The 144,179-nt window shown below is 38.7% G+C and overlaps 1 protein-coding gene across 1 annotated transcript; it reads left to right on the forward strand.

Moving 5' to 3' along the window:
- The first annotated feature begins 7,115 nt into the window (after positions 1-7,115).
- On the forward strand, positions 7,116-71,374 carry HAO1 (hydroxyacid oxidase 1). Its single transcript, XM_027559392.1, has 8 exons — positions 7,116-7,306; positions 14,779-14,930; positions 38,670-38,925; positions 49,143-49,318; positions 58,907-58,998; positions 67,047-67,205; positions 67,318-67,387; positions 69,327-71,374. The coding sequence occupies exons 1-8, from the start codon at positions 7,170-7,172 to the stop codon at positions 69,395-69,397; spliced, it is 1,113 nt and encodes a 370-aa protein (XP_027415193.1). The 5' UTR covers positions 7,116-7,169; the 3' UTR covers positions 69,398-71,374.
- The last annotated feature ends 72,805 nt before the right edge of the window (positions 71,375-144,179 follow it).

The following is a 144,179-nucleotide window of genomic DNA, read 5'->3' on the forward strand; positions in this document are numbered from 1 at the left end:
TACTATTCAACATAGTTTTGGAAGTTTTGGCCACAGCAATCAGGGCAGAAAAAGAAATAAAAGGAATCCAAATTGGAAAAGAAGAAGTAAAACTCGCACTGTTTGCAGATGACATGATCCTCTACATAGAAAACCCTAAAGAGTCCACCAGAAAATTACTAGAACTAATCAATGACTTATAGTAAAGTTGCAGGATATAAAATCAACACACAGAAATCCCTTGATTTCCTATACACTAATAATAAGAAAACTGAAAGAGAAATTAAGGAAACAATTCCATTCACCATTGCAAAGGAAAGAATAAAATACTTAGGAATATATCTACCTAAAGAAACTAAAGACCTATATATAGGAAACTATAAAACACTGGTGAAAGAAATCAAAGAGGACACGAATAGATGGAGAAATATACCATGTTCATGGATTGGAAGAATCAATATAGTGAAAATGAGTATACTACCCAAAGCAATTTATAGATTCAATGCAATCCCTATCAAGCTACCAACGGTATTCTTCACAGAGCTAGAACAAATAATTTCACAATTTGTATGGAAATACAAAAAACCTCGAATAGCCAAAGCTATCTTGAGAAAGAAGAATGGAACTGGAGGAATCAACCTGCCTGACTTCAGGCTCTATTACAAAGCCACAGTTATCAAGACAGTATGGTACTGGCACAAAGACAGAAATATAGATCAATGGAACAAAATAGAAAGCCCAGAGATAAATCCACGCACATATAGACACCTTTTCTTTGACAAAGGAGGCAAGAATATACAATGGATTAAAGACAATCTCTTTAACAAGTGGTGCTGGGAAAACTGGTCAACCACTTGTAAAAGAATGAAACTAGAACACTTTCTGACACCATACACAAAAATAAACTCAAAATGGATTAAAGATCTCAATGTAAGACCAGAAACTATAAACCTCCTAGAGGAGAACATAGGCAAAACACTCTCCGACATACATCACAGCAGGATCCTCTATGACCCATCTCCCAGAATATTGGAAATAAAAGCAAAAATAAACAAATGGGACCTAATTAAAATTAAAAGCTTCTGCATAACAAAGGAAACTATTAGCAAGGTGAAAAGGCAGCCTTCAGAATGGGAGAAAATAATAGCAAATGAAGCAACGGACAAACAACTAATCTCAAAAATATACAAGCAACTCCTACAGCTCAACTCCAGAAAAATAAATGACCCAATCAAAAAATGGGCCAAAGAACTAAATAGACATTTCTCCAAAGAAGACATACAGATGGCTAACAAACACATGAAAAGATGCTCAACATCACTCATTATCAGAGAAATGCAAATCAAAACCACTATGAGGTACCATTTCACGCCAGTCAGAATGGCTGCGATCCATGTCTACAAGCAATAAATGCTGGAGAGGGTGTGGAGAAAAGGGAACTCTCTTACACTGTTGGTGGGAATGCAAACTAGTACAGCCACTATGGAGAAGAGTGTGGAGATTCCTTAAAAAACTGGAACTAGAACTGCTTTATGATCCAGCAATCCCACTGCTGGGCATACACACTGAGGAAACCAGAAGGGAAAGAGACACGTGTACCCCAATGTTCATCGCAGCACTGTTTGTAATAGCCAGGACATGGAAGCAACCTAGATGCCCATCAGCAGATGAATGGATAAGAAAGTAGTGGTACATATACACAATGGAGTATTACTCAGCCATTATAAAGAATACATTTGAATCAGTTCTAATGAGATGGATGAAAATGGAACCTATTATACAGAGTGAAGTAAGCCAGAAAGAAAAACACCAATACAGTATACTAACGCATATATATGGAATTTAGAAAAATGGTAACAATAACCCGGTGTACGAGACAGCAAAAGAGACACTGATGTATAGATCAGTCTTATGGACTCTGTGGGAGAGGGAGAGGGTGGGGAGATTTGGGAGAATAGCACTGAAACATGTATAATATCATGTATGAAACGAGTCACCAGTCCAGGTTCGATGCATGATACTGGATGCTTGGGGCTGGTGCACTGGGACGACCCAGAGGGAGGGTACGGGGAGGGAGGAGGGAGGAGGGTTCAGGATGGGGAACACAGGTATACCTGTGGTGGATTCATTTTGATATTTGGCAAAACTAATACAATATTGTAAAGTTTAAAAATAAAATAAAATAAAAAAAAAGAATATATGCATACAATTACTCAGCCATAAAAATAGTGAAATGTTGCCATTTGCAGCAACATGGATAGATCTGAAAAGAACTATGCTTTAACTTGGGACATGTGAAAACTGAAATGTAAAAAAAGGAACAAACATAAAACAAAAAAGGGTCATATATGTCAAGAACAAATATCGGTTGCCAGGAGGGAGAGGGGTGAAACAGATGAGGGAAACAGGTGAAAGAAATCAAGAGGTACAAACTTCCATTTACAAGATAAAGGAGTCACAGGGATAAAATGTGGAGAATATAGTCAGTAACAATATTTGGGTGATAAACAAACTAAGGGGCTTCATTTATTAATTCCATCTCTCCTCATTACACTTGGAAACAATATTTTAAAGAAGTGACCACCACAAAAAAATCATCTTTTATAAATAATATTGTTTTCCAATTTTTCCTTAGCAGAAAATATTTATAATTTTTGATCAGCAGTCTTACATAATAATATATATCAAGATAATATATTATGCATAAGAATATATGATTACATATCAATATGATTTGTTAAGCAGATGTATTTACAGTGAAAATCAGAGACTATATTATTGCAGCTTGCAAAGCCTAAAGTTGGATAAATGCATGATTTCCATTAAAATTTCTAAAAACCAAGAATCAATAATCTCACAACTAGAACAGGTGTTGGCCTTAAAACTCACTTTGAATTATTCACTACAACTGGTCCCTAAACAGATGAAAGAAATGCCATTCCTGCCAAACTATTCCCTCATTTGTAATAAGATAGAAGTTAAACATTTTTTTCCCTTCCTATGCTATTCTTTGTGAATGGCAACTACTTTTACTTGTCACAACGAATATTTCCAGCAATATTGAGTAGAGTGTCATTATTGAGTTGAAGTAATAAAATATAAAAAAGCATTTTACAGTTCTTAAAAAAAATGAGCCACTATTCTTTTTTAAAAATCTATCACTGTTACCACTATCCACAAAAATAGAGAGGAGAGATGGAGATTCATTCAATCTACTCCTTTCTCAAGTTCATTTGCTTTAAATAAATTTGCATGGTGTCCACACATATTTCTCACAAAACGTTCTCTTATTTTAGCAATTTCCAAAAGCCATCAGCACCAACAACTTTCTAGTTTTCAATATGCTCACAGGAGGTTTTCATTTGACATGTACATAGATATGTGACTTTCAGCCTTTAGTTGTTGGGACTCATTTATAAGAAACGTGCTATTAATATTCATCTATAACATTCATAAGATAAATAGTTGAACACATGTAGGAGGACTATGTACATCTCTGTCTCACCTGCTAAGACAAGGATGTGCATCCAAGTGCAGCAATTTTCTTTTAGCATCATATTTTAGACTGAGCCATCATTCTTGTTTGGTTCAAATTATCTGCTTGAAGAAACTGTGTTGTTTTAAACATTCACAGCTTTTCCTCCTAGTATAAGATTATAATTTAAATAAAAGTACACTGTTTAAGGGGCTTCCCTAGTGGCTCAGTTGGTAAAGAATCTGCCTGTTAAATTCAGGAGACCTGGGTTTGATGCCTGGGTTGGGAAGATCCCCTGGAGAAGTCTACTCCAGTACTTTTGCCTGGAGAATTCAGCGGGACAGGCTGCAGTTCATGGTATCGCAGAGTCAGACACGACTGTGCTACTAACCTTCACTTTCATGCTGTTTAAGGGCATTTCAGTTCTGATTATTAATCTCTAAAATCAGAGAGCTGACATCTCATTATTAGCCAGTCTCCTCTGGCTCACTGTTTTCAAGTACAACTGTGTTTTAAGAATAGCGCATTCTGGAGCTTGCTGGTTTATCCTACAGCACACTGCTTACAGAGAGCATAGTTTCCAGCCCTTATTATTCATCTTCTTTCATCATTAGCCTTGGGGTATCTTCATGTGTAGCAGAAGCAATATTGTGGAATAAAGCTAGTTTTTTGATAATCAAAAGGACAATTGACTATGCCAAAGTCTTTGACTGTGTGGATCACAATAAACTGTGGAAAATTCTGAAAGAGATGGGAATACCAGACCACCTGATCTGCCTCTTGAGAAACCTATATGCAGGTCAGGAAGCAACAGTTAGAACTGGACATGGAACAACACACTGGTTCCAAATAGGAAAAGGAGTACGTCAAGGCTGTATATGGTCACCCTGCTTATTTAACTTATATGCGGAGTACATCATGAGAAACGCTGGGCTGGAAGAAGCACAAGCTGGAATCAAGGTTGCCAGGAGAAATATCAATAACGTCAGATAGGCAGATGACACCACCCTTATGGCAGAAAGTGAAGAGGAACTGAAAAGCCTCTTGATGAAAGTGAAAGAGGAGAGTGAAAAGTTGACTTGAAGTTCAACATTCAGAAAACTAAGATCATGGCATCTGGTCCCATCACTTCATGGCAAATAGATGGGGAAACAGTGAAACAGCGTCAGACTTTATTTTTGGGGGCTCCAAAATCACTGCAGATGTTGATTGCAGCCATGAAATTAAAAGACACTTACTCCTTGGAAGAAAAGTTATGTTCAACCTAAACAGCATATTGAAAAGCAGAGACATTACTTTGCCAACAAAGGTCCATCTAGTTAAGGCTATGGTTTTTCCAGTGGTCATGTATAGATGTGAGAGTTGGACTGTGAAGAAAGCTGAGCACTGAAGAATTGATGCTTTTAAACTGTGGTGCTGGAGAAGACTCTTGAGAGTTCCTTGGACTGCAAGGAGATCCAACCAGTCCATCCTAACGGAGATCAGTCCTGGGTTTATTGGACAGACTGATGCTGAAGCTGAAACTCCAATACTTTGGCCACCTCATGTGAAGAGTTCATTCACTGGAAAAGACTCTGATGCTGGGAGGGATTGGGGGCAGGAGGAGAAGGAGACGACAGAGGATGAGATGGCTGGATGGCATCACCGACTCAATGGACATGAGTTTGGTTAAACTCTGGGAGTTGGTGATGGACAGGGAGGCCTGGCATGCTGCGATTCATGGGGTCGCAACGAGTCGGACACGACTGAGCGACTGAACTGAACTGATATGTTATATATATAATAAATACCGAACTGAAGCCAAAAGTAAGCATTTGTGAACTTTGGGGATAAATCTATGTATAATTCAATGCTAATTCTAACAGCATAAGGCTCTTTGATTAAATTAAGGGGTTGGGGAAATTGGAAGGGAAGGCAGGTAACACAGGATGGGTTAGCAACCAACTAAGACCTGCGGGTAACTGAAGCATGCACGTCAGAGAACTATGATCGTGTGACTCATAGAACACACATCTATGAGTTAAATGCCAGAGGATTGAGGGATTCGGTATTCATGTATGAACTCCTTTGCTACAGTCCATGAGTTCACAATTTAAGCCCTCCAGAGGGCACTGATTCCAAAGTGCATGACATGTGGATGGAGCAGCAGATTCCAAGTTCAATATCTCCTATAGGTATTGGCAGTTGAAATTCAGCTGCTGGGCACAGGTGAGCAACTTTAAGTGGGGCCTCCCAAATTGAAAAACAGATCTGACTCATGTCAAAGCCATTGCTTTCTGAGTCACGTCTTATTAATGCAAATCTTCCCCAGGTGTTTTTTCCATGAGTGAATAAAATTTTAGATTGAAATCGCAAGGTCTTTTGGACTGGCACTTCCCTGCATCTTCTCCAGAGGAAGATAAGACTCTAAGAATCAGCTGTAAATTTGGCCTTAATGTTTCTTGTTAAAGCCAAAAGTTTATAATCAGCCAGGTTTCTTGTGCAGACACCCTACATTTACTGGATGTGCTAGGGAACTGTTGACCGCCTTGACCAAGCACAATAATAATGATTTGCATGAGTTGTCTCAGCAGGAGGTCCTGATAAGGAGAATGGTGCTGTTGCAGAAAACTAACGGGGAGAATCTACAAGGGGCCAAAAGGAAGGAAGAGATGCCCACCCATAATATGTCCTGCCAAACCCACAGAAACCTTGTGCTGGCATCCAGATTTGCAAGTACACAAGGAAGTACCCTTGTTGTTGTTTAGTCATGTCTGACTCTTTGTGACTGCGAACAGTAGTCTGTAGCCTGTACAGGTGTAGCCTGCCAGCTTCTTCTGTCCAAAGAGTTCTCCAGGCAAAAATTTTGGAATGGGTTGCCATTTCCTTCTCCAGGGCATCTACCCAATCCAGGGATCAAACCGATGTCTCCTTCAAGTCTCATGCATTGCAGGCAGATACTTTACCACTGAGCCACCTGGGAAAGTCCAGAAGGATCCTGAGTCAGACCAAATATGGGTACAAGCAAAAGCCAGAGACTATCTGGAAAGCTAACTCCATTACCATTAAACCTGAGACTGTAAACCACGCAGCAGAGCAGTTCTCCTGTTCCCTTACCCTGCGGCTCTCTGCCCAGGCACCCCTTACCAATAAAGTCTTTTGCTTTGTGAGTACACGTGTCTCTTTAGATAATTCATTTCTTAGTGTTACACAACAGCCCACCCTCGGGCCCTGGAAGGAGTCTCCATTCTGGTAACATATGCCCCATTTATGTCATAAGCTCTTTTTTGTGTATGTGCATGATCCAAATATGGAAAGAAAAGTGAGTGTGCAGCAAATTCTGGGTACCAGTTAAATAGCAAAGACACACGCAGTAGGGAAGAAACAGCCTTTGGCAGAATTGTGCCAAGGGCGGCTTTAGGCAAGTACTGCTCTAGGTTTTTAATTTTTCCTCATTCTCCTGCCTTTTTAGTGTAACAGACACCTAATCCCCTCTTGCTGTCCCCTCAACCCAATTTCTTGAGGCTTAGATGTACTACCTGCTCTTTGGCAGGCAGCTGCAAATAAAATTTCAAAGTCTAAGCATGTGTTTGCTCACTTAATTAATGTAAGCAACAGAGAACTAAATTTGAACTTTGGAAAAAGTCTGTTAATAAATGACTAATAACAGAATTGTCAGAGTGTAGAAAGCAACACAGGGGGAAAAACATCCCAGGGTTTGCAATAGCCCAGGAAAATGTCCTCTCGGCTTGTTTGCATCAGTGATTATGAACAACATGCTAAATCTGTACTTCAGAAGTCTATATATGACTATTATAAATCTGGGGCAAATGATCAGGAAACCTTGGCTGATAATATTGCAGCATTTTCCAGGTAAGAATATTTTTAAAACCATGTTTTAAAATTATACAAAGATATTCTATCAAAGCACTATATTTCAGTTTTAATAATGATGGTATGGACTTACTTGTTTAGATATTATGTTTAGTAGAGAGGGAAAATTCATGGGGCTGTGAGAAATATTGGGCTTTAAATTTGCTTGGAAAAAGCTAACCCTAAATTTCCTCACTTGGAATTATGTGGATAATTCACCTAACTGTGTATAAAAATGGTGATAAATTCTGATGATTCCATTCTCTTTTTCTCCGACAGTCTAATTTATGGTATAGAAAACTGTTAGTATTAAACAGGAGATAACTGTCTTATCTGGGCAAACCAGATCAGATGGTTGCCTCAAATGTTGCCATCATGCTGCTTTTCCATTATCATTCATTTTGATTACTGTTTTCTAAATTTTTACTTTAGATTCAAGTTTGTCTATATGGCATTAATCTTTCACTTTGTGGTTTCTTTTCTCCTCCAAAGGGCTTCATCTCTCTTCCCAAATTAGTTTTCCACTGACTTTCATATTTCAAAGCCCAAGATGGTGGATGTCACAGCTTATGCAGTTAGGAAATGGTTTATTTGCTGGAGTAGGGGAGGGGAGCCCTCAATATACTACAGTCTATGAGGCTCATGCACCTGTAGTGAAGCCAGCAAATGTGGGCACTCATGGATGGTGATAAACAAAAAGGGAAAAAAGTACCCAGGTGAAAGAATCTGCCTTTCTTCCTGATTTCTGCTTTAGCCTAGAGCAAAATCACTCAGGCTCATTTTCCTATGTGTGTATTAGGAGAAATGAAATCATTCTAACCATGGTGTTTCCCAGCAAACAGCACCAAATCACCTACAAATCAGTGTATGAGCCTGAGCGTGGGGTGAAAGGCAGGGGAAGCTTCCCCAAACTCCTTCAAGCCTTGACTTTGTCTCAGATCTTTCCTGGGACACAAATGAGATTTAATAAATGCTAGGGAGCCATGGCAAGGGAAAAGCTGGCAAAGAGTGGAGCTGCTTAAACTTCTGATGATTTTATCCAACTGCTATGGGGTATTTCAGGTCCTTCAATGTTTTCTGCTCTCAGAAGTTGCCCCTACTTGGGCTCATCTCAACTCTGTTCACAAGTGATGTGGTTTGCCTATTAGTAGTTTCCTGAAAGCAACACTTAAACCCAAATAGGTAATTTTAACCAAGGAAATCTCAGGGCCTTGGGAGGATAATGGAGTTGGTGTCCATCAGCATTCCTCAAGGCACAGTGCTCAAGGGACCACCTAGTCCATTTTTGCACAGCCTTCCTCGCCCTTTAACACCCCTCACCACATGCTGGTTGGTTAATTGCCTCACACATTAGGTATCTCAGTGGGTTCGATTCAATACATGTTGAGGATAGAGTGAGCCAGGTGAAGAAAGTTCTTGTCCAGTGGAGCTTACATTTCAAGGGATGCACATTGACCTTTGGCCTCAAAAATACTGGTGGCTGAACTGGTGAAAAATGGACCCAAAACAATTGGCCCAATGGACATCTTCAAGATGGAGCGAAGGGGTGTAGCAAACCAGACACCTCTTCAACCCTTGAAATTCTAGAAACCTTGTGAGACACAGAAGACTGTGGTGACTTCTGTGTGGCCTGGAAAAGCGCCTCACAGCTTCTGTGAATTACACAGCTATCCCCAGCAGTGGGTATTCCCAGCCTACTCAGCCTAAGTATTGAGTGAGTAACTTAGGGACAGGACACAGACAATGAGAAGGAGTTTTAAATGCCACCTTTTCTATGAACCTTGAGCATTCTCTTTTGTTCAGCTTTAAAGGAGGGAAAAATGTACTATCAGACTCTTTTTTTTCTTCTGGAGGATAGAGGATTATTATCAACCATGTGAGGAGCTTTTATTACAACACACATTGCCTGTCTAGCATCTCCAATCCTTTTTTTGTCATGTAACTTGCTGGATGAACTTTCAGTTCTTACTCTGTATCATAAAGCTGATCAGATCAGATAAGATCAGTTGCTCAGTCGTGTCTGAAGAAGAGAAGTGAAAAGCAAAGGAGAAAAGGAAAGATATAAACATCTGAATGCAGAGTTCCAAAGAATAGCAAGAAGAGATAAGAAAGCCTTCTTGAGCGATCAATGCAAAGAAATAGAGGAAAACAACAGAATGGGAAAGACTAGGGATCTCTTCAAGAAAATCAGAGATACCAGGGGAACATTTCATGCAAAGATGGGCTCAATAAAGGACAGAAATGGTATGGACCTAACAGAAGCAGAAGATATTAAGAAGAGGTGGCAAGAATACACAGAACTGTACAAAAAAGATCTTCACAACCCAGATAATCACGATGGTGTGATCACTGACCTAGAGCCAGACATCCTGTAATGTGAAGTCAAGTGGGCCTTAGAAAGCATCACTACGAACAAAGCTAGTGGAGGTGATGGAATTCCAGTTGAGCTACTCCAAATCCTGAAAGACGATGCTGTGAAAGTGCTGCACTCAATATGCCAGCAAATGTGGAAAACTCAGCAGTGCCCACAGGACTGGAAAAGGTCAGTTTTCATTCCAACACCAAAGAAAGGCAATGCCGAAGAATGCTCAAACTACCGCACAATTGCACTCATCTCACACGCTAGTAAAGTAATGCTCAAAATTCTCCCAGCCAGGCTTCAGCGATATGTGAACCGTGAACTTCCTGATGTTCAAGCTGGTTTTAGAAAAGGCAGAGGAACCAGAGATCAAATTGCCAACATCTGCTGGATCATAGAAAAAGCAAGAGAGTTCCAGAAAAACATAAAGCTGATCACGTGGAGGTAAAATAGATGTTCTTCGAGGTGATGGCTTTGGCTTGATGGGATGAAGGCAATCAGTCTGAAAGCTCTCATTCTAATTCAAATGAAGATGACAAATCAAGCAAACCTCAGATAACCCACTGTGACACACGACAGAGTATTTTAAAGACAGTTGTGAAATTTATAACCTCCCTATCCCAGGGGTATAGCAAATGATGTGAATGCACAATGACACCTTTTATCTCTGCACCCAGCTCTGACAACCACCTTTTGGGGTTCTGGGGACACAGACCAGTTAGGTGACAAAGCAGTTGCTTGGAGATATTTTTGGGTAAGACTTGAGGCTGTAATAACATTGTGTCTGCTTCCCACACACACACACACACACACACACACAAAAGACAAATAAAGTCAAATAGAACTACCCAAAGAATGGAGTTTCCTATTGCCAATTATGACAGGAACAATGAAAAATGTCAGCTTGTTAGATTTCGTGTGGGCTGAAAGTTTGGAGTTAATTTTCAAAAGGATAGTTCTTAGATTCTCTTATACATTAACCAGGGTTATAATGTGAGAAACACATTATCTTTCTCATACATGGTCTGCACACATTTTGTGGCTTTTTTTGAAATTATCTGGTGGAATATGATTCTCCAATTTGGGTGTTTATAAGTCATGGGATATTAGTAAAGGAAGCTCATCGTCCCTAATGCACTTAGTGACACTGAAAATTGCATGGATTTTCTCAAATAAGAGGTGGTAAAAGTGACATCATTCCGTCTCTTAAACATTTGAGAAGCAATATATATTCACCAGGGGCATTGTTAGTGTTCTCATAGGTGTAAATGTCACAGAATCATTCAGCTACTTGGCACCACAGGTAAGCAAGCTGATTTTTCTCTTGCATTATGAAAAGCGGTTAATTGTCTCATTTTTTGAAAAGTCACATGGCAAGAGATCTCACATCAGTTCCGTCATCTTCTCATCCTTCTCCCTCCTCATCATTCTTCTCCCTTTTCTTTTCTTCTCTTCATCTCCCTCCCTCTCCCCTGGAAATCTCTCACTCTCCCCACTTTGGACCTCAAAGCTGTGGTTTTTTATCCAGACATGTATTACAAACTACACACACAAACACATGTGCGCACGCGTGCGTGCGCGCGCACACACACACACACACACACACATGCATATTTCAGGAGATTCATGGGCCTTCTGAAACTTATCTACGCACAGAGGCACTCCGAAAATGGCTTGACTGTTTAAATATAGTATTTACCTGGCTGTGTTTTCTTCCGACTTAAATTCCTTCTTCTTTACCAAGTGTCTCAGAAGTATCAATATTCCAGTTAAATGTTTTAAAGTTCTCTCAATATTGAGAAATAAATAGTAACAAATAAGATTTTAAAACTTGTAGCATATTTTATATATACATATACACAATTTATGTATGTATATATATGTTATGCATTTTTAATGCTTAGAATAAGTAATTCATGTGGAGAAATTAATATGATCATCATTTTTATTGCTTACTTGCTAAGTCGTGTTGGACTCTTTTGTGACACCATGGACTTTAGCCCACTAGGCGCCTCTGTCCATGAAATTTTCCAAGGAAGAATATTGGAGTGGGTTGCCATTTCCTCATCCAGAGGATCTTTCTGACCCAGGGATTGAATCCGAGTCTCCTGCATTGGCAGGCAAATTCTTTTCCACTGAGCCATTTGGGAAGACATGATCATCTTACAGTACTTATAAATTATTAATTCACTGTGTTGAGTTGGTGGGATTCAATAACAGCACAGAACTTCAAAACTGGATGATGAGAGGGTTTCTTCCTTCATCAGTGTACTTCCTCTTGGGGACCTGATTTATGATAACATAAAATTGAGGCCCTTGTTGGATGTTAAAATGATTTCCACTTTTGCACCACTTCATTTAAGAAACCTTTGAAAAATGTTTATTATTCAGCTGGTTCAATTGTTTTGTCAATCTTCATATTTTTTTCCAAAGTGGAAGTCCCATAAAACCAGGGTCCAAGGTTGTAGTAAGCTAGTTTTATGTAAGATTGTGAAAAAATAACTTAAATTCGGGATGAGATTGGGTGGGGCTTGCAGAACTATTGGGATTACCTGACAAGGTTAAGTTGTAATTGCTCTTTGGAACACTTCAAAATGTGAAGGACTTTTTAGAAAGCATACATTTTCCACACCACTGATCTCATCTAATTTGGTCTAGGAATTGCATTTTGTGCTGTTGGTTGATGCCTCTGTAACGTCATCATCAGGGCAGGAAATTATATGTGTGGGAAGCGAGAGCATAGTTATTAAAGTGACTTCGCCACCTCGTGGACAAGCATGAAATTGCTGCCTGTAGAAGAAAGGGTTGAGCCTTGCGTGATTCAAGGGGAACTGGATATCTGAAAATGTTCCTTCTGACACACAAACACACACATGGCTAATGCCCTGCAGCTCTGTGTGTGCTCTTCATAAAAGCTTCCATTGTTTTCTCAGCTCTAAGTAAATATTAATGCCTTCCAAGGCCAGCATGCCAACGGCTGCTATTAAATCTTTTTCTCTCATTCTAATAATACACTTAGAGATGACTGGTAGTAAAATTTCTCTTCAAGGTTTCTGCATCTCCCCATTCAGAATGGAGATCAAAGAATCATGCTGTGAGGGTCAGTTGAGAAGAAAAGACTTCCAGCAGCAGAGCATGTGGTGTGACAGAAAATCAAGACAATTATGTTGTTCAAAGGAATTGCAGAGAAATCACCGTTAAACTTCTTTATTATGTTTTGCAGGGGTTGGATGTTTTTACTTTATTATGTGAGGAAGGATTATATTACAGACCCTTAGCTATTCCTCAAAGCAACATTAAGGCAGAATTTCTTCTTCCGCTGGAGGAAGTAGGCTTCAATTAAGTCTTGGGAGGTTCCATTTATTTTGGTGACTCTGTTACTAAATCACACTTCACTGTATTAATGAAAAATCTTGATCTATCTGGAAGCAGAATTAAATCTAAGTCCTGAAGGTGAGTGCTAGTTAGGTATATATGCATGTGTACTCACAGGTTTATTGCCTTAATGCTCATGAGAAACTGGGGCTGTATGTTCTTCAGTTTTAATCAATTACTAATGAGGAGAAAATAATCCTGAACAAATAGGAGATATAAATTTTGCAGAGAGAAAAGAGAACTAGTTTTCCTGTAAATTTTACTAGTTTGTTTCTTGGTTTGTTAGTAACTAACATTGCCACACAAAAGAACTGCAGAAAAAATAATTTTAGATAATGGTCAGGGGTCAAAAATTCTTTGGGTCAAAAATTCCAGTCTCTGCCAAATAACATTTTTGGGGAAAATGCTCAATTTACTAAAAAAAAACCCATCTTACCTTATCGTCATACTTCAATGGATACAGAATTCAGATCAAGGATTTTGAAGAAACCACATCATAATTTTACAAGTAATTGCCTGAAGCTACTGTCTGTAAGAAAAAAGAACAGATGACGTAGACATAGGATATCTTCTTAAACTCTAATCTAATGCCCATGCCGTTCTATACTGTCTTCAAAATGGCTTGGAAGAAGTGAAATGAAAGCTATGTTCACACAGAAACCTTCCGGTGAATGCTTATGGTGGCATTATTTATTATCACCCCAAGTTGAAAGATTCCAAATATTCTTATCTTGAGAATGGATAAACTGTGCTACATTTTTACGATGGAATACTCACCATCAACTGAAAACGACAATTATTGATGCTTGCAGCAATATGGATGAATCTCAAAAGCATTAGGCTGAGCTAAAAAAAAGTGAAAGTGAAAGTCACTCAGTCATGTCTGACTCTTTGCCACCCCACAGACTATACGGTTCATGGAATTCTCCAGGCCAGAATACTGGAATGGGTATCTGTTCCCTTCTCCAGGGGATCTTCCCAACCTAGGAACTGAACCCAGGTCTCCCATATTGCAGACGGATTCTTAACCAGCTGAGCCACATCCCAAGCCTGATTCAAAATGCCATATACTAGAGTTGACCTTTGAATATGGATTTGAACTTAGCAAGTACGCATATACATGGGTTTTTTTCTTTTCTTTTTTTTTTTTTACACCGAAAAGGTAGTACATGATCTGCAGTTGCTTGAATCTGTGGATGTGAAACCAGAGATCTGGAGGATCCAACTGTAAAGTTATACACAGATTTTCCACTGTGCAAAGGACTGACCCACCCCACTACCCCTGCCCTGTTCAAGGATCAATTATATATAATTTCAGGACGAACTATATATGATTCCATTTTTATGATATTCTTGCAAAGTAAAACTATAGGAACAACAACAACAAAATGATCAGAGGATGTTAGGGGATTGAAAGGAAATGGGGCAATTTTTCAGGATGGTGGAACTCTTCTAGATCTTGATTGGATATGCAAATGTGTTTCTCAAAGAGCAAAAGGCTGTAGACTCAAATGGGTGATGTCTACGGTTTAATTGTTCTTGACTAAGAACAATAACTTGAGAGGTTTATTATTAATCTTATTGATAACTTTCTATCTTAACAAGCATTAAAATTTCCTAATTTCCTTGAGCTTTGTGAAGTAATTTGCTTGCTGGGAAATACACAAGAATATCTTCTTTTTCTAACTCAAACACTTGAAATTCTCAAACCTTTTCTCCACCCTCCCCCAAATTCTAGGTGGAAGCTATATCCAAGGATGCTCCGGAACGTTGCTGAAATAGACCTGTCGACTTCTGTTTTAGGGCAAAAAGTCAGCATGCCGATCTGCGTTGGGGCCACTGCCATGCAGTGCATGGCTCACGTGGATGGGGAGCTTGCAACGGTGCGAGGTAGGAAGAAGGTTCTCACTCAAAGGACAGAAACAAACTAATACTTAGTGACTGTCTTCTCTGTATGCATCAAGCAAACACTTCCCTGGATGTTTTTATACTCACAATAGTTAAGCTCACTGACTGGCATAGAAATGCCTGTTCTTGCACGTCCTGCTCTTCTACCTTCTAGATGTATTACTTTAGCAAGATACTCTGTGTGCTTCAGCTTTATTAGCTGTAAAATGGGGATAAAAATAACACCTACCTCCCTGGATTACTGTAAGGATTAACTGAATTTTCACATACAAAGTACCAGTACCTGGCATGGAGTAGTGGCTCACTGACTTTTATTCATACTGTGAGTATTAATATCAACATCTCAAAAAATTGAGGTCTGAGAAAGGGACTCACCCATGGGGACACAACTAGGCATACAGAGATGGACTCAACTTCACATCCACCTCATTTTCAAAGCTCTTTTTGCTTCCCCTAAACCCACATGATTCTCACTGTCAAACAGCAAATACTGTGACTTGGTTGGTTATGTTTTCTGCTATAGTTTGCTTATGGATGGGTTATATTCCCCAAAATAGAGTGTTTTCAACTGCCTTAGGAGGGAATAATGAGAAATTCAAATATGAAATGCAGAAATTCCTAATTAAGGGTAATTTGTCAACTTCCCAGTCTGCTAGCAACTATGGATATTTGAAAAGGTATGTGCAGTGATAAATCTCCCCACATTCTGCTTCAGAAGCATGTATAAAAGTTGGTAACACATTTTATCTGATTTTTTTTTTTTTTTTTATGCTAAGGACGGCAGGTAGGAGAAGGAAATGGCAACCCACTTCAATATTATTTCCTGGAGAATCCCATGGGCAGAGGAGCCTGGCAGGCTACAGTCCATGGGGTCGCAAGCGTCGGACAAGACTTAGTGACTAAACCAAGGAAGGCAGGAAATTCAGGACCAAAGAGCAGGAACTAAATACTATTTTTAAAGAATTTTAATTCTAAGAATCAAGGAGCTTGTGAATTCACTTTCCTCCTTGAAATGTCTTCCACAAACTACTGCTTTGAATATCAGCCTGACTCAGTGAGATTGTGCTGGGAAGATTTAGGTCTTTAATTTTGGGACCACAGAGACAAGTGACCCTTGGAGCCCCAACCATTTATCTACAGTAATCCTGAAATATGGAGAGAGAGAAGGGGAAAAAGGAGAAATGGTATTGGTCTACTTAAAATTTGGATAAGAGAGAACTTCTCAAACATGTTATAGATCACAAACAGTAAAACAAAAGCAAACAAGTCAGCACACACACAAAAATGGAAATTTCCACACTCTCAAATTTCTATAAAAGATTAAAACAAATGGTAAACCAAAATGAATTGAAAAAATATGAGACTGCAAAAGGTTAATGTCCTTTTTGTGTAAAGAGCTTTATGTTTGAATAATAAAATAACATATAACCCCTAAATGGAGGAAAAGATGTAAATGAAAAAATTCAAATAGGACATTCACAAATGTAGACATAAAAATGGCCAATAAACATATTAAATATATAAAATATTTTATCATATCCATGATTATCAAATAAATATAAATTATAATATTGTGTTTTCTGACTATCAAATTATATTATTTTAAGATTAAATCGTGGGATGAGGTTATATGCATGTTGAAAATGTGCATTTTTAAGAGAAACCTATATGCAGGTCAGGAAGCAACAGTTAGAACTGGACATGGAACAACAGACTGGTTCCAAATAGGAAAAGGAGCACGTCAAGGCCGTATATTGTCACCCTGCTTATTTAACTTATATGCAGAGTACATCATGAGAAACGCTGGACTGGAAGAAGCACAAGCTGGAATCAAGATTGCCAGGAGAAATATCAATCACCTCAGATATGCAGATGACACCACCCTTATGGCAGAAAGTGAAGAGGAACTAAAAAGCCTCCTGATGAAAGTGAAAGAGGAAAGTGAAAAAGTTGACTTAAAGCTCAACATTCAGAAAATGAATCATGGCATCTGGTCCCATCACTTCATGGGAAATAGATGGGGAAACAGTGGAAACAGTGTCAGACTTTATTTTTGGTGGCTCCAAAATCACTGCAGATAGTGATTGCAACCTTGAAATTAAAAGACACTTACTCCTTGGAAGGAAAGCTTACTCCTTGGAAGGAAAGTTATGACCAACCTAGACAGTATATTAAAAAGCAGAGACATTACTTTGCCAACAAAGATACATCTAGTCAAGGCTATGGTTTTTCCAGTGGTCATGTATGGATGTGAGAGTTGGACTGTGAAGAAAGCTGAGCACCGAAGAATTGATGCTTTTGAACTGTGGTGTTGGCAAAGACTCTTGAGAGTCCCTTGGACTGTAAGGAGATCCAACCAGTCCATCCTAAAGGAGATCAGTACTGGGTGTTCACTGGAAGGACTGATGCTGAAGCTGAAACTCCAATACTTGGGCTACCTCATGTGAAGAGTTGACTCATTGGAAAAGGCACTGATGCTGGGAGGGATTGGGGGCAGGGGAAGAAGGGGATGACAGAGGATGAGATGGCTGGATTGCATCACCGACTCGATGGACATGAGTTTGGGTAAACTCCGGGAGTTGGTGATGGACAGGGAGGCTGGGCATGCTGCGATTCATGGGGTCGCCAAGAGTCAGACACAACTGAGAGACTGAACTAAACTTAGGAGGAGTATAAAGTGGAATAATCTTTCTAGAAAATAGTTTGGAACTGTTTGTCAAAGCTTTAAAAATACCAATTCCATGTGATGCTATAAATTTCCTCTAGGAATTCCAAGGAAATAATTATGATTTTGAGGAATGACATTTCTTCAGGAATTTTTATGCCTGTTATTATTATTTTTTAAGTATTTGCCTATTTGGCTGTGTCAGGTCTTAGCTGAGGCAATGATCTTAGCTGATCTTTTGATGCAATGCAGATTTGCAATGAAGTTTCAATGTGGGGTCTAATTCCCTTGCCAAGGATGAAAACCAGGCCCCCTGCATTGGAAGTGTGGAATCTTGGCCACTGGACCACAAAGGAAGTCCCGTCCCTGTTATTTTTAATAAGAAAAAGTTAGGAAAATAACTCAAATGTCCCAGAATTAGAGATTGGTTGCAAAAAAATAGGATGCATAAAAAATGGGGTAAACATTTAAAAATTATATGAAATGAAGAGTTGACTGGCATAGAAATATGTTACAATATAAGAATTTTTAAAAAGCCGTTATAAACTGTATTAAGGTCCTAGAATATATTTACTTTTGAGGACCAAGAATGTAGACCACATTTTACAAAATTTTATTTGTGGGTTATGGATATTCTGACTATAGGATCAGATGTGACTCTATAACCTTCTTATTTTTGGTCTATATGTATAGAATTTTCTTTGATTTAGAAGAGTGCAATAAAAGTTAAATTTAAAATAAGAGAGAAAACTGGAGAAGGAACCATGGAGGAATGGATGAGAATGGAAGGAAGTGAAGAAGGCAATAAGCAAAGCTTATTGAATTGATAAAACACCCTGAAGCTGCGAATTATTTTTACATAAATCACTATATTTGCTATTTGACAGGTGTCACTGTCCCCAGCAGGTGAAGAGCTGGTTCCATACAGAGCAAGTTTTCATAGTTAGTGATTAATAGGACTTATTCTCCAACTCACTTCTGATGATTCCAAGGTCACTACTCCTTTTTGCTGGGAGTAAGGTGGGAAGAAAAATGAGAAGAAAGCTTACTTAGAAACTACTTTGACAGCCTAGGCATGACTGTTTTATCTAACACTATTTCCTGCCAGCGCTAACTCTGAGGCATTATTAAAGGCCTACTGGAGTCTTACCCCTTTAGATTTATTTATTAAGCACTTAATACCATGCTCCAGGCACTTTTATAAACACATTACAAGTATTAAAGCATCACATCCTCCAAACAACCCAAAGAGGTAGGTACTATTATTAGGCCCATTTTATATATGAGAAGTAATGCTGTGCCCCAACCAGTAACGCTGAAGAAGCTGAAGTTGAACGGTTCTATGAAGATCTACAAGACCTTTTAGAACTAACACCCAAAAAAGATGTCTTTTTCATTATAGGGGACTGGAATGCAAAAGTAGGAAGTCAAGAAACACCTGGAGTAACAGGCAAATTTGGCTTTGGAATACGGAATGAAGCAGGGCAAAGGCTAATAGAATTTTGCCAAGAGAATGCACTGGTCGTAGCAAACACCCTCTTCCAACAACACATGAGAAGACTCTACACATGGACATCACCAGATGGTCAATACTGAAATCAGATTGATTATATTCTTTGCAGCCAAAGATGGAGAAGCTCTATACAGTCAGCAAAAACAAGACTGGGAGCTGACTGTGGCTCAGATCATGAACTCCTTATTGCCAAATTCAGACTGAAATTGAAGAAAGAAGGGAAAAACCACGAGACCATTCAGGTATAACCGTAATCAAATCCCTTATGATTATACAGTGGAAGTGAGAAATAGATTTAAGGGACTAGATCTGATAGAGTGCCTGATGAACTATGGACTGAGGTTCATGACATTGTACAGGAGACAGGGATCAAGACCATTCCCATTCAAAAAAATGCAAAAAAGCAAAATGGCTGTCTGGGGAGGCCTTACAAATAGCTGTGAAAAGAAGAGAAGCGAAAAGCAAAGGAGAAAAGGACAGATATAAGCATCTGAATGCAGAGGTCCAAAGAATAGCAAAAAAAGATAAGAAAGCCTTCCTCAGCGATCAATGCAAAGCAATAGAGGAAAACAACAGAATGGGAAAGACTAGAGATCTGTTCAAGAGAATTAGAGATACCAAGGGAATATTTCATGCAAAGATGGGCTCGATAAAGGATAGAAATGGTATGGACCTAACAGAAGCAGAAGATATTAAGAAGGGGTGGCAAGAATACACAGAGGAACTGTACAAAAAAGATCTTCACGACCAAGATAATCACGATGGTGTGATCACTGACCTAGAGCCAGACATCTTGGAATGTAAAGTCAAGTGGGCCTTAGAAAGCATCACTATGGACAAAGCTAGTGGAGGTGATAGAATTCCAGTTGAGCTATTTCAAATCCTGAAAGATGATGCTGTGAAAGTGCTGCACTCAATATGCCAGCACATTTGGAAAACTCAGCAGTGGCCACAGAACTGGAAAAGGTCAGTTTTCATTCCAATCCCAAAGAAAAGCAATGCCAAAGAACGCTCAAACTACCGCACAATTGCACTCATCTCACATGCTAGTAAAGTAATGCTCAAAATTCTCCAAGCCAGGCTTCAGCAATACATAAACCATGAACTTCCAGATGTTCAAGCTGGTTTTAGAAAAGGCAGAGGAACCAGAGATCAAATTGCCAACATCCGCTGGATCATGGAAAAAGCAAGAGAGTTCCAGAAAAACATCTATTTCTGCTTTATTAACTATGCCAAAGCCTTTGACTGTGTGGATCACAATAAACTGTGGAAAATTCTGAAAGAGATGGGAATACCAGACCACCTGACATGCCTCTTGAGAAACTTGTATGCAGGTCAGGAAACAACAGTTAGAACTGGACATGGAACAACAGACTGGTTCCAAATAGGAAAAGGAGCACGTCAAGGCTGTGTATTGTCACCCTGCTTATTTAACTTCTATGCAGAGTACCTCATGAGAAATGCTGGGCTGGAAGAAGCACTAGCTGGAATCAAGATTGCCGGGAGAAATATCAATAACCTCAGATATGCAGATGACACCACCCTTATTGCAGAAAGTGAAGAGGAACTAAAAAGTCTCTTGATGAAAGTGAAAGAGGAGAGTGAAAAAGTTGGCTTAAAATTCAACATTCAGAAAACGAAGATCATGGCGTCAGGTCCCATCACTTCACGGGAAATAGATGGGGAAACAGTGGAGACAGTGTCAGGCTTTATCTTTTTGGGGCTCCAAAATCACTGCAGATGGTGACTGCAGCCATGAAATTAAAAGATGCTTACTCCTAGGAAGAAAAGTTATGACCAACCTAGATAGCATATTGAAAAGCAGAGACATTACTTTGCCAACAAAAGTTCGTCTAGTCAAGGCTATGGTTTTTCCAGTGATCATGTGTGGATGTGAGAGTTGGACTGTGAAGAAAGCTGAGCACTGAAGAACTGATGCTTTTGAACTGTGGTGTTGGAGAAGACTCTTGAGAGTCCCTTGGACTGCAAGGAGATCCAACCAGTCCATTCTGAAGGAGATCAGCCCTGGGTGTTCTTTGGAAGGACTGATGCTAAAGCTGAAACTCCAGTACTTTGGCCACCTCATGCGAAGGGTTGACTCATTGGAAAAGACTCTGATGCTGGGAGGGATTGGGGGCAGGAGGAAAAGGGGATGACAGAGGATTAGATGGCTGGATGGCATCACCAACTCAATGGATGTGAGTTTGAGTGAACTCCAGGAGATGGTGATGGACAGGGAGGCCATGCGTGCTGCGATTCATGGGGTCGCAAAGAGTTCGACAGAACTGAGTGACTGAACTGAACTGATACATGAAAAACTGAAGCACACAGTAGACACCGAGGGTCACAAAATTGTGTGAATTTATAAATGATACAGATAGGATTCAGACCTCGGCAGTCTGGCTCCACAGTTTGAGCTCTTAGCCACCTTGTGTTGTTTTTAATTTCCAGAAAATCCCACAAGTGTTATGAGGGGAAGCCCATTTATCTGTAAATCACAATTCCCTGAAAGTGAAGTGAAAGTGAAAGTTGCCCAGTCATGTCCAATTCTTTGTGACCCTATAGACTATATAGTCCATGGAATTCTCCAGACCAGAATACTGGAGTGGGTAGCTGTTCCCTTCTCCAGGGGATCTTCCCAATCCAGGGATTGAAACCCAGGTCTCCTACATTGCAGGTGGATTCTTTACCTGATGAGCCACCAGGGAAGCCCTAAAGGTAAAAGGGAAAAAATTTGCTATTTAAGGTGCAGGCGAAGCAGCCTATGCCTACCCCAGGAGAATGCAGGAGAGTGAAACACTTGATAGACGTTAGGATAAGGCAGAACAGGCAGAGCAAATGATGTAGTGACACCGAGAACACAGAGGAATTCGCAAGGAAAGGTTATACACACTGGCTTCAAGAAGCTAAGATCCTGAACAGGTTCTTGTCAGGCTACTGACACGACAGTTTATATTCCATATTTGTAGTAGAATCATCCCTCAAGGATTTCAACATTCTTAAGATTTCTTCTATGTTCCTATCAATGTCTATGGATTGATGGTCTATGTAGTATGGCTATTAATCCTCCAAAGTGGTGGTGATCAGCTCTTAACAAAAAGGGCTCCTTGGTTGGTATGTGTTGGTTGTGGGATGGATAGATTATTCAGAAGGAAAAAATGTGTGTCTGGAACAGATGCTATTGGTGCCCATCATATATTCCTTTGTTACTTCCCATTTCTATCAGAACATGCAACTTTTTGCCTAATATTTTCTCTGGCAACAGGAGCTGATGGGGGTGGTGTTGGAAGTTGGTGAGTGGAAGAGCATCCTTCAGGCTGTTAGAAAAATACTCCAGCTCTCTTTGATCAGGGTCACGGAAGTATTTTCTCATCCTACCACCCAGGGTTTCCCCAGTAAGCCTGGGCCCCAGTTGCCTTCAGAAGTCACCTGCCCAATATCACACCCTTCCTTGGCTGCCTCCCTTTCCTCTTTCACTTTCCCATTCCTTCAGCTTAGCTTATGATCATTCCCAAATAAAAGTCTCAGGCTCACAGTACTGTCTCATTGTCAGCTTCTGGAAGAATACAAACCAAGACAGTGGCTAACTGAATATTAATACAACCATAGGCACTTTAAAAGTGGAGGGATGCTTGTATTTGATAGAGATTGTTTCTTTCTCTCAAAACTGACGAAATCAACATGGAATTATACAGCTAATATTTGATTTACTCTATTGTTTCCAAATATGGACATACTCTCAAGCTAGCTTGATCCTTGTGGAGATTATGAAATCTATGGATGTTGTTGTGAAGGACTTTTTTTCTCACTCTCCTAATTATCTGGCCCTTAATGTAGCTTTCTTGTTTCCAGAGTCTTGGTCCCTAGTTAGCAGGAGAAATTGAAGCCAAGTTTGGAGAATAGGTGGAGAAGGAAACGGCAATCCACTCCAGTATCCTTGCCCCAAAAATCTCATGGACAGAGGAGCTTGGTGGGCTGCAGTCCATGGGGTCGCAAAGAGTTGGGCACAACTGAGCGACTAACAATACTTGGAGAATAAGTGATAGTTAGCAGCCCTTTCTGAAGAAAGGGCTCCCCCTAGCTTGGTCAGTAAGAGTTAAGTGAAGGATATTCAAATCCCCAGGGAATGGTCTGGCCTGAATAATTGGAATGAGCAGCTAGAAAGTTCTGAAAGTTGTCATGGTGCCAGGGTCTCACTGTTCTGCAAACTTCTTCATGGAGCCCTGCTTCAGGGGTCCTTTGGTCTTTCTCCTTACCACTGTGGGACATGTCCCCAGTACCAACTAAACCCCAAAACAGAGCTCTCTGTTTTTACATGACTGTGATTGTAGAGTGACCAGTGGAACTACACTTTCTTTCTTTTCAAAATGGCAACGAAAGAGCAAGCTGTGGTTGCATTTCAGATAAAAATTCATTTGTAACAGGGTATCCTATGTCTATTTGCTATAGCTGGCAACCCTACTTTAATAAGAGATCTTACCTCTAGAAGTTCTTGTGAGAATCACATGAGATAAATGTTGGGAAAAGCTTCCTGAAGTGGGGCTCAACTTTTATTTGCCCCTGAGATTCCAAGTCCCTAAAATATTTCTCTTCCATACATTCCACACATCAGAAAAGTACACTCCATTTATATCTTAGTGGAAGTAAAGAATGCTCTTTTTACTTTGCTTAATTTTTTTTTTAAGTTTTATGCAGAAACCTCAAAAAATGGCTTTTAGGGCCAGGTTGGTAATGTAAATGTGCAAGGAGAGATGAAGTTGAGAAAACAACAATGCAAGCTCAGTGGTAGAGAGGGTACCATGCCTAGACTGCATATTCCATGGAAGGAGGGTAGCCCCATCTTACCTCCAGCTAACTGATGCCCTATGGGAATGAGAATGTGGGTTTGCCAAATCTTCAAAAAAAATTTTTTTAAGAGAAGCCAGAAACCTTGATTTTTATGTGCAATCTCCTGGTTTTTAAACGTTGGCAAATAAATCAAAATTCTTTAAAAAACTGTTTGGGGCAACAATGTGTGGGCCAAAGTAAATACTTTTGTGGGCTACAGCTGACCACTGAGCTGCCAGGCTGGGGCATCTGATTTATGTGGAAATTCACCACTAACTAGTTTCGCTCCTTGAGGCGGGCCATTTCCACTCTCTATGATTACGCTCCTGCACTGATAAAGTGAGCTGCTTATGCAAGAGCAGTGGTTTATTTCCGGTGTCCCAAGGAGCTGGAGTTGTTTCCAAGTATCTCAGGGAAGTTAAGTGTGTCACTGAGCACACAGCTACTTTTGTTACTTATTGGGATTCAAAAGAGTGACCCTTCAAACAAAGGGTTCTGTTGCTAAGACAGAAACAAAGAAAAAGTATTCAAAAGTAGAAAACTCCCAACAGGAATAGATGGTCTTTACAATTTTTTCAGCATATAAAAAATTATTTTGTTCCATTTTTAAAATGTCATCAAATACAAAAAGAGAGACCAAAGTAGAGACCTGCCCTTCCTTACATTTCTGGAACTTCCTCCCAGCCCACTTACTTTCAACTCTATGCCAGCTCTGGAGGATAGAGAGTGTGGAGTGAGTATCTACCTACACTGGATTTTTATTTCTTAAAGCTGCCTTCTTGGTTTGGAGGAGACTGATCAGATAAGTATTTATCTCTGGATCTTGCTGAAAACAAATAGGTGTTTAAAAAACACATATAAATTTAAAAAGTGATACTTCAAAGTCTTGTGGAAAATTATGATAGCCAACATTTATTTAGCAATTAATATGTGCCAGGAAATTTGAATTTTTAACTCATCTATCCCCTGCTGCTGCTGCTGCTAAGTCGCTTCAGTCATGTCTGACTCTGTGTGACCCCATAGACGGCAGCCCACCAGGCTCCTCCGTCCCTGGGATTCTCCAGGCAAGAACACTGGAGTGGGTTGCCATTTCCTTCTCCAATGCCTGAAAGTGAAAAGTGAGGGTGAAGTTGCTCAATTGTGTCTGACTCTTAGCGACCCCATGGACTGCAGCCTACCAGGGTCCTCCACCCATGGGATTTTCCAGGCAAGAGCACTGGAGTGGGGTCCCATTGCCCTCTCCGATCTATCCCCTAGTTGTGTCTTAAAATGTGTGAGCCCAAAGCCCTTTATCCAACTCCTGTGGATGTGGAAACTGAGGCTTGGAGAGATTAAATGCCTGGTTCAAGATTATTAATCACAATACACAATGTTGTCTATAATACTCTGGCCAGTTACTGATATTACCAAATGTCATATCAGTCTAATTGCAGCAAGATCCCTACAGCAAGCTATATGTTATATAGTCTTGGAATATTAACTGCAAATGTTCTATGTTTTTACAGTTTTATCCCTTTAGTTTTGAGAGTATGGAATAAGCCACAGGATATGAAACTTATTAGGAAATAGGAACCTTGTGCAAAATTCAGGAGCATGAATAAAGGTGCTTAAACTTTAAACAAACAAAAATTAAAATTCTTTTAAGATGGAAGGGGGGCTTCCCAGGTGGTGCTAGTGGTAAAGAACCAGCCTGCCAAGGCAGGAGACATAAGAGACAAGGGGTCGATCCCTGGGTTGGGAAGATCCCCTGGAGGAGGACTCCAATATTGTTGCCTAGAGAATCCCATGGACAGAGGAGCCTGGAAGGCTATAGTCCCTGGCTGGCTACAGTCCATAAGGTTGCAGAGTCAGATACAACTGAAGCAACTTAGCATGCACACATGCAAGATGGAAGGAGTAACCAGGAAACATTCAGTGGAAAGCAGTTTGCCATGCACAGTGCTATGAATAAGAGGTTATTGCAATGGATGTCAACATTTTAATAATTGGTAATTATTATAACATTTAAGGAGCTTCCCCAGTGGCTCAGCAGGTAAAGAATCTGCCTGCAAAGCAGGAGAAACAGGAGATGCGGGTTTGATCCTTGGGTGGAGAAGATCCCCTGGAGGAGCAAATAGGAGCCCACTCCAGTATTCTTGCCTGAAAAAGCCTGATGGCCTACAGCCTAAAGGGTTGCAAAAAGTCAGACATGACTGAACAACTAAGCAAGCAATAATATTTAAGTAGTCATACAAATGCCCCTTACTTATAATGGCATATCTGTTTGAAACTGTATTAGATTGGGTTTTAATTTTTAAGTTTTATTCGTCATATAACCTTCAGGGATGAATACAAAATCAGTTCTCCAAAATATTAATATATTGAAACAAATAGAAATAATAAATACAAATGCTAGTAGCACATAAAGAGAGTGGTCTCATTAGGTTAAATTTCCATCTTGCAGAATAAGTAGAGTATATCTGATTTCTCGAAGAACTAATTAATAAAATGTTTACTATAGCATTGTGAAAATCTCTCTGGTTTTATGTACGGTGGATGTAGTAAAATTTTATTTCATTTCCCATGGGGGTACATTAGCTCTTTTGCTCTGTTTAATCATGGGAAATAATAATGAAAGAAAAAAAAAAGAGATTAAATATTTACTTATGCTTTTGCATCTGACTTGTTATGTGAACAAATACCACATGAGGGAGTGCTGGGACCTCAAATAGAGAAAAATTAAAACCTACCCAATGCGTTCCAGGAATGCTCAGCATATTAGTAAATTCTTATTAAACTGTCAAAAAAAAAAAAAAAAAAGATTTAAAAAAGAAATTCCTACCCCTGGATGCAATTAGAGGCTACCACACAGGATTTGATGGGCCATAAAACCATTAAATCTAAACACTTTCTTTTTGAGCCTAAAAGGGCAGAACATTCCAAAGTGAAGTTTTGGGACTCAGTTGTGACTTGACCACCTATTAAGGTGCAGGTGGAACAGATTGCAGAGTGACACAAAGGCCCCAAAGAGCTGAATTAGGGTGTAGGTGAGAGATTTAGCTGTTGAATTTTCTGGATTTTCCAAGATTAAGTGATCAACCTTAGCACTGAGTGAAAGACCATTCAGCAAGAAAAATTGTCATTTCCTTTGCTCCAGGCCCATACGATGTATTTTTGAAAGCTTTATTGATTTATATATTTATGTGTTGTACTAGGTGACCAAGTATATATATATGAGGAAAATATCACGATAAGTTTTAATTTTAACTAAATCCAGGAAAAGCACCAGATTTACTTTAAATGAAACTTTCACTATTTCTGAAGTGAGTGCCTTTTATATACCAGGTACTTGAACTTCACATCCCTATCATTAACCCTCACAATAGACCTGTGTGATCATGATCTTTTATCAGTCTCCTCATTTGACAATAGTGAAGGACACCCTTGACCAGTATTGGTCGGTGGTTAAGATGGGGATTGAACCTAGATCTGTTTCACTCTAGAGTCTGATCCACTGATTTGTCTTCAGCCATTATTGTATCCACTTTTACTAAGAAGAAACAAAAGTAAAGAGGAATAAAGGAGAACTTTAGAGAACTATCTGTTCACTGAAACTTCGTCCAAATTACATCAGTTAAAAATTTGGAAGGGAATACCTCTTTGCATCGTTGTAGTATAAAACATCAATTTGTACCTTTTCTTTCCCTTATTTTCAACCTATTTAATGACTACTGTATATTTTGGATATTCTGATTATTTAAAATGATCAAAAGTCAGTAAACGTGCTCTTTCTGTACATATACACATTACATATACATACACACATACATATTGTATTGCTAACTCATTTCTGTCATGTCCAATTCTGTACGACCCCACGGACTGTAGCCTGCTAGTCTCTTTTGTCCATGGGATTCTCCAGGCAAAGATACTGGAGTGGGGTGCCATTTCTTACTCCAGGGGACCGTCCCAACTCAGGGATTGAACATGTGTCTCTTATAGTCTCCTGCATTGGCAGGCGGGTTCTTTACCACTAGCGTCACCTGGGAAGCTTTATATACATATATAATAATGATTGTGGGCATCTTATATATCTGCACATATATAAATATATAATTCATATATAAAATTATTCAAAAAGTGATAGATTCAGCGTTGAAATTACTTTGCAGTGAGAGAAACTTCATTCATCTAAAACAGCTATTAAAAGATTAGACTTCAGCTGTTTTAAAGACCAACATCAAATGAAATAATTTTTAGTATTTTGCACCAGAACTGAGCAGCTTTCTTGAGAATGTGAGATTGCTTCTTCTCAAACTGTTAGTGCTCTGGAAGATGTCAAAGTGTGACAGCTAGAAGTCAAAGGCTTACCTATGGATTCCAACATTCAGGGTGTTAGATTGAGGGAGGTTGATTGAAGTCACCATGTGTAAATCTGATACTCCTTGAAACCATCATTAAAAGGCATCTCACTGTGGTGTGGTCTTCATGCCAGCTGCCAGCTATGACAAGGCCTGGAGACTCAATAAAAATGAAAGAATTATAACCTGGGAATCATTACAGTAAAGCTAATGTTTTTGTCTATTGCAGAGCGTGGCCTCAGAGATGAAGTACGAACAAAGAAGGGTGGACTAAGGAAGCCCATTAGGAAGAATTGTCCCGAAAATATTTCCACACAATGAAAAAGAGTTCTTGGTGTATAGTGACATTATGACCACTCAGTGTTACATTGTTTCAAAATCAGACCATGGAATGTCATGAAAACACTGGCTTCTTGGCCTTTTGAGGCAGGCTTGGTTAAATTTTCTAAATTGTAAATGAATATTTTTGACCACTTCTGAGTATTTCACACATAATTATAGTAGAAGTTGTTTCTTAATTTAGATAACTGACTTTAGAACATTCTTTTTCTGAGTAATCTAAATGATAGGTTTCAACGTTGAGACAATAATTTTAATTGTGTCTTTAACAATTCTGTGTAATAATAGCTTCCTAGGCAAAGAAACTCTGACCCCTCAATGGCTAGTATGGTGCATGTTTATGCAAACACTTCAGTGTGTCAGACCCTGAGTTTAGAACCACACAACTGCTTGGTACATGATCATCGCATATTTTCCCTATTGCATAATGACTTCCTGTGCAGAGGACAAAATGGGTTTTCTCAACAAAATTTTCAGCACAGATGTTTTGGTGACTAAGTTTTACAGAAGCATTTTAATCAAATGCACCTAAAAAAGCCCCTTTTTGCCCTTTCATAATATTACCCCTTTTCCTTAAACATATAATTTTGGAAGCTTAACTCACCTTTCCCATAAAGGAGAGTTATTTTCAAAGAAATAATTTGTACCCAAAGTAGCACATTGCTTAATTGTTCTGCTCTGGCTTATTCCACATGAGTTAATGTCCCAAATAACAGACATCAATTCCCATTGATAACTTATAGTTCACATTGCTGTTTTTGTGGTAGTGAATAAACATCATTCTCAAATGTATTATAAATCTCTTCCTTGTCAAGCCTAGAATGATAAACTTTTTCATTTGACAGTTTGGCATCTTATTTATATGTGTAATTCACCAACTCAGTGGATATGAGTTTGAGCAAACTCTGGGAGATCGTGAAGGACAGGGAAGTTTAGCGTGTTGTAGTTCATGGGGTCTCAGTTGGACAAGACTTAGTGACTGAACAATTGTTTGCCCTGATATTAAACATTGAGAACTATTTTATAATTGGTAAATTGTGCTTTCTTATCTTTGAGAAACCTCTCTTCCTCCTCATCTTCTGTCACTTTATTTTTATTTTGTTGCTTGCTTTTTCTTTGAGTCTGAAATCTAGGAAGCTTGCAAATTCTGGATAAGCAAGATTATAAAATACATCTGATAATGGTTAAGTGTGCTGAGGGGTTGTTGTTGTTTGGTCACTAAGTCATGTCCAACTTTTTTGTGACCCCATGGTCTGTAGTCTGCCAGGCTCCTCTGTCCATGGGATTTCCTAGGCAAGAATACAGGAGCGAGTTGCCATTTCTTCCTCCAGGGGATCTTCCCGACCCAGGGATTGAACCCATGTCTCCTGCATTGGCAGGTAGATTCTTTACCACTGAGCCACCAGGGAAGCCCAAGGGGTTGTTGCTGTAGTGGACTTTAGTTCCCTGACTTTAAATCTTACTAAGAGATGAATTAATAAGAAAATGTTGCAAAGTTACCTGTGTCCCTCTACAGAGGAATAACAATGGAGAAGAAAAACACATTCAGCAGGACGTGGCTGGCAATTGACAAGACACAAGCCAGCCCTGTCCTGGCTTAAAGTATAGTCCACAAAACAAATGCCAGCATTACTAGGAAGCTTGTTGGAAACACAGAATCTTAGGTCATATCCCAGACCACTTGGGTCAAAATCTGAACTTTATCAACATCCGCATGTAATTCCTGTGCATGTTGAAGCTTGAGAAGCACTGGACGGAGACTGGAATGAAAGCTCCTGGTGGTTTCCAGCCAAAGGCATAGCTTAAATCCCCAAAGATGAAGTAGTGTTGGGTGTAGCTCAAATATTGTTTCCATCTGAAGGCCCTCCAAGACCTTCTGAGAGCCTCTGATTCCGTGATGATTGCCTGCAATGAGCAGGAACTGAGAAGCAGACTCTAGATGCATGGGAGATGTGTACAAAGTAGTCTTTATTTAAAGAACTGAAACAGGCAGATTTAGCATCTCCTGAGATTTAAGGTCACAATAGCCCTCCTATCTGCTTGCCTCCACATTCAGATTACTTGGATTAGAAATAAATGTTTTATTTAAGGCTTGATGTAAAGTGAAACCCTGGCCAAACCTAGAAATACAATTGCATTTCTCAGCCATAGGGAGGATTTTGCCAACTTGTGCTGTTTTGCAAAGCTATTTACCTGTTTTATCCCAGCTAAATCACTGAACGTTGGGTTTAGCCTTTGTTTCAACCAGAGGTGGCTGCATTCATATATAATATGAACTGATATAAACCTCAGTAGTTGTTTACAGATTTCATAGTGTAGGACACTGAATTAATTACATTGAATTTGGGGAGGCAGAATTAACTTGGTCTTATGCCAGATTATTGTAACCCATGTAGCATTTCTCCACCCTAGGGCATGTGATTTAATTCTAATAAAGAACTATTTGGATAGGTCTAAAGATAATTTTTGTTCTATTAAACAGAATGCACCAACATTTTCCACTAGCCCATAGCCCACTTTGATGTTGGGGGAAGGGTTAGAGCTGATAGTATTGATCTCATGATTTCCATATTATGCTTACAGTTGTAAAAGAGGGGAGAAACTAAAGAGTGTAGGGAAAATCTGAAACGTTTGCTTTCAGAAATTACTGCTTGATGGGCTTAGTGAATACTATAGGCACTAATATCTTCTCCATGGTTCTCTTCATGGAAATCTGTAGACAGATGAAGGACAGCCATGGGGAGTGGAGAATGGCATATTTTTGTTGTAACTCCTAGATTATTTGCTTTTGTCTTGCCATTGACTTTACAAAAAGATCACACCCCGGGAATGTAGGAATTTCCTCCTTTGATATCCCTCTATCAGCCATAGCCTGGAGTTTCTTGGCCTGGAGAAGGTTCCTCTCTTCCATAAGTGCTCTCTTGCTTCAGGAAGTGAGAATCTGACACTATATTTGTAAGGAAGAATGAATGTCTTGAGCATCAGTACCCTTGTAGAGAGGGCCTTCTCTGGTGGTCCAGTGGTTAAGACTTTGCACTCCCAGTATAGAGGGCCCTGTTTTGATCCCTTGTGGGGAACTAAGATCCTACATGCTGGAAGGTGTTGCCAAAAAAACAAAATGAAAAAATTAAAAAAAAAAAAAACCCAAAACATTGCAGAGGAAAGCTGTATGTTGAGAGGATTATGAATAATGAGAACTCCAGGTGCTTGAAAAAATTCTAAAAATTTAAAAAGTTATCTAGAACTTCTTTTCCCAAATACTGTTAGGCATTCTCTCACTTAACCCTTTACAATTGCTTAGCTTTACAGTTTACCAGAAAACATTCATAAATATCATCTCAATGGACCATCTGGCAATACTATGATGTGATGGAGTGGGTGGGGCAGCAGCTTTGGTTGAAGAATCTTTACAGTTGAAATGTGCCTCATAGATGGTAAGCCTGAGAGTGCAGCCCAGACCTCTGACTCGTGTGTGTGTGTGTGTGTGTGCACACGTGCGCTCAGTCGTGTCCGAATCTTTGAGACACCTTGGACTGTAGCCTGCCAGACTCCTCTATCCATGGAATTTTCCAGGCAAGAATACTGAAATGGGTTGCCATTTCCTACTCTAGGGGATCTTCCTGAGCCAGGGATCAAACCCACATCACTTGCATCTCCTGCACTGGCAGGCAGATTCTTTACCACTGCTTGAGAGATAGGAGAGATTGACATTATTACTTAGGTCATTTGTAAGGTTTTATCTTTGATGTTTCAATATCTAAAACCTTACTAGTGTCTCTTTAGTAGTGTGTGTGTTGGGGGGGGGTATGTATTTTTCAATAGCAGTGACTTGATGACTCTTTCTTCTAAATAAAGAAGAGAAAGATATATCAAATATAAACAAAGTCTGAATATACCTAGAATATTAAGAGTTTATATGTCTATCCTTGAAGATTTATCTCAGGGATGATAAAACAGTATACCTGTGGCGGATTCATTTTGATATTTGGCAAAACTAATACAATTATGTAAAGCTTAAAAAAAAAAAAAGAGTGGATGGAAATAGGAAATAGAGTCATATGGGATCAATGTTTACTTAATGTTGTAGCTTCCAAGGTATGCTTTCTCTAGGACATGTTGACTATCATGAAAGGCAAGATGTTCAGATTTGGATCAGTGCTGGGGACCTTCTCATGGGCAAGAGACAGGCCTTGCCTTTTAGTAACATCACCATTTTGCCAGGAATTGGGAAAAGGCAACATGCTTTGGAGTCTTCATTCTGCACTACATGTTAGGAATGGGGGCCCATGAACATTGACCCCTGCCCTTTGTAAAATGAAATTTGACACTTGCTCCTTGTGAGAGCAGGTGAGAGTTTCATTGAGGAAAATAAATAGGGAAAATGGACTTCAAAAACTTTTGAGTTCTTGGCACTAGACTAGGACAACTCAAATTAGAATTTTTCAACAAAATCTATGTTCAGTCATTTATAAAATTAAAAACCTTGTACTTTTTGTCCCCCTCAGAACAGTGTAAGCTGGAAGGGTGAATCTTTACTCTCAGACTAAGGTGATATTTGAAATAGTTAGCAACCAGTAGAACAAAGATTGTGACCAGTTACAAGAGATGCACATGCAGTAAATGGCAGGCATTAACCACGGGTTTCCAAATTTCCAAGCCTTCCCAAGTATACAGAAAACCTGTTCCCTTGGTTGTCATGGTCCTAAGGATTGCGGGAGTACATTTGTTCATACTAGTAACAGGGAGTCTGGTGGGCATCTGGGAATTCTAGAAAAATCATTGCCTTGAGGGAGTGGTCAGACATGCTGGGTTCTCTGTGTGACCTTACTTAGGCCACATCCTTTTCAGAACACATTTCTTTATGGGAAATTGATGGTTAGGGGATTCTGATCCAAACAATCATTGTCCTCTGGTGTTTGTTCCAAACAATAGTGGATGACCTGGATCTATTTTTCATATTTACAACTCTTAATGAAGATAAGATATTTATACATATTATTACTCATAATTTCTTACTTAAAATGTGGTTTGTTGGGCAATATTTTTCTAATATGAGTCCTTAAGAGAGAAATTCTCGAAGGAACACTTAGAGGAAACAGATGAATGATCCATAGATAATATAACCTTCAGGTTAAGTCTTCTTTATCTGACCTGTGACCTGAAGAACAGGGATGAAAAGCATCTTTGAAGGCATTGGAAAAGTAACAATCATCAAAAACAAAATCCGCTTTACTACCAGGTTACCTTAGAGTAAAGAGGATGTGGCCTAAGTAAGGTCACACAGAGAACCCAGCATGTCTGACCACTCCCTCAAGGCAATGATTTTTCTAGAATTCCCAGATGCCCAGAAGACTCCCTTGTTACCAGTATGAACAAATGTACTCCCCTAATCCTTAGGACCATGACAACCAAGGGAACATGTTTTCTATGTACTTGAGAAGGCATGGAAATTTGGAAACCCGTGGTTAATGCCTGCCATTTACTGCATGTGCATCTCTTGTAACTGGTCACAATCTTTGTTCTACTGGTTGCTATTTCAAATGTCACCTTAGTCTGAGGGTAAAGATGCACCCATCCAGCTTACATGATGATGCTGTTTGAATGTCAAAGAGTGGTCCAGGGACTGGCAGCATTGGCACCACCTGGGAGCTGGTTAGAAAGGCAAGTTCTTGGGCCCCGTCTCTGCCAGACTGCATCAGAAACTCTGTGGTGCTTTTCACAATTTGTGTTTTCATAAACACTCCAGGGGATTTATCTGCTTGCTACAGTTTGAAAAGCATGAAAGCATTTTAACCTCTCAGAGCAGCTTTGTAAACAGCATGTCACTTGATTCTTATCATCTCCCTGTGTCACTTGGATGACTTTCACTCATATTTGATGGATGGCAGATCGAAGGTAAGTCAAATGAACCAGGGTCAAGTAGTCAATTTTATATATTTATTATTTATCTTTTGGCATTTGGCATACAGACATTGTATGAGTTTGTCCTCCACTAAAGCTGACCCCAATTTACTACCTATTTTTGGAAAAAAGCCTGTCATTCATGTTCTTTCAAGTTCTCTAAGACAATAGGATTGGTTCAGTTCAGTTCAGTCGCTCAGTCGTGTCCGACTCTTTGCAACCCCATGAACTGCAGCATGCCAGGCATCCCTGTCCATCACCAACTCCTGGAGTTTACTCAAACTCATGTCCATTGAGTCGGTGATGCCATCCAGCCATCTCATCCTCTGTCGTCCCCTTCTCCTCCTGTCCCCAATCCTTCCCAGCATCAGGGTCTTTTCCAATGAGTCAGCTCTTCACATCAGGTGGCCAAAGTACTGGAGTTTCAGCTTTAGCATCAGTCCTTCCAAAGAACACCCAGGACTGATCTCATTTAGGATGGACTGGTTGGATCTGCTTGCAGTCCAAGGGACTCTCAAGAGTCTTCTCCAACACCACAGTTCAAAAGCATCAATTCTTCACCACTCAGCTTTCTTCACAGTCCAACTCTCACATCCATACATGACCACTGGAAAAATATAGCCTTGACCAGATGGACCTTTGTTGGCAAAGTAATATCTCTGCTTTTCAATATGCTATCTAGGTTGGTCATAACTTTCCTTCCAAGGAGTAAGCATCTTTCAATTTCATGGCTGCAATCACCATCTGCAGTGATTTTGGAGCCCCAAAAGATAAAGTCTGACACTGTTTCCACTGTTTCCCCATCTATTTCCCATGAAGTGATGGGACCAGATGCCATGATCTTTGTTTTCTGAATGTTGAGCTTTAAGCCAACTTTTTCACTCTCCTCTTTCACTTTCATCAGGAGGCTTTTTAGTTCCTCTTCACTTTCTGCCATAAGGGTGGTGTCATCTGCATATCTGAGGTGACTGATATTTCTCCTAGCAATCTTGATTCCAGCTTGTGCTTCTTCCAGCCCAGCGTTTCTCATGATGTACTCTGCATATAAGTTAAATAAGCAGGGTGACAATATACTGACTTGACATACTCCTTTTCCTATTTGGAACCAGTCTGTTGTTCCATGTCCAGTTCTAACTGTTGCTTCCTGCCCTGCATATGGGTTCCTCAAGAGGCAGGTCAGGTGGTCTGGTATTCCCATCTCTTGAAGAACTTTCCACACTTTATTGTGATCCACACAGTCAAAGGCTTTGGCATAGTCAGTAAAGCAGAAATAGATGTTTTTCTGGAACTCTCTTGCTTTTTACATGATCCAGCTGATGTTGGCAATTTGATCTCTGGTTCCTCTGCCTTTTCTAAAACCAACTTGAACATCTGGAAGTTCACAGTTCATGTATTGCTGAAGCCTGGCTTGGAGAATTTTGAGCATTACTTTACTAGCATGTGAGATGAGTGCAATTGTGTGGTAGTTTGAGCATTCTTTGACATTGCCTTTCTTTGGGATTAGAATGAAAACTGACCTTTTCCAGTCCTGTGGCCACTGCTGAGTTTTCCAGATTTGCTGGCATATTGAGTGCAGCACTTTCACAGCATCATCTTTCAGGATGTGGAATAGCTCAACTGGAATTCCATCACCTCCACTAGCTTTGTTCGTAGTGATGCTTTCTAAGCCCACTTGACTTCACATTCCAGGATGTCTGGCTCTAGGTGAGTGATCACACCATCATGATTATCTGGGTCCTAAAACTCTTTTTTGTACAGTTCCTCTGTATTCTTGCCACCTCTTCTTAATATCTTCTGCTTTTGTTAGGTCCATACCATTTCTGTCCTTTATAGAGCCCATCTTTACATGAAATGTTCCCTTTGGATCTCTAATTTTCTTAAAGAGATCTCTAGTCTTTCCTATTCTGTTGTTTTCCTCTATTGCTTTGCACTGATCACTGAGGAAGGCTTTCTTATCTCTTCTTGCTATTCTTTGGAGCTCTGCATTCAAATAAGTATATCTTTCCTTTTCTCCTTTGCTTTTTGCTTCTCTTCTTTTCACAGCTATTTGTAAGGCCTCCTCAGACAGCCATTTTGCTTTTTTGCATTTCTTTTTTGGGGGATGGTCTTGATTCCTGTCTCCTGTACAATGGGAACAGGAACCTCCATCCAAGTTTATCAGGCACTCTATCTATCATATCTAGTCCCTTAAATCTATTTCTCACTTCCACTGTATAATCATAAGGAGTTTGATTTAAGTCATACCTGAATGGTCTAGTGGTTTTCCCTACTATCTTCAATTTAAGTCTGAATTTGGTAATAAGGAGTTCATGATCCAAGCCACAGTCTGCTCCTCGTCTTGTTTTTGTTGACTGTATAGAGCTTCTCCATCTTTGGCTGCAAAAAATATAATCAGTCTGGTTTTGGTGTCGACCATCTGGTGACATTCATGTGTAGAGTCGTCTTTTGTATTGTTGGAAGAGGGTGTTTGCTATGAACAGTGTGTTCTCTTTGCAGAACTCTAATAGCCTTTGCCCTGCTTCATTCTGTACTCCAAGGCCAAACTTGCCTGTTACTCCAGGTGTTTCTTGACTTCCTACTTTGGCATTCTAGTCCCTTATATTGAAAAGGACATCTTTTTTGGGTGTTAGTTCTAGAAGGTCTTGTAGGTCTTCATAGAACCTTTCAACTTCAGCTTCTTCAGTGTTACTGGTTGAGGCATTACTTGATATCTTGTTTAAAAGGTTGTGAGGTGACTGATGTCTGTTTGAGGTGTCTAACATATGAATTGTATAAAATTTTAAATGACAATGTAAATGGCAAATGCATTTTTAACAGATTTTAAAAGATAAAATTTAAAAAGTTATAAAGGAAGAAAAAATAAACTTTCCCACCCTCACCTATCATTAACAATTAGTTTGTTTAGGTTCATACACCAATAATCACATTCGTACAAATCATGGTAAACCAGTTATTTTGGAGATTTTTTTTCTTTCTTCTCCTATTTTTTTGGGTGGGGAAGAGGACGGTGGGGGGCGGGGGGTCATGCTGCATGGAACTTAGGTCACTGATCAGGAACTGAAACCAGGCTTCTGTGGTGAGAGGGTAGAATCTTGAACCACCAGGGAATTCTCTGGTTTCTTAATATATCTTGATAAACTTTCTGAGTCTGCAAATGTCATTCCTTGTAACTGAAAGAGAAGGAAGGAGGAGTGAGAGAGGGACTGTGAGAGAGAGACAAGGGAGAAACAGAGAAATAGAGAAATGGAGAGAGAGAGAGATTCAAGGAATCGGCTCATACAAATGTATAAATTGGTTAAGTCCAAAATCTAGAGCTGGCACACTGGAGACCCCAGAAAAGCTGAGTTGGTATTTGAATGTGAAGGCAATCTGCTGACAGAATTCCCTCTTCCTCCAGAAAGGTCAGTCTTTTTTTTCAAGGCCTTCAGCTGAATGGATGAGGCCTATTCACATTATGGAGAGTAATCTGCTTTATGTAAAGTCTACTGATTTAAATGTTAATCTCTTCCCTGGTGGTTCAGAGGTTAAAGCCTCTGCCTGGAATGCGGGAGACCCAGGTTCAATCCCTGGGTCAGGAAGATCCCCTGGAGAAGTAAATGGCAACCCACTCTACTACTCTTGCCTGTAGGGAGGAGCCTGGTAGGCTACAGTCCACTGGGTCCCAAAGAGTCGGACACGACTGAGCGACTTCACTTTCACTTTCACTGATTTAAATGCTAAACTCTTAACAAAAAAAATCTTACAGCAACATCTAGACACATTTGAGCAAATATCTGGGAACCATTGCCTAGCCAAGCTGACACATAAAATTAACTATTACAAAAATTACTTTTCATGGCTGTGTATATCTCATTTTATTTATGAACTACCATTTATCTATTTCCTTAAGGTTGGAGATTCAAGTTGCTTCTAAGTTTTTAATCTTTACATATAGCACATCTTTGGCCATTTGGGTCAATTTTGTCTTCATATCTATTCACAGAGTGTGGAAAGGAAAGAGTGTTTCTAACTTTTTAAAGATGCAACTTTTTATTTCTAAATTGTCTTTGTAGCTGTCTTTATCCCATGAACCACAACTTGGAGACTAGAGTAGGGAAAATGCCAAGCTGGTCTTGATCTTCTCTTTCCTTCTTCAGCCTGCAGGTCACTGGGAACTGGCATGATGCTGAGTTCCTGGGCCACCTCCTCAATTGAAGAAGTGGCAGAAGCTGGTCCCGAGGCGATTCGCTGGCTGCAGCTGTACATCTACAAGGACCGTGAGGTCACCAAGCAGCTTGTGCGGAGGGCTGAGCGAATGGGCTACAAGGCCATATTTGTGACGGTGGATACCCCTTACCTGGGCAACCGCTTTGATGACGTGCGTAACAGGTTCAAGATGCCACCCCAACTCAGGTAACCATGGCTGTTTGATCACTGGGCCCCTTAACTTATTTTCTATTTCTATTTGCTCTTGTCATGATCCAGTTCCAAAGACTTTCTCCAGTTTCCACTTGGGTGCTCTGGGGAATTAGATCTTCACAAAATGTTGGTCCCAAAGTATGGCTGTATGAGATTGTGTCTAGGAAAGATAAGGTCTGGGTTCTAGAGATGGTGTCATTGTCAAATATCCATATAATCCTCAGCAAATCACACATCTTATGTGAGTGTTGCATACTTGAGCTATAACAGCAGAGACAAGATTTGCCATATACTTGTCAAAGTAAAAAAATCTATGTCTCAGAGTGTATTAAGGGCTTTTAGTAGGATGCATTGCCATATAGATAAAAGATACTTAATTTAACTTAAGCAACAGCTTGCTATTGTAATCCTAATACTGTATTTCTTTGCCTGTTAAAATAAAAAAGCACCCTTTTAATTTTATTTTAAATTGTATTTGGAACAATTCTGGCAGGGAAGATTGAAGAAAACTAAAAGAATGGAGACAAAAGAAGTCACATATTTGCTGCCCCGTCTCCTACTTCTTTCAGTAATATATCTCTTTTGTTGTGGTTCGCCCATGGTTCAAGATTCACTAGTTTATTTATTGGTTCATTCATTCTTTCATCCATTCACTCACTCATTCATCTTAGAAAAAACAATGTACAATCTAGGAATCTAAGACTGAACTGTGATGGTTTTATCAGGCCATTCAGCTGATCCATCAACAGGGAATTATAGTCCTTTTCCCTGTAAAAGATTAGAATCATCTTGAGTCAAAACTAGAAACTCTGGAGCTTACTGAAAAAAGACAGAGCTACAAATCTCTCCTCCCCTTTGTTTTTACCTTCCCTTGGTTCCTATCAAAATCTACCCTTATGTTTTTCATACCAGTGTTTGACCGATAGACTTTAGGGCTAAAATTATTTGACCAGAACCAAAATCTTAGTTTTAATGGAGGACATTTTGATGATGGGATTTCAAAGCATCCACCAGAGTACAAGAAATGAGGGATGACTTCTTTGGAATCCTAGACCTCACTTCACTGGACTATCGCTTATTCTGTCTACATATAAAGTTAATCCTCCTAAAAGATCCAAAATCTAAAAGATTCAAAATCAAATCAGCATTCCACATAAGGACAAGAAGACTGTTGAGAGCCAGGATTCCAAGTGCATTAGAGAATGGAATGTCTTCCAACCGTCATGTAAGTTCATAGTCTTGTGTGTTACATAACTGTCATATAGCTCTTCTGTGTGTATACCTATTTAAGTATAAGCTACTGTGCATAAAATCTTGCTGTTAAACCATATATAAATGAGCTGTGTGATGTGATCTCTGTGATAATTCCAGGTAGGTTTAGGATTTCTTTCTGTATATAATATCCTCAATGGCCCAATGGCAGAATGAGGAAGTGTTCCCCTGACAGCCATCAATCACCCTGCTCCACACATCCCAGACATGGAGTTACCCAAACACCCTGTCTTTCTAAGAGAACAAAAACAAAAATCCTTGACATATTTCTACTTCTTGCCAAATTTATCAGAAAGTAGATGGTTTCAAATGTCCTTAATATGAAATCTTATTAATCTATATTAATTCTTAATATGAATTCACATTTTTCTCTCTTTTGATTACCTTAGTTTTTAGACTTTCTAAAATGTTGTTTCCCAGTATTTAGGCTTCTGACAGGAAATGTTCCTCATTGTTTCCCTTTGACCATTTGAATAGGAATTTGCTATTTCTTTTCCCTCTTCTACTACCACTTCTGCTAGCGACAACAATAAATAATACAGCGGGTTTGTTCTTTAAGTTTAGGAAGCAGTTTCTGGCTCTGGATAACAAAACAGGCTTCACGTGGTATCTACTTAGTTGGCGGATGACACCCATGTTAATTCTGGCCCATATCTCTTACTCCTTGGGTGCCAGGGCCACTCAGCCAGGAGCGGGAAGGCTGCTGTTCTTTCCCCCTCCTCCTTCCTCCCGGGCTCCTGCCCAGATGACGTGAGGGACTAGGAGACAAAGGCCCTTTTCAGCTGTCAATGTGTAGAGGAGTGGCCACGGCTCCCCAGCTTGTCACATCTTCCTTCTGAAGATGATCAAATAATGAGCCACACATCTAGACTACGGGGAACACAGGAAACACCCTTTGCCGGAGCCCTGGCCGTCAGAGCGCACACTGACGCTGTTTGTCCCTTTGGGCTTCGGGGTGACGGGGGGTGGTGGGCGGCGTGCAGCGCCCTGGGGCGCACATTCAGCAGTGAAGCCAGATCCCACAACGGGAGGCCCTGTCTTCCGCTGGAGGGCACGTGCTGCCCAAAAGCTCATCTGTTACAGCCTGATACGAAATCAGGTTTCTTTCCGCATTGACCTGACTCATAGAAGGTGAAGCCGGGCTGTTCAGAATGAGGTTTGGCAGGCGAAAGAGGCAGGAAATCCAGATGAGAATGAGTCTGTAAAGCAACGGCTCCTTCCAGCCCTGGTGGCTTCCTCTGCCTGGAGAGAAGGGGGCGGGTCCTGACTCTTGGCTTCTGGGACCAGCCAGAGTTCAAGAGTTTGGTAATCTCTGCCTGGTCCATATGCAAAACACATGGATGTGCCGCATGATGAGCAGCGCGGAGGTCCCCGAGACTGAGGGGGAGTAAGGCGAATTCTCATCTGCTCCCGGAAGAGGCGAGGATTGAAGCCAGTTCACCAGATTGGCTCCTGAGGCGCTGAGTCAGGGACCCGAGTCCATCTCCACACCACACGCGGGTGGCTTGTTTACCCTGGGTTAAAATTTGGCTCTTTGGGGCAGCACTAAGGCAGTTAAAAGAAATTTCCCATCATTGACTAAGGTCAAGCTAAATCATGACACCTACCCTTTTGATGATTTGCCTTGGGACGTGCTTCCTTAGGCCCTGAAATAAAGTATTCACCACAGTAGCCAGAGAATAGCACACAAAAGAGATGAGACTGTGCTGTCTTCCCAGGTTTCTGGGGATAAAAGTGGCGGGTGAGGCACCCCCTTCTCTGACCTCATTGCCAGCATTCTCATCTTCATTCATTCTTCCCAGCATCTCCTGCTTCCTCCTATTTTTTCAGGGTGCCAGCCACATCTGCGCCTTAGAGCCTCAGAACTGATTCTTCCCTCTGCCTGTAACATTCTTTCCCCAAATCAATGCAAACTAACTTCACTTCCTTTACATTTTGACATCAGGGATGAAGCTACTTGTTTTTATATTGGGAAACCAAAGATGAACGGTAGAGAAAAGAATAGAGATACAATAAGTGTGGGGATCTTGGGTTGGGGGTCTAGAGGAGAGAAAGCGATTTGTGGAGGAGGACTTTGTACATGGCAGATAGCCTCTAAATTATTTGGTTAGGAAAACAGTTACAATGTTAAGTCACATAATATTAAGCAGGATAATAACCTTCCAAAGATGCCTATGTTCTGAACCTTGGAACCTGTGAATATGTTACTTTTTACATGGCAAAATGAACTTGGCAGGTGTGATTAAGTTAAGGACCTTGAGATGAGATGATTATCCTGGATTATGACACGAGGCTTAAGGTAATGAAAAGGCTCCTTATAAGAGGCAAGCAGGACGGTCAGAGTCAGAGAAAGAGATGCGATGAGAGAAGTAGAAGTTGGAGTGATAGCATCTGGAAACAGGGAAATATAGATGGTTTCTAGAAGCTGGAAAAGTCAAGGAAAGAGATTCTCCCCTAGAGCCTCTGGAAGGGAAATAGCCCTATTGACCCCTTGAGTTTAGTCCAATGAAACAGTTTGAACTTCTGACCTCTAGACTATAATAAATTTGTGTCACTTTGAGAGTTGGATTATGAAGAAAGCTGAGTGCCAAAGAATTGATGCTTTTAAATTGTAGTGTTGGAGAAGACTCTTGAGAGTCCCTTGGACTGCAAGGAGATCCAACCAGTCCATCCTAAAAGGAGATCAGTCCTGGGTGTTCTTTAGAATGACTGATGCTGAAGCTGAAACTTCAATACTGTGGCCATTTCATGCGAAGAGTTGACTCATTGGAAAAGACCCTGATGCTGGGAGGGATTGGGGGCAGGAGGAGAAGGGGATAACAGAGGATGAGATGGCTGGATGGCATCACTGACTCGATGGACATGAGTTTGGGTAAACTCCAGGAGTTGGTGATGGACAGGGATGCCTGGCATGCTGTGATTCATGGGGTCGCAAAGAGCAGACACGACTGAGCGACTGAACTAAACTGAACTGAACTGAAAGCCTCTAGGGTTGTGCTTGTTATAGCAGCAACAGGAAACAGATACAATGACACAGCTCTGCCAATTTCCTCTACAAGATAGCTTCTCATTGGGGCCACATCCAATTATCATATTTAAACTTTCAAGTAAAGCCTCTACCAGCTCACATCCCTCTTGTTCTGCTCTTCTTTTTTCTTTATTTTGTATAGAACTTATGAAAGTGAAAGAGGAGAATGAAAAAGTTGGCTTAAAGCTCAACATTCAGAAAAATGAAGATCATGGCATCTGGTCCCATCACTTCATGGGAAATAGATGGGGAAACAGTGTCAGACTTTATTCTTTTGGGCTCCAAAATCACTGCAGATAGTGACTGCAGCCATGAAATTAAAAGATGCTTACTCCTTGGGAAGAAAGTTATGACCAACCTAGATAGCATATTGAAAAGCAGAGATATTACTTTGCCAACAAAGGTCTGTCTAGTCAAGGCTATGGTTTTTCCAGTGGTCATGTATGGATGTGAGAGTTGGACTGTGAAGAAAGCTGAGAGCCAAAGAATTGATGCTTTTGAACTGTGGTGTTGGAGAAGACTCTTGAGAGTTCCTTGGACTGCAAGGAGATCCAACCAGTCCATTCTAAAGGAGATCAGCCCTGGGTGTTCTTTGGAAGGAATGATGCTAAAGCTGAAACTGCAGTACTTTGGCCACCTCATACGAAGAGTTGACTCATTGGAAAAAACCCTGATGCTGGGAAGGATTGGGGGCAGGAGGAGAAGGGGACGACAGAGGATGAGATGGCTGGATGGCATCACCGACTTGATGGACGTGAGTCTGAGTGAACTCCGGGAGATGGTGATGGACAGGGAGGCCTGGCGTGCTGCGATTCATGGGGTCGCAAAGAGTTGGACATGACTGAATGACTGAACTGAACTATGTTCTAACAGGCTCCATAAATTACCTGTTGATTATGTTTCTTGTTTATTTTCTGACTCCCCTAGCTAGAATGTCAACCTAGGTAGCCAGTATTTTTGACCATTTTACTAAGACACTGGCAAATGGTCAGTGCTCAGTAAGTAATGTTGAATAAAAATGTACTAGATTATAACAGATTTACCCAATAAAACAATACTAATAAGAATTTGAATAAGGGTTTGAGCTCATACTTAAAATCCATGCCCTGAACTTTTCTTCCAAATACCCAGCCACATGGAAGAAAAAGTTAGCAGGGCTATGCAGTAAATAGAAATGTTTTCCTAATCACAGTATTAAAGGTTGCTGTTCCATGTACAAATATCTATTACGTATTTTGAATGTCTCTTATGTTATACTGATATTATGTGTTCTGCTGCTGCTGCTAAGTTGCTTCAGTCGTGTCCGACTCTGTGCGACCCCAGAGATGACAGCCCACCATGCTCCCTGGTCCCTGGGATTCTCCAGGCAAGAACACTGGAGTGGGTTGCCATTTCCCTTTCCAAGGCATGAAAGTGAAAAGTGAGAGTGAAGTCGCTCAGTCGTGTCCGACTCTTAGCGACCCCATGGATTGCAGCCCAGCAGGCCCCTCCGTCCATGGGATTTTCCAGGCAAGAGTATTGGAGTGGGGTGCCATGCCTTCTTCGATTATGTGTTCTACTGGTTGTTATTTTGTAATGTGTTTCCCACAGTGGAGACATATGATATCTCAATAATAGTCATCATTACTGACATTAATTTTGATTATTTAATAATGTTAACTTTCCTTAGTAGTTGTTACATTTTTATGATGCTAACTTACTAAAAACTAAAATCATTTTTATATTAGATTAAAAAGTATATTTAGGGGCCTTTCAAGGCACAATGAATCCTTTACAAAAAAGAAATCCTATCCCTTGCCTGTGGGTCATTAAACAGATTGGGATTCAGAGAATTAAGTCCCAAGTAATCTTGTTATTATTTTGATGTTGCCCTTTTCCTTCCTTATGAAATGAAATACTTTGGTTATCAGAAGCTGCTTTAAGTGTTTTTTGTGTATATGTCATAATTCTAATAAAAATAGCATTCATGGAGGTTTCCTTTGGAGCCATGGTTAAAACACTCCATCGTGGGTCTCTGTCAAGATATCTGAAAACTTTTTCTTGGCTTCTGGCTTTGAACAACGTTTAAGAGTAACAACAAGGCTTCATTGTACCCTGAAATTTCTGTAAGGCAACATTCATTCAAGTGTTGATCTGCATTTAGCCATCCAAGAATAACAACAGTTATTTATATAATTTTATCCATGTTTCTGTTTTTTCCTATCCCTTTCACCCTTTCACCCCACCCCTGCTGAAACACTGTAGCTTGTTTGGGATGGGGGTGGGGTGCTATGCAGAGAATATACACGTACAGATATTATTCTTTTTTCCCCTCTGGTTTTGCTATGGCATGGACAGACAGGACCTTTTTCTTATTAACAATATTATTTAAAGGTTTGAAATTTAATATCGCTTAGTATCATTTCTAAGTAATGGAATAGGCCTCCAATAATAAGGGTATGTTTATTGACTAGGTTAGCTTAGTTCAAGTTAGGATGACCACAGAAGGCCAAAATCTGTGATAAAATGTACAACCTTAAGTGGTTTGACTTAAAAAAGAAGCTCAGAGTATTTCAGCTATAATCTAAACCAAACCTCAGCAAATAATGGATACAAATATGACTTTCATGGATTTGTGATTTTCTGTGGCCTTTAGTGGCCACCTGAGTCATGCTGCTAAGTTGCTTCAGTCGTGTCTGACTCTGTGCAACCCCATAGATGGCAGCCCACCAGGCTCCCCTGTCCCTGGGATTCTCCAGGCAAGAACACTGGAGTGGGTTGCCATTTCCCTCTCCAATGCATGAAAGTGAAAAGTGAAAGTGAAGTCGCTCAGTCGTGTCCGACTCTTTTCGACCCCAGGGATTGCAGCCTACCAGGCTCCTCCGTCCATGGGATTTTCCAGGCGAGAGTACTGGAGTGGGGTGCCATTGCCTTCTCCAAGGCGAAGGTCTTCTCTATGACCTGAGTCATAGTCAATCCTTATTGAGAAAACTTAGCCAGTGGTTGAAGACAGTTACATGGGATGTGAATGTCCATGGCCTTATGATAATAGATACTGTCTAAGCTACACAACCAGCTATTTATAAGCACATTAAAGGCATTAAACCTCAGCGCTCAGTTGCTCAGTCATGTCTGACTCTTTGTGATCCCATGGACTATAGCCCACCAGGCTCCTCTGTCCATGGAATTTTCCAGGTTGCCATTTCCTCCTCCAGGAGATCTTCTTGACTCAGAGATTGAACCCAAGTCTCCTGTGTTTCCTACACTGGCAGGCAGATTCTTTACCACTGAGCTACCAGGGAAGCCCTAGTTTTGTAAAAATTGTGTACCTCTGTACTTCTAAGTTTATATAAAAATTGTTATAGCCTTGGCTCCAAGATACTTTCTGTGTTCAATGTCAGAGCCAGTGGAAAGGAGTAAAGACTGATGACTAAGCCAGAGATCCATATATAGCTTTTACTTTAACACAAAGAAGAGACTTGCTAGCAGAGTAATTCATAATGTGCAGAAGAGCAAGGTGAGTCTAGGTCACTGTCATCATTCAAAGTCAGCCTTTTAGAGAAATGAAGTTGGCAGTTGGATTTGGGTCTGCTAAGCTGATTTCAGGCAGCTAAGTCATATGGGTGGTGCCAGTGTGTATTTGGAAGGCCATCCATCCAATCAGTGGTCAGAGGTGTAGGCAGAAAAGACTATGTCCTTAGCTTGGAGAACTTCCAAAATCTTCCAAGATATCAGGATATTAGACTAAGAGAAAAGACTTCAGGTGTAGAGTAAGCCAGCTGCAAAATCTTCTAGATTAGTTAGAGAAATACTGTTCTAAGCTGAGTTAACAAAATTAGACATAGGAGAAGGGAGCAACTCAGTGGGGTTGTGTCTCAGTTTGTGTTTCTTTAGGAGAAGAATGTGAACCACTGATTTAAGTAAAAGTAGTACCTTTAGAAGATGGTAGGAATATTGGTAGAGGAGTGGGGAAGAGGTATCAGGGAGCGGAGATGGTCAACAATTGGCATGTTACAAAGACAGTCACAGCTATGGGCAACTGAAGCTTAATCCTGCTGGGAAACTCTGGGAGATCTTGTAGAATCTATCTCAGAGTTAATCTGCCCAGGGTTGAAGGAGCTGGGGTATGTGTATACCAACATCCTTGACAAGTTGAGTCTGCTGTGTTGAGGGTGACTCAGGCCCCAGGAGTAAGAAAAAGTCATATGTATTAGTCAGGTTCTCCAGAGAAACAGAACAAGTAGGATGTCCGTATCGAAATGGCTGTATCTATATCTATAGAGATATTTACTGTAAGGGATTTGCTCACACAATTAAGGAGGCTGAGAAATCCCACAATCTATTATCTACAAGCTGGAGGCCCAGGTTGTAGGAATAGGTCCAGGAAAGCCAGAGTAGTTTCAACCTAAACCTGAGGCCTAAGATGGGGGGAGTTAATGGTATAAGTCACAGTCTGTGTCTGAAAGGCCTCAAAACTGGGAGCCCATAGTGTAAGTCCTGGTCAAAACCTGAAGGTTTGACAACCAATAGCTCCAATGTGAAGGGTAGGAGACAATGGATGTCCCTGCTCAAACAAAGACAATGAACTTATTCTTCCTCCACCTTTTTGTCCTATTTGGGACCTCCACAGATTAGAAGATGCCTGCCCAATCTCTTCTCAGTCTACTGATATAAATGCTAATCTCACCTAGAAACATCTTTATGGACATACCCAGAAGTAATGTTTTACCAGCTGCTTAAGCATCCCTTAGCCCAGTCAAGCTGACAAAACTAACCATCACACCTCAGGCAAAGTAAGGAAGGTCTTGGAAACTCATATCCTGGTCAGGATTGTCTAGAAGATTGGGGGTTCTGAGTAAGAAGACAGAAAAAACAAGTAAATAGAGAAAAAAAGCAAGAGCTGACAGTGCATCTGCTGGGAACCACTTTCCACTTCTCCCTATGACCAAGCACCAGCACCACCACCACACCAACATGGTAGCAGGAAAAGAGTTGAAAGAAGAAAAAAAAAGACAAGGAAAAGAGTTTACAGTGACCCCAGACAGAGGTGTTAATACTGCATTTCCAATCTCCTCTAGAATTTTCCACAAGGACTTTGAAAGATTTCTGAAGTCTAATGTAATTGACAGAGTGCAGTTGAGATCTGAGTGAAGAGAATGTAATTAGGAGTCAGAGACGCTGAGACTTTCCTGGTGGTCCAGTGGTTAAAACCTCACTTCCAATGCAGGGGATACAGGTTCGATCCTTAGTTGGGGAGCTAAGATCCCACATGCCTCACAGTCAAGAAACCAAAGCATGAAATAGAAAGACTTTAAAATGATGCACACAGAAAAAAAATTCTTAAAAAAAATGAGTCGAGACCAGTTTGAAACCCAAATGCTGCATTAGTTAATACATGGGGGCATCTTGTTCTACAATTCTGGTTTTTTTTTTTTTTGTATAAAATAGAAATTATAGAGTGTGAATTTTATCTTCCAAAAGTTTTTTAAACATTGTGGGTATATGAATGCCCATTGTAAATTGTGATGCATCATGCAAATGTTCGTCTTATGATTAGTATGCATTGCCTTTGAAAATAGCATCAAATTGATTGTTTATATTCACAGACTGGCTTAAAAAGGTAGAGATATTTGAACTTGGCCAAAGTTTTATCCTTTAATCTGACTTATTTATATAAAAAGATATAAATTTATATAAAAATCTTACATTATAAGATGTAAAATAAACTTTAAGTGACCAATTAAGTCTACTAAGTTGTCATATTTAGCCTGGACTCCTTCATCAAAACACGAAAACATAAATGTGATCAACTTGGAGAGTGAACAGTCAATTGATTTGAAAAGGGTACCCTTCTTTTTTTTCATTGAATGAGTCATTGTAAAGATAGTTCTAATTTGGGAAGTTTCTCATGTTATGTATCTCTTTGTTTCAGAATGAAAAATTTTGAAACCAATGATTTAGCATTTTCTCCTAAGGAAAATTTTGGAGACAAAAGTGGACTCGCTGCATATGTGGCTAAAGCAATAGACCCATCCATCAGCTGGGAGGATATTAAATGGCTGAGAAGACTGACATCTCTGCCCATTGTTGCAAAAGGCATTTTGAGAGGTTTGTTTATTTCTCTACTTGAGTGAATTCTGATTTTATGATTCTTTATGGATATGATCATGATATTTTAAGGGAAAATAATCAATTATTTCCAAATAATTAATATGGAAATATAAATCCATCTCTCAGTTCTCCCATTTGACATTAATGACTAAATGTTTCTTCCTTCTGAAGGAGAACAGGGCTCTTATGATGTAAAAAGTTACTTTTTCTAAAGTAGTGGGATTGCCTGATTTTGGATGCCATTGAATCACAGAACTTGGCAAAACCTAGGTAGAAGGTCTTGAGTTTGTTGCTTTGGCTGAAAGCTGCCAACAACTGCTCTCAAATCAATAAGTCCCAAGGAAGATATTATGACAGCCAGATATGTTTAAGAGCACTTTGTATTTTTCTCCTGTTCCCTCCCAGTACTAATGACTAGAACTGATTTTTTGAGTGTGGAATCCCATATCACCTCTCTTTAAAGAATGGTGGACTAGAATGTTAAAATCTTCAAATATCAAGCCATGGTTGTTAAGAAACTTGACAAATTCCCCAATATCCACATGTATGCAAATCCCACAGGGAGGTACCAATGAATATAATAATTTGGAATGTAAATGTGTTCACCCACAAAAATATTTTCTTGCTTTGAAAACATTTAATACTGTTATGTAGATAACTGCCCGAAACATATTATTTCAAATGGAAATGTTAAAGTAAGTGGCTCTGTGATGAGAGACTCCATTAATTTATCTCAGGGTTAACTATGACTTAGAATCAAAACTTTTTCATTGGTTTTACTTGAATATGTATGAGTACCATGGCCCTTATTTATAAAGCTCTGGGAATGCCCCTGACTTTATTTAATAGTATGGACACAAAAATAAGCTAATGTGAGTAAAAGAATGGGCCTAATGAAGCTTGGCTACCCACTCCAGTATTCTTGGGCTTTCCTGGTAGTTCACATGGTGAAAATCCACCTGCAATGTGGGAGTCCTAGGTTTGATTCCTGGGTGGAGAAGATCCTCTGCAGAAGGGAATGGCTACCCACTCCAGTATTCTGTCCTGGAGAATTCCGTGGACTGTATTGTCCATGGGGTTGCAAAGAATCGGATATGACTGGGCAACTTTCACTTTTCATAATGGAGCTTTTAAGTAGTGGAGATATGTTTAAATCCTGATCTGTCTTAATCTGTGCTTTTAAAAGACATTGTTATATTCTTTTCTATAGACTATTGTCAGTTCAAAATTTCTGTGGATTATACTTTTTTGAGTATATACTGATATTACAGACACCTTTAAACAGTTTTGCTGACCTTACTTGCATTCATACTGTAGTCCATGATTATTAGTGCTACTTCCTGTAGCTATATTCCACTGTAGGTACTGAAATATTAACCCGAAGGATCTGTCCCATTTATTTGCTCATTCATTCACTTATTCACTCACTCATTTCATAAACATTTATTATACTTACTGTGTGCTAAAATAAAAGACAATAATTTGAGATCCTTGGCCAAAGGACATCTCATTCTTGGAGAGGACAGACATAAAAACAAGAATTTGGGTGAGATAAGATGTTGTACATACTGAGATTGAAATCTATGCACTATAAGGGTATGGCTTAAATAGTGTTTGGACAGTTATAAAAGTGATTTAGGGAAGGTTTCATTCCAGGATGAAAGATGATCCTTGACTTTTGTCATGACATCAGGTCAAAAGACTCTTTTTCAGACTTCGGTCATGTTGAAATACAGCAGTCACAAGTAACAATGTTAAACCATATAAGCCGTATGTAGACTTTAAGATGATTGAGAACTACTAAGAACCTTGATGAGGGAAGCAACCTCATCAGATCAGCAGTGTAGAAAAAGCAAGCTTTGTATAATGGTCCGACTCAATGGAGGTGGCCTAGCTGTGGTCAGGGAAGCAATTTAGGAAACTGCTGTAATCTGGACAAGAATTGTAGCTAATCCCTGGTAGCTCAGCTGGTAAAGAATCTACCGGCAATGCAGGAGACCCCAGTTTGATTCCTGGGTTGGGAAGATCCACTGGAAAAGGGATAGGCTACCCACTTCAAAGTCTTCTGGGACTTCCCTTGTGGCTTAGCTGGTAAAGAATCAACCTACAATGTGGGAGACCTCTGTTTGATCCCTGGGTTGGAAAGATCCCCTGGAGAAGGGAACAGCTCCCCACTCCAGTGTTCTGGCCTGGGGAATTCCACGGGCTGTGTGGTCCATGGGCTGTATTGTCCATGGGCTGTATTGTCCATGGGCTGTATTGTTGCAAAGAGTCGGACATGACTGAGCTACTTTCACTTTCACTTCACAGTGGTGTCACTGAGGAAACTGAAAGGGTGTAATCCATTTAGAAAATTATTTAAAAATTATTTAAAATATTTAAAATTAATTAAAAATTATTTTAAAAATGCTGTTTCAAGTATTTAATTACTCTCATCACAGAAGGCTCACAGCAGTTGGGGTAAAATCACCAATTTAATTTCTAACCAATGTTTCAATTTTGGATTCCCAATATACCTAATTTTCTACCACTTTGTCCTCTAGGATATGATGTGAATCTACTGAATGATTTACTATCACATGTTAAGTTGAAAAATGTTTTGACTTCAAGAACATCATTCTGTGGCCGTTACACCAAGGACCACTACCAACACTTTTACTTCTCTCTTTTCTTTCTTATCCATGTTATGTGTTTTTCACTCAGTAGACAGCCTGAATGTTTATTGAGTAAAATACTTAGGGAAAACTGCATGAATATCTATAACTAGAGAGAGCTCAAAAGCAAGAGAAGGAAAGACTGGGCATTTGGCATTTGAAAGGAAATAACTTATTTGTACACGTGCAGTTTACATTGTCTAACTTCTCTGTAACTATTTACTTCATTTATTTAACAAACAAGAATCATCACTATGACAACAATGACATTAAGTGGTGCATAGGTTCAGTCTGGGTGGAGGGGAGGCGGGAGTGCTAAGGCCAATTCTGGGAAATCCAGGTCTCATTATTTCACAGATCTTCATCCAGAAGTTACATGGATTGACTAAGAGTCATCTATCTTTTTTCATTTTCCTTTTACCAGAAAGGTACAGATTATATTTGTAGGAATATGAAATCACAGGCAACTGAGAAGATCTCAATGAAACATCCCCCCTTACCACCGTTTTAAGGATTGCATTCTAATGAATGCAACTAAAACAGCAAGATGCAATCTCTTGCTGTGGTTAAACTCTGTCTTTGGAAATCTCAACACAAACTCCAAATATGTACTTGAGACAGGGTTAGGTTTTCCTCAGAACTCACGCTAACAAATGGCATTATAAACAAAGGCATGTGCTTTTTAGAATTTTTTTCTAATTAAAAAATTTAAAACTAGACGATCTCACTTCTCTAGTGATTTTTGGCTTCTCAGAAACTTATTTAACTCATTATTACCCTATCTATAGTTTTTAAAGACATTCTCAAAGAATATTCACTCAGTGTTCCTGAATTGTGTTCAAAACTGCTGCCATGAAGCTAGGATTTAGTTACTAAGCTCCTGTTGAAATAGCATAGAGTCCTGCTATATGTCTATTGTTCAAGGCCTTGACAATAGATAGAAGATAATACTACTCTAAATCTTGAGTACTTACTTTGGTATTTAAGATTAAATATGGAAATAATGTATTAATAAGATAGCAAACAGTGCTATTCACTATTGACTGTTGTGTTTGTGAATCAGTTAGTGTATTAACTGGCAAATAACAAATTTGGAATGTCATACTAGTAAACTCTAAAGGTTAATGAAAATATCCAAGATTCATGAACATTTGCTATGTCCACTTTGACTCTCTTGTTAAGAAAACATTGTTTTTCTCTCTGAGTTAAAATAAAATGTGAACAAGATTACATAAACAGCTAAGGAAAGGGATACATAAATGGTCATAAATGATTACTTTCATTTTTCTCTACATGCTCATGATCCTGTCTTCTTAGAAAACCATTCAGTGATTTCTCCCTACATTCCCAGCACTGCCTGGTAGAACACAGAAAACCATTTGAGATGATAGAAGACAACAAACTAAGACTTAAATAGCACTTCCTTCAAAATGAAAAGCTCATAATAATCATAACCCTCACTATGATTAAAATTTGTTGTTATAAACAAAACTTAAATAGATTTGCCAAAAGTATCCAGCAAATAAATCTTCCTCTACCTACTCATATTCTTAGTTAGTATTTCCTGTACCATCAGCTGAAAATAATAATAATCATATTTATCTGAGTGCTCAACATGTCAGGTACTTTCTAAGAGCTCATTCAACTCATTTAATCCACAAACCAATCATATTTGAATCTTTATCCCCATTTTGTGGTTTAGTACACTGATGTACCAAACAAGTTAAGTAATTTGCTGCTTACATGGCAAGCATGAAGCAGATATGGGATTCAAATCTAGGTGGCCTTACTACCAAGCCTAAGGGGTTAATCTCTTTTTCATACTGTATAGGGTCAGTTTATTGACAGTATTCAATATCTTAAAACACAGGTTATAGCTACCTGGTGGCAAGTATTTGCATTATAAATCAGAAGATTACATATATCTTCAATCATGAGATTCATAAAATATATTTCAAATATTTTAATTTTTTAACTTTTGATTTTTATGTTGATATCACACATGCAATTAGATAACCAGAGCAATTCTAGTTACATTTTACATTGTTTGTTAAGGTTACTTATAGATATAGATACATCTAGACATAAAAAATACCGTGGTACATCTCTTTATTAGAGTGGGTAAACCCATGCAAACATTAAAACTCAGCCAATATGTCAGTCCGTAGCCAAGTGTGGCTATTCAAGTAAATTAAAATTAAACAAAAGTAAAATTCAGTTTCTCACCTACATTGCCACACTTCTATTACTCTATGGCTATTTATGTTACTATATGGAACCACACAGATGTAGAACATTTCCATCATCATAGAAAGTTCTCCTGGATAGCATACAAGTCTGTATCTTTAGAGAACCATTTCCTAAACATGTTTTAAATGATAGTGTGATAACATATTGGATTTCTAGTTCAAAATGATAGATTGAGCACATATGTACCCTTTTATCAAATTTAAGACCTTACTGAAATTAAAGTACAGAAATCCAAGAATGCATAACACTTATGACAGCAAAGGAAAGGAAGGCACAAGCAGCAGAGAAACTTCAAGACATTTATGAAAGAAACAAAAGGTAAAGGGAGTATATTGACACCAGGAAAATGAAAAGAAAACTGCTCCTGTAGAGAGTCTTTGTGAGAACCCTGAAGGCAGGAGCAAGTCGTATCATAGGGTGCCTGAGGGTTCCTAGGGTCTAGAGTGCAAGTGTGACAGAGATGAGGGATGAAAAGTGGGAGCTGAAAGCCAGAGGAATCACTGGAGTTCTGTTTGTGACACTCCCCCACTAGCCCAGGGGAGACTCTGCTGAAGATGGGTAAGGTTTGCTGGGGTTCCGGGGTGTCCAGGGGACTGGTCTCTGCCTCCTGCTGCTGCCTTGGAGGGGTGCAGGGTGGTGAGGAGCTGGGAGCCACGGGGTCTCTCAAGGGTCTGTGCTCCAGCCCAGGGGAGACTCCACCTTTAGCATCACAAGGCATTTCAGAAATTCCAAAACATAAAAGACCATGGTACATCTGCAGAAAAGCTGATGGCAGAGGAAAGAGATAAAGTAAAAAAAGAACTTTAAAGACTCCAAAGGATAGGTTCAGAGGGATTGAAAATATGTTTAAATAAGAAGAATCTGCCATGAAAAGAAAATTGGAACATTAAAAACAGTTTGCAAATATTAAAAAAAATGATTTTTGGAATTAAAAATAAAATTACTGGTTTACTGAAGAAGAGGGTCAAGGATATTTCCCAAAATGTAAAACAAAGTGACAAATAGAAATGATTAAATGATTTTAATCATTAAATATGATTAAATGGAGAGGCTTGAAGACTGTTTAAAATGTCCAATATCCAAATGATAAGGGCTTCAGGAAAATTAGAGATACCAAGGGAACATTTCATGTGAAGATGGGGGCAATAAAGGACAGAAATGGTATGGACCTAAGAGAAGCAGAAGATATTAAGAAGAGGTGGCAAGAATACACAGAATTGTACAAAAAAAGATCTCCATGACCCAGATAACCATGATGGTGTGATCACTTACCTAGAGCCAGACATCCTGGAGTCTGAAGTCAAGTGGGCCTTAGGAAGAATCACTACAAAGAAAGTTAGTGGAGGTGATGAAATTCCAGTTGAGTTATTTCAAATCCTAGAAGATGATGCTGTGAAAGTGCTGTACTCAACCTGCCAGCAAATTTGGAAAACTCAGGAGTGGCCACAGGACTAGAAAAGTCAGTTTTCATTCCAATCCCAAAGAAAGGCAATGCCAAAGAATGCTCAAACTACCACACAATTGCACTCATCTCACACGCTAACAAAGTGATGCTCAAAATTCTCCAAGCCAGTCTTCAACAGTATTTGAACTGAGAACTTTCAGATGTTCAAGCTGGATTTAGAAAAGACAGAGGGATCAGAGATCAAATTGCCAACATCCATTGGATCATCAAAAAAGCAAGAGCATTCCAGAAAAACATCTGTTTCTGCTTTATTGACTATGTCAAAGCCTTTGACTGTGTAGATCACAACAAACTGGAAAATTCTTCAAGAGATGGGAATACCAGACCACCTTACCTGCCTCCTGAAAAATCTGTATGCAGATCAAGAAGCAACAGTTAGGATCAGACTTGGAAAAATGGACTGGTTCCAAATTGGGAAAAGAGTACATCAAGGTTGTATATTGTCACTCTGCTTATTTAACTTCTATGCACAGCACATCATGCAAAATGCCAGGATGGATGAAGCACAAGCTGGGAAAAATATCAATAACCTCAGATATGCAGATGACACCACCATTATTGCAGAAACTGAAGAGGAACTGAAGAGCCTCTTGATGAAATGAAAGAGGAAAGTGAAAAAGCTGGCTTAAAACTCAACATTCAAAAACTAAGACCATGGCTTCTGGTCCCATCACTTCATGACAAATAGATGGGGAAACATTGAAACAGTGAGAGACTTTATTTTCTTGGACTCCAAAATCACTGCAAATGGTGACTGTGGCTGTGAATTTAAGGCACTTGCTCCTTGGAAGAAAAGCTATGACCAACCTAGACAGTGTATTAAAAATCAGAGACATTACTTAATACACAGAGACATTACTTTGCTGACAAAGTCCATCTAGTCAGAGCTATGGTTTTTCCGGTAGTCACGTATGGAGGTGAGAGTTGAACCATAAAGAAAGCTGAGCACCGAAGAACTGATGCTTTAGAGCTGTGGCGTTCGAGAAGACTCTTGAGAGACCTTTGGACAGCAAGGAGATCAAACCAGTCAATCCCAAAGGAAATCAATCCTGAATATTCATTAGAGGAACTGATGCTGAAACTGAAGCTCTAATACTTTGGCCACCTGATGCGAGGAACTGACTCATTGGAAAAGACCCTGATACTGGAAAAGATAAAGGAAGGAAGAAAAGGGGATAACAGTGGATAAGATGGCTGGATGGCATCACCGACTTGATGGACATGAGTTTGAGCAAGTTCTGGGAGTTGGTGATGGACAGGGAGGCCTGACATGCTGCAGTCCATGGGGTCACAAAGAATTGGACATGACTGAGCAACTCAATGGAACTGAACTGAAGGGCATCACACACACACACTATATATTTCTTATATAGCACCCGCGTCTCTTTACGTCTCCAGCATTGGCAGGAGGGTTCTTTATCACTATCATCATCTGTGAAGCCTAACATATATATAGTTTAGTATATATAGTATATGGACTTCTCATGTGGTGCTAGTGGTAAATAACCAGCCTGCCAATGCATGTTAGATGAAATAGATGCGGGTTCGCTCCCTGGGTCGGAACCATCCCCTGGAGAAGGGCGTGGCAACCCACTCCAGTATCTTGCCTGGAGAATCCAATGGACAGAGGAACCTGACAGGCCACAGTTCATAAGGTCACAGAGTCAGACACAACTGAAGCAACTTAGCATGCACACTATATAGTATATATTCCTTATATATACTATTCTCTGCTAGTAATAATAATATCATGATGACACAATGTCTTAGTCGGCTCAAGTTGCCATAACAAAATGTAATAGCCTGAGAAAGGGAGTGTTTTAAAGCAGAAATTTATTTTCTCATTCTTCTGGAGGCTGGAAGTCTGAGATAAAGTAGCCAGCCTGGTTGGTTTTTGTGAAGGCTTTTCCCTTGAGTTGCAGAGGTCACCTTGACGCTGTGTGCCCACATGACCTCTCCCTTGTGTGCGTGGAGAGGGAGAGGAACAAGCTCTCTGGTGTAATCTTGTAAGGGCACTAATACCATGATGAGGGCCTTACCCTCATGACCTTTATCACTAGCACTACCTGGGACCTCATTTAACCCTTATTACTTCTCAAAGTATTCATTTCCAAATTTGATCACATTGAGGGTTAAAACTTCAACCTATGAATTTTTAAGGATATAAACATTGTCTATGCCACATGGGTTTAACATTTTCATATGCCTATAATTTTAGAAGAAAAATATTTCTAGCTTTATTTTGAAAAGTGGGAATATTTAAAAATTCCATGAAACACAGTTTGGAAAATGGTGGTTTAAAGAATAAAATTTTCAAATAATTCAAATTACAAATTCTCCTATGAATCTCTTTTTTGTTATTCTTAGTCAGGTATGCCCTTGATCTCCATTGCTGAATTTATAAATATATGCAATGTCCTGTATCTATCTGCTTAAGTTTCCACAATCCGATTTCACTACAACCTTGGGCTACTTTTGAGTGTTAAACTTGGGAAGCAGTGTTATTTTCATGATTCTGTTAGCAAATAGTTTTTATTGGGAGAATGCTGAAAATAATAGTTTAAAGATGTAAAATATTTTTAAAAGATTTGAAATTGATTTTGGAGTATGTTAGTCAAATTTAAAACAGCATTTTCAAAAATCAATATATTTTTAAGACTGGTTTAAGATGTAGCATATCATTTGAATGTTATATTTTTATATGCTTCAATGGACAAAATACATTTAATTATAGAACACTATTACTTAAAATAATTACTGAAGTTAAAGCTTTGTATTAAAGAATATTTTTGAAATAGACTTGTTTATCACCTGTTACACTAAACTGCTTGCTACTGATATGTTCGTTTATGTTATCCAAATTTTGGGGGAGTAATTATGTTGAATGATAAATAATTTAATCTTGTTAATAATAAAAATAAACTGAGCACGGGTATTTCCTTATGAGGATAAATACATTTTAACTGCATGTCAGTTTACCATCTATTGATAGTTTTATTTCATCATTAAGCTGTTTCAAATGTTAACCTTTTTTGGCCAAAGAAATCATCAATATAATTCTAGATTTAACCCTTGGGTGTATGTCTGTGCTAAAGTTTCTGAGCAAGATACATATGTATCAGGCTAGCCCCTCTTTGATGGGGATGCTTTGGCCTCAAAATTCAAGCCTTTTATTAAGTTGCCTTTTCCACACCGTGGTTGTATTACTCTTTCTAGGTGATGATGCCAAGGCGGCAGTTAAACATGGTTTGGACGGGATCTTGGTGTCAAATCATGGGGCTCGACAGCTTGACGGGGTGCCAGCCACTGTGAGTTTTGGCAAATGCCTCCATTGGAATTCCCATTTGTATTTCAGTTTTGACCATCTCTGTGACTACCCCTCTTTGTATATATATTTTTGTATGAATACTCAAGATCTAATATGTAGGAATATACGTAAGATCTCAGATTTTAAGTTTAGTGGTTCAATCCCCGAGTCTGGAAGATCCCCTGAACTAGGAAATGGCAACCCACTCCAGTATTCTTCCTTGGAAAATCCCATGGACAGAGGAGGCTGGTGGGCTTCAGTCCAAGGGGTCGCAAAGAGTTGAACACGACTTAGCGACTCAGCATGTGCACGAGCACATGGGCATCTACCTAAATTAGATTATTATTCTATTTGTTTGTAAACTTATAAAAGTCGTCTGTGTTAAGTAAGTAGCCATTTGTAGGCAGTGATTAGTCCTATATTTATAGATATACTGAGAGGAATATTGTAAATTTGAGTAGGAAAGAAGATTATGCCATGAGTGTCTTGGAGGTGGAGGTTGAAAAGCTGCAGAGTGAGGGCAGGTGGGGAAAGGAGGCAGAAATCCTGTGGCCTGGGAGAGGTTTCCTGCAAACAAACCTCTCTGTTGGAGCTTGAACTACCTTGGCTGCACATTGGAATCTCTTGGGAGCTTTAAAGAATCCTAATTCCCAGTCTGCACCCTGAATCCATCCATCAGAATCTTGTGGGACCAGGAAAACTGAAGCACTAGTATTTTTACAGCTACTGAGTAGATCCAATGTGAATTTATATGTACTATATACCCTGTGCCAGACAAATCAGAGTCAGAATCCAGATATAAAAGTAAACTAACTGGCTGCAATGGTGTGGGATAGAGTTAAAACGGTTAAAGGGAGCAATCGGCTCCCAAGGCCAGGAGCGAAGGGCCCAGCCATGGATTGACTTTAAGATAAAGGATTGGGGAGCCCAGAAATGGATCAAAAGTCATGGAGATAGACGTATATCCAGGGGTGTACTTCATGGATCCCTGATCTAGAGTGAAGGCCAGAAGCTGTAGGTGGGGTGGCATGGGGATCCCTTATATGCTGTCTGCTGTGAGAATGTGTCCGGGATTTCTTCAGATGAGGCAGTGGGATTGCAGCTGTCTTTCACCTCTGCTTTGTTCCCATATGGACCCCTGCTTTCACTAGTGTGAGTGTAAAAGTGGAATGGGAAAGACTGAGATATTCTTGGGGAATACCAAGGAATCTCTTTTGTTTGCAGTATCTGGTGGGTGTTGGGAGCCTGAGAAATATGCCTGCTTGGACAGGTCAGGGAGGGGATCTTTGAATATTAAATATTATGAGTCATTAGATATGCAATAGAAAAGCCTTGATTTAGCAGCAACAAATACCACAAATTGGACTGTGGCATGACAGGGAGCAGGAAGACCAATGAGGTGGCCTGGATAATTATGAGAGCCAAGGAAAGAGAGAAGGGTCTGACCTGCTATGGGGCTGAGGGATAACCCCTCCAAATCTCAGCTTTTTCATCTTTTAAAGTTAAAAAAATTAATTAGATTGTTTCTTTGGTGCCTTTAAACTTTAGTATTCCATAATTTCACTTATCATAGGCAAAGTAAGCTAACATCATGTAACAAAACTTAAATAAATATGTATCTATGAAATAATGTGGATAGACTCTTTAGTTCATCATTTCCGAGCTGGATCATCATATCCATTACCCCTTTTGTCAGAACCATTTAGTCATAGTTATTAGTTGGGGCAAACATTTGAATTCATTCAAATAATTTAGTCAAGTAGTGGATTACTGTTTCATTAAGATAGCATGTTGATTTAGCTAAATCCATGGATGTTGTGCAGGTCTTAGGGCAGATTGAATGAGGCCAGGGGTTCATGCATTTGCACTCAAGAGTTTTTCTTGAAGCACTAATGGGCTAATGGTAGGAAGAAATCAAGTCTTTGCACAGAATCAGTAATTAAAATCATAAAACTGGAAGTTGTCAGCTCTTTCCAATTCAGCATTACTTATAAAGACCCATCTTTTTAGGTGATATTAAACATTGCCTGTAGTGGAGAGTGAAGAGCTCCTCTGGGCTGGCAGGAGAAGTTGGTCTCAGTTCAAGGCTTTTCCGCTGATTTATGCCTCTCTTGTGTATGAAGACGTGGACTTAGTGGGCAGGCCAAATTAAGTTTGTTTTCTAAAAATAAAATCTAAATCTACTGAAATCAAATCTAACTAGATTTTAAGGGAAACATATCTGAATGGTGTGGTTTATTTCCTTCTGGCTGAGGGGATATGGAAACTTATCTAAAAGGGCTTTTTGAGTTGTGGTCTCAGAAACTGTTTTAAGATAAACAATGACCCTCCCCTTTGCATGATGTGTGCCTGAGAGGAGATACTTGCTTGAGTTTGCCTCCTACTCTAGAGAAAATTTAAGGTGCATGATGATGAGAGAAATGTGAAGCAGGATTAAGTTTATAGTGAAGGTGTTTTTCTCTCAATGTGTTGGTTTTCAGGCATTTGGCAAAAGACTTGGAGGAGGCTGTGATATAGAACTTCTCAGTAGGTACACAGAAGGACTTACTCTCTTGCACATTCTGTGACATCATAACTCAGAGCCAAAGAGGCAGTGTGATTTTACTGCAAGAGCATTGAAATGAACCCAGAGTCTTGGGTTCAAGCCTTTTCTTGCCTCTAGAAGGGTGAGAGCTGGGTGACCAAGTTGCTCAGACTTTTCAGCCTGAGTCTCTACATAATGTTGTGTTGGTTGCAAAAATTAAATGTCTGGACTGTATGATTTCTGCATTTCTATAAATCACAGAGCTTTCTTGTATGGAGAAATACTTATCATTAAGAGTCCCAGATCAGGAGTTTGACTGCAGTCCATAGTAATACAGTGCTATTGAGAACCATGGCCTGTTCCAGCAGAGTTTAAAAATAAGTTAACATTATTTGCAAAGCAGAAGTAGAGACAGAGACATAGAGAACAAACATATTGATACCAAGGTGGGAGGGAGGGTGGGATATACTGGGTGTTTGGGATTGACATATATACCCTGCTGCTGCTGCTGCTAAGTCACTTCAGTCGTGTCCGACTCTGTGGGACTCCATAGACGGCAGCCCACCAGGCTCCCCTGTCCCTGGGATTCTCCAGGCAAGAACACTGGAGTGGGTTGCCATTTCCTTTTCCAATGCATGAAAGTGAAAAGTGAAAGTGAAGTTGCTCAGTTGTGTCTGACTCTTTGCGACTCCATGGACCGCAGCCTACCAGGCTCCTCCATCCATGGGATTTTCCAGGCAAGAGTACTGGAATGGGGTGCCATTGCCTCCTCCACATATATACACAACTATATATAAAACAGATAACTAATTAGAACTGACTGTATAGCACAGGGAACTCTACTCAATGCTCTGTGGTCACCTAAATGGGAAGGAAATCCAAAAAAGAGGGGGTTTATGTAAACACATAGCTGATTCACTTTGCTGTATAGCAGGAGCTAACACAACATTGTAAAACAACTATACTCCAATAAAAGAAAAGAATAACATATTTCTTTCTAAGAATTTTGATAATTCAGTAGTGCATGCTTTTATAAGTAATTTAACATCTGCCTTAAAAAAAATGAGTTCACATTAAGATCCTTACTCTGAAGGTAATAATGTGGCAAAGACTAGTCCTGAGGTAATTAGGGAATGATATGGCAGAATTAGTATATTTCCAAAATCCACAATACTAGATCATCTCAAACTGGGGTCTAAAGACAGATTATATGGAGTCTTTGAACCCTAGGAGCTTTTTTTTTTGACTTTTTTATGGAAAAAAAAATTTTTTTTATGCTAACTGGATCCAAAGTAGTGTTTGGTCACTCAGTCATGTCTGACTCTTTGTGACCCCATGGACTGTAGCCCACAAAGGCTCCTCTGTCCATGGGGATTCTCCAGGCAAGAATACTGGAGTGGGTTGCCATGCCATCCTCCAGGGAATCTTCCTAACCCAGGGATCGAACCCAGGTCTCCCACATGCAGGTGGATTCTTTACCAACTGAGCAACCAGGGAAGAATGTAAACTTAAAAATATGATATTCTTTTCATATTTTCAAGTGAAAAATTTCAATTGTAAAACATTTTCATAAAATAAACTTTGGGTTATTAAATCAGTGTTTCTAAAATTGAGTCCTTGGGTATATTCTATGACATCAGAAATTTCATTTTTCCTTCTGAAAAAGATTCATTATATTCTTCCTTTGAGGACCATTTGATTTATCAGTTAGCTTTTGCTGTATAGCAAACCATTCTGAAATCTACTGGCTAAAATTCAATAGCCATTGATTCATGTCATAACTTTGTGAATTGTCCATTTGACCTGAGATCCACAGAGAGGTTTTGTGTTCCTGGCTGGGCTCACTCATACATGTCTGTGGTCAGCTGCTGGGTCTACTAGGGCAGGCTGGTGTAGGATGACCTCAGCAGGGATGGCTCTGCATTGTCTCTCATATCTAGAACGTTAGGTGGGCTGGGTCTCACAAGGCACTGGGTTTCCCAGGGAGCAAGTGGAAATATCTAAGCCTCTTGAGCTTTATGCTTAGAACAGGCATATTGTCACTTATTTCTTTTTCTGTTGGTGGAAGCTAGTCACACGGCCACTTCAGATTCAAGGTGTGAGGAAATAGACTTTTTTGACTTCATTTCTTCCTCATGATGGGAGGAGTAGAAATGTTGCACTGCAAGGAAATGAAGATAAGGTGGCAGATGGCTGCAGCCATTTCTGCAATCGCAAACTGTCAGCCAGACCTATATGGAGCAGGGGTTTTCTAAACGTACTTAGTAGAACTCACACTATTTATTAGAACTCACACCACCACCTCCAGCCAGGGCTGCCTGAAGCATGGTGGGTAGACAGAGGAGGACTTGTGGGCAGTGGCTTGGAATCTGTCTTCTGCATTGTTAACTAAAGCATCTCTGGCTTTATCTGTTTGTTTGTGCTCAACTGCTCTGGTTTGGAACCTTTAAAGTGTTTTATGCCTAAAATGTCAGAAATCATGAGTGTAGGACTGGATGCTTTAAGAAGGTAGAAAGATGGAAGCACCTTGTGAGTGGAAGTTTTGTGGACAGGGAGGACCTTGAGCAGGAACAGGAACTGCTGCTGCTGCTAAGTCACTACAGTTGTGTCTGACTCTCTGTGACCCCATAGATGGCAGCCCACCAAGCTCTCCTGTCTCTGGGATTCTCCAGGCAAGAACACTGGAGTGGGTTGCCATTTCCTTCTCCAATGCATGAAAGCGAAAAGTGAAAGTGAAGTCGCTCAGTCGTGTCCGACTCTTAGCGACCCTATGGACTGCGGCCTACCAGGCTCCTCCGTTCATGGGATTTTCCAGGCAAGAATACTGGAGTGGGGTGCCATTAGGGGGGCTTTTCCAGAATCAGGTCCCTGTGGGATTCTTTTTGGATTCTGTAAACTGCCTGGCATGATGCCTGGAATCTGCCAAGTCATCAATAAAATATTTGATAAATCAGTGAATGGATGGATGAGTGAACAGTAGTACATTGGAATCTTAGCATATTTTCCTGTAGATTAACTCTGCTGGAGCTAAGCCTGCAATTAATTGTCTAAGGAACCACTAAGAAAAGAAAAGCTGAAATGAATGGTCTTTTAGATGTGTAGCAAGCTGAAAAGAAACAGAAAAGTCGTAAAATAGTGGACTTGTTCACTATATTTACTTATTTTATCTGCTCTGGTCAGAATTATTCTGCATAATATATACCCAGTAAAACTGCAGCTCCAGGAAGAAGAAAGGGGGGATAGGAATGCTCTGTGATGGATAGAACTTCCTTGTCCATGGACAGGAAAACATGAATCTAGGCTTCATTTTATAATCCAGGATTCACACTTTAAGTATCCTTATTAGTTTATTTTTTAGGCCAGATTGGGCATTGGAAATATCCTAAAAGACTTGATTTGCGTGACTTTGAAAACGTGTATTGAACTGAAACTAGCTAATATTTTTCTTTGGTTTTGGTTTCAAATGGGGAAATATACTTAATTATAGCTTGCATCATCACTTGGAAATTGTAGCATTTATATGTTGATGTAACTTGCCTGAGTCTAAAAGGAGGACTATGTATAGTTAAAGGGACATATGTAAATGGATCCAAAGCATGTTTGGCCAGGCAGAAAAGCCGAAAGGAAAAGAGGAAAATCACATTACTTGCCAAACATTTAGGGGGCTGTGCTCCAACTGTTGCCTTCACTTCCTCCAAATCTGTAGTTGGGTTTGGTCTTCAGTCTTTTACATAAAACTCTTTTTACATTGAGCCTCTCAAATTTGGGGGGAGAAGCAGGAAAGTTTTTGAGTGATTTCAGCACAATTACTTCTAGAAAAACTGCACTTGAATGTATGGATTTAATTTTATATTTAAGTACTTGGGGATAAGTGTGGATAATTTCTGCGGATTTTTACCTACTGTGGTCACTATAGTAAGTCACTATGAGAATTGTTTCCACCCTCAGATGCAAAGATTTACACCCAAGTAGCCAATTGTGTCAGTTACTATCTATAACTAACTATATTGGCTATTAACCAACTTTAAGAGCTATTACCACATGATGCTAAAAAACAAAAGATTCCAAACTCAAATTTAAATCATTATTCCCATGAAACTTTTTGTCAACTAGGGGTCTGCTGACCTAGATTTGGTACTGGCTGGGTGGCTGTTCTCCAAGTTTCAGGTCCAGCTGGGCTTGGATGGGACAACTCTCCTTCTTCTCCGGGGGTCTCAGCTCTATGGAGGGGAGGGGGAGTTTTCTCACACGGCCAATGGCACAGCTGCAAGAGACAGTTGAAATATATGAGGTCTTTCAAGGTCCATGCCCAGAAATGGCACTCTTCCACCTCTGTTCACATGTCACTGGGCAAAGTAGGTTGCAAGGCCAAGGCCACTGTCAAGGAGTGATAAGTGCACTGTTTTTTTTTTTTTTTTTTTAACTACGAAACACTGCCAAGTGACCTTGGAAAAAGAGTGGGTTCAGAGTGGTGTGAAGAATTACGAACAATAATACAGTCTAGCAGATGGACCTCAATGAAGCTTTTATATTCTCTAGAGCTGATATAATAAGCCCATTATCAACTGCTAATCAAGATGAGGATCTTCAAAGTGCATGTGGTCATTTTCCTTAAAAGCAAGGAAAAATATTTTCAGGGAGAATTCTCTAATGTATAACTGGATGTTTGCTATATTGTTATACATAATTGTATATTATATATATTCTCATATTTTGGGTGGGAAAATCAGAGACTAAGTTTTTTTGTGACTGATAGTGTTTGCATTTTTATATACCATTGCTTCTACCACAATCTGAGTATGAATTTTAACAATTGATTTTCAATGAGTAAATTAATGTTCAGAATAATTTATATGAGGAAGATACTTCATTTATATTTATGTATTTAATATAGAGTAGCTCTGTGCCTTTAAAGCTGATTATGTATTTTTAATTGTGTATGTATATATACACACAATTAAAAAACATATATATATATATATATTTGGATCATGATATTTGAATCCGAATATGAGGAATAAGGGCTTCCCAGGTGATATTAGTGCCACCTACCTACCACTACGTCTTCTGCCTACCATTGCAGGAGACTTAAGAGACAAGGGGTTGATCCTTGGATTGGGAAGATCCCCTGGAGGAGGGCTCCAGTATTCTTGCCTGGAGAATCCTAGGGACAGAAGAGGCTAGCAGGCTATAGTCCATAGGATTGCAGAGTTGGACAGGACTGAAGCAACTTATCATGCATGCACACACATCAGCATGTACACTGCATGTACATGTATCAGCATGTACACAAAATAATCTTGGACTTTGACAGAAAAATAAGCTACTCGGTTCCAAATTTAGCTGGTCTTTGGTTGCTAGCATTTGCACTTCTTTTATTTTAGGAGAGACTGATTTTACTGTTGATTCTAAGCTTAGCCTTTCCTACTTTCAGTGCTAATTGGATGGTTGGTGGCCTGTGGAAGTTGAGTTGGGGAACAATTCAACATGCATAGTATCACTTTACTGACCTCTTCTCTCCACAGATTGATGTTCTGCCAGAAATAGTGGAGGCTGTGGAAGGAAAGGTGGAGGTCTTCCTGGATGGCGGTGTGCGGAAGGGAACTGATGTTCTGAAAGCTCTGGCCCTGGGAGCCAAGGCTGTGTTTGTGGGGAGACCGATCATTTGGGGCTTGGCTTCCCAGGTAACTGGAGAACAAAGCAATAAATATATAAAACAGAGTGACTCAACTGTGAAATAAATTCATGAAACCAGTCATACAGACTTACTCAAAAGATCTGTGTCTTCTTGCTTAGGGAGAGAAAGGTGTTCAGGATGTCCTTGAGATACTGAAGGAGGAATTCTGGTTGGCCATGGCTCTGAGTGGTAAGACTTGGTGTTATCATTTACCACTTCATTTCTTCTGGGTGTCTTTAGGCCAGGCTCCTTGGTGGAACTAAGTGAATTTGAGGGGGAAGAGGATGGAACCATTTGGAGTGTAATGAAATTTAAAGTTGGCTATAGTGTGCAGAGAGCTCTTGAAGGGAGGAACTCCACAGTATGTCTGCCTGTAGCAGTCACTTAGCTTCTGCTTGGACAGTCTTTTCAGGGATGCTTTGACAAGTCTTATTAGTACCTTAAGGGTAATGCTACATCATATTCTTTCTCCTGTCTTAACACATGAACAATAAATCTAATGGGCTAGCCACCAGCTCCACCTAGATGTCTAGGTGGCATCTCAAAATCTACCTGTCCAAAACTAAGCTGCTCAATTTCTACATTAACTCTGCTCTACCTACAGATTTTTCAGTCTCAGTTCATGTTAATACCTTTGTCTCACTTGCTCAGATCTTAAGTCTTAAGTCACTCTTGACTCCTTTTCTCTCTCATAGCCTCACATCCAACCACAGAGGTGCTTTCTGTAAAAAAAAGCCTGGTTGGAACCTGCATCGTCTCCCTTCTTCTTGGATATTGTAATGGTTTCCTGGTGTATCCTTCCTGTCGCTGTCTCTTTCCTTGGGTATTTTGAGTCAGCCTGTCTATCCTGTCTTCCTTCTCTGTTCCAGTTTCTTCTGATCATAACATCAGAACTATCCTTTTAGACATTAACTTAGATCATATCACTCTTCTATCAGCACATTTCAATTGCTCCCAATTTATTCAGAATAAATAGACCAAAGTCCTCATGATTGTCTATGAGGGTCTATGTGGTTTGATCTCTGTCACCTCTCTGACTTCAGCTCCTCCCACTGTTACTCAGGCGGTATTTGAGTGACAAATATGTCCACCCAGGCCTTATTTGCCTTCTTGATGATCCCTGATGACAACAGGCATGTTTCAGCCTAAAGGCTTTGGCCTTGCTCTTCCTGCTGGCTGGATGCTCTTTCCCCAAAAATCTATGTGGCAAACTCCCCTGTGTCCTTCAAGGCACACTTTTCTATCTTACTGTTTCATAGGATCCCATGTTGATCACCATATTTAAAATAGCAATTTGTTTTCCGCTCACCCAACTTCCAATTTTTTCCTCTGTTATTGTTTCATTTTTTTTCATAGCAGCTAACATCTTCTAATTTCATTATTTTCCTTGGCACCTAACACCTTCTGTAGATTATCTATCACATTATTTTTCTTAAATGACACACATTGTGCATTGTCTGTTTCTTCTCTGGAATGTTAAGAACCTCGAGGCAGGGATCTTTGTTGTCTTCACTGCAGTATCTCTAGTGTCTGGATTAGAGCATAGCATGTAAATAATAAATATTTGCTGAATGAATGAACAAATAAATAATCATTATTCCTAGTGACTGTTTTGAATTTGACTCAGAATGGACCTCTAATTGCATTGAATCATCTTGAGTCAATCATCCCCTCCCCTCCTTTTGAAGGTAGCAAGGGCTTCCTTTTTTGTGATCTGTATCACCCAGACCATCCCCACAGATAGAATTCCAGAGCTCAGTGGTCTATGCATTTCTGAGCTGAGGCCGGGTAGACACAGCATCCGTGAGAAGGATGCCATTCTTTGAATCCTCACTCTGCCTTTTAATTTGCTACAGACATATCCTAAAAGAGAACTTTTAGCCACTGACTCTGTATTAAATGTGGCAGAAAAGAATATACTCTTTGTGTTAATAAAAATATGTGCCAGTCATTTTGTGTTAAGGACTGTTTAGGTAATAAAAATGGTCTCATGCCACATAAGATTTGGCAAGCTTACCTTGAATCATAAACCTTACATTTGTCAAGTTTTACATTCCTTGGGAAAACGATTACCTGCCTGATTATTATTGCATTCATTTCATATTAAATGTATGCATTATTTTTTCAGGGTGCCAGAATGTGAAAGTCATCGACAAGACATTGGTGAGGAAAAATCCTTTGGCTGTTTCCAAGATCTGACAGTGCACAATATTTTCCCATCTGTATTTTTTTTTTTTTTTTTTGGCATGTGTTACTTGACAAAGAGACACTGTGCAGAGAGTGACCACAGCCTGTAATTCCCCACTTCGATACAAAGGGTGTCATTCTTCTCCAGCAAAATAGCAATCCCTTGCTATTTTAAGTTCATTGCTTTTGACTTTTCAATGAGTGTCCTAGGAACCTTTTAGAAAGAAATGGACTTGCATCCTGGAAATATATTAACTGTTAAAAAGAAAACATTGAAAATGGTTTTAGACAACGTCATCCCCTGGCAGCCTCACGTGCTACAAACAAAAGATATTCCTGGGTAAAATTGGAGGTAGCTAGTGCCGAGGTCAAAAGATAATGATCTCCCTGTTTATAAACCTTCACTATATTTGGATATCCCTAAAACTGTGTTCTTAAAGTCTAAGGGCAACTTTAGAAGGCTGGATGTGCCCGGGGAAACAGGAGATTTGGATTCACAACACTAAGGAGATAGCACTTAACTATCTTAACTGTTTTGTGTTTCCAGTTAGTGAATTGGGATAAAAGTGATTTTCTAGATACTTTTTAACACTCTGGGCTATGTGACTCCTTTCAATGTAGATTTTCATTCACATCTTCAGTATCTGAATATATCTGAGTATTTTATGATATAGACTGCTTCTTAATCAGAGTGAAATAAAGCATTTTCTGAAAAGAAGCTATCTGGCCCATGTGTAACAGTATGGAATTCAACTGTTTTAATCTCACAACCCAAACACCTCTCTGTTCCTCCTGTGCATACTCGTTCACTCTCTTACACCTCATCCTCCTTCATTAGTTTGCTTCTTCCCCACTCACAGTCACATGTAAGGCCAGCTTCATGATTTATGAAGGCCATGCCAAGTGAAGATGTGGGCCCCCTGTTCAGAAAAGCAGGACAAAGGCTTTCTTCCATGATTTTTCTCTGAACCTGTCATGGAATCTTTTCTTTCTATTTAATGTCATGTTTCCTTGGGCAGGGGAATCCTCATGGGTGCCTGAACACTGCCCTGTGATCTATCCTGACTCCTCTGTGCCCAGGGCCGTGAAGGGGGCTGACGGTAATGCTTTCATTGGGGCTGGATGAGCCAGCAGCCAAGGACTCACTCACTCAAGGGACTTGGGGAGGTAGCAGGGGGTGGATGGGTTGGAGGAGGGACAGTGTATCATTCCAGGCTCCCAGGCTGCAGCACATGTTCCATGATCCCCTGATCCTTTACACAAACTCAAAGATAAGATTATTAAGAATTTTAAGTCAGTAAGAACATTAAACTCAAACATGAGGCCCCTTTGGAGCATGGAGTCCTGTGTGACTGCACTGGCTGCCTGTCCATGAAGCTCTGGTCATATGAGCTTCACATTTATTCCCTAGCCAGATTTTTGACAGATTGTAGGTAAAGTTGATAACCAAAGAGAGTTTGAAATTTCTTTTCACCATCTCCCTGGTTATTCATTTACTGTGAAGTATATTTACTGTGAAGAACAACTGAGAGAGAATCACTAACTTAATATATGATGGTGATGCTATATTTTGTTGTTTTATTATAATGTTTTATTATTCTCAGATCTCTTTGTCTCTTTCTTTCTCCCTCTCTCTCTGTCATTCTGTCTTTCTCTCTTCTTCCTTCCTACTCTCTTTCCCTTTAAATGCTAGAGTATTCGTAAATACTCTGAGGGACACAAACATAGGCCTTTCTTTTTGAAATTATATTTGGGTCTGATAAAAAAGAATCATTTAGGGACTTCCTTGGTGGCTCAGTGGTTACGACTCTGTGCTTCCACTGCAGGAGGCCCAGGTTAAACTCCGGTCAGGGAGCTAAGATTCCCCCATGCCACATGATGCAGCCAAATAAATAAATAATACAAGGTAAAAATGAGTCATGTAATGTGATGAAAATTATGCCTTAAATTATTCTCCAGATACCAATAAAAAATTTGACTGTCATATCACGTAAGTGTTTTGTGTTTCCAGTTAGTGTTAATAAACTGATAGATCTATAATAAGCACCTCTTTGATCCCACAAACTGATTTGAAAGTGTCTTTGCTGTTGGCAAAGAATGTCCACTTTGGCTTCATCATGGTTTGTTGTTGTTATTTAGTTGCCAAGTCGTGTCTGACTCTTTGCGACCATGCGGACTGTAGCCCACAAAATTCCTCTGTCCATGGGATTTCCATGCAAGAATACCGGAGTGGGTTGCCATCTTCCTGACCCAGGGATTGAACTCACATCTCCTGCATTGCACGTGGACTCTTTGCTACTGACCCACCTGGGAAACCTACATCATAGTAGGCTTGATACAGCAGGTTGCTAAAAACTTGATAACTATCTCAGCAAATGAAGACCCACACATGATGCTTTATGTAAGTCTTATGAGAATGGAGATGAATGGTCTTAATTTGTGAATTTCTAGACACTTTTATGACCCCCAGAGCCATGCTACCTCCTTGAACATAGGTCCCCATTATTTTCTTCAGAGTTGTGATAGGACTGAATGTTTTATGATATGTGTTGTTTCCATAATCAGAAAGATACAAAGTTGTTTTTACATTGTCTTGAGTGTATCCAATCCTGTTTTAACAGTGCTAAAACCAAAGGTGTGTGATGTCTGACACAGGAAGAGTGGGTGTTTGTTGCATATCTACTTCTAGGGATTTTCTCACTTGAGCTTGAAAGAAGTTCTTTAAGGAAGACAATTGATCTTTCTGTTCCTGAGTTTCTTAAAATATGTTGAGAGAAGGGATAATAGGGAATGAATAGTTTAATGTAGGCCAATCTGCTTTTCTTGTGTGTTTAATGTATATGGTACCCTAGAGAAGTGTTTCTCAAGCTGGAGAGTGTATTATAATCACCTGGTGTGCGTGTGTGTGTGTGTGTGTATGTGTGTGTGTTAGTCACTCAGTCATGTCTGATTCTTTGCGACCCCGTGAACTGTAGCATGCTAGGCGGGCTTGTTAAAACAGATTGCTGGGATCATGTCTATAGATTCTGATTCAGGAGGTCTGGGGTAGGTTCTGTATTTCTAACATGCTTCTAGGCAGATACTGCTCTTCAAGGCATCACTGGTGTTGTCTAGAGCAAGAAGCATCAAGTCCAATTTGCCAAGCAGATCATGTAATGACCCAACTGTTGGGTATGGTGGATGACAACCCATCTAAAAATGCCATCTTTTCTTCAGCCAATTGATTCTTCTTGTTAAAATGTATTTCATATGGAGGCACAAAGTACTTGCAGTGATGTGTGTTAAGTGCCTAAGTTTGTCATAGGTGGACACATTTTACACACACACCCATGCAACCACCACCACCCAGATCAAGATTTGGAAGTTTTCCATTGTCCCCAAACCACTCTGTCTACCAGAAGTAAACTTACGCTACTTCCATCACCGTTGGTTAGTTCTAGCTGTTCTTGAACTTCATGTAACTGGGATCAAATAATATGTGCTACTGTTTCTAGTTTTGTACATGAAGTCCATTCATGTTGTTGAGTATATCAGTAATCCTTTCTGTTTATTGCTCTATAGTAACCCAATGCATGAATATACCACAGTTTATTGATTCACTGGGTTGTTTGCAGTTTTTTCTGCTGGAAGCTGATTCCCACCAATTTAAGTGAAAATGCAAGTTCAGTGTTATTTTCTTATTTTTCAAGGAAAGCTAGACATCCCCATTATTATGTGAAGATTTTTAAGAGCTGGCAAATATTTAACAGTTTAAACATGGAGCAGGTCATGTTAAACATGGTGTGGCCAGTCTAGTGCATGAGTCATGGGTTCTCAACACCTGTGACATCTTGGCCTCACAGATGTTCCCCTCATGGCTAAAATCACTCTCATGTCCCCACACAGAACATGCTTGATATATGTAGCAGTGATGGGTGCCTGCTAATAGAACTCATCAGAATCTTTTTTTGTTAAACTCACTTATATTCTGCTATTTAGAAGAATGTGGGTGTGAAATAAACTTCCTTCTCTCTACCATGCTTGGGGAGCCCAGGATCCCAGACCTGTAAGAATGAATCAAGTAGTACTGATGCTTCTTAGCGTGCTGTCTGCAAGCTGCATCTGTGTCATTGCTGTGCTATTCATTCATTTGTTTATCTTGCCAAAACATTAGCGTTTGTGAAACAGCTTTAGAGAGCTGTGGTGGATTAGTATAGCATGAAAGGAAGTGGTGGCTTGTTCTCAAACAGGGAGAAAAGACCTTTCATTGTAAAATTCATTATTTATTTATTGTCCAAAGGACTGTATTGCACATCTGTTGCATAGCAACAAAATAAAGTTTGTCTGTTTAGGAAAATCTGAAGGCGTCTTATAACATAAAGATAAAGAATGCTTTCTGAACTCTTATTTGCTTCAATGTGTGCTTTGTCACATGCCAATTATAGAAGAACATCAGGATGAGAGTTTATTTTAGGTGATACAAATGTTAACATAAATGATAGAGGGTATTATTTTATGTTTATGTGATGGGAAATCTTATCTATTTAAAAAGATGCAATTTCCTGTCCTTATCCAATCTTACTGGAGTAGTCAGTATCTTGTTTCTTCCCTAAGAATTTTTTGGGAGAGTTTATTTTTAGCCAGTTATTTGTCTCTATTTCTATTGATATTTTTCTGAATATCATTTCAGATAATGCCCATAGGTTCAACTGAAAAATTTCCAGGATCTTCTGAAAACCAAAAACTGTGTTACCCTGAATGATGCCAATACAATGGGTGAAATTCAAGTGTGCAATATATTTGTTTGTTCATTTGTTCAGCCTCATTGGGGAAAAGATTCTGGCTCAGTTTCCTACTTGTGTTCTCTGGTTAGATCATCTGCCTTTCAAGTTGATTCATTTTTCATTATAGTCAAAATCCTAAGTTTAACAGTATGGGGATCTTCTTATTGATGGGGTAGTTTATAGTAATATGCTTCACATTATGTATTAGAGTTTTATTACTAACGTCACTAGTTGAAGGTCAAAGCCAACCCACCCCAAAGTATTGGACTAGAATCCTGAAGATCTGAGTAACTAGCCATGTGAAACATTATTTAACCCTAGGACGCTCAGAATCTCAGCTGTGAAATGAAGACACAGCACGGTGATATATGTGAGAATGTATTGCGAATTATAAATTGAACATCAAAGTCTTATTTATAATAATTATTTTTTATATTATTTACTTTAAAATTTTACTTCTTGTGAAAAACGGTTAAGAATTTCAAACAATTCAACAAAGTAAAATAAAAACCACATATTTTATCACATAAATATAATTGTTATTTATATTAGGTGAATACTCTTTCAGACATTGCTATATACATATAATGAATTACATCTGGATACATAGATAAAAATGGCTTTGCTAAAATAGAACTATACAGTAAATGTTACATTTAAGTAAAATATTCAATTTTACTTGAATTTAGTAGGAGGGAAAGTGAAATTGCAAGAATTCTTAAAATTAAGGTAAATAGTTCTTCCAAAAAGAAATATAGCATTTAAGTACCTGCTTATGACATTTTGAAAATTATTTAAAACTTAAGAAGTTTGAGTGAATTGTTATTTCTGGCATATACATTTTATATGGTATCAGTTAACTAATCACTATAGAAAATGAAGAAATTAGCCTCTTACATCTACTCTCTTTTCTATTTTTCTCCCCTTCTCTCTAAATATTATTCAGTTCAGTTCAGTTCAGTTGCTCAGCCGTGTCTGACTCTTTGCAACCCCATGAATTGCAGCACGCCAGGCTTCCCTGTCCAGCACCAGCTCCCGGAGTTCACTCAGACTCACATCCATCGAGTCAGTGATGCCATCCAGCCATCTCATCCTCTGTCGTCCCCTTCTCCTCCTGCCCCCAATCCCTCCCAGCATCAGAGTCTTTTCCAATGAGTCAACTCTTTGCATGAGGTGGCCAAAGTACTGGAGTTTCAGCTTTAGCATCATTCCTTCCAAAGAAATCCCAGGGCTGATCTCCTTCAGGATGGACTGTGGATCTCCTTGCAGTCCAAGGGACTCTCAAGAGTCTTTTCCAACACCACAGTTCAAAAGCATTCAATTCTTCGGCGCTCAGCTTTCTTCACAGTCCAACTTTCACATCCATACATGACCACTGGAAAAACCATAGCTACTCAGCCATTAAAAAGAATGAAATAACACCATTTGCAGCAATATAGAGGGACCTGGAGATTATATATAATATTATATATTATAATATTTTGATATTATATGACATTTGTCTTCATCTCACTTACTAACCAAAGTAAGTGAGATGAAGACAAATGTCATATAATATCAAAATATGCAGAACTATACAACATGATACAAAATAACTTCTTTACAAAACAGAAACACATTCGCAGACTTAAAGAACAAACTTACTGTAACAAGGGGGAAGGGTGGAGGGAAAGGATGGACTGAGAGTTTGGGACTGACATGTAAATGCTGGTATGTTTAAAATAGATAACCAGTAAAGGCTTACTGTAAAGCATGGGGAACTCTGCTCAACATTCTATAATAACCTAAATGGGGAAAGAATTTAAAAACAGGATACATGTTTATGTGTAATTGAATCACTTTGCTGTACACCTGAAACCAGCACAGCATTGTTAATCCACTATCATGCATGCATGCGGGTATGCTTAGTAATGTCCAACTCTTTGTGACCTCATGGACTGCAGCTTGCCAGTTTCCCTTGTCCATGGAATTTTCCAGGCAAGAATATTGGAGTGGGTTTTCATTTCCTACTCCCAAGGATCTTCCCAACCCAAGGATGGAACTTGCATCTCTTGCATCTCCTGTGTTGACAGGCAGATTCTTTACCACTGAGCCACCGGAGAAGCCCCTAATCAACTATACTCTAATATAAAATAAAAATTTAAAAATACTTATAATCAAGGCCTATTTCATAGTTTCTTTAATCGATTATATTAAAATAAACTTTGTAACTCACAAAAAACAAATTTTTAAATGACAAACCCACCCTCAAGAAAATTACACTTCTTAATATTTTAATAATATCTCCCTTTTCATTTCTGTTTTGCAAATAAAACACAGTTTCAAAACAAAAATTTTTGATCATAAAATGCTCATGTGTAAATTCATGTTCTTAGAATTTTACATCAAATACTGTGATTTTAAATTTTTTAATGGAATGCTTTAAGTATTCATTGTATTTTGATGCCATACATAGAATGTTAGAGTTGATTCTTTAAAAATTTCTATACTATCCCTTACAAATTGTTGTTGATTAATTTAACAAATATCTATTGAATCACTACAATTTTTCAGGGAAGGTTCTAGTAATGTAGCAAAAAGCAAGACAAATTCTCTGCCTTCGTGGATATGACAATCCAGCTTCTAGCTCTCTATCCTCATAATTTTTCCTTAGTGGTATTTGTTTCACTCCTAGGACAACATAGCATAAATTAATCCATGTATTTACTGAACAGCAAAAGTAAGAAAGTAAAAGTCATCACATGTCAACTTTAAGATGGTGGTACATTCTAGAAGCATGACTGGATTTCCAGGCATCTTCCCTGTTGGCTTAGAGGGAGACCCGGGTTCAATCCCTGAGTGGGGAAGATCCCCTGGAGAAGGAAATGGCAATCCACTCCAGTACTCTTGCCTGGAAAATCCCATGGACGGAGGAGCCTGGGAGGCTGCAGTCGGTGGGGTCGCGAAGAGTCTGACACCACTGAGTGACTTCACTTCACTGCACCATGTTGAGCGGTCTCCTGTGAGTATACTCAGTCTGGCCAGGGCCGGAAGCAATGCTCCGTGAGTAGACAGAACACTGTTGAGGATGACTTTCTGTTGTTCTTAACACTACATGTCTTTTAACATACTAAAGGACTAATAAGTATTACAGTTGGTGATAATAGAACTCTGCACTTTCTGAGATATTCAAAGTACCAAAAAGCAGTGCAGGAAGCAGTGTGCCGTAACAGAAAGATGTCTCAGTCCTGAGCCTGAAGGTCTGGATGGCAGATCTTATTCTAATATTCATCTTGGCATGACCTCAATGTACAGAGAAATATCTAACAGAATTGAGGCATTCTTTGTGAAATTAGAAGCTATCTCCACAAAAATTCCATTCCCCTACTCCTTCACACTCTCCAGTGAAACATGTAAAAAAAATTTAAGGACAAGTATAATAGTTTAACTGATATGTTATTAAATGACAGCTGGTGACAAACACAATTATTCATCACTGAGCTGGTTCAATAGGGTAGATATTATCATCTGATTTTGAGCATTTCCCAAGAATTCTTGGATATTTACAACAATGCTCTAACAAGGTATGATATTTTTCAGTTTCATTCTTATCCCTTAGTTTGATAGAAGCAAAACTATAAATGAATCTAGACTAGGAAATCATCTTGGCTCTTAACTGAATTGGAATACTTAGAATACCTAATTTATGTTTCATTTCTGAATGAGTGTCAAAAACTCCAAAAGATCAGCAGTCCCTGAAAAAAACTGAAATGGATACTAAAAGATAGATTCTTGCACAATGTGTTTTTCTTATTCTAGTGCTATCATCCTTATTTCCTGCTATTGAGCAAAGTTAAAAAAAAAATGGAGGACCATGTGAACCTTCATCATTAGGAAGTTTAGGATAAGCAATAAAAATGGAAATTTTTCTAACAATTATTAGAGTGAAAAATTTTAATTCATGTATGTTTTCAAATTAACTTTTAAAAAATACATGTTGCTGCTTTTTTACTTGCCTGAAGCCTTTGAAGAACTTTGGAAGTTTTCACAAATGTTAACAGAGATGATATTAAGTAGCAGAAGTTCTCATTCTTGAACTCCTGGAAGGAGGCATCTCAGATGCAGAGGCAGTTTGAATATTAACTTCCCATGGCCTCTTAAGTGCTCCCTTCCTAAGAAAGGGCCAACAACTGTGGGGAGTGTCTTGCTTTCCAAAGACCTTTCTTTCAGTGTTTATTCGCTTGCCCTTGCATCATTTTCTCCATCATTTACTTGCCCAATAAAGGATGGACAAGAAATGGCAAAACAGTTGAAAGCCAATCAAATCATTCTGGAAAAATTGTTAACAGACCTGGAATAAGATTAGCCAAGAAACGTTTAGCTAAAATAAGGTTTGGGGGGAAATCTGTAGATCTCATTTAGATTGGGTTTATGTGACAACAAAGCATCCGGTCAATTTAGCGAAAGTGGGCAAATTGTTTATGCAGTTGTGTTGACAAAACCACCAGTCGATCCAATGACTGCATTTTCAAATTTATGGATTCTAGCTTTCATACATACTGCCCGACCCATAATAATGAATATTTAATAGTTGCATAAATTAATTTTTGGCAGATTAACAGTTTATGTCTGAATCTTCAGATATTTTTGTTAGTTTGTTGCATTGTTGCATCTTTTTTGGAGCTATATGATTGGTAGTACTGGAAACAGTGAATTTTAACTTTATTTAGTTAGATTTATTGAAGAATTGTTTAAAAGAGTTTCTTCCTAACTACTTTTTTAGTGCACTTTTTAAAAGTGCTACTTAAGATGAAATGTTCATGTCACAGTACAAATTTTATTAAATTACTATTATTCATAAGTTCTCCCCCAAAGTTGGAGTGATATTGCTCATTCATATTTCAACTTGATAGGATGGTTATAACAACTAAAATATTCAAACCAAAAGTATATTCTTGACTAAGACAAAACTATTGTCTTCTATTATTCAGAAACTTTAAAAATCTGAGACGTTTGTTCATTAATATTAAAACCAGATAACATGGTATCAACAATAAAGGAAAATCTAAGCCAAAAGTGTGTTCTTGACTTGGGCAATGCTCCATGTTATATGGTAAAGAAATCTGCTCCTGGATCAAAGAGATACCAAAGTTCCTTAGAGAAAGTTCTTTGTTGGTGCCAGTTGGTGATTGAGAATACAGGATTTTGTCTACTCAAAAGGACATATTTCACTCTAACATACTTTGCTCACTCTTTTTAGAGTTCCAGGATGTCAGCCATTACACTACATACTCTACATGCCATATATTTTTATTATAATTATTTATGTAATAGCTTACACACATAATTTCCTAGTTTAAAAGGGGGTCACTATTCTTTAGTACATAGTATTGATAAGTAATATGACTATTTCACCTAAAGAATGAAAATTAATGTTCAAGATTATTTTCTCAAGATGATGTGTTTATTCCATGGCTAGTCTGAGTCACAAAATCAAGACTTTAGCCAAAATTTCTGGAATCTTCCTAGTAAACCATAAATAAAAGATTAACAAGAAAAATAAACAAAAACAATACTGTTTTAGACCAATATAGCATTTTTCTTCCAAATAATTGTAAACATTATTATTTTTACTGTAAAAGCTGTTATAACATATAATTTTTTAAATTAGAAAGCTATGTTGAAAAGACTCTATGTGACTTGCCCAGGGTAACCATGTAGCAAAGCTGCTCTTGAGTCTATTAAATGAAATTTCTTCTCTGCCCAAGATTGTTTTCCATATCTACATCTGGACTACCCAGGATTATACCAACTGGCCACATGTTACTACTTAAATTTAGAATAATTAGAATTAAAGTGAAGCATTCAATGCTGGGCACATTTCGAGTACCCAAAAGCCATATGTAGATAATGGCTACTATATCAGACAGCACATATATACAATGCTTCCATCATCACAAAACATTTATGGGGCAGGACTAGTCCAGATAAAAAGAATCTTTCTTTTCTTTTTTTTTTATGGCCACACTACACAGTGTGTGGGATCTTAGTTCCCTGACCAGGAATCGAACCCTTGCTCCCCAAAGTAGAAGGATTGAGTCTTAACCACTGGACTGCCAGGGATGTCCCTAGATAATAAGAATCTTAAAATCTTTGTTTTAACAAAATAAGTGTCCCAAAATTTATAATAACCACTGATTTTACTATTGCTATAACATTGTTAGTAAGGCTAATGTAGAAAAATAGAGGGCAATATTAATAATATATTAATTCATATGAGACATATGCTAGTTATTTTGGGCTTTTTTCATATTTAAACTAAAATTAAAACAATGTACTAAGCATAGTTCTATTTTTAAACTGTGTCATGTGATATTTAGCATTGCCTCAGCTGAAGATACTGAAATTCAAAGATAAAGATATGATTTTTCAGGCATCAGGTTTTTGGTTTGGTTTTTTGGTGGGTGGTGCTAAGTTAACAGCAAAGGGAGGAAAGCAGACCAGTCTGGATTTCATCAGATGCCAGATGGCAATGCAAAAAGTCCATCAGAGGCAAGTGTGACCCCAAAATATTATAACCATCTCAGCTACTATTCAAATATAAAAGCATCAGGCCAATTTTTAAATATGCACAAACTCAAAGAACACTGTTACTTTTTAAAATATGAGTTACCGATGAAATCCAGGGAATGAAGAAGAGATAAATCAAAATGAAGAACCAGGGAACAGAGAAACTATGAGGATTATAGTAAGTACTAAACCCTTTTCAATGAAAACTAATATTAAACAATTTTGGAAGAGGTATAATTAAACAATTTCAGAAGAGGTATAGTAGAAAAAAGGATAGTACATTAATAATAATTAGCATATTGAAAAGCAAAGACATTACTTTGCCAACAAAGGTCCATCTAGTCAAGGCTACAGTTTTTCCAGTGGTCATGTATGGATGTGAAAGTTGGACTGTGAAGAAAGTTGAGCGCCGAAGAATTGATGTTTTTGAACTGTGGTGTTGGAGAAGACTCTTGAGAGTCCCTTGGACTGCAAAGGAGATCCAACCAGTCCATCCTAAAGGAGATCAGTCCTAGGTGTTCTTTGGAAGGACTGATGCTAAAGCTGAAACTCCAGTACTTTGGCCACCTCATGTGAAGAGTTGACTCATTGGAAAAGACCCTGATGCTGGGAGGGATTGGGGGCAGGGGAAGAAGAGGACGACAGAGGATGAGATGGCTGGATGGCATCACCAACTCAATGGACATGAGTTTGGGTGAACTCTGGGAGTTGGTGATGGACAAGGAGGCCTAGCGTGCTGAGGTTCATGGGGTCACAAAGAGTCAGACACAACTGAATGACTGCACTGCACTGAACTGAACTGAATGGCTGAGTAATATTCCTTGGTGTTATGTACCGCATCTTCTTTATCCATTCATCTGATGATGGACATTTAGATTGCTCCCATGTCTTGGCTGTTGTGCACAGCATTGTTTATTTGATTATATTTTTGTAGCAAATATAACCACCAAGTGAGACTGAGAAATTGTTGAAATGTTACAAAGTCATAGAATTTTAGAGTTGCTTGGAATATGTCAGATCATGTGGCCAAATGCTACTCACATATATTCTGTGGGCAAGCCCTATGGTCTACTCCCTGCATAATGGGTCTTGGCCACACAGTTGGGTAATGTGGGTATGGCACATCTCCATTATTCAAGTTTGTCCCTAAAAATGGTGAGCAATTAATATTTCTTTAGTCTTTCTGAGATAATTAATTTTTGCTTAAGCACCTTAAACAATGTTTCATTGAAATTTTATAACTCATGATGTTTTATTGGAAAGAACAAACACAAGTTGAATTAGCTCAAGCAGTCAGAGAGGTTTTTAGTGTCTCATTAAATCATAGGAAGTGTTGAACTGCCAAACCTCAGGAAGAACATAAATGCAGTTGGGGCTTATGAAACTTGGTTCCAGGGTTTTAAAAGTACCAAGGATGTGTTTTGCTTTATTCACCCCCTTTGGTTCTCCCAGAATGTTGGCTTTATTGCTTTCTCACTGCAGATGGGCAACTTCAACTCGGTAGGTCACTTGGCTACAAGCCTCCCTGGATTCCCATCACCTGGCTCTGCCACCAAGAATTATATTCCAGCTTCAGTCTGCGATTGCTAGAGACTAGAATGCTAACTTATAAACCCCTTGATCCATTAAACATGGTAAGGGAGAAGCGGTATAATATGAATATGGGACAACTGTGAATCCTAAGGGCCAGGAAAGGACACTGGTATGTCCAGAGTAAGAAAATTTGGTTGATTATCAAACAAGAGGTGTCCTCTGTAGAAATAACAACAACAAAAAATTTTATTGTAAGTATATCCCATACAACATTTGAGATATACTTATGCTAAAACAATTTTGTTGTTTAGCTGATATTCAACTTTCATTTGGCACTCTATGTTTTTGGATGTGTTTGGATGTGTGCTAACTTTGTCGGTCTCCTTATAAATTAAATTTTTTTCTGGTGATATTCTCACTAAAAAAGAAACTTAGGAATGATATGAGTTATTTGACCTTAATATTGTAACACCTAAAGGGTATGGCATCACTTGGCAACTGGGAAATTTGAAACTGGTTAGGGCAATGCCTTTAATCCCACTGTGAGTAGTCTTTCTTTGCTTGACCATGCACCAGTAATCTAGAAACATCCTGTCAGTTTCAGACCACAGAATGTTTGATGGAAGTTTAACATGTTATTTCAAGGCTAGTGTATTCATTCTTGCAAATTTAACTTCTTGATTGCTTTATTTTTGAAGTGCATAAATTAATCATGGTAATTTAAAATTGTCTTGTGGCTTAATTAGACATATCTGCTTATTAATGTATCTCAAGTCTTATATTAAAGAAATCTATTTACCTTTGTTAATCAGGTATTTTTCATAAATGCTCCATGTATGTATGCAATTAATATAGTGTTAGGTGCTCAGTCGTGTCCAACTCTTTGTGACTCCATGGATTGTAGCCGACCAGGCTCCTCTGTCTGTGGAATTCTCCAGGCAAGAATACTGGAGTGGGTAACCATTCCCTTCTCCAGGGGATCTTTCTGACCAAGGAATCAAACCTGGGTCTCTTGCATTGCAAAGTGGATTCTTACTGTCTGAGCCACCAGGAAAGCCTAATTAATATGATATGGATTTAAATTCTATGGACTGCAATGTGAGAAATACTGAAAATTCAACCCTTTGATCTCTAGGAAACTGACCAGAAGGATTATAACTTACCAAGGTCCAGTCGACTATTAGTGGCAGAGATGGAGATAACTGACAAAGTTTGAATAACAAAATAAATCAAATTTTAATGGCAAGAAATTAAAAAAAAATTTGTTTAATGAAAAGTCTTCTCAGAATACTCCTCATCAGTTTAAATAGCATCTGTAGAATTCAGGTATTTATTATGTCAAAAAATTATGAATATTGAAGTGGTGCAATTTTCCACATTGCAATTCTAAAGGAACTTTGCAAAGCAAGAGAGCTAAGGTGGCTCATCAAGATCACTCAAGAGTAGAGAGTCCACGTACCACAGCTACTGAGCCAAGGCTCCTGATCCCACGTGCCACAGCTACCGGGCCAGTGCTCTTGAGCCCATGTGCCACAACTAGAGAGAAGTCCATGCTCTGCAGTGAAAGATCCCACGTGCTGCAACTAAGACCAACATAGCCAAGTGAAAGTGAAGTCGCTCAGTTGTGTCCGACTCTTTGTGACCCTGTGGACTGTAGCCCACCAGGCTTCTCGGTCCATGGGATTCTCAGGCAAGAATACTGGAGTGGGTTGCCATTTGCTTCTCCAGGGGGTCTTCCTGACCCAGGGATAGAACCCAGGTCTCCCGCATTGCAGGCAGACACTTTAACCTCTGGGCCAACATAGCCAAAGAAAGAAATAAATATTTTTAAAAAAACGATCGCCCAAAATTTAAAACAATTCACATAGAGGAGCTGGGAATCAGCAGGTATGACAAAGTCATTAGGCCAAAACCAATGTGTTGAAGCTGCTCTTCCTCCAAGGTGCTGTTTAACCTCTGTTTAACCTCTGAACCCATGGAAACAGTCTGATGCCCCTTTGTGGATGAATTACCTCTATTCTGTGATTAGGGAGCTGAGTGTACTTCAGTCAATAGAGAGAACCAACAGCTGGCTATCTGGTATCCACCAAGTAACCTCTCAGAAGCAAGGGAAATAAGCAATCTAATCTTATTTTTCTTGAGATAGCACTGGCCCTATACATAGGCAGAGTGCACAGTTTATGGGATATGTTTTTGAAAGCTTTAAAATCCTCAGTGGAAAGACAGAAGGGAGATGACATCACCCAAAGCAACTTTATGAGGATATAGCTTGAATGATGTGTATTGATGATAATTTGGTATAACAGCCAAATAAAGTGGCATTAAATCACCTAATGGGAATGCAAATTATTATCCAGAGAACACAAGTGGAAACTGAAGATAAAAGTAGAGAATCAACCAGAGGACTTCATGTGTAGGGTGATTATATGCTCCTATTTGTCCACAACAGTCCCAGTTTTATATTAATTCTCCCAGCGTAATACTCATTCTTCCAGTGTTCATGCTCCAGTTACTCCCAAACTCTCCCAATTTGGATTATAAATTACATGGACCACTTTGATGAAACAGTATGACTTACACTTGTGGTCTGCCTTGACAGATCACAAATTGTCTTGTACTGTTCAAAATTCTGTGTACTTAAACAGATGAGGTATTGTTTGGGAAAATGCAGTGTTCCTGGAGAGGATATAAAGAGGAAAGAAAGAAAGAAAGAAAGGCTAGAACTCAGAAAGTGGTCTTTAATATGTAAACAGTCCTTTAAAAACAAAGAAAACTAATCAAGTAAGCAAATATCTTCAGTTGCTTGTGCCCAAGATCAAAATATAGAGTCATTTGTACATGAAATTTTATAGGCTATTGTTGAATAAGAGTAAAAAGTTTCTAATTGAAATTATTTCTGACATTGCAATGTGCTTTGAAAAAGAGTTTCACAACAGAGGACATCAACATCTAATTCTTCCCTCTGCTACTTCCAGATCAGAGTTTACAGTACTAGGAGAGGATCAGAGGGAGAAGAAATCTTTCCTACATGCTCTAACTCATCTGGCCTTCCCAGTGTCTCTGTGCATGTATAACAATCCATCATTCCTGTCTACTGACTAGTTTTTCCTGCAGAAGGCCATTGCCTATAACTCTCTCCAACAGTTCTTCATCAGATCTTATTCTGGTGAGAGCTGGAGCCAGAGAGAATACAGTTGAGCACTTGCCTCTGGCTCCCGTTCTAGCCCTGGGAAGGCTAGACTCCAGGATGAAGAAGGAGATGGGAATCCAGCCATGAATATCTGTTCCAGTCAGATTTCTTGCCAGGCTGGGATTTGGTCCTTATTGGAACACCTGAGTTCCTGCTCTTCTATCTTTCATCTCTATGGTTTGGTGGTTTAGACAGTTATTTCCACTGTCAGGTACGTCATCTTATCCAAGATAGCTGGACCTGAAAACCTACAGAACAGTGATCATAGGAGATTTTGATCTGCAATTGTTATATAAAATTCAGAAATACAGTATATTTCCAAATAGATTCTCCCAAGTATGGCTCTTGGAATAATACTTCTTAAAAATTATCTTCATGTCCTAGGATTATCCAGATAACTCATATACATAGGGAACACTTCTACAGAGACAAAGACCATATGTTGGGTTTTGAATAAAACACACTGATAAGCAAAGTTAAAAAGACAGCATTGTACACTGACATAATTTATACTGTATCTATTAAAAATGTGTTCTATTTATGTTTATTAGCTACTGGGAATTGATTCATCACTTGACTTTTTGCTACCACATAGTCTCTTATTTCCATTTGCGACATTCTTTCTACCTTTTTTTCTTTGAGTAAGAGGCTCTGGAAAATTAAAAAAAAATACAGATTCTAAAGTTCTGATTTGTGGAAAATCTGGATTACAAGGAGACCAGCCCATTCTGGGCTGTATGACAGGCACAATTTTTATGTTTTTATGTCTCAACATCGAGGACCTATTTGAAGCTGTCTTATTCAAAAGTGTTTTCCAGCATCTCTGTCCAACACCTGCCCAGGTGACTAATAAAGCAATAAAAACAGATCAAAGCTGTGATTCTTTTCCCTGTCTTTCACACAATACATGCCTCAGGTATCTGTCTGGTATTTAATATAAAAAGAAAACCTGGAAACATCATGACCATTGATACATGCCACCAATGTTGTGAACTACTAACACATTTGCCTGTTATGTCAAGGCATCTGAAAGTTTAAAGCTTGGCAAAGTAATGTTTTTCTTTTTCTTCTTCTATAATCCCAGGGTAAACATTAAGCAGACAGCATTTATGCTCTGAGCATTAAAGAAAAGAAAAGTTTGAATTTGAAAAGCCTGCTAGTACACTTTGGGGATTTTGGAAAGTGTCCTTTGGCTGCAAGCTGAGTGGAGAAGCTGCTGTTCTGTAGATGGGACAAGAGTCAAGCCGCATGGCCTCATTCATAACTTCACAGCTACTGCAAATATCAGCTGATGAATATTTATGTTATCCCTGGCTTAGACCCGAAAGACAAATAGGGGAAAAAAAAGAAAGTTAGGAAAAGGTCGTCTGAACTCTGTGGGATTTTTTACCAGCACTTTCCATGCACGAACAGTAGCCCTGAATGAAGTCATTCTGTTCAGGGCCCGGCACAGGAAAACAGAGGCTGTTCATTAGCGCCTCGCACTTTGTTTGAACCTTGTACATTCATGGGGTCCTGGAAGGGAAACCCTTTTCCTTAAATCAAACACACGGGTTATAGAGCTACTTTATTATTGTGTTTTTTTTTTTGGTAAATTATTGCAAATTGCTCCTCATTGTATAGTAACTTCAACGGTTCAAAGAGCAGGTCAGAGAAGTAGAGTTTCTAGACACAAAAAAGTACAGTCCAGGACAAATTAATATTTTATTCAGTTATGGTTTCAGAAAAATATCTGTAGGTATATATAAATGATAGAATTACATATCCTAGCAGAGAAAATTATTTTCTTAAAATATACTAAAGATTTTAGTTTTATTTCAGAAAAAAAATGCCCCTTGGGATGCACTAAATAATAGCTAATCAAATCTTAATCACTTGGGGTTGATTATTTAAATTTTATCTCTTTTAACTGTCTGTTTGCCACATACCACACCCTCCTCCCGCCCCAAGAGCCACCTTTATACTCTGCTGCTATTTCTACCATCTTTACCATCTCCAAGTTGACCAAAGTTATGGAAAGAAGAAAAGGAAATTCACCAAGATGAGAGAATTTTCCCATCTGCCTATAACTTGGCTTCCCTCATAGCTCAGTTGGTAAAGAATCTGTCTGCAATGCAGGAGACCTGAGTTCGATTCCTGGGTTGGGAAGATCCCCTGGAGAAGGAAATGGCAACCCACTCCAGTATTTTTGCCTGGAGAAACCCATGGATGGGGGAGCCTGGTGAGCTATCATCCATGGGGTCACAAGAGTCAGACATGACTTGGCGACTAAACCACCACCATCATAACTCTGTTATCAATTTTAGTTCAGGATAATCTTAAACATTTGGCTAAAATGAAATTTGTGACTGCCACATGAATTCAATGGCAGACACGTCCTGTGATTTTCTCACACTCCTGGAAAGGGGCAGGAGTTCGTAATATTTCACTGAGATGAGAATGGGGTGCAAATGATTTACTAAGGAAGTGCTTCCAGGAGACACGGGAAAGTGAGAGGAGAGACCAGATACGGAAAGGAAGATGCGAGGTACGGGAAACTCCAGCCTCAGTCGGTTCCTGCAAGGTGCTCTGGAACACAGTTGTACCTGGATGTTCGTCCCAACTTAAGACAAGGGAATTGGGCTTTTATCAGTTCAGTCACTCAGTCATGTCCAACTCTTTGCAACCTCATGGACTGCAGCACACCAGGCTTCCCTGTCGTTCACCATCTCCTGGAGTTTGCTCAAAGTCATGTCTGTTGAGTTGGTGATGCCATCCAACCATCTCATCCCCTGTTGCCCCTTCTCCTCCTGCCTTCAATCTTTCCCAGCATCAGAGTCTTTTCCAAGGAGTCAGTTCTTCACATCAGGTGGCCAAAGTATTGGAATTTCAGCTTTAGCATCGTATTTTTGGGCTTGCCTATTACTGCACTAATCAGATATGACTAAGGACCGCCCACTTGTGGTGATGAGGGTACTTTGGGTAAGCAACTTTCTCAGTTTACCTGGGACTGTCTTTCTTTTAGTGCTGAAAACCCCACATTTGGGGACACCATTCAGTCCTCAACAAACTGGGCTGGTTGGTCAACCTTGGAAGATGCAAATTCCCAGGTACTTCTGGCTCTCTGGGCAGCAAAGTTGGTTCCCGTAGTTCAAGGTCAGCCTTCTAAAGGAAATCACTGGCTCAGACCACACCCAGCCTGTGGGTGAACACAGAGACACAGCGTAGGGAACCCACAGTCCTCTGGGTGGAGCTCAGACACACACCCTCATAGCAGTCAGTTCCTACCATCAGCTCTCCAAGGGACAACTCGTACCTGCAGAGATAATGTTAGATGTGAGATTGAGGCCTGGAGTAAGATATTTATTTCATCCCTCCACATACAGCTCTTAGTTGCAGTCAAAATTCCAGGCTATGGCATGTAGATTCAGCATTAGTCAAGAGTTACAAGTAGATTTTATGAAGAAAGTACTAACACTTGAATGAAATCAGGTGCCAGCCCACGAGCTAGACATTAACAGAGAGAATTTGAACAAAATCTCTATAGATTCTTGTATACTCTGTCAGGTTGACTCTTTCAACATACTGTTTCTCATGATGTGACATCTAATTCTGAAAGTACGTTGTATGTACGAGGTGAAGACAGAGTGCATATTCTCCGGCACTGCCCAAGACTGATGGAATCCTGTGTTTCTTTTGATTTAACCTCTAAGAGTTAATAGTAACTGCCTAAAGGTAATGGTGCTATGCTATGCTAAGTCACTTCAGTCGTGTCCGACTCTGTGTGACCCCATAGACAGCAGCCCACCAGGCTCCCCCATCCCTGGGATTCTCCAGGCAAGAACCCTGGAATGGGTTGCCATTTCCTTCTCCAATGCATGAAAGTGAAAAGTGAAAGTGAAGTCGTTCAGTCATGTCCGACTCTTAGCGATCCCATGGACTGTAGCTTACCAGGCTCCTCCGTCCATGGGATTTTCTAGGCAAGAGTACTGGAGTGGGGTGCCATTGCCTTCTCCTAGGTAATGGTGAATAACATGCAAATTTTACCTTTTTTCCCTTTCTTGAGTTAAGAAATAAAATAAGACTTTTTTTACTTGTGTTCCTCCCTTGGTTTATAAAGACAAAAATGGTGGGTGAGAAATTGGTCAATTTACTAGCTTGGGCAGGTATGCTTGGTAAATGGTGTGTGCTTTTTAACTCAGTGTGTTGGTGACAAGGGCCTCAAGTTTCACATTTGGTTCTTTGCTTGTCTTTCTCAGCTTTTCAAGACCCTTATAAAGCAAGCCCACCCAGAGGATTTATTATAGGAGTGCTTCCTTTTGCCTGCAGCAATACCATATCCACATGAAAGCATGTCTTAGCCAGCCCACCTTGTGTCACTGCTTAGGAGAAACATGGATTCAAATAGTTTCCAGAGAAATAGCTGGAAAGTATACGGCAGAATATTATAAAAATATGTGAAGAAGAGAAATCTTTCTACCATTGCTTAGTTCATTGAGAAAATCATCAAGGTGCTGGCTTCTGGGTAATTATTAACATTTCCTAAATTGATATGTACACACTACCATATTTAAAATAAATAACCAACAAGGACCTACTGTATAGCACAGGGAACTCTGCTCTGTATTCTGTAGTAACCTAAATGGAAAATAATTTGAAAAAGAATATATGTGTATATGTAAAACTGAATCACTTTGTTGTATATCAGAAACAAACACAATATTGTTAATCAACTATGCTCCAATATAAAATTTAAAAAATGTCAGTCAGGTTGCTATTTGGGCTTAAATTTCAATGATCACAGACCTTTCAAAATCATTACCTTTGCTAAATTACCACCACAATTAAACATCAGAATGGAGACAGAATGAGACCTAAAATAAGGAGGTAAAGAATTAAAAAAAAAAACATGTTATCCAGACAAAAACTAAGGCCATATTCCTTGTGAATTATTTATTATGAATATTTTGGAAGGGCAAAGACTGATGATTGAGTATGGACAAATTCACTAAAATTGAGAACCATAAAACTATGACCAAGCTTTTGAAGCTATAGAGAAGTGAATTTATGGCATTGCTAAAAGAATAATATTTACTGAAACTCTATACCAAAAACATAGTACAGATCAAAAATATGGCTAGGTTTGTGACATGTTAGCCCTCATTTTTCTATTGGTTTTGAGGTTTGAGGGAGAGCTTACCTAAGCATTTAAGCTATTGGTTAAGTAATTTTATGTGTACCTGCAGACTTTAATATTACTGATGTGACCAATTACTCAAATGCATAACACAAATGAAGATTCTTGGACATGGCATATAGTGGAGCCTAGATAAAGATTTGTTGGATGAATGGATATTTTTTTCTATGAATGATAAGCTTCTATACAAAGAAATACCAAGATTAAACATGCAAGACATTTGTGTTGAAGGAAATGCATAAAAAGAGATTACTATCTATTTCTAAAATGAAATCTATTAGAAGTAAGTCTAGTCAGACTGTAACTCCAAGTGCACAGAGTTTCAAAACTAGAAGAGGTAAGGCTGACTAACGCATTTTGCTTTTTTACACAATTTGACAATAGTCTGTGAAAATTTGGATAAGCCACCCTTAATGACCCTAAAGAGCCAACTCATCAGAAAATACCCTGATGCTAGGAAAGATTGAAGGCAGGAGGAGAGGGGGATGACACAGGACAAGATTGGTTGGATGGCATCACTAACACAAATGACATAGGTTTGAGCAAGCTCCAGGAGATGGTGAAGGACAAGGAAGCCTGACGTGCTGTTGTCCAGGGGGTTGCAAAGAATTGGACACGACTGAGTGACTGAAAAACAACCATAATGACAAAATGTTTTCCCCAAATAAAGACAAATTAATAATAGTATTTGGGGATGGCATCTTCTCTAGATTAGTTTTGTTCTGTTTCCACTTAGCATCAACTGGGTTACTTCCATTGTTGTTGCTGTTGTTCAGTCACTAAATCATGTCCAACTCTTTGTGACCCCATGAACTGCAGCATGCCAGGCATCTCTGTCCTTCACTATCTCCCAGAGTTTGCTCAAGTTCATGTCCATTGAGACAGTGATGCCATTCAACCATCTCATCCTCTGTCGCCCCCTTCTCCCCTTGTCCTCCATTTTTCCCAGCATCAGGATCTTTTCCAATGACTTGGCTCTACACATCAGGTGGCCAAAGGATTGCAGCTTCAGCATCAATCCTACCAATGGATATTCAAGGTTGATTTCTTTTAGGAAGGACTGGTTTGATCTCCTTGCTGTCCAAGGGACTCTCAGGAGTCTTCTCCAGCCCCACAGTTCGAGAGTGTCAATTCTTCAGTGCTCAGCCTTCCTTATGGTCCAACTCTCACATCCATACATAACTACTGGAAAAACTATAGCTTTGATTATATGACTCTTTTTAGGCAAAGTGATGTCTTCATTTTTTAAAACACTGTCTAGGTTTGACATAGCTATTCTTCCAAGGAGCAAGTGTCTTTTAATTTTGTGGCTGCAGTCACTGTCTGCAATGATTTTGGAGGCCAAGAAAATGAAATCTGACACTGTTTCCACATTTCCCCCATCCATGAAGCGATAGGACCCAAAGCCATGATCTTAGTTTTTTGAATGTTGAGTTGTAAGCCAGCTTTTTCACTCTACTCTTCCACCTTCATCAAGAGGCTCTTTAGTTCCTGTTCATTTTCTGCCATTAAAGTGATATCATCTGCATATCTGTTGCTATTTCTCCCTGCAATCTTGATTCCAGCTTGTGATTCATCGAGTCTGACATTTTGCATGATGTTATCTGCATGTAAGTTAAATAAGCAGGGTGACAATATACAGCCTTGATGTACTTCTTTCCAAATTTTGAACCAGTCCATTGTTCCATGTATGGTTCTAAGTGTTGCTTCTTGACATACATATAGGTTTCTCAGGAGGTAGGTAAGGTGGTCTGGTATTCCCATCTCTTTTAGAATATTCCACAGTTTGTTGTGATCCACATAGTAAAAGGCCTTAGCACAGTTAATGAAGCAGATTTTTTTTTTGGAATTCTCTTATGTGATCTCTGGTTCCTCTGCCTTTTGTAAATCCAGATTATACATCTGGAATTTCTTAGTTCACATACTCTTGAAGACTAGCACGAGGGATTTTGAGCATAATCTTGTGAAATGAGTGCAATTGTGTGGTAATTTGAACATTCTTTGGCATTGCTTTTCTTTGGGATTAGAATTAAAAACTGACCTTTTCCATTCTTGTGGCCACTACTGAGTTTTCCAACTTTGCTGGCATAATGAGTGCAGCACTTTAGTGGCATGATCTTTTAAGATTTTAAATAGCTCAGCTGGAACTCCATCACCCCTACTAGCTTTGCTTGTAGTAATGCTTCCTAAGGCCCACTTGACTTCACACTCCAGGATGTCTGTGTATTCTTGCCACCTCTTCTTAAACTTTTGCTTCTGTTAGCTCCTTGCTATTTTTGTCCTTTATTGTGTCTATCTTTGTATGAAATGTTCCCTTGGTAACTCCAATTTTCTTAAAGAGATCTCTAGTATTTCCCATTTTATTATTTTCCTCTGTTTCTTTACGTTGGTCACTTAAGAAGGCTTTCCTATCTCTCCTTGCTATCCTCTGGAACTCTTCATTCAGTTGAGTGTATCTTTCCCTTTCTTCTTTGCCTTTCACGTCCCTTCTTTTCTCAGCTATTTTAAGGCCTGCTCAGACAACCACTTTATCTTTTTGCATTTCTTTTTCTTGGGGATGGTTTTGGTCATCACCTCCTATACAATGTTACAAACCTCTGTCCATAGTTCCTCAGATCTATTCTGTCTACCAGATCGAATCCCTTGAATCCATTCATAACTGTCACAGTATAATCATAAGGGATTTGATTTAGGTCATAATTGAATGGCCTAGTATTTTTCCCTACCTACTTTCTTCAATTTGAGCTTGGATTTTGCAGTAAGAATCTGATGATCTAAGCCACGGTCAGCTCCAGGTCTTGTTTTTGCTGACTGTATAGAGCTTCTCCATCTTCAGCTGCAAAGAATATAAATCTGATTTCGAGACTGACCATCTGGTGATGTTCATGCGGAGAGTTGTCTCTTGTGTTGTTGGAAGAGGGTGTTTGCTATGATTGCTGCATTTTCTTGACAAAACTCTTAGCCTTTGCCTGCTTCATTTTGAACCCCAAGGCCAAACTTCAATTAGATAGCTACAAATCAATTAAGGAGAGGTTTAATTTTTTTTTTTTTTTTTTTACAATTTTATCAAGTCTTTATATTTTCCAGGCATATTTTTTTTTCATGTGGTAACTACATTATTGTATAGTTATAGACTTGTAAGGCTTTAGATCTTTGCTGGTGATGTCTTTTCTTACTGCCTATATTCCCCAATCCATCTGGTTAATAGTCATTTTATAGTTAATGTCCCTGCCCTCATACATTTTTTGTTTCTAAATACACCGCCTGGGTTCAGATACTTTGATGCATCTGCCTTCCTCCCCTGTACTCCTCAGATACCATGACAGGTGTGATCCTATTCTGCCATCATTTTTGACTTAATGCATCAACTTCCTCCCAAAGATGATGAGTCTTAGGACAGGGCCATTGTCTTTTTGTGGGTCACTATATCCCGAGTTTGTTTTTGGCACCATAGCTTACATAGCAGACCCACGAGAAATAATTGTTAAATAAATGAATTTTATATAGCCCCCAAATCATGTTAGTGGATGAAGGATCCAAAGAGCAGTGATCAAACCACTGATGCAGTAAATGCTAGTTTGGCAAAATGGCCTTCAATGTGAGAATTTTAACATTTTTTCTCTATCCTCCTCTTCCTTTTTTGGTTAACCTTTACTCTTGGCATCATACATCCAATACAATAAATGCTCTGCCTATATAGGTTGCTACCTTTGAACTCTTTTCTTCTCTTTGGGACTGAGAAGTAACCTTGGTTGAAAGAACAAAAGTATAACTCTGGGAAGGCTGATACGATGTAATCTGGAGCTTGAAAAGAAAGGGACAGCATTCAGAACCATGTAGTCATTTCTTTGTATAATGTAAGCTACCAGAAAGAATTTCTGAAGATGTTTCACATGGATAAACATTCAGGTTAAAAGTTAGTAAAAGATTGCATTAAATACCAGTATAATCCCCTCTCTGTAATACATTTTGATCATTAAGATGTAGATTATGTAACTGTTCATGTTACACCAATTCAGGTTCTTCTATTTTTAAATGCAGGCTATTTTAAACAGGAGCCAAGATTAGATTTAGCAAGGGCTTTCTTTTAAGAATAAATTGATGAATTTAACAAATAGTTTGTGAGTGTAGAAAATACTTATAATTCCATCTTTTTCTGCAATAAGTCACATATTAGAGTAAGGTCATTTACTTTTTACATTTTAGTTATGGTATCATTTACATATAGTAAAATCCATATTTCTATTTTAGAGTTGAGAATTTTACAAATATGTACAGTAGTGTAATAATCAGCTCAATCAAGATGTAAAATGGTTTCTTCACCCCTCCCAAATTCCTCTATACCCCTTCATGTTACCCTCTCTTCCTACTATAGCAACCACTGATATATTTTCTGTCCCTAGAGTTTTCACTGTTTCAGAATATCATTAAATGAAATAATGCAATATGTAATTCTTTGAGACTGGCTTACTTCACTTAACATAATGGATTTGAGATTCATACATGATATTAAATAAATCAGTAGTTCCATCATGGTTTCCCCTGCCCCATTCCTTGTCATGAATAATTGTGTAAGATTTTTATTTTAATATTTAAAAAATGTTTATGCTTTTTTTGGGGGGCTGCACTGGGTCTTTGTTGATACATGCAGACTTTTGCTAATTGCAGTGGTTGGTGGTTACTCTGTAGTGTGCAGTCTTCTCACGGTGGCTTCTCTTGTTGCAGAGCAAGGATTCTAAAACATGGGCTAAATAATTGGCACATGAGTTTAGTGCCTCCATGGCATGTGGAATCTTCTTGGACCAGGAATCAAATCTGTGTCCCCTCCATTGGCAGGTGGATTCTTAACCATTGGACCATCAGGAAAGTCCTTTCTTCTAGTATTTTTAAAGACTATTTTTTAGAGAAGTTTAAAGGTTCATAGCAAAATTAATAGGAAGGTACATAGATATCCCATTTACCCCTTTCCCAACACATGCACAGCCTCCCCACTATTGACATCCCCACCGGATGGTACATTTGTTATAAGTGATGAACCTACATTGACACATCATAATCATTCAAAGTTCATAGTTTATATTATGGTTCATCATTGGTGTTGGCAGTCTGTGGGCTTCGATAAATGTATAATGACATGTATCCATGTATAATGACATGTATCATGGTATGGTATCATACAGAGTATTTTTACTGCCCTAAAAGTCCTTTCAGCCTACCTATTCATCTTTCCCGCCTAATCCCTTGGCAACCACTGATCTTTTACTGTCTTCATAGTTTTGTTTTTTTTTTCCTTTTCCAGAATGCCAGATAGTTGAAATCGTACAGTATGTAGCCTTTTCAGATTGGCTTCTTTCACTTAGTAGTGTACGTTAAAAATTCTTGCATATCTTTTGATGGCTTACTAGCTCATTTCTTTTCAGGGCTGAGTAGTGTCTAGTTGCCTGGATGTACCCCAGTTTATGTATTCATCACCTACTCAACAACATTTTGGTTGCTTTCAAGTTTTGGAACTTAAGAATAAAGCTGCTCTAAATTGCCATATACACGTTTTTGAGTGGACATGCTTTCTCAGCTTATTTGAGTAAATACCAAGGAAATGATGACTGTATCATGTGGTGAAAATGCTTATTTTCTTTTGTAAAAATCTGCCAGATATCTTCCAAAGTAGCTGTACCACTTTCCTTTCCCACCATCAATGAATGATAGTTCCTGTTGTTTTACATCTTTGTCATCATATGGTGTCATCAAGGTTCAGATTTTGGCATTCTAGTAGGTATGCAGTGGTAATCTGTTATTTTAATTTGATTTTCTGGGGTGACATACAGAGTGGGCTGTCTTTTCATATACCTTTGAGAAGGGGATGACAGAGGATGACATGGTTGGATGGCATCACCGACTTGATAGATATGAGTTTGAGTAAGCTCTGGGAGTTGGTGATGGACTTCTATGGTGATGTATTCTTCTTTGGTAGCGTCTGTTAAGACCCACTGTTTTTTAAATTAATTTTTTATTGAAGGATAATTGCTTTACAGAATTTTGCTGTTTTCTGTCAAATCTCAACGTGAATCAGTCATAGATGTACATATATACCTTCCCTTTTGAAATTCCCTCCCATCTCCCTCCCCATCCCACCCCTCTAGGTTGATACAGAGCCCCTGTTTGAGTTTCCTGAGACATACAGCAAATTCCCTTTGGTTATCTATTTTACATATGGTAATGTAAGTTTCCATGTTACTCTTTCCATACATCTCACCCTCTCCTCCCCTCTCCCCATGTCCATAAGCCTATTCTCTATGTCTGTTTTGCCACTGTTGCTCTGTAAATAAATTCTTCAGTACCATTTTTCTAGATTCCATACATATGTGTTAGAATAGATTATTTATCTTTCTCTTTCTGACTCACTTCTCTCTTATAATAGGTTCTAGGTTCATCCATCTCATTAGAACTGACTCAAATGTGTTCCTTTTTATGATTGAGTAATACTGTGTGTATATACCACAACTTCCTTATCCATTCATCTGTTGATGGACATCTAGGTTGCTTCCATGTTCTAGCTATTGTAAATAGTGCTGCAATGAACAATGGGTGTCTCTTTCAGTTTTGGTTTCCTCAGGGTACATGCCTAGGAGTGGGATTGCTGGGTCATATGGTGGTTTTATACCTAGTTTTTTAAGGCCCACTTTTTAATATGGTCGTTCATAATCTTATTTATTTGGTTGTTCTTTTTCTTTGGTTGAATTCTAAGATTGTGTAGATTTTGGGTGAGAATCCTTTATCAGATGTGTCTTTTGCAAATACATATTCCCAATCCATATATTGTCTTATTTTCTGAACACTGTCTTTTGGAAAGCAGACTGTTTTTAATTTTAATGATGCCTATTGGAAGACTCTGATGCTGGGAGGGGTTGGGGGCAGGAGGAGAAGGAGACGACAGAAGGTGAGATGGCTGGATGGAATCACTGACTCAATGGACGTGAGTTTGAGTGAACTCTGGGAGTTGGTGATGGACAGGGAAGCCTGGCGTGCTGTGATTCATGGGGTCGCAAAGAGTCGGACACGACTGAGTGACTGAACTGAACTGAACTGAACTTATAGTAATTACTTCTTTCGTGGATTATGCCTTTGATATTTTATCTAAAAAGTCATCACCATTCTCAAAGTCATTTAGATCTTCTGTATTGTCTTTTCAGAATTTCATAGTTCTGCTTTTTATATTTCTGTCTGTGATGCATTGTGAGTAAATTTTTGTGCAGGGTGTAAGATTTATGTCTTTACATTTTTTAAAATTTTAATACAGAAGTTCAATTGTTCTAGCATCATTTGTTGAAGGGACTTTATTTGCTCTGTTGTATTATCTTTGCTCCTTTGTCAAAGATCAGTTGACTGTATTGTGAGTTTATTTCTGTGCTGTCTATTTTGTTCCATTGATCTATTTCTCTGTTCTCTCACCAGCACAACCTTGTCTTGATTATTGCAGCTTTATAGTAGTTTTGAAGTCTTGTCTTATCAATCCTCCAAATTTGTTCTTCTGCTTCAATATTGTGTTGGCTATTCTGGGTCTTTTGCCCTTCCATATAGACTTTAAAATCAGTTTGTCAATATCTACAAAATTATCTTGCTGGGATTTTGATTGGAATTGAATTAAATCTGTAGATCAAGTTTGGAAGATCTGACATCATGACAGTACTGAGTCTTTCTGTTCGTGAACATGGAGTGTCTCTCAATTTATTCAGTTCTTTAATTTTGTTCTTCAGAGTTTTATAATTTCTTCATGTTGACTCATACATACATTGTTAGATTTATACCTAAGTATTTCATTTTTGGATGCTAATGTAAATGACATTGTGTTTTTAATTTCAAATTCTACTCTTTCATTGCTGGCATGTAGAAAAGCAGTTGACTTTTGTATATTAACCTTATACCCTTCTGTCTTGCCATATTTGTTTATTAGCTACAGAAGTTTTTTGTTAATCCTTTAAGATTTTCTATATAGATGATTGCATCATCAGAAAACAATGTTCTATTTCTTTTTTCTCCAAACAATTTCTTTGTTTTCTTGCGTGTGTGTTTAGTCGCTCAGTTGTGTCTGACTCTTTTGTGACCCCATGGACTACAGCCCGCCATGCTCCTCTGTCCATGAGGATTCTCCAGGTAAGAATACTGGAATGGGTTACCATGCCCTCTTCCAGGGGGTCTTCCCAATCGAACCCAGGTCTCCTGCTTTGCAGGTAGATTCTTTACCAAGTAAGCCACCAGGGAAACTGGTATTATTATGGTATTTAGAACTTCCAAGATAACGTCAAAACGGATTGGTGAGAGAGGACTTTTTTTTTTTTTTTTAACTTTTTCCTAGCCATAGCAGAAACTTCTACTTTATCATAATCAAGTATGATATTAGATGTAGGCTTTTGTAGATACTCTTTATTAAATTGAGGAAGTTCTCCTCTATTCCTGGTTTACTGAGAATTCTTTTTCTTTTCATCATGAAAGACTGTTGGGTTTTTGTAAATGTTTTTTCTGCATTTATTGATATGATGGTGTAGCTTATCTTTTAAAGCCTGTTGATGTATTAACATTAATTGATTTTCAAATGTTTGACTAGCCTTTCTTTTTTTTTTGCTTTTATGTTTTTGGAATTTATTTCTTATCAGTTGACAAACTACATTTTTCAAACTCTTCCTCCAAAATAAAAAAGAAAAGCATGACATCTACATTTTGAAATGCTATATTCAAAATGTCCGAAACTAAAATAAAAAATGATGACAGTGGAATGCAACATGATCAAATAATGCTAATATACAGACTTCTGATTTTAGTAAATTCACTGAGTAGTTAATTTGTTTATAGCTTGATGCAGATCAGAAACTAGACTATGTCTAAAATTCAACTTTCCATTTTATTCAAAGACATTAGTCCTTTTATTCTAGACATATGTGATCTGTTCTTCATTATCTATCACCTTATCTCACTGCTTTCTAATCATATCTTCCATTAGGTCAAGCCTATTTTCATGTCATTTCTGTCAGAGGACTTGCTGGTTTAAGAACTTCAGACTGGTTGGAAATAGAGAAGAAAAAATTCCAGGATCCATGACTAGCCTTTCATACCTGGGATGAATTCTGGGTATTGAAAGCCAGTTTAACATTTGAAAATGTTTTATTTACATTTGTAGTCCATATTTAGTTAAATTTTATATAAGGTATGGGTTGAGGTTGCACATATTTTGTATTATCATTTTAGCACAATTTGTTGAACAGACTATCATTTCTCTATTGAATTGTCTTTGCACCTTTGTAGAAAAATAAGACTCAAAATAGCAGTTTACTTCTGGATTCTTTATTCTATTACTTTGACTTATATATGTATTCATTTGACAATACCACACCAGGATAACTATTTTTAAAAGGTTGAAAATGTTAGAGTGATTTTTCTTATAAATAGACAATCTGAAATTCTTCTGCATCGTTGATGAATAGAAATGAAACCTTCCGAGGTTAGTTTCTGTATGTATGGCATGAAGATTTGCATGAGTGAAAATCCAAAGTCCTTTTCTTAAATTTAACTTCCCTTCTCTTCCTTTCCTTTCCCTCCTCCATCCTTTCTTTCTCTTTTCCTCTTCCTTTCTAGCCTTCTCTTCTTTCTCACCTCCTTTCTGTGGCCTGTCTTTTCCTGTCTTCTTTTTCTCACTCCCATGTTCTTTCCCTTTATGGTCAGTAGATGGTGCTGTGCTGCAACACATACAATTGCTGATTTCCTAAAACGTGTAAATATCATATTATGTCATCTGTTAACTCTGTGCCTTCACTTTGAGAAATGATTTGTTAAATTGTTAATGGAACAACGATGTTCACACTCCTCCCCTTTGAGAAATGAAACTCCAGGTAGGGATCAGATCATTTGGTCACTGGAAAAGTCAGGAGATAAAAACTTTTGATTAAGAATATTTTTAAAAAAGCAGTAGTGAGTAGTGGCCCTGAAAACCCACAATATGGCTCAGTCTGTGTGACATTTGAGTTGGTGTTTGTTTATCCAAGGGCAAAAATATGGATGGCCACTAAGAACATAGGATAGGAAGCCCCTTTGCTCAAAATAAAATCCCAAGGTTAATTTGTTTGTGAATCACAGAGCCAGCTGGCTGCCTTGGCCCAGCTATGACTTTTGTGGTGACAGCTGTTTCTACCAAGATTTGACGGGTGGGAGCAGGGGCAGAGCTGGTGGTTGCAAGATGGAATGCAAGTGGGAGATGGATTGAAAGAATGGACTATGGTTTCTTTAGAAAGGAAATCCATGGGTTTCAGATATTCTCAATTGAAATCATATTTCCTCTAGCTGGATAATGCTTTTACTTCTCAGGCCACAATAGGTGGGAGAGCATGGTCAGTCGCTACTTCATGTCTCCTTTGGTTATGATTTAATGGTGGGTGTTTAATTTTCCAAAAGTTTAGCGAACTGTGAAGGTTTCCAGAAAAGGCACTATATTTGCTTGCAAATAACCCAACTTGTACTTCTCTGGCCCCAAAACCCTGAGGGGCTATGGTTTCTTGCATGTTTCCTGAAGTCTACTTTTCCAAAGGTCAAATAAAAGGCCCCTTTTGGAGTTGATGGCATCTTCCTAGGGCTTCCATGTATAAAACTTACAGTTTATAGTACTTGTAGTTTATAACGTACACTTTATAGTACCTTATTGTTTCACAAAGCAATTTTACCAACATCTGAAATTATCCTTTTTCTTAGAAAATAGAGATTTGGATTAGGGCATTGGAGGTCCAAGCCAGAGAGATAGATGAGGAAGAAATGCATTGGCTAAGGATGACCTTTAACTTCATTTACATCTCCACTTGGGTGTTTCATCTTAACAGATCCAAAACTGAGCATCTGATATCCATCCCCCATCTGCTTAATTTTCTACCTTCTCTCTCTTCCTGAATCGCTTGTCATCTTTTCAGTTCTCAGCTCTCAAACATTGGGGTTTCTCTTGATTCTCTCTTTGTTATTCTACACCTGATCTGCAAACAAAACCTGTTGATTCTACCTTTAAAGTATGTTCAGCATCTGATTTCATCTCATCACCTTCCTTGCTACATAAACCCTGGTCTGACTCACCATCATCTCTTGTGTGAATAAGGCCATCAGTTTTCTAACAGGTTTCCCTGTTTCAACCCTTGTGCCCACTTCAGTGTAATCTCAGCATAGCAGCCATAGTCAGGCTGTTAAAAAGCAAATTCGACCTTTGCCCAGAATCCCCCAATGGCTCCCATCACCCATGGAGGAGGGGCAAACACCTTACAATGACCTGCAGAGTGATGTGGCACTAACCTCTAACCCCTGGGACCCTGTTTTGTTTTACTTACCCTTTTACTCACTACCTCTTCCCTGTTTCTCACACTTGCCAGGAATGTTCATGCCTTGGTATCTGTTCACTTTCTCTTGTCCTTGAAACCCCCTCTCCAAGAAATCATTCTTGATCTCTTATCCTTCAGATCTTTACTCTGTGTAACCTTTTCACTGTGGGCTTCCCTGGTAATGTTCTTTAAAATAGCAGTCTCTAATTGTTACCAACCAGTGTTCTTGGCCTCCTTAATAAAAAGAATTTGATCAGAGGCCAGACAAGAAATCCAGACAAGGCTTTATTGGGGCACTTGCTGCATGAAGGATGAGTGAAAATGAACAACAGTTTCTCTTGCTTGCTCCCTCCCTGAGTGGGGGGCAAGCTTACATGGGGTCAGGGTAAAAAAGTGTGTTCAGGTGTCAGGTCAGAGGGGTGGCTTAGGTGGTTTGCTCACCCTTTAGGTGGTGCTGTGTGCAGAGGGAATGTGTAGTACTCTGCTTTTGCTTCAGATTCTTCAGAAATGGCAACTGAGTTTTTTTTTTTATTAACTAATTTTTTTTAATTTAATTTTATTTTTAAACTTTACAATATTGTATTGGTTTTGCCAAATATCGAAATGAATCTGCCACAGGTATACATGTGTTCCCCATCCTGAACCCTCCTCCCTCCTCCCTCCCCATACCATCCCTCTGGGTCGTCCCAGTGCACCAGTCCCAAGCATCCAGTATCATGCATCGAACTTGGACTGGCGACTCATTTCATATATGATATTATACGTATTTCAATGCCATTCTCCCAAATCATCCCACCCTCTCTCTCTCCCACAGAGTCCAAAAGACTGTTCTATACATCAGTGTCTCTTTTGCTGTCTCATATACAGGGTTATTGTTACCATCTTTCTAAATTCCAAATATATGCATTAGTATACTGTATTGGTGTTTTTCTTTCTGGCTTACTTCACTCTGAATAATAGGCTCCAGTTTCATCCACCTCATTAGAACTGATTCAAATGTATTCTTTTTAATGGCTGAGTAATACTCCATTGTGTATATGTACCACTGCTTTCTTATCCATTCATCTGCCGATGGACATCTAGGTTGCTTCCATGTCCTGGCTATTATAAACAGTGCTGTGATAAATATTGGGGTACACGTGTCTCTTTCAATTCTGGTTCCCTCAGTGTGTATGTCCAGCAGTGGGATTGCTGGATCATAAGGCAGTTCTAGTTCCAATTTTTAAGGAATCTCCACACTGTTCTCCATAGTGGCTGTACTAGTTTGCATTCTCACCAACAGTGTAAGAGGGTTCCCTTTTCTCCACACCCTCTCCAGCATTTATTGCTTGTAGACTTTTGGGTTGCAGCCATTCTGACTGGCGTGAAATGGTACCTCATAGTGGTTTTGATTTGCATTTCTCTGATAATGAGTAATGTTGAGCATCTTTTCATGTGTTTGTTAGCCATCTGTATGTCTTCTTTGGAGAAATGTCTATTTAGTTCTTTGGCCCATTTTTTGATTGGGTCATTTATTTTTCTGGAATTGAGCTATAGGAGTTGCTTGTATATTTTTGAGATTTGTCAGTTGCTTCATTTGCTATTATTTTCTCCCATTCTGAAGGCTGTCTTTTCACCTTGCTTATAGTTTCCTTTGTTGTGCAGAAGCTTTTAAGTTTAATTAGGTCCCATTTGTTTATTTTTGCTTTTATTTCCAATATTCTGGGAGGTGGGTCATAGAAGTTCCTGCTGTGATGTATGTCAGAGAATGTTTTGCCTATGTTCTCCTCTAGGAGGTTTATAGTTTCTGGTCTTACATTTAGATCTTTAATCCATTTTGAGTTTATTTTTGTGTATGGTGTTAGAAAGTGCTCTAGTTTCATTCTTTTACAAGTGGTTGACCAGTTTTCCCAGAACCACTTGTTAAAGAGATTGTCTTTAATCCATTGTATATTCTTGCCTCCTTTGTCAAAGATAAGGTGTCCATAGGTGCGTGGATTTATCTCTGGGCTTTCTATTTTGTTCCATTGATCTATATTTCTGTCTTTGTGCCAGTACCATACTGTCTTGATGACTGTGGCTTTGTAGTAGAGCCTGAAGTCAGGTAGGTTGATTCCTCCAGTTCCATTCTTCTTTCTCAAGATAGCTTTGGCTATTTGAGGTTTTTTGTATTTCCATACAAATTGTGAAATTATTTGTTCTAGCTCTGTGAAGAATACCGTTGGTAGCTTGATAGGGATTGCATTGAATCTATAAATTGCTTTGGGTAGTATACTCATTTTCACTATATTGATTCTTCCAATCCACGAACATGGTATATTTCTCCATCTATTTTTTATAGATGGATAATTGTTTTACAGAGTTTTGCTGTTTTCTGGGAAACCTCAACATTAATCAGTCATAGGTGTACATATATCTCCTCTCTTTCTAAACTCCCAGCCATCTCCGTCTCCATACCACCCCTCTAGGTTGATACAGAGCCCCTGTTTGAGTTTCCTGAGATAGCAAATTCCCGTTGGCTGTTTTACATATGGTAATGTAAGTTTCCGTGTTACTCTTTCCATACATACACCCTCTCCTCCCCTCTCCCCATGTCCATAAGTCTGTTCTCTATGTCTATTTCTCCACTGTTGCCCTGTAAATAAATTCTTCAGTACCATTTTTTCTAGATTTTGTATATATGTGTTAGAATATGGTATTTCTCTTTGTGACTCACTTTACTCTTTATAATAGGTTCTAGGCTCATCCACCTCATTAGAACTGACTCAAATGTGTTCCTTTTTATGGCTGAGTAATATTCCATTGTGTATTTTGATCTTTTGTACCTTTTCATCCTTTTTCCCCAACTGTGCATGCACATAGTTATTTTTAATCCCATATAGTTTCTTTGTATTTTGTTGCTCAAGGAGAGGTGTGTCCAGATACAAGCAATGCAGCACTTAAACAAAGAGTCCCAGGTTCCAGACCTGTTTCATAACCACTTCCTATTCTTTCCCTGGTTTATCTTTTCCAACATATTACAAATATATTATAATCTGTATGTATTCATCCTGCTTTTCATCACCCTCTATATTCCTAGAATATAAACTCCATGAGGGCAGGATTCTTATCCATTCTATTCCTTATGTTTTCCTCAAACCCTAAACACATAGGGGGCCCTCAATAACTGACTAAAGAAATGAATGCTGTTCCCCAACCCACTTCCATGGTCTGAGGACCTGGCAGAACCACCAATGGAAAGTGCTACAGCTCAACTGGATTCCTAGGATTGGAAGATTTCCTGGTTAGAAGGACTGGAGCATGGAAATCAGTGCCCTACAATCACCTTGTGAAAAATACTGTCTCATAGTCTTACTCCTGGATACTCTGATTCAAAGGTCTCAGAATCCATATTTTTATGTATTCCCCAAGTGATTGTTAATTTTTTAACAGATTTGGAAACCCACAATTCTAGAGAATGAAATATAAATTAAGCACATTCTATGTTACAGAAATTATGCCAGGGAGTGGCCCCAGTTCAACATCTTGTAGGAGAAATGGGTGTGTAAAATGATACTTGTAGTATAATTAATGCTTTCCTGAGGCACCTATTAGTTGCAGGGATTGAAGAAGACAAAGAAAGGACATGTGTGGCATGTACAGGGAAGAATTACCACAGGAAGTGACTTCTGGTGAAAAAGAAGTAACAAGGCAGATGAAGGACAAGGATGCTGTGGATGGAATACAGAGTGGCCTCTGAATTCAAGGTAATTTATAAGGAAAAGGAGTACGTCAAGGCTATATATTGTCACCATGCTTATTTAACTTATATACAGAGTACATAATGAGAAACACTGGGCTGGAGGAAGCACAAGCTGGAATCAAGATTGCTGGGAGAAATATCAGTAACTTCAGATATGCAGATGACACCATTCTAATGGCAGAAAGTGAAGAGGAACTAAAGAGCCTCTTGATGAAACTGAAAGAGAAGAGTGAAAAAGTTGGCTTAAAGCTCAACATTCATAAAACTAAGATCATGACATCCGGTCCCATCACTTCATGGCAAATAGATGGGGAAACAGTGGAAACAGTGGCTGACTTTATTTTTCTGGGCTCCAAAATCACTGCAGATGGTGGTTGCAGTCATGAAATTAAAAGACGCTTACTCCTTGGTAGGAAAGTTACGACCAACCTAGACAGCATATTCAAAAGCAGAGACATTACTTTGTCGACAAAGTTCCATCTAGTCAATGCTATGCTTTTTTCAGTGGTCATGTATGGATGTGAGAGTTGGACTATAAAGAAAGCTGAGTGTCAAAGAATTGATGCTTTTGAACTATGGTGTTGGAGAAGACTCTTGAGAATCCCTTGGACAGCAAGGAGATCCAACCAGTCCATCCTAAAGGAGATCGGTCCTGGGTGTTCATTGGAAGGACTGATGTTGAAGCTGAAACTCCAATACTTTGACCACCTGATGTGAAGAACTGACTCATTTGAAAAGATCCTGATGCTGGGAAAGATTGAGGGCAGGAGGAGAAGGGGATGACAGAGGTTGAGATGGTTGGATGGCATCATTGACACAATGGACATGGGTTTGGATGGATTCCGGGAGTTGGTGATGGACAGGCAGGCCTGGCGTGTTGCATTTCATGGGGTCCCAAAGAGTCGGACATGACTGAACAACTGAACTGAACTGAACTGAATACCTGTTTAGATTATATCAGAGTCCAGAACTGCACCTTAGTCAGCAAAGGGGGCACAGTTATGCAGTTTACATTTTCCATGGAGCACCTATGTTTCTTTTTATAGCTCTCTTTTTCTAGGTGTCCAGGATTCTAATTGTCTCAGAGATCATAAAAATATACTTCTGACTTGTTTACGTGGTTTCATTTTAAAAGGGTATAATAATGTCCTTCTTATTATGGAGTGACATATATTGTTGGACATATTCTTGTCTGGAATGTTTGCATTGCAAAATGTCACCCTTTAATAATAATTAAAAAAATCAGGCAGGCATTAGCTACAAGCCAACAGAGAGCTATTCTTAGGTGCTTGAACCTCTGATTTTCCTCAAGTCATGTACATGAGGAAGACCTTAAGATTGGTGCTAGAACTGGTCTCCAAAGGTTTTCTGCCAATTCATCTCATCTCAGTCTCAGAGGAAATGGTAACAACTTCTCTCTCTTTCAAGCTTTGATATAGGCCTTGGACCAATGTATTGACTTTTATGTGCTGCAGTTATTCACATTTGTAATATCTTGATTGTACTGCTTTTCCCATTTTTATTATCTAAGGTAAGTTGTGTTTACTTCTGTGACAAATAAGTCCCAGGTTACAGTGCCTTCACATACCAACATTTTATTTTTTATCCATCTCAAAGTCCAATGTGGGTCTTAAAGGAATATGGGTGGGCTGGTTGTCTGGATACAGGCCTCAGTTCCATGCAGTCATTCAAGGACTCACATTTTTTCATGGTTTCTGGAAAGTACAGTCATGACTTCAAACTGTACAGAGATCTTCTAGATTGCAGATAAGCAGAAGAGAGGATGGAATAGGTACTCAACTTTAAGATGCTTTAAACCAAGGTTGGTGTCTTTTTTCTGTAAAGGGACAGATAGTACATATTTTAAGTTCTGGGAAATATATATTCCCTGTTACACTACTCAGCTTTGCTGTTACAATGTGAAAGCAGCTATAGTCAATGTGTAAATGAATGGAGGTGGCTGAGTTCCAAAGACAGGTGGCCAGCCAAATTTGGCCAGTAAGCTACAATTTGCTGATCCCCACATTCAACCAAAAGGGATGTCTTCCCTTCACATTCCATTGGCAAGAGCCAGTCCCACGTCTCCACCTAGATACAGGGTGTCAGGGGATGTAGTTTGGCTGTGTGCCCAGAAAGAGGAAACTCTTTGATGAGCAACTAGCCAGTCTCTGACAGATCACATATCAGGGCTAGAGTGTTCAGTGAGGTTTTTTTTTTTTGAGACTGCAGACACAGTGCTATCTAGTTCTGACTTGATCAAGGTCAAGAATATTCCTTTGTAAAACATTGCCTCACAAGTTCTAGGTGGGGATACTTTGCTTAAGAAAGTTCTAGTAGGTCCTATATTGATCAGGTGGGAGGCTTTCCTTCCAGGTAAAGAGAAGTATTCTCCCAACCAGATTCCTGAAGTGGCACAAGCTCGCAAGACATAAGTGGACTTTATTGGGTGGCCAGGATAAGGACTGCTCTGTGTTAACTTTCAAACAAACACCAATTGGGATATGAAGCCCTCCTTCTCTCCTTCCAAAGTCACCAGAGATGGATATAAATCTTGGTACACCCAAGATCTAATTATACAAGTAGCACTTCAGTTTGTGGTACAGTATTTGTTTCTTTGGACCTCCCCCTCCTACCCGCTCCCCGCCGAAGCCTCACCTTTAATTTACTGTTGAATCGGAAACAACAGGTTCTTTCAACAGCTCTGTGAATTAAACAGAGCAAATGTTTAGTTAAAAATAAATTCAGGGGTGGCTTCTTATATAGGAGTTATAAACAATCTCACAATCCCAGCCCTTAAACCTCATACTCTATGTTTGGTTAGTTGATAGATTTGGTGCAGTAATGGCTCCAGTTCTCCTCCTTGTATTAGGTCTGACCTGATGACTCATTTTGGTCAACAGAATGTGGTAGAGACCTGGGTTTCCACTGTCTCTCAAAACTCCGCTGCTCTCATCTGCAACAGTCTGGATTAGCCAGGTAGAGGGTGGAAGATAAAATGAAGCAGAGGACGGCTGTCCTAGCTGAGGCCTTCTCAGAACAGCTGGCCTGCCAGTGCCTCCACATGCTTCCATGAGTCCAGCCCAGAGAAAAGGAATTTGCCGAGGAAATAAACTAAAGATTGATTGAGCAGGACTCAATGGCACATCTTTGGATTTTAGTCCAGCATCTTACCACAACTTGCAAAAACAGGCAATTTCTGTGATCTCATGGTTTTCACTGCAATCTCCCTTTGGTTCTTATCATTTTATAGTAATCTCTTTACTGAAGGGTGAACCTGAGGCCATATTGTTATTAGCTGATGAACTTGACTGTGTTGCTTAACCTTTTGTCCTTAGTGTTTTTCCCAAATACTGCTAATGGCATCACTCTGTTATTCAGAAAAATCACCTCTGATCTACCCTATGTGGGATTTCCCACATCAAATAAGTTTCAGAAGTCTCTTCATTTTATATCAATTATGTTTCACATTTACCCCATTGATATTAGCCAATTTAAGCTTCCATTACCTCCCAGAGTTTAGACCAATAACATAAATGCCTACCTGTTTCCTTGGGACTCCTTGAATCTATCCTGCCTAAGAACTCTGCAGGTGTTTATAAAGCTCAGCTCAGCCAGGTATTGTCCAGCATAAGCCCCTTTGATTCCTCACTGCTTCTCTGAGTGTGGAGGTCTGAAAATAATTACAGACACCTTTATCACTTTTCTTTTAAGGATACCTCCATCCACCAGGGATTGTCCCACTTTCTGCCTCATGTCTCACTTCTCAGTTCAGTTTAGCATTTGTCCTGCCCCCTTTCACTCTCAAAACTGAACCAGCTTGGATGGTAAACTACATGATAATACTTGATACCTTTAACTATTTTCTTTTTGTGGCCTTCATTCTGATCTGAAATTCCCGATCTATTTCTTTGAGGGACTAAATATATGAAATCTTCCTCAATGCTTGTGCTTCCTACTTGTAAGATTTTAGTAAAAATGAAAGGTGTGGAGAAAGAGGTGGGGGGTGTTAACCAACAAGCGGGGACAATTTTAAACTCTGACCCCACAGAGGGAGGCAGGGCTCCAGTATATTTCTTATGTAAATTTTATGATTGCTCTGATGTGAGCCATTTTACACCTACATTACATCATTCCTAGTCTAAGATGTAAAGAAAGGCTTTGGGATCCTTGGGTCAAGGAAGATTGGCAATTTGCTCACTTCTTCTGGGGATGAAAAAAAAGACCAACTGATAGAAGTGGTGGGAAAGGAAAATCAGTCCTGGGCCTTCTTGGGTGGCAGATGCAGCCTTGCTCTGCAAATTCTCCTGAGAAATTTGCACCAACGTGAACCCTGTTTCTCATCCCTGGACAGACAGATCTGCTGAAATATCTGTTTTAAGAAGCGTGATGAGCACTCAAGGAGAAGAGTCTCAGGACCCTGAGATGTTGTTACATGTGTGCTTGTGCATGTATGAATATCTCCTCAATCTCTTCAGCAGTATTAGGAACCATGGAAGGCTAATTATGCTTTATCATTGTACAAAACATAAAATGCATTTCCAGTTCTAAATAAATGAGTAATGTCTATTCCAGCACTGAGTGAGAGAACTTCAGGCAAAGATGTGACAGTTCCCAAGAGCAGTCTCTTTTTGTGGAGGAGATGATACAACCTTATTGCCCACAGTTAAACTGAAGACATTTAAAAATCACTACTATCGGTTGTATTACCAGGGAAAATCAGAATCATACCTGGCATTGGAGATCATTCTAGATTAGAAAATTGATTTCCAATGTAAGAAAACTAAAAATAAATAAGTTGTGGTCATTATCTGATAAGAAATCCCATTTATCCCTATTCCTGGCATCTTATCTTTTTCTTATTTATTTATTTAGTGAAAGGGAAAGGACTTGGGAAAGTCAGAAAACAGATATGCAGGAAAGGGGATTTACCAATGGGGACAGATGTTTTTCTAATTTTGAAAAGGTATAAGGTTGAAATAGGCCTTTCAATGCTAGAGATAGACTCAGGGGGTTATGGGCACTTGGAGATTTCTTGTCCACTTAATATTTTTTGAAGTTTAATATCACAGCAGTGAAAGGAAACAGAAGCAGCTAATTCTGAACCTCCTTGCTCTTTTCTGACCCCTGGGACCTAGGCACAATAGGGTGAGTTCAAGACTGAGTAAGGTCTTCACTCCCTGTTTCCTGTCTTTTGTTAGTTTTAATCTGACGCTTAAACATACTTCAATGTGGACTTTTGTGTGGAAAATGCCTTTGTTTTTTTTTTTTTTCCTGCTCCTGAGGAATGCCAGCTAAGAGATGGGAAAAATAGAATAAAGTTCTAATCATATGTAATATGTATCTTAAGAAGTGATGTGATGCTTTATTTTTAGACATGAGAAGTAGACTGGTGACATTGTAATAATGTTTTCTTAGAAGGAATCTGAACTTCAGTCCTAGGAAGAGGGTGTACTCCTTGTGTTCCTTTCACGTGTGCATCTTTCCATGAGAAATTCACACTGCAAGGCTCCTGGCACCACATCTTGTGCTTGTAGATGGAGGCGGATGCTGGGGTACTTGCTTTTGGGAAAGCGAGACCTCTTCTCATTTTAGGGAATGATGTGGTCAGCACTACCAAATGCACACATCTTTTGGATATGTGTTCTGGGAAGGGGTGAGGCAAGGCTCCTTGATGATCCAGTAAAATATTTTCTTGGTTTGGTAAACTAGGCCCTTGAGCTAGTTAACCGAGTTATCTGGTCAGTCATTTTGGTGGACCATCAGTTTACTGTGACTAACGAGCCATTGTGACTAATGGCCTTGTAGCTCAGTCAGTAAAAATCTGGCTGCAATGCATGAGATCCACGTTCGATTCCTGGGTTGGAGACATCCCCTGGAGAAGGAAATGGCAAACCACTCCAGTATTTTTGCCTGGAGAAGCCCGTGGACAGAAGAGCCTGGCAGGTTACAGTCTATGGGGTCACAAAAGCCTGACATGACTGAGTGACTAAGCACAGTGGGCCATTAGCTTTGGAATTTTGCTTAATGTGATCTTCTCAGCTACATTTATAGAGAAATGCTCTTATTTCCACTTGAATAAGTGGCCCCATGTCTGGGGGGAATGATACATATGCTTTAGTTAGAGAGAAAGATGGAAAAGCAAATAACAGGCAAGGGTGAGTAATAATGATTAAGCAACACAGTTAACATTGTGCCCTTATGACCACATGTTTAATAGAGTGTGATACATACTTCTGATGCAGAAACCTAAAAACTGAGAATCACCATATGGAAAGCATATTGGCTACAATGGATTGGTGACATTTTAACATATGTATATGTGTATGTGTATATTAATATATATGTATACCAGGCAACCATCTGCTTTAAATGGCTCTATCATATTATTCTGTAGATGTTTTCATTTGGTGGTATTATTTTACCAGATATAATCACTTCACTTTCATATTGCCTCACAACTATTATATTAAGCAATTCAATGGAAAACATTGTCTATATTCTATTAACACTCAACCTATACAGGTCTTCCCTGGTAGCTCAGTGGTAAAGAGTCCACATGCCAATGCAGTAGATGCTGGCTCAATCTCTGGGTCAGGAAGATCCCCTGGAGAAGGAAATGGCAACCCACTCCAGTATTCTTATATGGGAAATCCCATGGATGGAAGCGCCTGGTAGGCTACAGTGCAAGGGGTTGCAAAAGAGTCAGATACAACTGAGAGACAAAGCAACTAGCAACAAAACAAACAACAGGCATTATTTGGTAGTTTATATGCATACTTTCAAAAAGGTAAAATCACGAATCACACAAATATAAAATGAGTGCACACGAAAGATTTTATTTTACTTTAATAAATGAGGGAACAAATAAGGTGTTAAAACATGTCCACATGAGAATTTTGCTTATATAAGCAAAATTAACTATTTTGGGGGGACTTATATAAGCCATTTGTGCTTCTATGGGCAGGGATTATTCATATTGCTTATCATTTTCTACAAATTTAGAGTACTCCTATAGAGTGTAATCTCTAAAAAATATATTTCTGAACCAGGAAGAAATAGAAAGCATGAAAAGACCAATCACAAGCACTGAAATTGAAACTGTGATAACAAATTTCCAACGAACAAAAGCCAAGGGCCAGATGGCCTCCCAGGTGACTTTGACCAAAGTTTAGAGAAGAGCTAACACCTATCCTGCTCAAACTCTCCCAGAAAATTGCTAAGAAAAGAAAATTCTCAAATTCATTCTATGAGGCCACCATCACCCTAATATGAGACAAAGATATCACTAATACTAGCTAGACAAAGATACCACAGAAAAGAAAATTACAGACCAATATCACTAATGAACATAGATGCAAAAATTATCAAGAAAATTTTAGCAAACAGGATCCAACAACACATTAAAAGGAATATGTACCTTGATGCTTTTGAACTGTGGTGTTGGAGAAGACTCTTGAGAATCCCTTGAACAGCATGGAGATCCAACCAGTCTATTCTAAAGGAAATCAGTCTTGAATATTCATTGGAAGGACTGATAGTGAAGCTGAAATTCCAATACTCTGGCCACCTGATGCAAAGAACTGACTCATTTGAAAAGATCCTGATGCTGGGAAAGATTGAAGGCGGGAGAAGAAAGGGACGACAGAGGATGAGATGGTTGGATGGCATCACTGACTCAAAGGACACGAGTTTGAGTAGTCTCTGGGAGTTGGTGATGGACAGGGAAGCCTGGCATGCTGCAGTCCATGGGGTTGCAAAGAGTTGGACACGACTGAGCAACTGAACTGAACTGAAACATGATATAGTGGGATTTATTCCAGGGATGCAAGGATTCTTCAATATATACAAATCAATCAATGTGATCCACTATATCAACAAAGAGAAAGATAAAAACCATATGATCATCTTTCAACAAAATTCAGCATCCATTTGTGATAAAACCTCTACAGAAAGTAGGCATAGAAGGAACCTGCCTCAACATAATAAAGCCATATATGACAAACCCAGAGCAAACATTATTCTCAATAGTAAAAAAACAGAAAGCATTTCCTCTAAGATTAGAACAAGACAAGGATGCCCACTCCTGCTACTATTATTAAACATAGTTTTGGTAGTCCTAGCCATGGCAGAGAAAAAAAAGAAATAAAAGGAATCCAGATTGGAAAAGCAGAAGTAAAAGTCTCACTGTTTGCAGATGACTTGATACTCTACATAGAAAACCCTAAAGATGACACCAGAAAGTTAATAGAGCTAATCAAGGAATATAGTATAGTCACAGGATATAAAATTAATCACTTAAATTCCTATACACTAACAATGAAAAATCAGAAAGAGAAGTTAAGGAAATAATCCCATTTAACACTGCAACAAAAATAATAAAATATCTAGGAATAAATGTACTGAAAGAGACAAGAGACCTGTATGCAGAAAACTATGACACTGATGAAAGAAATCAAAGATGACATAAACAGATGGAGATATATACCATCTACTTAGATTGGAAGAATCAATATTGTGAAAATTAACTATACTACCCAAAGTAATCTACAGAGTCTATGCAATCCCCCTCAAACTACCAATGGTATTTTTCACAGAACTAGAACAAAAAAATCCACAATTTGTATGGAAACACAAAAGACCTGCAATAGCCAATGCAGTCTGAGGAAAGAAAAATGGAGCTGGAGGACAAATCAACTTTCCTGACAACAGACTATACTACAAAGCTACAGTCATCAAGACAGTATGTTACTGGCACAAAACAAAGATAGAGACCAATGGAACAAGATAGAAATCCTAGAGATACACACACACCTATGGGTAACTTATCTTTAGCAAAGGAGGCAAGAATATACAATGGAGAGAGGACAGCCTCTTCAATAAGTGGTCCTGGGAAAACTGAACAGCCACATGTACAAGAATGAAATTAGAACACTTCCTGACATCATACACAAAAATAAACTCAAAATGGACTTAAATATATTTAAGTCTTTATAAAATATAAATATATTTAAAGACTTAAATATAAGGCCAGAAAGTGTAAAGCTCTTAGAGGAAAACATAAGCAGTACACACTTAGACATAAATGACAGCCAGATCTTCTTTGACCCACCTCCTAGAGCACTGGAAATAAAAACAAACAAATGGGACTTAATTAAACTTGAAAACTTTTGCACAGCAAAGGAAATAATAAACAAGGTGAAAAGACAACTCTCAGAATGGGAGAAAATAATTGAAAGCAAAACAACTAGCAAAGGATTATTCTCCAGAATGTATAAGCAGCTCACAAGCAGATCAACATCATGGAAAAAAATAGCCCAAACAAAAAATGGGCAGAAGACTGAAACAGACATTTCTCCAAAGACATACAGATGGTTAACAAACACATGAAAAGATGCTCAACGTCTCTCATTATTAGAAAAATGCCAATTAAAACTACAATGAGGTATCACTTCACATCAGTCAGAATGGCCATCATCAAAAAATCTACAAACAATAAATGCTGGAGAAGGTGTAGAGAAAAGGGAACCCTCTTGTACTGTTGGTGGGAATGTAAACTGATACATCCACTGTGGAGAACAGTATGGGGACTCCTTAAAAAACTAGGACTAGAACTAACATATGACCCAACAATCCCACTACTGGGCATATACCCTTAACAAAGCATAATTGAAAAAAACACATGTACCCCAATGTTCATTGCAGCACTATTTACAGTCGCTAGGATATGGAAATAACTTAGATGTCCACTGACAGATGAATGGATAAGGAAGACGTGGTGCATATATACAATGGAGTATTACTCAACCATAAAGAACACATTTGAATCAGTTCTACTGAGGTGGATGAACCTAGAGCCTATTATACAGAGTGAAGAAAGCAGAAAGAGAAAAACAAATATCATATATTAATACATACATATGGAATCTATAAAGATGGTACAGACGAACCTTTTTGCAGGGCAGCAGTGGAGACTTAGACATAATAAACAGACTTGTGGACACAGTGGGAGAAGGAGAAGGTGGGATGAATTAAGAGAGTAGCATGAAAACATATACATTACCATATGTAAAATAGATAGCCAGTGGGAACTTGCTGTATGATGCAGGGAGCTCAAAACTAGTGCTCCATGACAACCTAGAGGAGTGGAATGCGGTTGGAGATGGGAAGGAAGTTCAAGAGGGTGGGGACATATGTATACTTATGCCTGACTCATGTTGATGTATGATAGAAGCCAAAGTATTATAAAGCAATTATCCTGCAATTAAAAATAAATTTAAAAAAGTGCTGTGACAAGGACCTGAGGGCAGGGGATCAGAACTCTACCACCGGCCCCCAGCCCCTAAACATTTTAACAATTTGAGCAGACAAATTGGATTCATTGTTTCAGAAAAGACAATCACCTGACATACTTTTTTCTGCCATTATTCTTTACCTCTGATCCTTTTTTTGTCTCCCTACCTCTTGCTCCACATTTTCCTTCCTCCTTCTTCTCTCTTTCTGTGCCCCATGCCCCACAGATAAGCACTCTAAGAAACACCTGCTCCCTGTAAAACGTACTGTGATGCTCCTGAACAGTGAGGTTGGGAAGTATTTGATTTTCAAGGCAATTCTGGACAAACACTGACACATTCCTACTCTCCGATTCTTATTTTTAAATCAACTACAAAAGCACCATGACATCACCCTAAGCAAGGTAAAATGTGACGCTGTTTTCTGCTTTATAATGACCACATGCCGGTCTAGGTTTCCTGATCCCTCTGAAAGTTTGCTGCTGTGAGCCGCGTGTTATGCCAGGATTCATGACCTCCGGAGGAGAGGATTTTGATCTAGGGTCAGAAACAAGGCTTGACTACTTGGAGCTTTTTGTGTAACAACGTTTTAGTAAAGTATAATAGAGATAGGGAAAGCTTCTGACATAAACATCAAAAGGGGACAGAAAGAGTTCCCCCTTGCTAGTTTTTAGCAAGGCATTTTATGTCTGTTAGCAAGTTTCTTATCAGATAAAAGAAACACCTCAAGCTGAGGGGTTTCACCAGCCTCCTCTCTCACAATATGCATTTTTGAGATAGGATGGCACAAGGTATGCCATCCATAAAACAATTGACATGAATACTGGTTTGTTGAGACATTATCAGCCTGTTTTGAGAAAGGAAAAAAAAAATAGTTAGACTTAGGTAGAACTGGTTTCGTCAACACAGAAGGGGGAAAAAACAAAAACAAAAACGTCTGCCACTTGCAGTTTATTTCCTCCTGCTGCTTGGGGATCTCTGGCCTTCCTACCTGTTACCCTCTCCTCACCTCTTAGGACTAGAATCCCTTTGCTCCCATTGACAGGCATTTACACATCACTTCCCAGGATTGCTTATTTCCTCAGATGGCTAATTTGGTCCATTTGCCTTGACTCATGCTGATTCCTCTCTAGGGGGTGAGATTTTTCTGTCAATATTAATTTTTTAAAAAGCAATAGTAGTGGGCAAAGATGGAGGCGGGAGTGAGAAGAGGCACCTTGTGCAGCTTCCAATATTCTAAATTCATCACAGTCCCACCAGAACTCCCAGTGAATTCAGTAAAGCTGATTTTATCCAAATGTCTGGATAAATTTAATCTGTTTAAGACAATTCCCATTTAAGTGTGAAATGATCAATAACCAACCCAGCTAATCTTGATGTTCATTTCAAAAGAGATTATTAATCAGAAAGAATATCAAACTGAGTCAGTTTGGAGTACTAAGTAGAAGGAAAGAAATTAAAGCAGCTTAACAGGAAGATGCTTGATCAATTAATATTGACCACATCCAAAAACAAAATCATTATTCACTGTATAACAAGAATAACTCTGGGCAAGTCTGAAACAATAAGCTCTTGGTTCTTTTATTTCTTTTTTTATTTATGGCTAAGGCATGTGGGATCTTAGTTCCTCCACCAGGAATCAAACCTGGGCCCCCTGCAGTGAATGTTCAGAGTCCTAACCACTGGACCACCAGGGAATTCCCTAAACTCCTAGTTCTAATTGCTGTGATTGACTGGGTAATGACCATCTTGGGCTGAGTTAGTACATCCCTGAAGTGAGGGGCTTCAATAAGGTAGGGATAAAGCCATGACAAATGAGAAAGCTCTTGTATCATTCATTTTCATATTACAATTACAAAAGGAGAAAAGAAGAGAAAAGAAAAGGAAAAAGAAATCTACCTAGAAAAAAGTCTGCAAGTAACACATGCTCATGGTACAAAAATTAATATCCCCAATCCAACTAAAGCAAAGCAGAATGACACAACATTCAATTGTACAGTGTCACAATGTCAGGATGGAAGTTCCCCTCTGCACCTTCAGGATCCACACTCCCATTCATTTCTCAGAGGTAGTTAGTGTTAATTTCTTGTATATCTTTCCCAAAATGTTCTTAGGACATTGCATTAGCTAAGGTTCTTTTGGTTTCAGGCCACAGAAATAAACTATAGCTGACTTAAGCCACAAAAAAGAGTTTACTGGAAGGATGCTGGGGTATTTTGCAGAACTGAAGCAGGATTAAACCCCTAAATCTTTGAAGGAGTATACTAGAGGAAAGTTATAAGACATCCCAGTGCCATATGTCAGAAGATTGCCTGCTAATATGACTTTGCTACAGAGATTCTCAGCCTCTGATACTACTGTTTAAATTTCAAATCTGATTGGTCAAACTACATTAAGCAAATGAGCTATAATGTGGCTGGATGTGTGGGGGGAGAAAAATTAGGAAATGGGCAAATCTCAAAGTGTAGGTAGTTGGGGAAATTTTCTGGACTAGTTAAATAGTAACTTGCAAGACCAAAACCATGAAGAATCTTTGAAACATCATGTGAACATAAGTACATTTACATTTACTCACATATAAATCATACACCCACACTGTGTATTTGATTGTAAGACAACTATGTTTCACATTTTAGTTAGCTATGAAGTCAGAGGTGTAGTTTATAACTGATAACTATGTTAGCATTAGAGGATAGTTTTAATACAAACCATTTCTTTTGTTTGTTTCTCTGTGTCATATAAAATAATGAAACATTTCCAGTTTGGCATTTTAGTAACTTATGCACAGTGCAAAAAATACTATTTGTTCCTGAACCTAGTGTCACTTATGGATACATTGCATATCTGGAACTATTTTGGAGAATCCCTACCTTAAAAACTAATACAAAAATTATCTTTGTAGAGAAGCCTCTTGGCCATTATAATTAAACTTTATGTAAACACTGTAGAGTTTATTTTAGAAGAAAAGTACAAAGCTAGGTACTGTGGGTAAAATGTGACTCTATTTTTGCTCTCAAGATAATTACAAATTGACATCCTTATTTTGAAATTCTAGCTTCCAGAACTGTGAGGGAATAAATTTCTGTTCTTTTAAGGCATCATGTTTATGATCATCTGTTATAGTCATCCTGCTGCTGCTGCTGCTGCTGCTAAGTCATTTCAGTCGTGTCCGACTCTGTGCGACCCCATAGATGGCAGCCCACCAGGCTCCCCCGTCCCTGGGATTCTCCAGGCAAGAACACTGGAGTGGGTTGCCATTTCCTTCTCCAATGCATGAAAGTGAAATGTGAAAGTGAAGTTGCTTAGTCATGTCCGACTATAGCCCACCAGGCTCCTCTGTCCATGGGATTTTCTAGGCAAGAGTACTGGAGTGGGGTGCCACTGCAGAACCTAAAATACCCTGGGAGAGGTCGTATAATGTTGTAAAAGTACAAAGCATAATGAAGTATGTTGGATCTTTTTTGAGATCTTGTTTTAGTGGCAGAAGGGGCATTATGAGTCTGAAGCTATGGATCATTAGTAATTTAATTCATCAAATACAGTCTGAGTTTCTATTTAATCTGCAGCTGGTAGAACCTCTCCTTTTTACTAAGATGGAATAATTATATTTGCCAATTTAGCTGAAATAACAACAACAAATGAAATAACAACAGATGAAATAAATCAAAAGATGAGTTTTTAAGGCATTAGTCATCTGGCAGTGTAGGACAGTGATACCTGAGAGATAGAAAATGAATGTGGTGAAACCTGTGATTCGCCCAGTTTACTGTCTTGAGAGAAGCATGGAGGTAGAACCCAGGAAGAGCTTGGTGGATGATGACTAGGGGGAGAGAGAGCTGAAAGTCTGGGGAGACCAAGGTGTTAAAAAGACAGAGTACTAGAGGGGAAAGGAATATATATGCATGAGAATCACACACATTGATGCATATAGCTCTAGTGCATTAATTTTCATCAAATGTTGTATAGGCTGCTTCAGTGTACAACTTTTCACAGTTATTCATCAGTATTTAGGACTTCTACTCTGAAGATCCTTTGGCATGTACTACATGTGCTTCATCTGATTTCTAAGGGCACACAATATGCCATTATGTAAAGATTGAATGCAAAAGGAGAAGAAGGCAGCAGAAGAGTGAGATGGTTAGATAGTATCAGAGACTCACTGGCTGCTAAGTCATGTTCAGTCTTTTACAGCCACTGCGTGCTGAACAGGCCCCTGGTTCCTTCAGTTCTGCTGAATGAGGAGGGTCTGACCAGTCCTGGTATTTGTGATGAGGACCAGCATGACAAGAGGACCAGGACTTGAATGCGGACAGGAGGAGGGAAAGGATTAGCAAAAGGCAATCAACTATCATATTAATGTGATGGAGTGGTGAAGTAGGAAAGAGGGAATGAATGTCTGGAGGTTTAGAGGGGAATACGCTTTTGCTCTTTTGAAGAAAGTGCTTTGGTGGTCTCTACTTAAATCAATGGATGAGAGCAGAAAATGAATTATTTTTCTTAAAAAAAAATATATTTCTGGGGACTGTCCTCTTTAGTGAATTTTAAAAAGTGCAAATAAAGAATTCGGATTATTTGAGAGTTCTTATTTTTGCATGAACTGTGTCCATTTCAGTGTTCTCTCAGTCTGAATTCAGAGAGATAACGTAGAACAGTGTATAATAGGACTTCAGCAGACATTGAGTTCTCATGGTTTAATTGGAACTATATTACAGTTCCCATAATTATGGACTTTAGAAAATATTTCATTCTGTTTTAGGTGACCCCTTTCAGAGGCTAATTTAGACTCTCAAGGGGGATCTCACCGAAGTCATCTGTAAGTCGTAGTTCATTAGGTGGGTCTTTCCTCAACTCTTTGATCTAATGAGGTTTTTTTTTTTTTTGCAGTATTTTCTATTTCCTACCAGATTTTCTTATTGTTTGCTGCATGATGGATAGCTTCTATCCCTTTAGATTCCTAAACCAAAGTTGTCAGCTAAGATCTGTAATGCTCAAATAATGAACCATGGATTCTTTTGTTTGGTGTGTTTCTCTAGGGTAGATCTGTCTGCAGAAAGGTTGACATTCAGATATTCAGAATGGACACAGAGAAATACTGAAAGGTACATCTCATCAGAACCACTGGAAAGGGAAAAATGAACTTACTTGAGTCTGGTGGTCATGAGTGTGCCCTCTTCTAGGAAAATTTGATCCTAAAAGTCATTTTCTGCTAGGTATGGAGGCTATTTTCCAAGACCCTTTATACATACAGGTGGGGCAGTATTAACACATTATTTATATTAATAATTCAATGTTATCTCTCATAACTAATATGCTGCAAATATTGAGCTGACGAGCAGCTGTGTAGCAACTCATATCTGAAATAAACAAAGAGCTAGTGTCTGTGAAAAGAAAGAGCTCAATTCATAACAAAATTGCATATATTTCTAATATAGGAAATACATCTGCTTTGCAAAGTTCTCTCTAGGATAGTGGGAGACATTTTACACACTCAGCATTCACCAGTTCTAACTTTGCAAGCAGAATCTATTTCAAATATTTTAGGGATATTTTTTCTTTTTTGTTCTGTTTTGTTTTTGCTCTCCTTAAATTGGATGGCCGATGACTGCTTTCTGGAGGTCAAGCACATGATTGACAGCTGAGCTTGGAGCTCTGGTCTGAGCAATCAGAAGGCATCAGGCAATGGTGCAGACAGGAAGAACAGGAACATTGGGTAGGAAAGGGCCAAGGGCCTGGGTCTGGCAGTCTTGCCACATGTCAGAAGTGGGGTTTAAGGAGGCTGAAGATGAGGTGGATGGAAGTCAGAGAAAGATAAGTGATAATGGGGGGTTCCGAGGGACATGGAGGGAATTTGGAGAGTGACATACAGAATGTTGGAACTCTGTGGGGCATGACAGACTCTTCCTGTTGGGTCTGCATGTAGAGAAACTGCCATGGCTCAGTCCTAAACTGAAGTCACCAGGTTGATTGAAGGAAAAGCTGTAAAGGTGGGAAGCATTTTTTCCAACATTCTGCCATTACTGTTCAACACCCTGGAGCTCTTTTGGCAGGTTCTCTCCATCCAGGTGTTCAAATCCCCATCCTCCCTTCTTCTGAACTTCAGCACAACACAGGGTCACCCACATTGTAGCAACCTTCTTACTCCAAACTTTTCTTTCTGATTTTTCTGCTTTCCTCCAATCTGATTCCCTCTGCTTATGAACTTGATCCCTCCTGGAGCTAATTTGATGGCAGATTGCAGCCAGAGGTGTTGATGATGACTGGTACTGTCTTCATGTTTGTTCCTTCTCTGATTCCATTGTATTCTTCCCCACAGAGTAAAGAGGGAATTCCAGTAAATTAGGCAGAAAAGAGGCCTTTCCTTGATTCCTTCAGATTCCAACTTACTGCTTTGTCCATCAGTGAGGACCAATCCTGACTCCATGAGCTTAGCTGTAGTTTAGGAAAAGTAGAAGAAAGGATGGATATTGCTGGCAGAAGAGACAATCAGAGGGGCTTGATGAAGAAAGAAGATCAGTGGGGTTGGGTGAGGGCTTGGTTAGAGAGCCTCCATAGATCAGCTTGAGGGGATAAACAAAATATTCTAAAGGTTTGGTAAGTGACTGAGGTAATTCCATAAACTATTCCTGTTTTAATCTATGGCTTGAGCTAATGGATTTCTCCAGGATACTTTCTCTTGTCTACTTCTCTGTGAGTGTGGCCCAGCCTTCTGTTCTGCTAATGTTCATTGGTTCTATTACTGAGTCTGGGATGGAAAAGGTTGCTTAGGTGTCAGCCAAGACACTCCCTCTGTTTGGGGGAGAAGAAGTTGCCAGCCCGACTATCCACTTCCTGCCAGCTTAAGGAGCTTATGACTCAGATTCAAGCAAAACACTGAGCTGAAGCAAAAAGAGAGGGAGGGAGCCTCAACTCAGAAGAAGGCTCCAGTGCCAAACTGCATTGCCGAACATTCAACTCAGGAGAAGCTATCATGCCGGAAAGTGAGGTGACTGTGTGTTCATTCTCTGCTTTGAATACACACACACACACATACACACACATATGTTCACACAAGCTTCCTCCTCTCTTTCTCTCTCACAGACACATTTCTCTCTGATCAGAAATTCTGAGACTATTGTACCTTCCTGTAAAAAAAAAAAAAAAAAAAAAAAGCTACTTTAGGAAGCTGGAATTATTTTTAAGCATCTCTCAGGTTTCATGATAACAGAAAAGTCCCTACCAGAAGGTATGATTCAGCTGGTGTTTCCAGGTGTCCCTTCTTGCTGTGTGTCACCCTAGTTTCCATTCCTCATAGAGGGAGGTGTCAGGGGAAGACAACAGACATTCCTTGGGAGTAATACAAAACCCAGATACTTGTGTTTTAAAGTCCTCTGTTTCCAGTAGCTTCCTGAATATTCTCTGGTGGTTGAGTGGCTGCCAGGGTTGACTTGCTGGTCATTTGGGAGGTGAACTCTATCCTGAGGAAAGGTAGGAGATGAATTAGAGACATCTCCATTCTTTCTTTTCCTTCCTCTTTCCATTACTTGTGGACATGTCCACACCACACCTCCCCCAGTTGTCTCTTTGTGAGTAAACATTACTCATTTCCCTCCAAGAGTCTTACCTCCATGTAATAAAGAGAAATGTGTGATCTTTGCAGTTAAACTATACCAAACTATACACTTTTCTGTTAAATATAATTTACAGTGTAACTACTTTGTGTATGATTGTATATAGCATGCACAACCTTCCTATTCAACCTTTATTTATGTTACTGTCATTGAAGAAGCCCTGAAAACTCTCACAGTCAACTCCATAGGACCAGATGCCTTAGTGCCCTTTGGTAAGCTTTCAGATTCAGTTTCAGTTTCAAGTCTCATCTTACCTGGCATTACTGCTCCTCTTTAAACTGGCTGGACTGGTCGACTTAATCCTCTAGCTTGATTTAACCACTTCTCTCCTTGAAATCCCCTCTTCTAACCTCTGTCTAATCCTAACTATTCTTAAAACTCAGACCCATGTCCATCCATTATCTTTATTGGAGAGGAAGGAAAAGGATAAGAATAAGGAGGGCAGAGAGAAAGAATCAATATATTAAAGTCTGAGGGGGAAAGAAGCCTGATTATGGTATGTGATGTTCCTTGGGAGAGTCTGTCATTGACCTAAGGAATGAATTATAAGTGTCCCCTCCTCCTGCCAATGTTCTGAAAAGCTCAGAAAGTGAAATTTATCAATACAGCAGGAGATTTCAATCCCAGTTAGAAAAGCATATTACCTTTATTCTGCAGTGAAGCCAAATTTTTCATATCTGACAATGACAGTTATGTGAGAAGTCAAAAGGTAGTTTAGTGGGCATGGCTATGGTGAAAGAGGAAATAGTTTAAAGAACTAAATGCTGGTTGCAACTTAGCCTGAGAGTTGTAGCCCTTCTATTCTTGAGGAATTCTCTTTTTTAAAAAGTAAAGCCATCATCAAAAAGTCTACAAACAATAAATGCTGGAGAGGGTGTGGAGAAAAGGGAAACCTCTTACACTCTGGGAATGCAAACTGTGGGAATCTCACTATGGAGAACAGCATGGAGATTCTTTAAAAAACTGAGAATAAAACTACCATATGACCCAGCAATCCCACTACTGTGCATATACCCTGAGGAAACCAGAACTGAAAAGATACACGTACCCCAGTGTTCACTGTAGCACTATTTACAATAGCTAAGACATGTCTATCGGAGAAGGCAATGGCAACCCATTCCAGTACTCTTGCCTGGAAAATCCCATGGGCAGAGGAGCCTGGTAGCAGTCCATGGGGTCGCGAAGAGTCAGACACGACTGAGCAACTTCACTTTCACTTTTCACTTTCATGCATGGAGAAGGAAATGGCAACCCACTCCAGTGTTCTTGCCTGGAGAATCCCAGGGATGGTGGAGCCTGGTGGGCTGCCATCTATGGGGTCGCACAGAGTCAGATACGACTGAAGCGACTTAGCAGCAGCACCAGCAGCAGGACATGTCTATAGATAGATGAGTGGATAAAGCAGTTGTGGTACATATTCACAATGGAATATTACTCAACTACAAAAAGGAGTACATCTGAGTCAGTTCTAATGAGGTCGATGAACCTAGAGCCTATTATACAGAGTGAAGTAAGTCAGAAAGAAAAAGACAACTATCATATATTAACACATATACATGGAATCTATAAAGATGGTACTTACAACCCTACATGCAGGGAAGCAAAGGGGACACAGACATAAAGAGCAGGCTTTTGGACTCAGTGGGAGAAGGTGAGGGTGAGATGATTTGAGAAAATAACATTGAAACATATATATTACCATATGTAAAATAGATAGCCAGTGGGAGTTTGATGTATGATACAAAGCACTTAAAGTGGTACTCTGTGACAACCTGGAGGGATGGAGTGGGGAGGGAAGAAGGAGCAGGATACAGGATGGAGGGAACAGATATATGCCATGGCCGATTCATATTGATATATGGCAAAAACCATCAGAGTATTGTTAAGTAAGTTGTCCTCCAATTAACATAAATAAATAAAAAGAAAGTAGAACAAACACTACTAGTTTTATATGTATGCTCTTTTTTAATTGAAGTACAGTTGATTTACAATGTTGTGTTAGTTTCTGATGTACAAGACATTGATTCAGTATATATATATTATACATGTGTACATCTGTATTCATGTATATGTACATATCTATTTTTTTCAGATTCTTTTCCATTATAGGTTATTATAAGATATTGAATAATTCCCCGTGCTATTCAGTAGGTCCTTGTTGTTTATCTCTTGAGGACCTCTCTTAAAGGATGCTGTAGATGTGAATTGTCCTAAAGACAATTCTCTAGGTTCTCAAGGTTGTATCTTCGAACTTCTAAGGGCCCATCCATGCTGTTCACACAATAAGTCTTTTTCAAGTATGCTAACGCTGTCTATCTGGTTACCATCCAGATGGAGGACTATTCTACCTCTTTAAGACTCTGCATATCTCTGCTTTGACCATTCCCTGAGGGCTTCACTTTAATTATATTCCCAGGTACAGGGACGACTCACTTGCCTCATGGTTGGTTTTCAATGAGGCACTAATAGTAAACAGCTTCACTTAGCGCTTTATTTCTAGTGACTTTTGGGTGAATATTTGATGGCTTACTATTAGTCTGCCAATTTTGTAGGCTATAATATATTCCTTTGTCTGGTGTGGGTAGCCAGGCACTCAAATAGTGATTTAGAATTAGTGGCTGAAATTTTCCAAGAAGCTTTGGTGTTTAGGTCAACTTTTCCTTTTACTTACAAAGTAGAATTAGTCTAATAATTTTTATTGTTATTGATGAAAGGTACTTCAGAGATATCTTAATACATCATTTCTTATTTTATAGATAAATGAACTAATAGACTGATGGTTATTCAAACAACCAAATGATGAAGCAAGACAGGAAACCACATCTTCTCTATTCTAAGCAAATGAAAACGATGTGATTAAAGTATAGTTTAGTTATAGAGTCTAATCAAGGACATAGTTACTTGGTCTTTATATTTTACCATGGTCTCCCAGGAACCGATGGAACAACAGTCACCAGAGTTAGGCAATTTTATTATTGCTGCCAAATGGTTATGCCCAAAGTTCTTTATGTTCATTATGAAAGTTAGTAACAAAATAAACATTCCTGTGGTTACTATGGAGTTAGACTAAGATTTGAACAAATGCTGCTTGAAGAGACTGATCTAGCCACTTCAGATGTAGTTTCCAAGGTAAAGATTGTGGTGAGGATGACTCCTCTGAAGGAGTCGGCTCTTGTGAACACTGCGCTTCTAAGTTGCAATGTCATCGCCTACATTTATTCATTCTGGGCAGAAGTCAGAAATATTGTATAATTAGACTGGCTAATACCATGGATTCAAAGAAATAGTCTTTCATTTTCTAATTCCAGAATGATACAATGTGTACAAAATACTTCTATAGCAATTTGGGGGTAAATTTTTGCTTAGTGGTCGAAAATGAATCAATCAAAGAAATATTCACTGGAAACAGGTTGGGATAAGGCTAAAATAATACAGCTTTAATTCAGAATTCAATGCAAAATTCATTTGATCTTGAGTCATGTTTAGTTAGTGCTTTTTACACAGTTAAGAGAGTTTTGTGATTAAAGTATGATGTTTAAAATTTAGCTTAATTTTGATCATAGTGTGCAGCCAGGATTTCAAGGACATATTCTCTGTGTCTTTGAATTGTTTTCAGTATTTTATTCTTTCTTTTTATGATGGATATTTTCTCTATAATTATTAAAGACGAAAGAAAGCCATAATCTTACTTGCTCTCTTGGTATTAACCAGGAAATGACTATTCAAAGTGTGATAGTAATTTTTACCTTGAACTGACATTATTTTATAGAAGGTGAAGATCTTTTAATCAGTTTTTATAATTGAAGATAACACACTGGAATGGCCAAGTGTTCATTTATCGTAGGGTGCTTCAAAGAGATAAAAGAACAGTGAACATAATTCCTGTAAGTGACCATAGCTAATTAGACTACAGAGAGATTTTTTTCCCCAAAGTTAAGAGATACTATGTTTTCAATAAGTATATTTCCCCCTGAATATACTGAATAATATAATAAGACCTGAATAATAGATTGGCTAATAGAATTTTAAAAAAAAGCTCTCAGCTCAACGTACTTCCAGCTAACATGTAACCACAATACCACTGGGCATGAGTCATTTTGGTATTGTAAGTATTATGTCCTGTGTGTTTTATGATAACAATTCTAAGAGAACACATATTTGTGCAATATTTAGTCTGGGTTGTAATGTAGATTTAATTATATTTTGTGGGACTTTTCCTCCTTTTCAAAGAGAAAGTACTTGGGGTTGGCATGAGTAATGGCAACAGTAAATATAGTGATGAATATAGAATATGAAAACAGAATAAGTTTTGTATGATACAAATTTGTTTCTTATCAGTTCTTCCTTCATAAAATGATCTATACTCTTCTTACACAAAATTGTTTAGAAGACTTTTTTCCATAATAAAAGCAGATGAAATTGAAAGTATAAGAATAATACAATTATTATATATGTAATATAGACTTTAGCAATTCTATTATTAATAATAGAATATTATAGACTAGGCCAATAAAAATAGGAGTGCAGTAAAACTATTCCAGTTCTTCAAGGAAATGTGAGATCAAAGTGAAGAGAACAAAAATGCTTTGTAGTTATTATTCTTATTTTTTAATAGTATCTATATACTGGATACTCAATGTGTTGCTGTAAACGGGCAACAGTCACATCTGCAAGGAGCTTGTTAGAAGCACAAAATCTTAGTCCCCACCATAAATTCAGAATTGCATTTAACAAGATCCCCAGGTGATTCATATGCATGCTAAATTCTGAGAATTGCTGACATACAGAATTGCTTTTTTCCCCCCTTTTCCTGTAAATACCTGTGGAGGTAAACATTACAGAGTTTGATGATGTGATTAAACTCATGTTCATAGGAGGAAATTGTTTTCTCATGTTAGATTAGACTGTGTTGTTTCTGGTAAGTATTAATTTTCCCTTTGAAAATGTGTGCTTGCATCTTTGGTAATTACTGAGGAAATTAATGGCAGCCCTCCATAGTCAAGAGCCTGAAGTGAATTCACATATTCTTTTTTATCCCCTGGTCCTGAGACTAGAGCTCCCTATTACCCTTTAGAGGTTTGTAATGGCTGACATCTTGGGTTCAGTGGCACTAAGCAAACCCTGAAAGGGACTAAGACATTCCCCCAATTTTTGTCAGAAGTGATGGGTTCTTTTCAGGGATTGGGTTGAGAAACAAGGAGGCAGAGTTTTAAAATAATGGTTGTAAGAGCAGGATGGAGAGATTAAGGAAGGAAAGAGGTCATGAGAGAAAACATCCAGAAGGATCTTTCTCTTTTTAGTGGTTTTCAACTTTTGCTAAAATATCTGCTTTCTGGGCTGCATCTAGACCGATAACATTAGAATCTCTGGTAAGACCTAGGTATCTACTTCTTTCTTTATTTTTATCTTCTCTTTCTTTCCTCCCTCCCTCTCCTCCTTTCTTTCCTTCCTTCCTTCCTTCAAAAAATTTCCGTATCATTCTATTTTGTGACTAAGGTTCAGAACCACTAAAGGTCTAAGTTTATAAAGTTTCTTTCACTTATGTGTTAAATATGTTTTGTGTGGGGAAAGCTAGTAGGTAGGAAAAATTTCACCATCTTGAATACTGGAAGAAAGCTCAAGAAGCAAATGAGACATGAAGTTTCCTTTGGAGACCACTGGGTCAATCTATGCTCAGGCTCTGGAACAGTGTGACTAAATTCTTCTTGGTAAGTTCTGTTCTCTGCTTCCTCTTCTAAACCGCTTACAATCTAGCAAGAAAAAACGTTGGCTGAGTGTGATAGTCAGCTGCTAAGATGGTCCCTACTGATCCTTGTCTTTTAATATTCATGCTCTTATGTGGTCCCCTCTCACATTGAATCACTCAAGGCTAACTTCTGTTACCAACAGAATATAGTAGAAGTGATGGTGCGAGACATTCAAGACTGAGTTGTAAAAGATATTACAGCCTTTGCTTCAGTATCTTGAATCCCTGAGCTTTACCAAAAGTCAGCTGCCATGTTGTGAGGACACTAAAGAGTTCCCAGTGGAGATGAACCAACTTACCAGCTATTGAGTCTTAGAAATGGATCACCCAGCACAATGAGTCTTCAGATTACTGCAGCCCTGCTGACATTTGATTGCAATGGTCATGGGTGACCCTGAGTCAGAACTGACCAATTTGGTTGCACCCTAAGTCCTGGTGTACAGAAACCATGAAAGATAACTATTGATAATTGTTCTTAGGCTGCTAAATTTTGGGTAATTTATTATACAGCAACAAATAATTAATAAGAGCAGGGATCATCCAAACCTTGGCTTCCCAGTAAAGCAATCAGTTTGAGGGCATATTTACAGATGATAAATAGAGTTAAATATTTTAGCTACAAGTTACATTTGATTCTACTTAATTAAACTACTTTTTAAGTAGTTTAAGGCAAAAGTACTAAGTATGTGGCAAAATAGTGATATCATTAAAGTCTTAGCTTTCACTAGGTCATAACAAGTAGCAAGACAGCATTTGATATACAGATTAGCATTGTTGAATAGAACATTCAACAATTATCTAAATATTCTATACCTGCACTGTTCGATATGCTACAGTGGGCTTGACTTGTGCAATAGAGGGACTGAATTTTAAGTTTTATTTAATTTTAAATTGTGGCTAGCACATTGACAGAGAATTCTATGTAGTTTCTGGGAAGAATATAGAGACCACAAAAGTATTGTGCCTTAGTTTGTATGTTGTGAATTGAGAACGTGTAGGAAACAGTTTATCTGTGGCATATTCAGTTAATATGATTCCTTCACCCATTAACCCCTAAATATGTGTCTCTTGGAGTAAATGGTGACAGACTACAAGGAAGCAGGTCATAAGGGACTGTTTATATTCAAGATGTGATTGATTTCAGGCTGTGTGACAATGCAGGAGTTTATGCTGGAAATTGAAGGGAATTTTGATATATTTGTCAAAGATAATTTTCTGCATGGTGTATGCTGAACTGCTTTCCAGAAAAGTACTGTCCCTGCCAGCTGCTGTCTTGTTTCTTTTGCTGAATCTTATTGGGTGACTGCACACTACATTGCATGCTCAAGATTTCCAAGCAGTGTAAGGTCCTTGCCCTCTATTTATAGTTCTTAATATCTAAAGGTTTTTCTTTTCTTTATTTATGATAGTGTAATGATGATGATGAATATTATGACTATTTACTGTCAATGATTATGTTTGGATCAAACTAGTTTATTAAGTTTACCTAAGCTATGAGCCATCCTGTGTAGCGTTACCCAAGACAGATGGGTCATGTTGGAGAGTTGACAAAACATGGTCCAAAGGAAAAGGGAATGGCAAACTACATAAGTATTCTTGCCTTGAGAACCCCATGAACAGTATGAAAAAGCAAAAAGTTATGATACCAGAAGATGAACCCCTCGGGTCAGGTGCCCAGAATGCTACTGGGGAAAAGCAGAGAAACAGCTCCAGAAAGAATGAAGAGGCTGGGTCAAAGCAGAAATGACACTTTGTGGTGGATGTGTCTGGTGGTGAAAATACAGTCCAATGCTATAAAGAACATATTGCAAAGGAACCTGAAATGTTAGGTCCATGAATCAAGGTAAATTGGATGTGGTCAAGCAGGAGATGGCAAGAATGAACATTGATATTTTAGGAATTAGTGAACTAAAATGGACAGGAATGGGCAAATTGAATTCAGATGACAATCATATCTACTACTGTGGGCAAGAATCCCTAAGAAGAAATGGAACAGGCTTCATAGTCAACAAAAGAGTTCAAAATGCAGTACTCAGGGGTAATCACAAAAATGACAGAATGATCTCGGTTCATTTTCAAGGTGAACTATTCAACATCAGAGTAATCCAAGTCTGTGTCCCAACCATTAATGCCAAATAAGCCAAAGTCAATCGGTTTCTATGAAGACCTACAAGACCTTCTAGAACTAAGACCAAAAAAAGCTGTCCATTTCATCATAAGGGATTGAAATGCAAAAGGAGGAAGTCAAGAGATGTCTGGAATAACAGGCAAGTTTGGCCTTTGAGTACAAAATGAAGCAGGGTAAATATCAATAGAGCTTTGTCTATAGAACACATTGCACATAGCAAACACACTTTTCCGACAACCCAAGAGATGACTCTATACATGGATATCACCAGATGGTCAATACTGAGATCAGATTGATTATATTCTTTGTAGCCAAAGATGGAGATGCTCTACACAATCAGCAATAACAAGACATGGAGTTAACTGTGACTCAGATCATCAGCTCTGTATCGTAAAATTCAGGCTTAAATTGAACTAAATAGGGAAAACCACTAGGCCATTCAGTTATGACCTAAATCAAATCCCTTATGATTATACAGTGGAAGTGATGAATAGATACAAGGCATTAGATCTGGCAGACAGAGTGCCTGAAGAACTATAGACAGAGGTTCATAACATTGTACAGGAGGCAATAACCAAAACCACCCCAAAGAAAAAGAAATGCAAGAAGGCAAAGTGGTTCTTCGAGGAGGCCTTACAAATAGCTGAGAAAAATTGAGACTCAAAAGGCAAAGGAGAAAGGGAAAGATATACCCAAATGAACGCAGAGTTCCAGAGAACAGCAAGGAGAGGTTAAAAAAAAAGTCTTCTTAAGTGAACAGTGCAAAGAAATAGAGGAAAGCAATAGAGTGAGAAAGACTAGAGATCTCCTCAAGAAAACTGGAGATAGCAAAGGAACATTTCATGCAAGATGGGCACAATAAAGTTCAGAAACATCAAGGACCTAACAGAAGTAGAAGAGATTAAGAAAAGTTGAGAAGAATATACAGAAGAGTGGTACAAAAAAGGCCTTGATGACCCAGGTAACTATGATGGTATGGTCATTCACCTAGAACCAGACATCCTGGAATGGGAAATTAAGAAGGCCTTAGGAAACATTGGTGGCTCAGAGGTTAAAGCGTCTGCCTGCAATGCAGGAGACCTGGGTTCGATCCCTGGGTCAGGAAGATCCCCTGGAGAAGGAAATGGCAACCCACTCCAGTATCCTTGCCTGGAGAATCCCATGGACAGAGGAGCCTGGTGGGCTACAGTCCATGGGGTCACAAAGAATCGGACATGACTGAGCGACTTCACTTTAGGAAGCATAACTATGAACAAAGCTAGTAGAAGTGATGGAATTCCAGCTGAGCTATTTAGAATCGAAAAAGATGATGCTGTTAAAGTATTGCACTCAATATGTCAGCAAATTTGGAAAACTCAACAATGGCCTCAGGACTGGAAAAGGTCAGTTTTCTTTCCAATCCCAAAGAAGAACAATTCCAAAGAAAGCTCAAACTACCGTATAATTGCATTCATTTCGCATACTAGCAAGGTAATGCTTAAAACCCTTCAAGCTAGGTTTCAGCATGATGTGAACCAAGAACTTCCAAATGTAGAAGACAGATTTAGAGATGGTAGAGGAACCAAAGATCAATTTTCAAAAACCCATTGAGTCATAGAAAATGCAAGAGAATTCCAGAAAAGATCTACTTCTGCTTCATTGAATATGCTAAATCCTTTGACTATGTAGATCACAACAAACTGTGGAAAATTCTGAAAGAGATGAATACAAGACCACCTTACCTGTCTCCTGAGAAATCTGTATACAGGTCAAGAAGCAATAGTTAGAACTGAACATGGAACAACAGACTAGTTCCAAATTGGGAAAGGAGTATATCACAGCTGTATATTATCACCCTGCTTATTTAACTTATATGCAGAGCACATCATGAGAAATGATGAACTGGGTAAATCACAAGCTGGAATCAAGATTGCCAGGAAAAATATCAACAACTCCAAATATGCAGATGATACCACTCTCATGGCAGAAAATGAACAGAGTCTGAAAACCTCCTGATGAGGGTAAATGAGGAGAGTGAAAAGGCTACTTTAAAACTCAATATTCACAATGGAATATTACTCAGCTATTAAAAAGAATGCATTTGAATCAGTTCTAATGAGGTGGATGAAACTGGAGCCTATTATACAGAGTGAAGTAAGTCAGAAAGAAAAACACCAATAGAGTATATTAACTCATATATATGGAATTTAGAAAGATGGTAATGATGACCCTATATGCAAGACAGCAAAAGAGACCCAGATGTAAAGAACAGACTTTTGGACTCTGGGAGAAGGCAAAGGTGGGATGATTTGAGAGAATAGCATTGAAACATGTATATTATCGTATGTGAAATAGATTGCCAGTCCAGGTTTGATGCATGAGACAGTGTGTTCAGGGCTGGTGCCCTGAGATGATCCTGAGGGATGGGATGAGGAGGGAGGTGGGAGGGGGGTTCAGGATGGGGAACATATGTATACCCATGGCTGATTCATGTCAATGTATAGTAAAAACCACTACAATATTGTAAAGTAATTAGCCTCTAATTAAAAAAAAAAAAAAAACAAACAAAAAAACCCTCAACATTCAATAAACTATCATCATGGCATCCAGTCCCATCACTCCATGGCAAATATATGGCGAAAAAGTGGAAGCAATGGCAGATTTTATTTTCTTGGACTCCAAAATCACTGTGGATGGTGACTGCAGCCATGACATTAAAAGACACTTGCTTCTTGGAAGAAAAGTTGTGACAAACAGTGTATTTAAAAGTGTATTTAAAAGAGAGACATCACTTTACTGACAAAATCCATATAGTCAAAGCTATGGTTTTTCCAGTAGTCATGAATGGATGTGAGAGTTGGACTATAAAGAAGCCTGAGCACCAAAGAACTGATGCTTGCAAACTGAAGACTCTGGAGAGTCTTGGACAGCAAGGGGATCAAACCAGTCAACTTTTTTGGTTTTCTGCATTATGCAAGATTTTCAAACATGTTATACATAGATAGACATTGTGTTTTGAAACTTGAATTTTATTCAAAATACACATGAAATAGTTCTATTTTATGATTAGCTAATTTTTTCTAACAGAAAAAAATGATGGTAAACTTTTGAAGTAATCAGTGGTTGATGACATGCTCTCTGATTAAGTAAGGATTTTTTTTTTTACTATATAGGTATTTATGGATTATATGTTTACCTGTTTTGTTATTTTGGATGTTTTTTTATATCAATTATCAAACTTTTAAAAATTGGTTATTATTAAAAAATTAAAAGGAAATCTTATTTTTGAAATTGAAACAGACACATATGTAAAATCCTACCACTTAGACCACTCTGAATTGTTTATACATATACACACACATTTTTACAGAAACGAGCTCTGTTATGTCTATATGCACATTTTTACAAAAATGAGTTCATAATTTATGTATTGCTTTGAAATTGTTTTTCATTTTACAATAAAGAATATCATAGTTTCAAGACATTATATGTGTTATAGTTACTGAAATAGATACTTAAATATAAATATCAAGTTTTTAAAGAGTCTTTGATATACATTTGTGTGTATGCTGCTGCTAAGTTGCTGCAGTCGTGTCCGACTCTGTGTGACCCCATAGACAGCAGCCCATCAGGCTCCTCTGTCCCTGGGATTCTCCAGGCAAGAATACTGGAGTGGGTTGCCATTTCCTTTTCCAATGCATGCAAGCATGCTAAGTCGCTTCAGTCGTGTCTGACTCTGTGCGACCCTATGGACAGCAGCCCACCAGGTTCCCCTGTCCATAGGATTCTCTAGGCAAGAATACTGGAGTGGGCTGCCATTTCCTTCTCCAATTTGTGTGTATATTAACATCCAAATTTTAATATAGTAATTTCAGAATCATGTCTACTACTTAATCAAATCATGAGGCAAAATGGGAAAAATAATAGATGTAAAAGATATACACAGATGTTTCAATTAAATCTATGTCAACCTGCTGCTACTTCTCATGAAAAGTCACTCTTCCACAGGATGCTGAAGGACAGAGCAGGATTTTGTTTTTAAAAATGAGGAAATGCCTGAAATATGAAATTACTGAAACACTGTTACTTCACTGCGCCTTTGAGTTCTAGCTGAGTGTTTGCTCCAATTGTGAAGATTTTAGGATGGATTCTTCAAGGCTGTGGATTGAAGAGTTAAACTTGCCTTTGCCTGTCTTACTTCCTCAGCTTCCCTCACAGTGTTTTATGGGGTTACCCTCAAAATGAACTGCTTGTATTGGAATGCTGCTTCTGGTGAAATCTAAATTATATCACTTTTTAATAAAAATTTATTTTAGAGTATTTGAACTTAAGTCTATGCTTTTTATTTTCTACTGACTTAATTATGTCATCTGTATATAACAGTTTTATTTCTTCATTTCTAATTCTTATTGTATTTTTTGTAAAACATTTAGTTTTGGAAGAATATTGGCATAAGAATAAACTTCATGTTTCTTAGAAATACATTTATAAGTGACAGTGAGAAAACTGGCCTTCTATTGTGTATCTATCTTCTTCACCGAGGAAAAGGTTTTTCTAACCGGCAAGAGTAGACTGAATATTTTAATAGTGAGTGACTTCTTAGGTATGAATTTGAGACCTAACACAGCTGGTTATTTTTTTAGTATTTATTTTATGATTCTATTTTTTAATTGCTTTATAATGTTGTGTTAGTTTCTGCTGTACAACGATGTGAATCAGCTGTCAATATACATATATTGAGCCTCCCTGGCACCCCCCAATTCTATCCCTCTAGGCTGTGACAGAGCACTGAGATGAGCTCCTTGTGTTATACAGAAGCTTCCCACTAGCTACCTATTTTACAAAAGGTAGTGTAGGCATGTTAATGCTGTTCTCTCAATTCATCCCACCCTCTTCTTCCCCCACCGTGTCCACGAGTCTTTTTTTCCTCTATGTCTGCGTCTTTATTACTGTTCTACAAATAGGTCCATCAGTACCATGTTTTTTAGATTCCACATATATGTTTTAAAATATGGTATTTGTTTTTCTCTTTCTGACTTACTTCACTCTGTATAACAGGCTCTAAGTCCTGTTATAGGACCTATATAGTGAAAGGTCCATCTCACTACAACTGATTCAGATTTGTTCCTTTTAATGGCTGAGTAATAATATTCCATTGTATATATGTATCACAACTTCTTTATCCATTCATTTGTCAGTGGATGTCTAGGTTGCTTCCATGTCCTGAAATACAGTGTGTCTATAAACACTGAGGTGCATGTGTCTTTTTGAATTATGATTTCCTCAGGGTATATGCAAGGTAGTGAAATTGCTGGGTCATATGGTAGTTTCATTTCTAGTTTTTAAAGGAAAACTGATTCATTCTTATTCCTTAATTCACCATATCTCTATGCAGTATATTGTGCATAGAGTGTATTGTGCCTTGGATACTATTTTAAACGTTGTAAATACTGAGAAAGGTAGATAGATCTGCACCCACGGACATGAGATAGACAGAGAGCTGTAAATAAAATTGACAATAATTGAGTGTTAACCTCATATAATGATGTTTTATGAAGAAAATAAATCCAAATTAAGAAATATTTCATTTATATTTTCATTTATTAATTAGTTCTTTCATATAGTAAATATCTGATATATAAGATAGCTATATTCTAACTTTTAAGAAATACCAGAAAACAAGATTTTTTACATCAATCTGAACTAGAAACATTGTATTCTCACTTTAAAAATGGTGGTAAAGAACTATGTGAATTATTACCTTTCCTTTATTAATTTAATACAATATTCTTGAAGTAATAATCATGCATGTAGTTTATGAGCCTTTGGAAGATGCCCTAGAAAATCTCTAGGAACTAGCCAACTTCCATTCACTCAAGATAAATCATGCTAAATTCACATGATTTCCCATTTTGTTAAAATCTCTGGAAAACAGAAACTTCCATGGATAAAATGCAATTCAATTTTTTTCTGTCACAGCAATACATCTGACTGTGTGTGTGTGTTCATTCACTCAGTTGTGTTTGCCTGTTTGCAACCCCGTGGACTGTAACTCGTCAGACTCTTCTGCCCATGGAATTTTCCAGGCAAGAATACTGAAGTGGGTTGCCATTTCCTACTCCAGGGGATCTTCTTGATCCAGGGTTTGAACCTGTGTCTCCTACATCTTCTGCAGATTTTTTATCACTAATACTCCTGGGAAGCCGCATCTGACAATATCTTTTGCAAATACATGGAAGTTAGGAAATGTATTGAATGATAGGGTTGTTGATATTTAGTGATATTTATTTTAAACACATGTCTACTATGTGTTATAAATAATTCTGTAATTTTCTAATAGAATGCGACTAGCTAGTCTACTCTTACCTGTTGGCTCAATGTTTCCATTGATATTTCTGATGGAGTTTTAGAAGTGAAGATACATAAGTGGGGTGCATAACTGAAAATCAATGACAAACATAATAGTAAAAGTGATGCCAATTGACAGAGACACACTAGTCCAAAAGCAATGAAACCAAATCAAGCAGAAACAAATTTCAAGTTCTGTTTAGATTCATAATATTAGCTGCATGAGAATAAGCTGACTTGGCTACAGTGCAGATGGCAAAGTTCTGGGACTTCCATTTGATGGCAACCATAAAATAAGCCATTAGCATTATGTAGCTATTAGAAAAATAGACTGCACAATTGTTAAGTTGCATTAATGAAATATTGTGTCTAGGACAATAAAGGGAATAGAAAAAACAATTTTACCAAATACTGTTCTAGTAAGATGACTTATGGAATAAAGTGTCAAAATCCTCCCATTATACTTTTTTTATGTTTTTTTATTTTTTAACTTTACAATATTGTATTGGTTTTGCCATATATCAACATGAATCTGCCACAGGTATACACGTGTTCCCCATTCCATTATACTTTAAGCTAGACTTTTCCAATCAGAGTACATTTAGAGGACAGAGAATTCTGAAAATTAAATCTTTTGAGACAAGACTGAAAGAATAAGGATATTTTTTCTGTAGGAGAAAAGTCCAAGAAGATATTTTCAGAGTTCTTTGGTCTACACAGGAAGCTTTCATGTTGAAGAGGCCAGAGAAAATTTGGTGAACTAGAAAGTTAATCTAAAATATTAGTGTGAAATTAAATGGATGAATATTTTTGTCCAAGATGAGGAATAAAATAGTTATCCAAAACAAATCTAACATGTGAGGAAGAACCCTTTTAAATAGAGTCATTTAATCCAAAATCTTTATCTCAGAGTGGATTTTGGGGTCAGACGGCATACCAGTTATTTACCATTGCATAAAAAATCACTGTGGAAGATGACTGCAGCCATGAAATTAAAAGACACTTACTCCTTGGAAGAAAAGCTATGACAAACCTGGGTGGTGTATTAAAAAGCAGAGACATCATTTTTCCAACAAAGATCCATACAGTCAAAGCTATAGTTTTTCCAGTAGTCATGCATGGATGTGACAGTTGGACCATAAAGAAGGCTGTGGTGGTTGGTGGTTTAGTCGCTAAGTCACGTCTGACTCTTGCAACCCCATGGACTACAGCCCACCAGGCTCCTCTGTCTTTGGGATTCTCCAGGCAAAAATATAGGAGTGGGTTGCCATTTCCTTCTCCAGGGCATCTTTAGCACCAAAGAATTGATGCTTTTGAACTGTGGTGCTGGAGAAGATTCTTGAGAGTCCCTTGAACAGCAAGGAGATCAAACCAGTCAATCCTAAAGGAAATCAACCCTGTTTGGAAGGACTGGCTGGAAGGACTGGTGCTGAAACTGAAGCTCCAGTAATTTGGCCAACTGGTACAAAGAGCCAACTCATTGAAAAAACAACAACAACAACAAACAAACAAACAAACAAAACCCCTGATGCTGGGAAAGATTGAAGGCAAGAAGAGAAGGGGGCGACAAAGGATGAAATGGTTGGATGGAATCACTGACTCAATGGACACGAGTTTGAGCAAACTCAAGGAGATGTAATAAAGGACAAGGAAACCTGGTATGCTGCAGTTCACGGGGTGGCAAATAATCGGACACAACTTACAACTGAACAACATTACCCCCAAACTTAGTGAAAACAAATTTTATTTCCTTAATCCTTTGATGGGCCAGGAACTCAGAAGTGCTTGCACAGGCAGTTTTCACTTGGGGTTTGTCATGTAGAATTTTGGTTTCCTTACAGTATATGCTCAGTAGTGAGATTGCTGGGATTATACACATCTGAACCAACTGCAATCATAGGAAGGTCTGTATTGCCTGAATCCTAGGATTGGATGTCCAGGATGACTTGCTAACCTGGCTGGCAGGTTTTGTTGGCAACTGGCTGGAAGCTTGGTTGGAGCTGCCGACTGGAGTACGTACTCAGGGTTAATTTCCTCACTTGATGGTTGCTTCAGGGTAGTTGGACTTCATACACAGTGATTCAGGAATATCAAAACATGTGTCCCAGTGCACAAGAGAAGCCACATTGCCCCTTGTGGTGTAGCCTCAGAAGTTATGCAGCATCACATTTTCAGCACTGTAGGTGGTATTTGTGAGTCAGAAGCCTACATGGATGCACAAGAGGAGAATACAGATCCTGTTTTTGATGGAGGGTCTTCCCTAGTGGCTCAGATGATGAAGAATCTGCACGAGACTTGGGTTCGATCCCTGCATCAGGAGGATCCCCTGGAGAAGGAAATGGCCACCCACTCCAGTATTCTCTCCTGAAGAATTTCATGGCGAGAGGAGCCTGGCAGGTCCGTGGGGTCACAATGAGTTGGACAGGAGTGCCCAAAATTTGTGGACACAAAACTGCCAGATAACCTCCTAAGTAACTTGCAACTTGGAGTTTATGATTTTACGAATCTATTTGGCTAGCTGGTAAGATTTTAAGAAAAATAGGGAATTTTTGTATCTTTTAAAAATTCACAGTTGAGAGTTGGGCTTTCTTGAAATTATTCATTGGTGTTATCACATGAAAGATTTTAGATTTGTATTTATATACACACCAGGGATATTATTAGAAATATACAACTACAATTATAAGATCTCCCAAATAATTTACTTGAAATTATGACTATAAATATGTAAGTAATGCTCTAAAGCAATTTTATAAAACAAGAGAGTTTGACTAGGTCAGTGGAAGGACCATGATTAGACAGGCATGTAATTGACAAGCTCAGAAAATTTGGGGATTCTCTACTAGTCTTATTGAATAGAAACAGGTACTAGGAATTAAAAAAAAATAAAATTTGAATGTAACCACGGTGTCTGGTGACATGAACTTGGGGTGTTGTGTTTTATAGGTCTATAGAGCTATGCTCATGAGGATGAAAATCTAATCCTTAGCAGAATCTCAATTGAATAACCACTGAAGACAGTGTATATGTGCTGATTCCCATCACTCATCTTGTTAACTCCTAAGACCCAGCACTCGCTATTGTTTGCATTGGCCCTCTAGAGTTTGGTGTGCCATTTGGGGCCTCCTGAGATCTGACTTGGACACACCCTTATTTTATTTCCACTAGTATAACCAGATTATAGCATTCTGTCCACTTCCTAATGGCATCTGACCTCAGACCCAAATATGGCTTTGTCTTAGTTTTTTTACTAGATGCTGACAAATTTACCTATTCTCATCAATAGGCTGGGCTCCGCCTATTTCAATTTACTTTCCTGAGATTTTAGCAAAGGGATTTATACTTAAAAAAAACCCCCAAAACTAGAGGAAGGACATCTATGCTTTCACAGAGTAGCCTCTAAATAACTAAAATTTTGATAGAGCCAATCATTATCTTTTCTTGATATTTCCTCCCATTCTTTTTCTCTTTTCTTACAATGAAAGAAAATAGAATGGAAATTGAAAACATGCTTTCTCCAGCTACTATTTTCCACATTGATTCAAGCTTTCATTTTCTTCTTCCATAATTGATTAGCACTTGCTGGAAATATTTCCACATATAAATCTGTTACTTTATTGTTGCATGTCTAAGTAAAGAGATATTTTGTATCTCCCAAAGTAGATTCAGACACTATTTTCAAAAAAAGATTACATTTAGCAAATGCGATCTGCTATTCTTTCTAGCAAATACTCTGTGTATGTTGACTTCAGTTTTATTTCAAATCCAATGTCCATTCACCAGGCCAAAATAAGAGACCCCTGTGTGACAAGAAGCACCTATTACAGCTTGCATTAAAAAACAAAACCAAACCAGATTCCCTTATATCATGAAATATCAGTTCAAACAGAAGTGCCTCTTTGTATCTAAAATGTGAAGAATTGTAAGGGCCAAAATGACCCTTATAAGACATCAATGGCTCCATGGATGGGAATTCATAAATAGTACTTTGGATAAAATAAAATCCTTGGTTTCAGGGATTATAATGCAACTTTTATTTCATTCTTTATCTTTTTTTTTTTTCTTTGAAAAATGAAAACAGACTTATTTACAACAAAACTGCCAAACAATCCTTGTAAAAGTACAAACCTACTGTTTCACCAACACACTTCCCAGTGGAGTGTTTGCCCCAGGCTGACTTTAAACTGCTTCAGACCTTTCATGGAAGGCCCAGTTTGTGGTAACCCAATTTTGTCAGATGGATTAACCCATCCAGGTATACACTCAGTGCTCAGGCCAACATTTGGCCAATGTCTGCAAAGTCTGGTCAAATGGATTTTTTTTTTTTGGAAACTGAAGCAGAGATGAAATATGGTTTGAGTTTTTACGCCAAAGTTTTCCTTGAAAAGTCAGAGTTTACTGCTGTAATACGTCCAGTGATGGAATAAGAATGTAAAACAAGGCAGCCTGTTCTTAAGCAATATATGTGGTGTTATTATGGTATCAGTGGTACATATGCTGTATTGTTCTTTATCCATTCCTGGCAGTTAGAATCATTCTATCACCGTAGCCAAAAGAACGTCAAGAAAGTGGATGCAGAACAGGTTCTCATGAGGTAATTCTTGCACAGTAAGTTGTGGTGCTGGACTGGACTCCAGAATGACTACCAAAGGATATTTGGTTACTTTGGACAGGTTAACAGTTTGGCATTTCATTGCCTCAGGGCATCTGGTTATGAACCCAAAACCTGAGTTGTGGTGCTGCTCATGGTAAGAGGTAATTGCAAAGATGAGAACAAATGTTAAAACTTCTCTAACTAGAAACAGTTTTTGAACTGGTGGTAATGTAAACAGAATGTTTTCAGAACATTTAGATGAACTGAAGGAACAACAAAAACAACATGTTAACTTTCACATATTTTACAAGAGATTAGCAAGAAGTCTAATCATATTTATCCATGGAAAAAGAAAAGAAAAAGATATTTTTGAATGGTGGCAATTAGGTGCAGACAAATTTAAAAAATTCTCTGAAAAAGAATAAATCTTCTTTGCAGAAAATTAGCATATAAATAAAGCACATATAGTAAGAAAGAAAACAACAAGTGTAAAAAGCAAGCAAACCATTATCCTATATCAAATGAGAATTGCTTATATATGTGTATATATATATATATACACACACACATATATCCATCAAAGTTTTTATACACATATATTCAATAAACGGTACTTTAAAAATGTGTTTGTGTGTGTGCTCCAGTTATGTCTGACTCTGTTACCCCGTGGACTGAGGCCCACAAAGCTCTTCCATCCATGAAATTTTCCAGGCAAGAACACTGGAGTGGGCTGCCTTTGCCTACTTCATGGGATCTTTCCAACTTAGGGATCGAACTTATGTGTCTTGTGTCTCCTGCATTGGCAGGCGGATTCTTTACCACTATGCCACCTGGGAATCACTTAAAAAATAGGTGGATCTAATTTTATACTATATCTTATGCATCTTTTTCATTTAATAAAATATTTTTCCTAAGTGTTGTTTTTGTTGGTTATATGGCATTTCATCACAAAGATACAGAGAACCCATTTTTTTTTTTATAATAAGAACCTAAGGTTGAGTGTTTTTTTAAAAATTAATACACATTACTGTGGTAAGCAAGTTTGTAGATTAAGCTTTACATAACTACTTGATTTTTCTCCTTAGGAAAAAATTCCTCAAAGTATAAAGCCTTCAGTGAGTCTCCACTGCTAATAAGATAAAGACAGGTTTTCTTGCTCTGGCCTGTATTTTCCTTTCTCTCTAAACTCTAGCCACATTGGCCAGACTGAGTTCCCCAGTGAGGAGAACAAGGAGCAGATCTGATTGGAGCAAAGTCAATTCCAAGTGGTTATGAAATGTGAGTGAGAAATAAATCTTTGTTAGTTCAAACCACTGAGACCTTAGAGTTATTTGTTACAGTCACATAGGAAAGTTTACACTGACTGATGCTCTGGCCTTTACATTTTACATTCCCTTCTTTTCCTTGTATTATTTGTACATGTTACTACATTTACCAGCTACTTCCTTTCCTTACCTAGTAAACATTTCCTTACTCAAGCTTTATAGCTAGGTGCACAGTAGGAAATTTTGCCAGAAATCTGGCACTGCTCAACTTACCTTTAGTATGGCACTTTTAAATTCATATAACTATATTTCAGTGTTTGTCAAAATTGTGATGTATATCGTACTCTTGTTAGTATAGGGCTTCCCTGGTGGCTCAAATGGTAAAGAATCTGTCTGCAGTTTAGGAGACTCGGGTTTGACCCCTGGGTCTGGAAAATCCCCTGGAGAAGGGCATGGCAACCCACTCCAGTATTCTTGCCTGGAGAATTCCATGGACAGAAGAGCCTGGTGGGCTATAGTCCATGGGGTTGCAAAGAGTTGGACATGACTAAGTGATTAACAAAC

The sequence above is a fragment of the Bos indicus x Bos taurus genome, chromosome 13 (assembly GCF_003369695.1).
Source record: "Bos indicus x Bos taurus breed Angus x Brahman F1 hybrid chromosome 13, Bos_hybrid_MaternalHap_v2.0, whole genome shotgun sequence".
NCBI lineage: Eukaryota > Metazoa > Chordata > Mammalia > Artiodactyla > Bovidae > Bos > Bos indicus x Bos taurus.

Bases quoted from the DNA above. Each gene is read 5' to 3' on its own strand.
- HAO1 (XM_027559392.1), top strand. From the start codon at position 7,170: ATGTCCTCTCGGCTTGTTTGCATCAGTGATTATGAACAACATGCTAAA. The intron at 7,307-14,778 runs GTAAGAATATTT...CCCAAATTCTAG, and splicing joins AATATTGCAGCATTTTCCAG to GTGGAAGCTATATCCAAGGA. The intron at 14,931-38,669 runs GTAGGAAGAAGG...TTCCTTCTTCAG, and splicing joins GGAGCTTGCAACGGTGCGAG to CCTGCAGGTCACTGGGAACT.